The 112,076-nt window shown below is 39.9% G+C and overlaps 1 protein-coding gene across 1 annotated transcript; it reads left to right on the top strand.

The window, feature by feature from the left end:
• The first annotated feature begins 37,650 nt into the window (after positions 1–37,650).
• On the top strand, positions 37,651–93,606 carry LOC138615968 (cilia- and flagella-associated protein 46). Its single transcript, XM_069689878.1, has 59 exons — positions 37,651–37,965; positions 38,049–38,149; positions 39,717–39,848; positions 40,293–40,357; positions 41,252–41,416; positions 41,921–42,044; positions 42,629–42,723; positions 43,582–43,737; positions 43,925–44,024; positions 44,397–44,495; positions 44,969–45,159; positions 45,769–45,994; positions 46,292–46,409; positions 48,053–48,182; positions 48,731–48,855; positions 49,138–49,205; positions 52,057–52,169; positions 53,650–53,862; positions 55,237–55,438; positions 58,201–58,353; positions 60,843–60,953; positions 61,760–61,941; positions 62,287–62,418; positions 62,554–62,716; positions 64,048–64,120; positions 64,233–64,368; positions 64,475–64,658; positions 65,103–65,256; positions 65,895–66,118; positions 66,223–66,345; positions 66,664–66,825; positions 67,182–67,330; positions 68,206–68,304; positions 68,381–68,441; positions 69,141–69,293; positions 69,553–69,753; positions 69,838–69,944; positions 70,429–70,611; positions 70,754–70,892; positions 72,819–73,016; positions 74,723–74,911; positions 75,328–75,438; positions 77,081–77,260; positions 77,492–77,665; positions 78,460–78,557; positions 78,883–78,953; positions 79,620–79,786; positions 80,062–80,168; positions 80,742–80,818; positions 81,237–81,401; positions 87,569–87,648; positions 88,038–88,098; positions 88,244–88,276; positions 88,701–88,803; positions 88,933–89,063; positions 92,226–92,307; positions 92,534–92,670; positions 92,825–92,923; positions 93,191–93,606. The coding sequence occupies exons 1-59, from the start codon at positions 37,917–37,919 to the stop codon at positions 93,301–93,303; spliced, it is 7,737 nt and encodes a 2,578-aa protein (XP_069545979.1). The 5' UTR covers positions 37,651–37,916; the 3' UTR covers positions 93,304–93,606.
• Positions 93,607–112,076: the final 18,470 nt, after the last annotated feature.

Raw genomic sequence — 112,076 nt, 5'->3', positions numbered from 1 at the left:
GAGATCACAGAACACGTTTAGACCAGCAACGTGCCTGCTAAACACAGCAGAGACTCTCACACTGAGCTGAAAAGAAACAGGTGCTCATAAATTACCTAAATAAAATAAATACAATAATTTTGGCTGGACCGCAAGAGCTATAAAGCCAGTGTCTGTCACTGAATGAGAGAGTGAGTGACATCAAAGTCACACTGCTAGTTGGCTGAATGGCGCGACTTTTCAAATTAAAAGCATACAGAAAAAAGCATGCACATGCTGTTGAATTTAAGCTGTTATGAAATGTGTCTGTTGAACATAAATCGGTTAATGTTCACATAAAATAATCTTATTTAGCTGGTTTGGGTGGAGCTCAGCTGTGTGGACACTTTCAGCTCTCAGGAAAAACAGTCGGAGACCCCGTTATAGTCTATAATCAACCAATATGCAGTGTGGAAAAAGTGTTTAATTAACACCATGTAGCCTTTTCAAGGTGTTCCAACACTGATTCTTTATAATGAAACAAGACTACAATTTGCTTCATTTAGCCGTCAGTCATACCTGCTAGAGTTATTGTCAGTTTGGAGCCCGTAACTGGCAGCTCATATAAAGCACCACATTCAACTTTAACAAAGACCAATCATTATATGCCCACTGTTTGGTTTGCACCATGGAAACTAGACAAACATTTTTTGTCTAGGAACATGCAGTCAAAATGTTTTCTGAAAAAAAAAGATGATGCATCCTGATACATTTGGGGGGAATCCTGTTATTGGATATCGTGTCCATGAAGCTTCTTATATTTTACCATTCAAGCTTTTTCATTCTCATTACGTTGGGCCTTCTTAAAGAAATCTTATGCTATCAGAGTGGCAATATGTCTGGCTTCAGAGGAGCGATACTGCGCACCCTCATTAGACAGATGCGGTTGCCAGGGGGGACTGGGGTATCTGGGGTAAACTGTTAGTGGCGTCCTTGCTTTCCTTTCACAGGAACAGATGTCAGAAGGAACGAGACTGCTTTGTCATTCCACCTGAGGTTTCCATCCTTTCATTTTTCTGGTGCTCTGGTATGAAATTGTTTTTTGCGTGCAGTGTTGCCTGACACCGGCACCATGAGGACTGGAATATCCCAGTAGAATGATGTGTCACAAACATCCTTGCTACATTAATGAATAAATCAAAAAAGAAATGCATGTTGCAACGGTGTGTCATTAGCAGAGAGCGTAATTACGGAGCTAAAAAATGGTGTTGATTTGCGGCTAAGTAATGTTACCCTATGCATGTCATTTGTTTTGCATAGCTAGAGGGGATCTTGGGCCATTATAACTATGTGCAGCAAGTCTACTAAATAGGTAAATAAGAGCGAGATCATTCTTATAAAAAGTTACTCAAAGGCACAACCATTTTCAAGTGCTGGTGAAGGAGGTTGGAGCAGGCCATGTATAATTGGATCTCACAACACATTCTCCTGTTTCCTTCCGCTTCTCCCTTCCCGTGACATCCTTTATCTCTCACTCCTCTCTGTAAATATTTTCTCAATTTTATCCCTCGCTCATTCAACCCCACTCTCTATCTTTGTCTGTTTCCCTCTGTCGATCTCTCTGCCTTTGTTTTACTCGCAGACGTATGCCCACACACACTCAGGAAAAGCTTGGCGTTGCTTTTTGGGCAGAAAGAGAATCCAGGCATATTCAGACTGTGCAAGTAAATCAAATGTAAGGATTTGCTACTAATAGACACATTTGTGTAGAGGGGGTAAAAAAACAAACTCGCTTTCATCTTTCAAAAGTGACATTCCTTTTATCTAATTTCCTGTCACAATAGCCTCGAGGGTCATCTGTCAGTCTGCTGGTTTGTTAATTTTATAGTCTGAATGTTATCTTCAAACCATATTTAAATCAAGTCGTGATAAAACTGTAGTTTGACAAAGCCACGATTATTTAACCTGGCACACACTGGAAACCAAAAGCTAAAAAAAAAAAGAGAAAAAGATGAGAGCAAATATTACACCTACAATGGGATGATGCCTGAATTATTGAATTTAAATGCGCTTCGGTGAGTCATCCAAGTCCACTGGAGACCATCCCACCTAGAGTACTCACACCTTCAGTGTGGTTTTCTCTCCTCCAAAATATTGTAGAGTAGAATTGCTTCACCTAAAGCACCAAAACAAAATCACAAGGATTCACGAGTAGTGTTAGAGTTAGCGACTCGTCCCCATGGATAATAAATTGTGTCACTGCTGACAAAATTGAGTAAATGTAATCCCATCTGATGCAATTCCTCTTGAGGATTATGTTGGTTTTTTCGGGTGTTCACACTGGTTAAGAATGCATTGAAAATGGATGGATGTGATTTTCAGCTCGGGCAATGGTTTGTTTCATTTTTTCATGTTTGTCTTTCTGAGCTTGCAGTTCAGTAACCACCTTCTCTGCATCAAATTAAAACACTGCTGTGTTGTTTCCTGCAGTCTGTTCACCAGCAACACCTACAACATCTTGAAACATATGTGCATCTTCAGAGGCCAAAACAAGCGTCGTGCCGCAAAGCATGGAGACCAAACAACACAGAAAAAACAAAATGATGGAAAGGTTACCATTGCACTTATACTAACATTATTGTGGATCGTACAGCTCGGGATATTTCTCGACCTTGACAGCTAGTTTCTTTTCATTCATCGTGAGATGTGAAGAAGTTGAGCTGCGACAGCAGCAGAGAAGATTAACTGCAACGGAAGCTGCTAAGTACAAAAAAAGCCTTTAATTTAAGGGTAAAAACAAATGCCTTTTTTTTCAGGCACGGAAATAAGATCGTAGAAGTGTTGTAGAGCAGAATTTAAGAGTAATGGCTCTTTATACTGAGCTTGTATCGTCTGGTGTTGACATATTATCTTGTTCAATACATTTCATAAGCTGCAGAATTGTGAAAAATTCTGAGTAAGAAAAAAACATTCTTTATTTGTTCATTTTGTCACTGACATGTTGAATGTGTGAACATGCACATCAACATGCTGATACTCCACAGTTTACACACCCTATATATTATCTTCAACGACCTCATATCCTGCTCGCAGATAAATCGTTTACAGGGACAATATTGGTAAGTGCACTGCCACTGTGCTTGTGTTGTTTGACAAATAGACCAATTAAACACAATAATATACAGAGGAAAATCAGCATTTTGCTGCCGGTCCGTGTACATTTATGTTTTGTTTCTATGGTAACATTCTGATAACTCTGCGTGTCGACGTCTACGGGGAAATTGATGAAGAGGATATGGAGATGCCTTTCGTACAACATTGCTCACCTCTGATCTTGAAGACACTGGAGTTCAAATATAAACACCATCAACGAGGAGCAAATCTCAGCAGGATGAAGCCGGCGCCAGCTCCACGGGGCAGTTCCAGTTTGCCGTACCTGCTCTTTTGTTTGGGCAGCATTTGCATTTGAGCAAATTTTGGCACCCCCCGTAGCATCTGTGTGACAGAGTGGAACTGCCTGGCACCTCTTTATATGTATATTTATGTTCTCCCCATCTGTCTCTTCTCTCCATTTTCTCACGCACTGAGATCCCTCTGAATATTTTCAGTCAGGTTTTTAGGCCAAAAAGTTTTGACAGAAAAGAGGAAACAGAGATTGCAGGACCACCGGCTCACAGTTGCATATATTGTCTAGACAGTTTGCAAATCAACTACACATTGCCCCGTGCAAGTTAATAATAAGCTGCCAACAGCAATATAAATATAAAAGCAAAAGTCCCCTTATGGTGCACCTGTACAGAAGTTGAATATTTCACAGCTAAGGAAATCCATATTTCAACCTAACATGTCTGTTCAGGGCTTAAGTATAAAGAACTCTATTATTAGTAACTGAAAAGTTGCAGCTGAATTGAATGCTCTGCAAATATTGTAATTCTTTCACTCCTAGTTGGCACAGAAAAGTTTGGTGCGTTAATAATCTCCCGGGAGAAAGACGACTTCTTGATGGGTTTCTGGCACATCCAGCAGTCGGGAAGATTTCTATGAGATTTGCAGCTGCTGAAATAAACAGTAAGAGAGCACCAGGAGACATGTTCAACCAGCAGTCAGCTAAAGGTTCAGCCAAACACACTTGTAATGTATCACATAGCGCATTGACATTGTTGACAGTGTTGTGGAAACCGAGCATGGAAAGGCCAGAAGCCTGCTCTGGCAGTTAACTAGTGTTTCCATGTTGGTGTGTGCGTCTGCGTCATGCCACAACACAATATGATGCAATCTCATACAACAAACAAGCACGAACTGCAACCTCCAAACAATTCACAGCACGTTTCTTTAAAAACAAACAAATAAAAAAGAAAACACAATATACGGAAAGTTTTGCAACTCATACAATTTATTGTTTTGGATTGCATTATGCGGTAATGTGCTCCTGTGTGTTGCATTATTCAGCCAAAGGCCATGCAGAGGCTGGCCAGCAGGTCTCACACCTGTGCAGAATACTACTATATTTGCCACTTTTCCTCTCCGTATCTTGGGGTAAGAATTTAATTTGCCTCATAAATTAAGGATTAACTGTGTCTTGCTCCAACATGTCACCTGTATTTTCCTCACTCTCAGTGTCATCGTATACTGAAGTGAATGTTGAGAGATGTTTTTTTTTGTCTCGGGGATTTAAAGGCTACAAGGCAGGTTCCTCTACATATATTTCATTTTGATGTATAAATAATTTATCCAATGAGGTAATGTTGGTTTACAACATGATTTACACCACGATCACACTTTTAAAAACAAATACAAATCTTTTCCATGTTAATAACTGACTTTAGCTAACAACACAAACATAACTTGTGGGAAAAAAATATTTATTTTGTATTTCATTAAAAAGTTGAAAGGTAGTCTATGGTGTTGGAGACTTTTGGTAGCCAACCTCTAGTGGCACTCAGTGGTATTGCAGCTGAAGGCAACATTCATTTTCTGTTCATGCACCCGTTATGAGGGTTTTAAAGGATTCATAGTTGACAAAACTGTCAAGAATAACCAAAGAACAACTGACATAACAAACACATCAATCATCAAAGACATTAATAAACGTGTAAAATCTCTGTATGTGCTAACAGCTAAATTTTAAAGTGTGTTGGAAGCCGTTTACTGACTAATTATAAACTGATTCAAGTTAAACTATGCAACCTTTGAGAAAATAAATGTCACATTGATCCTCTCATTTGTAAAAGTAATTTTAAACTCATACAGTAAACTAAAATATGCACCATGGTTCACTTCAGTACACTCTTTGATTTGTCAGCCTGGTAGCTGAAGGTGACTAATATCCCCTAATACTGTTTAACTTGAGGTAAACATTGCAGAATAATGCAGATGTCTGAGAAAGTTTGCTTACTTTATGAATCTTACTAAACATGTATGCCACGACTGTCTGGTGTAGCCTCTGTGAAAAAGAGTTCTAAAGTCTCAAACAAGTTGTTCACGTGTGAATTGAAGTGAAACTGAATTGTTATGAATCCAAGCTGTGATGGATAGGTGAGCTGTCCAGGTTGTTGGAACAGACTCTGAGATTGATGAAGGACATAATCCACTGCAGAAAATAAATAGATGACTAAAATGTTGAGGAAATTAGAGAACATAACATCGACACAAAAGGAATTAAAGGATCTGGGCATAATGGACGAGTAGTTTGGCATTGACTGATGGATGATGATGGATGTTGTTGCAGCTGAACTAGAATTATTTACACGCCTCTCCACAGTCTGTTTTGTCTGCATTAGGGGACTTCCTGCTCCACATTTTTTTTGTAATTAGGACACGTCTTAGCATAAAGTGTGACCATGAGGGAGAATCCATCATAATGTCTGTCACTGTGCTGTCAACACAGAGGCATCATGAGACAGAGGAGAAGCCAAGAAACACACATATAGTACTGTATACAAGTACATGTAGTACTGTAGATAAGTATTCACGCGTAAATAAATTCATATATGTGGCTTAAACATGAATCAAATGAAGTAAATAATCCAGTAATACTGTATGTACTTCTACATCCATGAATGACATCCGTATTATGTGAATAATAACTCATTGAGGTTTGACTAGCACACTGCAAATAAATAGCTAATAACCCTAGCACTCGCAGCATGATTTCTTTCTGCAAAGTACACCAGAAGACATTGAGAAGAAGTGTGTTTTTGCACACAGTATTTGAAGTTATGTTTCAAAGTGTCTAAAAAGGTTCAAAGTTACCTAAAATAGTTTGTGAGAGATATAAATATGCTCAAAGCAAATGTGAACAATTAAAGTCTCACAGTAGAGCCTTTTGGCTTTAATAAGGTAGCATGCCGGCTCAGAAATATGCAGCCAGTGCGTGTACACAAGTGTGTGTGTGTGTGTGTGTGTGTGTGTGTGTGTGTGTGTGTGTGTGTGTGTGTGTGTGTGTGTGTGTGTGTGTGTGTGTGTGTGTGTGTGTGTGTGTGTGTGTGTGTGTGTGTGTTTGTGGACACTCAAAGACACGAAGGGATGAGAAACTTCCACAGACACATTTCCAGAAAAGCGATTGTCTATACTTCTGTGAAGTATGATTAATAACCCACGCGTTTAGGAAAGAAAGTCTTTGTTGAGCATATCTTTGAGGCTTCTGAGGTAATTACAGAATACACTTTGCACCAGGTCCTCACACTATCAAAGAGTTTATAGTATTTTATCTGCGAATGAGAATCCCACATTATACCCATTACCAATTATGAGTCTATTACATTGATTCATGACCACTGAAATTAATAGACCTTGGCTACTAGCAAAAGCAATAGCGGCACAGCAGCAGAACCCGTAGAAAATGCAGCTTGCTGAGCTGGACATTCTTAATTAAAATAATGCATGTTGACCTTCCAACAACGACTCTTGAAAATGCTACGCGAAGATAAATGTGACTGTTTTATGTGACAGTTTACTTAATGAATCCACCATCTTTCTGTTTTTTTTTTTTTACATCAGGTCCAATGAGAAAGATGATAAATTTAACTCAGCGGTTGTTTAAGTTACCGTGTTATGTGATTACATTTAATCTAGGCTAAATTGAAGTGTTAAATCGATGGATTTGCATAGAATAAAATCTGAATTTGAATGTCACGAGAAACAAACAAACAGAAAGAAAGAAAATTGAAGACATTTCTCTTTAAAGTAATAACAAGATTTCAACTCTGTTTCAACTTTGAGAGACAAACATCTTGTTTTTCTAAAAGTGTGTCAGACATTGACTTTGCAGTTCAGTTCCCTATGATACAAAAGGAAGGGATTAAGGCTGTGATTCTTACTAAATCACTTTAAACTCTGAATGATTGCCTCACATCTCCTCTTCTTCTTGATGATGCAGCTCATCCCTGATTCATGCAGTGTAGCTAGAATGGTACTTCTCTATTTTGAGAGCATTAAAAAAAAGATATGTAATAAAACAATGCTTTATAGGAAGGTTACACATAAATTGAATTAAATGCACCATGCTTATACAGTTATCATGCAATGGCTACTATGAAGCAAAATATGCGCTGTCTGTAGTATACCCCTCAGTTGTCATCTACTTTCTTCCATCTGCCAGTATTGAGTTACATCCTTTTGTCCCTAAAGGAAGTTCTTGGCATGAAAGACCTTCCAGGAGTATGAGTTTTCATGAGTCTATAACCTTGCAAATAGCTCATTTATTATTCTAATACGGTGTAGATCAGTAAGTTTCCGAGACTGCTCCTGCTGATGCATGGCACTTTGACATGCACGAAGCAGAAGGAAGTTACAACCCTAATGAGTAAGTGTTCGAAATGTTGGCACTTGATCAAAATCAGCACCCATGTCACACGTGCTTTTGTGCGCAGGGGTTTGGTGCATTACTGATGTTTTACGCACCTGAAACTTGAGCAGAGAGCATACATCCAAGTTTGTGACAAATGATTGGGGACCAGAGAGAACTTGCAGGGAGCCAATTCAAGTGATTAAGAGTGGTGATCCCGAAGTGACCATATTTGTGCGGGCTGGGGAAGAGCGGTCGGTGAATCTGACTCGATTAGACTGAAAACCAGAGGACACTAGGCTCGCCCACCTACAGCAGAAACCGGACTGCACACCAAGCATGTCAATCAAACTTGAAAAGCATCCAAACATATCACTTTTTGAGGCCTAATATGTAATTATTTATGAAATGAATATCAGCTGGACCACCAGAAAACTAATCAGAGGGAGGGAATTTTTTTGCTGTGCTGGATAAGAACAGATCTGCTTATACGCAGAATGGGCACATTTATGTACACAATAATATTCTTTCACATTGTAATCTTTTTATTTTTAATCTTTTGCATGTTTGCATGCTGCTGCATGTCCCTGTGTGTAACAACCAGTGCGTATGCATTTCTTACTGATGCAGCCATAAAATAACCATAAAATACTGCACCGCAGCAGCTTTTTGCTGGTTAATCATGCAATCACTTTCAGCTGCCTCAAGATGCAGCTGACCGCACATTATTTTAAGACCAACACATAAGAGTGCAAGTACATTTGTTATTTAAACATAGTGGGTGCCGGACGGGCAAACGACACCTGCGTCAGTATGAAATGTGCTTGGTGATGCTTTGTGCCGTGTGTAAGAACGAGTTCAAAGAGGCCTACAGACGATGTGAAGGTCATTAGGTTTGCAAGCATTCCAAAAACTGGCCAAAATAAAAATGTTGACCTGAAAATGTCGCTGGATGAAAATCACAAAAGCTTTTTCAGTTATTTTGAAGTGGAAGATATATGTGTGCAAACGTCAATGGCGATCCAGTGATTCCCAGCATGAATGAATATTTAAAGTGAGCTGACTGAGTCAATATTACCCCAAACTAACGACAGACTGAACGTATTACTGGACTAAAAATGAATCAGAGACATTTACTGACATACTGAAATATTTTGGAATGATGATTTGATTTGACCACTTAGCTATTGCTATTATTTTTAGTCCAGAATATTTGAAAATGTGTCCCATTTTAATGTTGAAACTAACCCCAATGTGTCTTAGACGAGGTTAAGATCTAAATCTAAAAGTTCTCAGTATATGGCAAACTCTGCACAGGACAAAAACAAATAAGACCCTTAAAACTTCCCAACTTTATTGCTGGGGTAAAAAGAAGTTCATTATACATCAGATATTTAAGGCCAGCCGCTGTGTATGAGGCATTAAAGGCATGATCCAGCTCCCTGGCTGCATTTCCATACATGCCATATCGCATGGTGTCAGCAGGGTCTTCTTAGATAAAGAAACCCTCTGTATTCTATACGCACAGCTTCACAGACAGCCCTAAAGAACCAGAGAGCATGCAATAGTCAAAAAGCTCTGCAAACATATGCATTTTAAAGGGGGATGAGGCAGTACATGGGCTTGCTATTATGCACTTTAAGCTCATTTAAATAACAGCCTGTCCTCCACACATAATGTCTTAATCTGTAAAAGCAGAGTATAAAATGGTAGGTTTACAAAACAGCTTAATGTAGGAATGTATTGTATCCAAATATACTGTTCACCTCTTAACTGGTCATCACAGCATGCATTCAGTGTTTCAGTGAGGGGATTATCAACATGATTAAGGATCACCAAAACCCTATGATGTAAGGTCATTTGCACATTTTGTCTGGCTAATGTGAGTTACGGGATAATATTTTTTGCATTCCTTTTGATCCCTTATTCCAGAGGGAGCTGCAGCAGTTATGAGCCTACCACTTGCTGTGGCTCTCTATGCTATTAAACCCAGGCTGCATCATTACAGCATGCAGAGACTAGTTAGTTGTCTGCAGTGAGTTATAACTGGCTGCTGCTGCGGCTGTGTTTATGACAGGTGAGGCTATCGCTTCAGAGCTGCGGCTCTGGTTGTGGCTGTGATTACTGTGTTCCAGTTATTTTAATTATGGCAGTGGTGATTGTGGCAATGATTAATGCTGCAGCTGCTGTGATTACATGGTAAATGGGGAATGGTCTGTACTTGTATAGCGCTTTATCACCGTTCGGTCTCAAAGCGCTTTAACATGGTTTTCCCATTCACACACTAATGAGACAGATCACCATGCTAGATGCTGCCATCAGGAGCACATTCACACACCGATGGTACACCATCGGGAGCAACTTAGGGTTCAGTGTCTTGCTCAAGGACACTGAGGTATGTGGACAGGAGGAGCTGAGGATTGAACTGCCAACCTTCCGATTAGTGTGCAACCCACTCTACCGACTGAGTCACAGCCTCCCTACAAGGGCAATGACACCTATGTTTTTAATGGGTGTGAGCCACATGCAGGGGTTGCAAACTGACACATGCTTTGCCAGTTGTGCATTATAGTCAAAATATCTCTCTAAAATCCTGTGCAATGAAGGGGAATCCAAAGCAGCAGCATTGTCACATCTAAGTGACGGCATTACAAATAGCTATAGCCATAGCATACCTGCCAGCATAAAGGATTCAGGAGTTATTTTTTGGCAGGCATGGTGATAGTTAATAAGTAGCCTGACTGAATTTATGATATGATACAATAGCATTATCAATTCATCATAAAACCTTTATCATTCCGTGATCTTAATAAGCGTGTCTCAAAGCGTTTGCTTCTGAGCTTGTTGTATGTGTTGCTGTGTTAGAATCAAACCTACAGACTCTGTAGAAGACATGACCACTATGCTGGTGACAAGCGGATAGAAACAGAAACTCTACAGTTGGTTGCCAGGTTGCAGTGATAGATTAGTTTAATTCTGTGTGTATAGACTGTATTTCAACAATGAGCTGGGAACTTTGGTGACGTCAGACAAACATACAAAACTTGTGCATTTCTTTACGATGATTATTCCAAACAAAGTTTGAGGGCCGTGCAAATCAGGAACAAGAAAACAGAAGGGTGCTGGGAGATAGCCTTAAAATATGGGAGAAACCCAGGAAAACTGTAGTGTTGGTAGGTCTGCAGCAGAGCCTTATTTAGAGACACAGGCATAGGCAAACACAGAAACAACCACAAATACAACCAAAGAGTCTGATACAACAAGTGTTGGGAATGTTACTTTTGAAATGTAACAGTGACAGATTATCTGATAAAATGTAATAACTAATGTAACTATTTTCATTACCTCATTGAAGTATTTCTGATCACTTCTCTAACAAATGTTTCAAAACGGGCAATAAAACTGAACTCAGCACTGATTACTGTCAAACTTTGATTAAAAGTTCCTTAATATAACTTGAAGTAAGATCTGAATGTTTTGATTTTAAAGCACAAGCACTAAAACAAATCCCAGTCTGTTGATCACAACTGACTGCAGAGAAGGGAACATTTTCCCAGAACCTCAAACCAAGTCTACATTCAGGTCGACTCCTCGCTGAGCGATGATAGAACTATCAACAGAGCTTTCTTACAAGAAAGTATGATTAGAAATATGGAGTATGAATCAAAGAAAATGTAACATGTATTGAGGGTAACACAAACGCATAGCTCAGCTCAGAAAAAAACCCAAACATTCCTGTATAGTGAAATTTCAGGGGCACTGCGGACCTCTGAGAGAAAGCAGGACGTAATGGGATATATGGTTTTCTGTTCGAGGGAACTGAAGTTTTTCAGAGCCTCTTGGAACAAATGAAATCCACAAGACTTCATATACACTGCTCCTATCTATTGATGTCATAATGAATCCTCTCAAACCTGCAACTTAAAAGCAGGATCTTATCTTTGTACACTGCAGAGTCTATCATGAAAAACAGAGTATATCAACTATATATGACGGGGCTTTCTAATGGTAGTTCAAGATATGGTTTATCACTTCAATGCAATAGTCGACTTTAGGTCTTTCTAAGGCTGCACCAAGTGTAAAATGTATTGCCTTGCATTGCTCATCTATCATGCATGCACAATCTGTCTGGGGATTCACTCCAGTTTTTCACCCTCCTCAATGCATTGTCTCTCTCTTTCACCGCCTGTCTTCCTCACATTGGGATGCTGTCTTTTTAATATCAGGATTCTGCCAGTGATCAGGTGACAGGGGTGTACACCATGTCAGATTAGTAAGTCTGCCATATTATCCAGAAATGTGTGGGAGACTACAAAGCCCTGTCAAGTGCCAGAGAAGCTCACTGTTTAATCTCTCAGTACAAACTCTGCCGCAGGACATGGCAGCGGGTTTTTATTTTTATTTTTATCTGTAACGCCACAAAAAAAGAAAATTACCAGAGTCGGATTTGGTTGCTGTAGTTTCAAACACATAAAGGACAGCAGTGTGTATAACTACAGACATGACCAGTGAATGCAGAAAATCAATCATTGGAAGGAGAAGGGAATATCATGGGGAGATGACACGTGTAAAATGTCTCTCAACCGCATCTGGTGCAGCAGTTATTAGACAAATCCTTCCAGTGGGAGGGAGGACAAATTTAGTTCAGACTACTGCAGTATTGCATAATTTTTTTTTTTCCCAGACAGATATGTCAGCATATTATTGACATTATTGGGCAACCCCACACTAAAGACAGAAACACCATTTCCTCACAACATTTTCCATGTAACATGCATCCCTCTTGCTGGGAGTCCATTCCCAGAGAGATTTCTGCGCTTGATGTCTCTTCCACGAACACCACCGAACACTTTCTCCTTTCAAAAATATGGCCTAATCAAAGCCAGGGCGGGAGCAGGAGAACGTCTAGAAAAGTTCACGTTGAAGAGACTCTATTCGTCCAAAAAAACAACATAAATTGACCCTTCTAAACTCAGTGGGCGACCTACTTTTGTGCAGCCAATTATATAATGTCTGCCATTTGCATCTTTTTTTTTTTTTTTTAAGTGGGTCAAGAAATACGAGAAATCTGAAAATAAGTGAATAAAGTTTGGGTGTGTGTACAAAGAAGGTGCAGAATTTGTTCTTCTTTTCTGACTGATGATTAACAAATGTTTGGGTTGTAGGCATCAATTAAACATGGATTATTTAGACAAACAGAAAGCTGTTGACATAAACGGGAAGATCTTTAAAACAAAATCAAGCTCCCGACCAAAGATTCTCCTCGTCAACAAACTAGTCGTGAGTTCAAGCCAAATGTCGACAAGTCTTTACTGAAATGCTACAATAAATAATGAAATAACTGAACTAAGAATAAAATGGTACTACATTACAGAGATATACAAAACTGAAATAATGAGCTTTTAAAATATAACTTTTCCAACCGAATGCACAAAGCGAGCCGCCTGTTAACATCAATGCCAAAAGGGACAAGGATTCTGAATGTGTCCCGAACATCCAGCAAGGAGACAGAACATTTAGTTACTTTATTTCAACACAGAACATTGTATCTTAGCTGTATAGCATCTGTGTCAAGGCAATATAAAAGATTACTGACAGCCAGGACACAAAAGAAAATGCACCCTCCACTGTGTGTGTGTGTGTGTGTGTGTGTGTGTGTGTGTGTGTGTGTGTGTGTGTGTGTGTGTGTGTGTGTGTGGGGGGGGGGTGGGGGGGGTTGAGAGAGAGGAACATAGACAGGAAAAGAAGGTTGAAGGTGCACTTAAATTCAGAAAGCCCATATCACAAAACCTATTGCACATAGTGTGTTACTTTCCCATACCTGCAGCTCCTGACCATGGGGATGTCTTTAGTCTGGTCTGGATCTGCCAACCAGTCTTTACTGTCCGCAATAACTCTGCAGAGACAGAGACACCATTGTAATGTTCTTGCATGAACTGGGCCTTTATTTCCCTTTCTGGGGAAGTGAACACACTGCACAACATTTTGATTAAGTGCTATACTGAAACTTGAGCTTATCTGGACATTGTGTGGTGGCTGATTACAGTAAATGAATCACTACTATCTGCATGTACTTCACAGTGGCTGTGGCTATGTGATGCTAATGTTACTTTTAATAACTTTATAAAAGTGTCTGGAGCTACTGGGACTGACAAATGAGGCCATGGCAGAAGGGCTATTACTTTACACCACCGAGGCCCACTAGGGCTTGGATCCAAAAAGGCTCTGGCGCCATAGACTCCCATTCAACTTATTTTATGAAATATGAAGTCAATATATTTTTCCAAAAGTCAGATGTTCCCAATACGGTCACTTCTGGCTCCAACAGTGAGATGGCGAAAGCCGAAATGCCAAACTCAAGGTATTAGAACGACAAACCAATAGGTAACATCATTGTTGATTGCGGTTTGGTTACTTCTTACACATGAAAGTCGCTCAATTCCCACAACAAGGTTCCACTCGAAATGTGACATACCAGATTTCTCACAGGACCACCTTCCTAAAGGAAAAGGCTCTGCCAGTAGCAAATGTTTCTGTAAGTTATTTATAATGTCTGTGACAAGGTGCAGTTTGATGGTTTGTTTTTCCTCCTGCGACTAAATACCAATGTGTCATGCCAATTAATGGTTAGTTGACGATTTGGAGGCAGCTCTACTGAGAACTACGTGGAGCTTTACTAAAAAGATTTGGGGTAAAGCAGAGTACCAATTTCAGTTATGCCACGCCTCTTTCGAAAAGTTCAGTAACTACAGTACACAAAACGTACTTTTGCCACTTATGTGTTGTGACCTTTGTGTAAAATCTGATAAATCCACTTTGAATTACTGAATGAAGCAACATTAATATTGTGAGCACGTCTGACAGAAAAACCATGACTGATTACTTCTCGGATTATGAACGTCCATGATAGCAGAAAAACTGGCAACCCGCAGAACAATCTGCTACTTAACGGTTGCCTGGACTTGATTAATGGGGGGAGGGGGGAGCAGCTGACAACAACCAACCATCTGACTTCCTGTGTTTCTCTACAATATGAGAAACAATAGATTTGGTTCTCTTTTGATAATCACAATGTTGAAAGTGCTGCAGATTACATGCATTGAATTTTTCCATTCTACAAATTACATGACAACTTTAGTCTTTTGGTGTAATGTTTTCTTTTATATTAGATAGCTGACAATTAATATGGGAAACTAAATGCAGAGATGTAATGGTCCCTGCCCTCAGAGCATTGCAGTGTTTAATTTATCTGTTGGTATGTCCTGGTTCTTGTGGAGGCCAAATTGAACACATCTTTCAAGTAACATGCCTCTCGCTGGAAGTCCATTCCCTGAGAGATTTCTAACCTTGATGTTTCTTCAACGTCAAAAACCACCACTTAACACTTTCTCCTTTCAAAACATGGCCTAATCAAAGCCAAAGAGGGAGCGGGAGAACAACTAGAAAGTTCACGTCGAACAGACGCTACTACTCCAAAAGCACAAAAAACTGGCTCCTCAAAGCTCAATGGGCGACCCACTTTTGTGCAGCCAATTATATTGTGTCTCCTTGTTGCATCTTTTTTTTAAAGTGGGTCATGAAATATGAGAAATCAGTTGTTCAGGTGGGTAGTGTAAAGTTGGAGCTGGATATAAGGCTAGTTGGAGCAGTGAGAAAGAACCAAAACACTAAAGCTGTGAGCTGAAAGACACTTAAATGATCTCTAAAGTTGTGAAGACCTGCAAAGTTGGTATATAGTTTTATTTTGGTTGATCACAATGACTGATAGTTGCCACATTACACATAGTAATTTGAACCACTGTAATATACAAATTGAGCATACATTGAGCAGATTGAACTTCATGTTAAACTGATACATTATGTATAATATACAACCCAGTGTCTTGCCAAAGTGTGTATTACAGTATTAGACTCATTAGTCTACAGCAGAATAATGTGTCAGTGTCACATTTTGCTTTGCCTGTGCGTAAGAAATTAAGTGTCTTAGGGTTAAACACCCAAAAACAACAGGGTTAGGTTTGAGAAAATATTTTCAATGGAATTAAATGTGACACGGTCGCAATTGGGTTTGGTTTAGGCACAAAAACGACTTGAATAAAGTTCATGATCATGGTTTGAGTTGAGTAATTTTACGTAAAATGTTGCCATTTTGAGAGACTTGAGATTTGTCAGTATTTTGTTGTACTTGTGCATCTCTATCTGAGTGATGTGTATGGGAATTGTAAACAACATTTTTAAACAAATAAAGAAAAGACACCAGTGTTTTGGTGATTGATGATAACTGTCTAATGTCACTGCTGTACTAGCGCTATGATTTGAGAGTTACAATGGACAAAATGTCATATACATTTTGACAACTAGTTGTTTTTGCATAGTAAATAGTAGATGGGTATAGTAAAAGATTGAAACTCCCGGAGAAAATTATATCCAGGCAAGATGGACATTTGCATTGTAAGTTACTTAATGTACTTGACATAAGTTAAATACTTTACATCATGTAAGTAACTTCCTTGTGTTACTTTGGTTTTTGCTTTTTCACGGACTCCAACACCAGTCTCCTGTGTGAAAGCCTTGTGTTTTTCCATCCAACCATCCCCTGATGTCATCACTGTGTGTATTTTATCACTCTCTGTACTTCGTCATATGACCTCTTTCTTCGACCCAGTTTGTCACAGCACAGACGCCAAAGGGCATCTTGTGTGTGTGTCTCTGTGCCGACTACGATTTTGACAAAACAGCAGTACTTAACACCCTGGGAATGGGTTTGGACTGGTCATGCATGCGTGTCCTTCTAACACCAAGACGAGGTAAAATGTAACACTGACACAATGTTCTTTAGTGGACTGACGGATGTATTCGATATTTGTGTGTCACAGTGAAATCGTCCAGCTTGTCTACATATGATTTGTTCTGAGAGTATTCTCAGACATTTTATCTTTTCAATCCCCAATTTATAACACTAGTAGAGCAGTAGCATTGGACAGTGGCTATTAATCACCAAAACAGTTATTTATTTTCCTTGTTACAATCAGAATGTTGTTTACAATAGCCATACGCATCACTCAGATGGACATTCACAAGCACAACAAAATACAGACAGTTTATCCCTCTCTCACTGTCTCTCTCAAACTCTGTAGGAAAGCATTAGGATAACATTAAACTGTTGGAAACCAATCCACTGAAACAAAAATGACTTGGTAGGAAAGCAATAAGTTCCATGACTGTCCACAGCCTAAATAAGACGTGAGACGAACAGACGCTTGAGAGGAATTTCAAATGCTGAGGTGAAATGTGAAACGGGATAAAGCTGCTTAACAACTCGTAGTTTCCATTTCAGAGAGGAAAACAAACAGCTTACACCTCCACCAAAAGTCTGAGTTAACAAAGCATGAAGTCTCTGTTCCGGCTGATATTTTACCTTCCACTGTGTTTTGCTGCTCTCTGACTGGATTTCCAACTTTGCTCCTCTAAGACGCTTTGATGGGTTGAAGTACGTGGGTTTTAAAGGACTAAAGCTGTTGAAAGCAGTAGAACTGGACGTTTTCAAGCCAAATTTTAAAATCACTTCTCCACATGGCACTTCAATTTTTTTTTATTGTCAAATAGAAAAGCAAGTGAGGCAGCTTGTAGAAAGTTAAAATTGGAATATTTAAAGGTTTTAAAATATGCTACGGCTTCATATCAGGATTTGCTATTGTCACCCAGTTAACACTTATCAGTTCATATATCAACATATAATGGAAATATATTCATCATAGCTATTATATGACAGGTCTAATGTTTAATAAAAATGCAAACAAATATTTTTGCTAGTCTTAGAGTAACTGTGTGCATTTATATATGTGTAACACAAAAGCATGCCCATGAGCGCAAATTGCCTCCAGCATTGCACAGGCAGTCCAGGCTATTTGGCAAGCAGTACTGTAGTCTCTGTCACCGGAGGGATCCACAGCAGAGCCCGAGAAAGGGAAAGAAGTGGAGGGAGACAAAACGCCAGCGGACACTCAAAAATAATCACTCTCTCCCCCGTCACCCACACACCGAGTTCTGTCAGCGCAAATACAGCCACCCACTCGCTGTGTCAAGGTCCTACACACACTGCAGAGCCAAACCGACACAGTTCAGCAGGTTTTTGGAAAAAGCATATGCCTCGTAATCATGGTCAGATCCAGACAATGGCCGAGTTCTGTGTACAGCCCAAACAGGTCACACACTCTGTAAACAACACCTGCTCTCAAATGGTTCATGAGAATGCCTAACCGGGATTTTTGTCTTTAACATGTGTTTTTTGTGGGCAAACAAGCAACTATTAAAATTCAAGCTGGAAAGGAAAACATAGTTAGAAATTAACACGAGTGGAACGGTCACTTTTGCTTCTTAAACACTGTGTGGGCACACTTTGTTTAAATATATTTGACGGCGCTGTCTCTGCAAAAAAGAAAACAAAAACGTGCCAACTTGTCACACAGGTTACCAAATTTACAGCACCCACCTGTCACTCGAGGCAGCTACTTAATTCATAAAAAAAAAAAAAAAATCACCCCACAGTTGTTATGAATGGGGAAATTAGCTACAGAGGCCAAAACAGTTTTTTGTACCAGGCTGTTAACATGTTTATTACTGCTGTAAAGTTGTGCATTACAACATGGAGGTCAATGGAGATTGACTCGCTTTTAAAGCCAGCCTCAAGTTGTCATTTAGGAGCCTGCAGTGTTTGGCACTTTTGCCCATCTTTTTTATGAGAACTTCCAGCATTATTTGTGCATGGAAAATTGTGGTTATGACAAAAATAAAATATCGTCAGATTTAAGAAAAAGTCAATGTTGACAGTAAGACTCCAGGAAGTCTCTGTACCAGGTAAACAATAGTACACAACAAAAACCCATGCTGATTGTGAGTTTCTCATTTTTAGGGTTTAAACTTACAAAATGTAACATGTTGATTGATGAGCTGCATGGTAGGCTGATTTTGTAATCTTGGGATACAGTGAGGCTCGCTATTTCCTCCTGTTCCGGCCCGTGTGCAAAGCTAGGCTAAGTTAAACTAAGTTGAAAAAAATCAGACGGTGATTGAATACTTTTTCAAAATACTGTAGGTGGAAACCATGAAGGACTTGGCTTTAAAAGTCTGATCATATTGTTCACTTCAAAGATTTGTTGTCATGGACCATGTAGTTTGTTCACTTTTTTTCTTAAACTAAACCGTTTAGTGACACTTCACTCAGTCTGAAATTCAACACAGATTTGGCTGTTTTCCATTCTGGCGTACATTCAGGATGTTGCAAGTTCAAGCTGTCACCATCAGTTCGGTACAAAGCTACAAAGGTAAATAATTCAGCAGCCTGGTATTCACATCTCCGTTATCAGACATGATGTTTTTTGTAGCTGTCACAGTCTTTTAGTGATGAAGTAATATACCCATAAAACATCAGTATAAAACTGCACAGCTAAAAGCTACTGATTAAACTCGTGACAACAGTAATTCAGTGGTGTCAGTCTAGTTTAAGAAATTTTTATCAGAGATTAGTTCATGCATGTACTGTCAAGTGGCTTCATATTTACAATATAGAAAGGTGAGTCTTCTCTTTGCAATACAACAAAAAAGCATATTTCCAGTAAATTCAACATTCGGGAGAACATGGAGTCTCTAACTGTTTGCATTGGTCTTAAACTTTAGCACTGGATATAAATCATGATGTGTAAAATTGTCTAAAATGAATGTAATATCCAGGAATACTGGAGGAGATAAGAAGTGCAAAACACAAATTCACAAATCTCCAAAAATATCTTGTAAAGAAATGTGTTTTTGAGACCTTAAAACGACAACTTTTATCTGTCAAAAGTGGCAGCGAGTGCTGACTATTACCTCATGTGACATGTTTTTGCTTTACAGTCCAGTTGGTCTGAGCTGTTTTCAAATGAACACCTTCCACAGAACAAGACGGTAAAAACGCCACAGCATCAAACCTAGCTTGAAATTACATGCCATCCCGCCAAAGAAAGATGTTTCAATTAAAACAATGACAAGGTTTTGATGCAATGTGTTTTTGAGAGACTGTTTTTTTTTTTTTTTTGTGCTTGCGTGCTTTGGCTGATTGACAGAATACAGAGTGCAGAGTATTGTGGAGCCGTTATGAAAAGTCTCAACTGAAGGATGTTGAAATGAGATTAAAAATAGAAATGTTGCCTAAATAAAATTGAAAAAGAAAGTTGATTCTTACAGCTGAAATCTTACTCTGCTGAAGCTGTTGATCCGACTGTGGGAGAGAATATGACCACCATTCAAGGAAAAATAACAAGTCATGTTCTCAGATTGATACGTTGTGTTTTTATTTAGATAAAATGCAACAACTCTGCTCTGTTTTTTTGTAAGGAGCAGCTTTAATGGCTGAATCTCATGTTTAAAAAAAGTGTATACAGAAAACATTCCTGTATATGAATATCATTGAGCCTGCGGCTTTCTCACTTGTATAGGAGAATATAGCCACTACATTACTGAGTGGCACAATGTGTGTGTGTTTTTATGTACGTGTTAGAAAGCGATAGGCAGCGAGAGAATGCTCTGAGTGGATGCGAGTGTAACGGGCCAGAGCTGAGATTCACTGATCATTTTGGGATGCATGTGGTAGGAGGATGGAGAGGGTGGGCGGATACAGCGGAGAGGATGAGAGAGAGAAATTTGAATTTGCTCGGGGTTGCATGGCAAACATTTTCTACCCATATGTTTACAGAAATACACTTCGCTGCTGTTTTAGCGCTCGCTATTCGTCTTTCACAGATGACTTTGGCATAAGAGCTGATGCATCTATATAATGAATTACTCAAAGAAATGTAGTACTTTGGGAGCAACACTCATTCTGCCAGTGTGTTATGGCAGCTGCCATGAAAAAGGAGGTTCGGTTGAAGGGCATGTCAGGCAGTTTGGTTCAAGGACTGTTTACATCATTTATGACATTATCTTTTCTAGAAACAGGTTCATACAAAATAACAAAAATTTGAAATAAAAGTGTGTATTCATCGCACAACTTCCGCTGTATGGCTGCTGTGTGGTTGCAGAATGCTGTGACGTGAAATGCAGGTGATATTGCTTCATAAAATTCAGGATTTTATTAGGAATGTAATCAACCTGTAAATGAGTAGTAACATATTTGTTTATTGTGAAGTAGAACTCCATCCATTGGGAGATGTAGCACAACATTGAAGCTACATATTTTTGCCATATTCTGGCAGAAACGTTGATTGTTTGGATCACACTGTGCAAACAGATGGAGATGGTTTGCCACCTCAAAATCCTGTCATTGTTGGATTATATTGTGAAACTTTGGACAGCCATCAAACCCTTTCAGGTTAAGCAAAGTTCTGGTGTTGCATAATTTGATTTGAATTAGGGAGATTTGAATGAGGTCTGTAGTTGTTGTGGTGAGGTTGTGAATGAAGCTGAACATCTGAATGGATGTGAGTGTGGTCAGTGGGATTCCTCTGAGCTGACATTGAATAACCTATTGAACAGATGGCTGTGATGAAAACTAGACATGGAAGGAATACCTTGTAAAGTCTGACTGCAAAGAGATGAGTGGGTCAGACTGGTTTAAGGCTGGGTATTTACAGGTAAATGGCGATGCATATGGTGCTTCCAAATGGGGTCGTATTTATCATTTTTATGAGGGTAGTCCATATGAACGGCCCCCTCGTGGTACTCATGACAGCGTAACTCGAAATTTTCTATAAGCCTCAAGTCCATGAGTTGTGACGTTTACAGAAATGGCAGAGGCCATGGAAATGTATTTCTTGTTGATGTTGAGCTAACATATATAATTTTAGTTATGTAGAATGTGTCTTCTTAACTTATTCGATAATGGAAATGTTGATCTTCCCGACGGCCTAATTTTTTCCCTCTGTGATTTTTTTATTTCTAAATCTGATTGGTTATATAATTGTAATATTTGAGTAATATTTATTTCATGTCTGTCTGTTGTGAAGACGTGCTTTACTGTACGTCAAAACATTAGCTGTAGCACGATAATGAAAATCTCTTACAACAACACCAGATCTCATCTTTTCAGATCTGACTCAGTTATAAGCTGAAGAATCATTTAGCTTTGTTTGCTGGTGCAAAGATTCCTGCATCCTAAATCTTGACTGAACGTCATTGTGGTGTCAAACTACTCTGTATCATTCAGATTGAAATAAACCCTCAGCTTTGTCACATCATCAACAACAACTCTGCCATCTGTGTGGAGCCATCACCACTGCAGAGGGCATAAAAGTGCACATTGTTATTTCAGTGATTAGCTGTTCAACGAAATGTCTAAACTCTCACGTGTGAATGTAAACGCTAGATGTCGGCTGTCCACTTGAACAGCTGCATTATTTCTGGTAATGGAGCTTCTACATCAGGAATTCAAAGACAATTGAACAGTGTGTCGAGTACAATGAAGTGTGCTCGAGACACTGTTCAGCTGAATGTCTATGAAGTGCAATGCAAGGATATATATCTACAGAGCCATTTCAAAACTGGTTCACTTTAAAACTGCACATTGGTTGAATAACTGTAATTTTAGTCGTCTCAGCGTTTGAGCACAAAAAACAGCCCTTTCTCAGTAGTTGAAAGCGAAGAACATCTGTGACGGCACCTAGCACAACGTAAAAAACAAAAACAAAAGTACACAATGTAAGTTTAATAGGCTTTAGCCAGCAGTGTTTTCAGTTTGATGTCTCTGCATCTGTCTGTTCACAGGAGGTGTCTGCAATATCTTTCCACAACATCATACGCATCAGGCTGGGATCTGAGCCCCCAGGATCTGTGGGCTCTGGGTATATGTTTCACACTCTGCAATGGATCTGACCCAAATTGAAAAAAAATAGAAGATGAATCAGTCTGAATTGGTTCTCAGCAAAAAGATAAATGCTTTACAAGTTTATTAAGCATTTTTTAAACAATATTGTGGTTCAGCATAATTTATTTTATTACATGAACTACAGAACAAGTTTTCAGTCCAGCCAACATTCATCATGAGTCTGCCTTATTGTATGTTTCTTTAATCTGTGTCACTAAAGCCTGAAAAGAAACTGGTGGAAGCCCTGGAAATGACTGGGGTCTCTGGCGACGTGACAGGACCGTGACAGCTTGGCCAGAGCGACCATGACCTAAGCAAGAAGTAACAGGGCGACAGCGTGACCTTCAGACACAGAATTGGCCAGGATGAGACTGGCAGTCGGCACTTGGCTGGCAAGGTCAGTGGGTCATAGGAGGAGGATTGAGGATATAAGAGAGTTTTGTTTATAGGGCATTGCATGGCTCAGAACACTCACATCCTGCAGGCCCGTCAAAAGAGTCAAGTGAGTGACAGAATTATGGAGGACATGGACATAGGAGTGAGACGCAGGGATGGGGATAGCCTGCATAAGGTTGAACTCCATGTCTTGGCTCACAGGGGATACATTTTCAGGAAGCATAGCAGCCCATCTGTGCCTTTACATAAAGTGTTTTCCTCCAGTGGGACTGTGAGATGAGAGTGAAATGCCTTAATCTGCGACATTAAGTCTGGTGAGAGAAAAGCCATGTGAACCGTGAAAAAGCTGAGACTGTCCTACAGGCGATGTGATGACAGAGAGGCCTCTCTTCTTCCCACTTGGCTCTTCTCTTTCTGAGCCCTTGGTGTAAAGACAAAGTACAACTGACTATTTGACCCCTCCCATGAGCTGCGGTTGTCCAGTCACACAGCAGGATTCATCTCAGACCACTTGGGTTGAAGTGGTGCGCATTGGGTCTTGGGTTGTTGTCAGAAAGAAGTGTTTTTTCCCCTTCTCCAAGATTAATAATACAAATCATAACTGTATGAAACCGGGTGTTTATCCGCACTAGCACAAATCCATTACTTCCAAGGCCAGCAGCTTTATCATTTTAAAAAAGAAAGAAAAAGCCCTGTTCACAACTAGGCTGTGTTTCTTCACTGTGTGAGAGTCAATCCTTGTTGCCTTTTTAATTGTCCTAATGTGTAATTGACACTCCAGCAGTCAAACTTGTTACCTGATATAGCGTTAGGTGACATAGATCAAGGGACTGGCGCAGGTCAGTATATCGCCAAAGCATCGAACACATCCGTAAGTCCACTAGAAGACACAGTGTCACTGTCTCCTTTTTTGTGTTGCCTAGGCATAACAAGTCCAAGCACATATGACCACAGTTGAAGAAGGAGGTCATGTGATGGAGGTCATGTGACAAAGACTGATAAAGGTAGGGAGGAAGGTTAAGGGTGGTTGGATCGATAAAACCAAAGGGAGGCAGTGGTTCGAGTCCGTGAGAAAGGATTTATTTTGAGTAACGTATATAAGTTACTTGCATAACATAAAGAATTCAACTTACATAAAGTAAGGTATGTGAAATATAACATTACTTAGTAAAATGACTTATTTGAACCCAAACCACTTTTCCTAACCCTAACCAAGCAGTTATCCCTAACCCTAAGCTGGATTTTGGTGTTGTAATTTAAGGGCACCTTACTTTTTATCCCTTCGCGAAGCAAACGACACCAACATGTTACATGCTATGGTGTGATACTGGGTTGTACAGGTCACGTGTATTTGGTGTAAGACAGCTTTGTGATATAATGTCAAAACACTGGATATCCGTTTGTAATACTCAGAAATTCCATCATCAATCAACCAGTACTGTGTGTTGCATGTTTTTGATTGGCAAATGCAGCGCAACATCATCTGGCCAAGAGCTTCTGCAAAGGTTGAGCTCAATTACCCCACATAGTTTTGCCAGAGCCTCCTCCGCCTGGAAACGATTTCAAAAGTCATTATGGAGAACTAATGAAGCTGTTGGCTAATTTAGTGTTGCAGAAAGACACTGTGTACTCTTCCTTTCAAGAATAAAAAGCTGAAGTTTAGTAGGATTTACTTCGATTTTCCTGTTATTAAATTTTGAGTTGCTCTATTTTGAATAAGCCATGTAGAGAGGGGCAGTGGGATGCCTTATTTTGGCACATGTCCTGAGGCTAGAGCCAGTCTGTTGGGCAAACAGCCAAGGAGCAACAGAGAAAAGACAGAGCAGCAGTCTGCATTAAAAAGCATAATGCATTTAAAAATACTCCCCGAAATCCCCTTCTAAACATGTGAATATAATTTGTGTTTTACCCAAATGAAGTTTTCTTATATATATATATATATAGCTTTTTTTGATATATAATTTTTTTTTTCTGTTTTCAATCATATTGTGACAGCGTAGAATTTCTCCACGCACATGTTACTTTAGCTTATCATCAAAGAAAAATGATGAAGAAAGGAAAGGGGGACAGGGGGAGGGAGAGCGCTGCTCCCTCAGAAATTGCTTTCATAATGTGACCGTGATGTGAACTTTATCATCAGTATAGCATGTCAACAATTCCCGAGCAAATGTGTGTACTGTAAAACCAGCTGCTTGCTGCTACGGTGTTTATGAGGTTGTTTTTTTGTTTTTTTTTTACTGTTTTAAAGTGTGCGAGTAGGTAAATAGAGGAAAGGTAGATAAAATGGGAACAAGGTAGGAAGGAGGTTCTGGCTCGTTACCATGGTACCTCAGCTCGCCGATGTTGCAGAAGTATTAAATATCACTGAGGGTCCTTTTGCTTTTGATCCAACTCTTCCAGACGCAGGCTGCTCCTCCTCCACATCCTGGCAGGACCGGCACCTGGCTGGAGAGACACGTTAGCCACTTGAGAGGAGAGACACAGCCTTACACAGGAGCACATTCACAAATGGATGCGGCACTTAATATATAACAGCGTGATGAAATACAGACTCTCATTAGCCAGGTGTGCTATTCTGTGAATGACAGATTCCTCCTGAAATATTCATAATGTATTATTTTCATCTCTTTTTAAAAGGGTTGTGTCAGATTTTGTCACTTTGTCACACTTAATAAAGTCGAAGCAGAACGTTATGGAACGTGGGAAAACCATTTTCACAACACTGTGTATAAAACCATATTTTTCTGATTGCTTAGAATTTAAAGAACATTCCCTGCCCTACTTAGAAAAGACCAGGGAATGTGTTTGACATTTCCAACAGTGAAAAATATACATATGCAAGAGGGATCCGCAGTTCTCCGAAAACCAACATAATAACATGGATGAATATGTGGAGGTGACATCAAAACATCTGTTTATCCAGTTTAAAGCACGGTGCTTTGAGTCGTATAAAAACAATGACACCAAAAGTGGAGAAGTGTAACAGATATACGTTCATGTATCACTGCTGTCATCATCATTCATATTTCTACATTTGGAAATACACATTTCAAATGTCCTGGGCAGATGGCAGCGAAGTCAATGAGCCAGGTGATAATTCTGACATGAAACATAATTTGATGCATTATTCAGGTGGCACTGGTCTTTTTTTTTTTTTTTTTTTAGCTATCAGGCTCGAGCTCGAGCTCAAGCAATGAAAATGTTAGCGAATGTCAGATTAGAGCAAAGCCAAACCAAAAATATGGTGGAATAATCAGCTTTTGGTCGTATTCCTCCACCAACCAGTCAAGTTCTGGTTTACATCCATTTTTGTCCAGACTAATGCACTTTGAAGGAATCCTTATGTATTTCTTACATGCCTGGCCAATAACTCTGATTCTAATAGAGCACAAATTTGTCACCATGAAGGTATAGACAATGCTTCCAATATGGATGTTGGAAGCATCCATGAAGCATGAAGCATGAAGCTTTGAATTCTAAAACGTGGATGCTTTGCACATCGTCCAACTAAAAGTGAAATATAGTCACAATCTCCCTTTCTGTTTCTGAATTATGACATCAGATTCAGAAGAATGAGACAGACATATAGTCTCAGTTACCTTGAACTTTGACATCCAAAATCTGATTAGTTCGTCCTTTGGACCAAGTGAATGTTTGTGCTAAATTTGAATAAATTCCCTGAAGTGGATTTTGAGATTCACATTCACAAGCTTGGGACGGATGTACAGTACATACATACAGATTGATGGACAACCCAGAAACAAAATGCCTCCGAACACAGTTGCTGCCACATATCAGGCATATCAACCAGTCTACCTGCAAACAGCACAAATCAACAGCCATCCTGCTGGGAAGGTTTATACAAGCAGGCAGCAGACAAAAATGGTACTAACAAGCAACCTAACCAACCAGTGTCAAACTCCCACTGAATGTGGAAATAATCTGTTAACCTGCAAGAGTGTTAGTTAGCTGCTCAAAACTAATGTTCTGTTTAGCTATGCTGGGGGGTTACTCAGTGCTCATTTTACATAGCTTTAAGTACAAACTGTTATCAACAACTTGCTATACTCTTTCATATTGGAACTGTCAGATTATAAATCACTGGTAAATTTAACAGCCTGTGGTTAGGTTGCTGCTAGATTGGACCGGCTCTGGACCCTTGTTTTATCCCTTAATCAGAAGGCTATCACTAGCCAATCACTGTGGGCGGCCATCATATAAATGCCGGTGTGGATTCCCTCAGATCTCCCTTGACGTCAAACGTATTTCCCACTTCCGGTCCACCTGACTTCCGCGGCTATTGCAGGTACGCACGAGTGCTCTCGTGTTGTTTCTCTGTCAGTCGTGCTTTGCTTTTGTTATATTGGCTTTCTGCGATTTTGTAGATGGTCTTTTGGCCTCCCCTCTTCCTTCACTGTTGGTAGGTCTCGAATACTCCTGGTTTTATTATATTATTGTGTTACATTTTGTAACCTCTCCCCTTCTGGAGCGGATAAACGTTGCCTAATTGCTATGCGATTTTATTGTTAGTTTTATGTACTTTGGTGGTAGTTATTATTATTTAATTAATGTTCATCCTGTATCACGGGGGACTTTGCCAGAAAGTGGCTACGGCTAACCCTGCTCACTCTTAAGAACGCTGCTGCTTTGCCTCCTGGGCTTCGCCTCGCCCTGCGCTGCATTGTCTACAATGCCTGACTCTGCTCCGCCGCTGGGCTTTGCTTGCTCTCGACACCCCTGCGGCCCTGCTTCGTGCTGCTTCATGTCAGCATCTGGCTGTTGATTTATTAGAGAAAACTCCTTTTAGCAAGAGCCGTTTTAACTGTGTGTGTACTCTGACAAGTGAGGTTTAGGCCCACCGCGGTCATTTTCTTTAAGTAAATTGGGTATCCCCAAAGGGCTCCCCCCTTTTTGGGATCTCACCTTTAACAGTCCACCTCTCCACTGGTAAGCCGCACACCTGAACATGTCTTTAAATAATTGTATTGGTTAAGGCTGTTTTATTAGTAGCTAGTGTAAAATGATATTTTCAAGCTGTGTTGAATATTTTGTCACAATAAAGAATATTTGTTTGGAATGGAAACACGTCTCCTGCTCATCAGTATAAAGAACCCGAGTGGCTTCTGAGTTCTTGATACTGTGTGGAAGCAGAACTTATTCTTTAGGTGAAATTCCTAAGGTGCTGTTGTCTTTTTATTAATAATATTGGTTAATGTCCTCAAAACTCCAACCACACCCTCCTCCCGCCACAAAAAGCTTGAGTGGGTGTATTTTTAATAATGGGCATTTACATATCAAATCTTATGTGTTTGCATCTCGGTACACGCGTGCCCATTTCACCTCTCATACATAATGAATCAAAGCCAATGTAGGCAGCAAACTCTTTTGCATTATCTTGCCTCCAGATGAGAACTTTAAACATCTCTAAATCACAACACCACTATATCCTTAAGATGTTAGAACAGCAGGAGCTAATAAAATATTGATCAATGCTCAAATTGACATCAATAATTAAACATTTTGCACATGTGAAACTTGTATACACAAGAATTACAGCATGCAGACTGCTTGTTTCTCTGCATACACTCAAGTTCCCATTACACGTTACTATTTTGAATGCATATAGAAGTATAAAATGTCTCAGACAGAGCACTAGAGCTATTCATCTATGATTAAAATGAGGGATTTCTTTCCCTGTATTTTAAAGAAACACCCTTTGATAACAGAGTGTACTGCAATAGAGAGCAATACTTCTAAAATAGGCCTTTATTAATATAATATAGCACACAGTCATGAGATATCAAATTTGTTGTGAATTTTGTATAAAATTGGCAAAAATCCTATCCGTATTTTATCCGAATGATGTGGGTTATCTATGATATGCTCATTAAAGTGATGAGCAACTTTTGTCAATGTTTACACTGAATTAGAACTGTTTGCAGGAGTCTCTCCCACCAGACACCTACATTTTAAGAAGAATTAACTAATGTCACCATGCTAACAGACTTACAGTGGCAATGCTAACATGCGGAGATAAATACAATGTTTGCATCATTACCATATTATTTTTGCGTGTAAGCATGCTGCTGCCACCATATTACAGCGGAGTTATGGTCGGTTGAAAAAGCAGAAAATGCCGATCACTAATGGTCTTATTGGATGAGAGAAATGCCCAAATGGAGCAACAGGGAATGACATTTCACAAGTGAGATATTATCTTTTTGAACTTTTTGAATTTGATACGTCAAAGTAATGATGACTTTTCTTAAAAGTTCAGTGTGTGGGACTGAGTGGCATCTAAAGGTGAGGTTGCAGATTGCAAGCAACTGAATATTCCTCATTTCACCCACTCCTGTTAAGCAAAGAGGAGAATCTAGTGTGGCTGCGGAAAATGTGAAAGGTCCTCTCGAAACCAGTGTTAGGTTTGTTCCCTTTGCGTCGCTGTAGAAACATGGCGGTGCAAAATGGCGCACTCTGTGGAAAAGGAACTGCACCCTGTGTAGATATCAGTTTTCAGGCTCCTCTCCTGTGGAACCAGCTCCCAGTTTGTGTTCGAGGGGCAGAAACCCTCTCTAGCTTTAAGATTAGACTCAAAACGTTCCTTTTTGATAAAGCCTATAGTTAGGGCTGGCTCAGGTAGACCTGAACCAACCCTTAGTTATGCTGTTATAGGCCGAGGCTGCTGGGGGACATCGTTACGCGCCGAGCTTCTTTTCTTTCCTCCTACTCTTTAACTGACTCATACCTCACCATCTTTTTCTCTCCCATAGTTTTTGCTTATTGTCTGGTGTCTCCATTCAGTTCCCTCGCTCACATAGTTTCTCTTCTTTCTTTTGCAGATGTCTCGTCAAGGAGCTGCATGTCTCTGCCCTGCGCTTGTCGTCTCCACCAACAGTTCTTCTCTTTTATCTCTATGCTGTCCTTTTCTCTCTCTGCTCTCCCATCACCCCAACTGGTCGAGGCAGATGGCCGCCCACCCCTTAGCCTGGTTCTGTCAGAGGTTTCTTCCTGTTAAGAGGGAGTTTTTCCTTCCCGCCGCTGGAGGTTTTTCTCCCTTAAAGAGGAGGGTTTTTTTCCCCTCCAAGCTTACATGGGAATTGTTGAATTGTTGGGTTTCTCTGTATAATATTGTAAAGTTCTGCTGTAAGGAATTTGATGTGTTAAGTGCCATGAAATAACGTCTGTTGTGATTTGGTGCTATATAAATCAAATTGAATTGAATATGAAGAGGTAATTTTAAGCTTAGAATAACAATTCTTAGTTTCATATGATTATACAACAATGAAAACATAATGAATATTACATTATATTTTCTGTGAACAGTCTCCTTAAATCTAACACATGCTATGGGAGGTGACTATCAGATGAAGACAATATGCTTCACACTTTTAATAAAGTACTATTTAATTTGCCTGGTGCTTTTATTTTTAGTTGTACAGTTGTTTTTTGTTACCTGAATGTGCAACTGTTACAACTCTGCTGATACAATACTGCTGATATTACAGATGAAAATACTGTGACTTGAAGTGGAAAATATTTAACTAAAAACTTACTTAAAAACAAGATTGTGAATCCAGCCAAGTAAATAATGTATTTAGAGGCCATTTTGCAGAGCATTTTAAAAAGTACATAGTTAGAAATAAACTATGCCGGGTAAGCATATCTTAAATAATGTATTACATAAAAAATTACTGTGACTGTTTGCAAAAGAGTTTATTTTGGTATGAAGACCATTTTTTTTATTGAACCAATTACACTATCATTGATACATATCTGGCATTTTGTAACAAACAAAACAGCTTGAAAATCAGTCAAATGTTCACTAAATCCTAATTATTCCAATTGTGGATAGACCTCCTGTCTAAATAGACACATGCATTAGGAAGTACATTGCAGCAATAAATGGCAATGAGCAATTAGGTATCTGTGTGCATATTTGAGATTAGTACTAAGCACACATTTTCTCTGAGGATGATGGGAAGGTCATTGGGCACGTATTTAATGGCAATTCGTCAAAGTTGTTGGTGACGCATCTTATTCAAGATCAGAAATGGTACCTCACAAGAGGGAAAGTGAGTAGGCATTCACCAACAGTTATCAAGACATTTCACTAAAAGCCCCAAAATTCAACCTGGTGATGGCGCTAGAGGTAAAGTCTTAAGACGATCACTGTCAGGAGGTTTTATCGTCAGGTGATGATGTACCAACATTTTATGGCAATAGGTGTCTATTTAAACCTTGAGTGACGAGGTGGACTGACTCACCAACCAACCAACAGCTCAATATTGTCATTGCTTGCACTATATGCTGCTAGCATAACTAAAATATACACATGTTAATGTTCCAAGTCTTCAGCAAGATGTCTGCAAATAATCAGCGAGTCCACCTACATGTAAGATAGAACTCGGTCTTCATTGAATTTTAAACAGACGTAGGTGTGATATAAATTAATGCATCCAAACTTCAGTGTATTTGCTGAGAAAGCCCACGTTGTGCTGAGTGTAATTACTTATGAAACAAAGCTTTTTTTTTTTTTTTTTTTAACGACATGTAGTAAGGGAAATCATTGATTGGATAATAAGCCCCAGGCTAAATTCTAAGCCCTTCCCAAAGGCCCATTTTAAATCATTTTAGGCACTACAGTAAATCAATTGGTTATTAATGTGAAATCAACTGAGAGTCCAAACAAAAATGTGGCAAACTATAATGGTCTTATGATGTCTCTTTTCTCTCATACATCAGTGTATATTAATGTTCCTTTGCCTCTAGCAATGAGGTTTTCTATTAGACAGGGGTAATTAGTGGTGTGAATCATTCTGTGGTAGCATTTGCACACATTTGTCACACCTCATGAGTTTTTGGCGCAGACTACCAGCCTACCAAAGTAATTCTGAGTCGTGTGAAAGATAAATCATGAACAGGTTTTTTTGCTTGGACGTTTGATTCCCTCGGGATGTTCCCAGTTTAATGTTTTTTTTTTTTTTTACACTGAAAAGGTTAATGTTGCACCCAGAAGTTTATCTGTACTGTACTCCTCAAGTGTCCTACTTTGTGCACAACAGGCACGCGCACTTTAAGGATCACTCAGTTCCCCAATCTGCTCCTTTTAAACACTTCGACATTCGAAAATAATCTGGCCTGTCAGAACTGGACTGACAGACACACAGTTCCTTATCTACACAAGCATGTGTTCAAACAACTAATGAGCATATTGACTCACTGCTCACGCTCTCATTGGAGATGACGGATGTCGCTGATTTGTTTAAACATCAACAGCGTGGGGATTGGATTTGATGGCACCCTGGATGCATACTTAGCGATAACTGACACGATGCCCAATCCTTCTCAGCATGTATTTGCTGATTTGGTCACACTCCATAGAGATTAGTCATTTATATCAAGTTCAACGGAAGCAGGGCTTTACTCTGCCTCATATTTTACATGTATGCTGCATTCAATGGCATATTGAATGTCTGTGATACACATCTGATACATGAGGTATATGCTTTTTGTGAAGATTACTGTGCTCTACATTTCACCAGAAACCTAAATATTGTACTATTCTTATTGTTTATGTTGTGATTCTCTTGTAGCCATTGCTAAAATAAAATGGTCCTCTCTGACAAGGTCTTTCCTAAAACTCCTAAATCATCACTAGACAGTTTCAGTGTTCAATTTTTCAGCAATTGCTCAACAGACTGATTAAAAAACCCGAATGTATCTGATGGAGGTCGCGGGTCTATTGAGAAGTGATTAATCAGTTGTACAAACCGTATAACTGCTTAATCACAATTTAATCAGTGCACCGAAGATAAATGATATTGTTCGTTCACCAGATGTATTTTTAGTCACAAGGGAGGCGGGACTCTCAGGATTACATGTTTGGTTGGTCTTTCAGTCAGTTTGTCAGTCTAACAGATTAGCTATCTGTGTCAGATTATTTATTAGTGAACTATTGAAGAGACTGCCATCAAATCTGGTGAATGCCTACTCCCTCAGTTGTGCAAGATGATCTTAACTCTATTATCTGGTGAAAACAGGTCAAGCTTTTTGTTTGTTCAACACTTCAGCTGACATCTGTGGGATAACGTGCTGTCAGTGCAGTCAAGATAGATAATTCTGTGAACAAGTACAATATTATGAAATTTAACATTTTCATGAAATTCCAGGCTTAAAGACTGCTGTGAGGTTGGAAGTACCATACATACATGACTTGGTTTTCATACAATTTGTATGTTTGCATCTACAGTAGCCTGGTGACCCCTGATTGACTGCCACAACCTCAGATTTTTTTTTTTTTTTCAGTGATTCAAGTAGGTCGGCTATGGCTTTTATTGATGGTTGTTTATCTGGTTGGAAAACCATCATTAACCAATCTAATCTTTGTAGGCATAATTATTAAGAATGGTAATATCATACTTATATAATCGAACCAGAGAAATAATTAAATTCAATTATACTGTATGGTGTCAAATCACAACACAAGTTATTTCATGGCACTTAACGCATTAAAGTTCTTACAGCAGAACTTTACAACACTATACAGATAAACTCAATAATTCAACAATTCCCACATAAGCTAGGAGGGAAAAACTTATCTTTAAGGGAGAAAAACCTCCAACTAACAGAACAGAAATAACAGAAAATGGTGAAACTTTGCATGAATGACTCTAAACAGGTGTTGAATCCAAATTGTTCTTTTGACAGACGTAAAAATGACAGAAAACAGATGAGATTAGGTTATAGAGTATAATTAGGTTAGGTTAGGTTAGGTTAGGTAGTTGCTTTATTAAGAAGAAATTTCCCCTCGGGGATTAATAAAGTGTATCAAAATCAAATCAAATCAAATCCCCGAGGGGAATTTTTTTTAAATGACAATTAATGACAATATTGGCATAATTCTGCAGAGTTAAACACGTTTTTGTTGGATTTCATCCAAGTAAGAAAAAAAAATATGACTAGGAATAGGAAGCATGCGAGTTAGATATCACTCACACCACTGAAGAGGTGAAAATATCAGATATATGTGGACTGGGAAGGTGACTTTAGCGTTCCAAATGAACATACAGGTAAAAACACTTGTGGTTGGAAACATCCATTCTATTCAAAAATAAATTCAGAGATTTTATAAACAATTCTCTTAAAATTGGAACTACATTTTAATGGGAACTTGGCATTGACATTTTGGAGCTACTGGTATCCATGGCAACAAACAAACCCTTCTGACCGTGAACATTGGCCGCAATAAAAATGTAAGCTTGCCAACATTCTTCATCCGTGCATTTTCCTGATGTGTGTTGATCACTGTAGCCTCGCAGGGCTGCCGCATGTCTGAATACTTAAGGTCTGAGGATGGGCCCGCCGAGACAGGTGCATGAGGCAGACAAGGTTTGGAGCAAAGTAAGACATTTTGAGATTCCCAAGAGATATCGAGTGCTTGTTAACCAAGTTGTGTCCGAGAATTGTGAGTAATTTGCATTGAGGAACATAGCAAAGTAAAACATAACTGTGTGTGTGTGTGTGTGTGTGTGTGTGTGTGTGTGTGTGTGTGTGTGTGTGTGTGTGTGTGTGTGTGTGTGTGTGTGTGTGTGTGTGTGTGTGTGTGTGTGTGTTTGTGTGTGTGTGTGTGTGTGTTGAATTTTTTTAAGTTACTGTATATGTTGTAAAAGTATGTTGATTGTCAAGTGTATTGTTTGAAATTGAGGCAAAATGAGACCTGTCAATGGGCGGTAGGAACAAAATCCGAGGAACTTAAAGGATCTAATTTTATTTGCACTTTGTTTTCTGAGATCTGAGTGTTTTTGGGATTCAAACAAACAACCGAAAATACCTAACCCTTCCCTCACTGAACAAAAACAAATAACTGAAAAACAGCAAATGAGGTAATTACACTACAAACAAAATATAAATAGCACTTATTATATTTTTGTTTAAAGTTAATTTCATGCTGTTCTTTGAAATACTGCAAAAATATGCTCATTTTCAAAATCTTTTTAGTGAATGTTGATTGAATAGTGATATAATGTTGATGTTTTTACAATGCTTGCACCCCATTTTAATAGCCTAATTGTAACATCTACTACTAACAGTAGCAGCTAATAAAAAACATACAATTTACAGTTTTTTATAGAGATAAAAAGAACGTTGAATATTGAGCAGAATTGAGTTCAGCCTATTGGTCCGGCCCTCCACAACAGTCCCAGTTTCTCATGAGGCCCCTTGGGAAAATGAATTGCCAACCCCTGGTCCAGAAAGTGATAGAAGCTCCATTATGCGACATTTTCAAAAGTTTGTCAGGTCAAATGCGTTCTTTCAAAACATTGGGCTGAATAGTTTTTTTTCTGTGGACAAAGCTGTTAAATCTGGATTGTTAAAGATCAGTCTTAACAGCATGCTCTTTTCATTTATTTTTAATTGTGTTTTGTTTTTAACATATTATACCTCCCAAGCTTGTGTAATAAAAATAAATTAAAAACAGCTAACAAATTGCTTCCTACTCATCTTCTTTATCTGAATGCATGTTTACAATGAGCCTCCTGATGTGAAACACGGGAGCCTCCAGCCTTTTGGGTTTTTGCTTCTATTCCTGTTTGGGAAAAACTGGTGATTATTCATGTAATTTCACTGCTGGTGATGCATTGTTTATCTTTGTTCTCCACCTTGGTGTGCATCAGTGCTGCTGACAAGATTGTGTCGTGTGGTTATATCCTCATTAAATAGGGCTAGTGTCTGTGCACTGGTCCAAAGATAACTCACAGACACTGCTCATGGATCATCACTTAATGGCATTTCAATTTCCTTTCACAATTTACAAGAGACCATGACCTAAACATGCCGCATTTCAGCAAAATTGCCTTTATGATGGGGTGTAAACACAAGCTGAATGGAGCTAAAGTCTGCTTTTGAGCCCTAACTGGTGCTTACTATTTATTCATTGGATTGAACTAAAACTTACTCTTCAGCTCCTGAAATTAAATTCTGAAAAGAGTCCAGGCTTGTTATTTATAAAGTCTTTCTTTGTGAATACGAACCATTCCTGGAGCCACTCCAGTGATGTAAAGTCAAATATTGTTTACACAGTGAAAATGCCCAGGTTGTTTTTTTCTGGAATATTGGCACACATCCTGTCTTTTAACAATCATTACTTTTATTTTCAAAACCTCCTTGGGCATACATTTCCACTGCTTGCCTTGATATTAAATATTGAAGCCTTGGTTCTAGTCGCTAGACTTTTATGAACGGATTTTTCAATTTGACAGTATTGGTTGAATGTTATGAGATTATAGCAATATAATATGTTGTTTAAATTCAAATTCATATGATTATACCGCAGTAAATCTTCGAAAGCTATGTGTACAGCAGGACAGGTGTATTCTAGTTACATCCTGGATGACAGTCTAAACAAACATTTTTTTATGAGCTTATTCATCATCATATAGGACCATCTGTGTTGGCCAGATTGCCTGGCTGATGCCTTTGTGAAGCCAGCCACACCGTCTTCTGCCAGGAATTCAATACATAACTAACACAAAACAAACATATCTCAATTTTAAGAAAGTATAGTGGGTGTATATTTGGGCTCAATATGTTGAAATTAGATAATTCCTATGGTTGTGTCACTAATATGTGAAATTAGTGCATTAATACAAAGATCTAACTGCATGTGATACAAGCGTAGATATGTTATTGGAATATCCAGAAATTCAGCATAGAGTTGTTTCTCTCTCTGCAACTTAGCCATTAAGCAAACAGTAAAATTCAAATGTATATGCAATGGCATGATTGTTGTGAAATTTTAAACAACAAATAAAAGCACCAACTCAAACCATTAAGTAGGTCAAGTGACAGAGGAAAAATCTCATTCAGAAAATAATTATATATTTCACACTTTAAGCCATTCCAAAGGGTGAATACTCTCTTTGTGTGTATTTTTAGACGGATCCCACGATGAACTGCTTAACAAATTTGCTTGGGGGCCACCGAGGAGCTATCTGTGCTGTTTGAAATATTGACAGGTAATACATGATTCTGGCAATTAAACCTCAAACTAGGAATCCCGAGTCCGTTATAGGGCGAGCCACAGCAGTTTGCCTTGCTTCACTACTTAGACCCATGTAACATCGACAGCAGTATTTGGTTTGACCAAATACATTTTATTTACACACTGAGTGGCCTGATTTCTAATGATGCACTTTGAAGTTAAGAAGCGTTGGGACCACAAGCACGAGGAGGTGCTTTTTGTGGCTCTGTGTGTATGTTTGTGTGTGTGTGTGTGTGTGTGTGTGGGGGTGTGTGTGTGTGTGTGTGTGTGTGTGTGGGGGGGGGGGTCTTTGTGTGTCTATAAGAGAAAGAGATTGTTGTCATGTTATATTTTCTATATTGATCTTTTTCGATTTTCATATCATTTTAAAATAAAAACATAAACATGTTGATCCAACATCAACACTTATGTCAGTGGAGCCTATTTTATTTTGTATATGGAGGCTACAGTAAATGGTTTATCTCTAACTAATAGTCAGTATATCGTAATGAAGCTAGTTCATCAAGCAAACTATGCGAAAGTTTAAAAGCAAAATTACACCTTTTTGGCCCATTCGTGTACCGTAGTACAAGCCCAGTCTCCGGTTGCTTAGTAACGCTCCCAAACTGCAAACCACAGCGGCTGGATAGTTAGGGGTTAGACAGCATTTGCGTTGATATTCGGTTCGTTGTTTATGACAGAAAGTAATCATTAAGTGGGGTAATATCAAAACACCAAATTATCGAAGGGTCGTGTTGTTTCTCTAAAGGTTTAAAAGTTGTACCCTCGTCAGTTACACACCTGTGGCGTTTTAATGGGGTCGCGCGAATAGCATGAAAGTGCCATTAGTTTGACGCTGGCCGGCGGAGCTCCATTACGTGACAAAGAAATAGCCTGTTGGCCAGTTCATTTCCCCAGGAATGGACGTGGAAATCCGTCACTATCTATTCAAGGCAAAGGAGCACCGAGGTATGTGTCATGAAATTAGCTCCACAAATAAAGAGTCGTGGGAAAGTATGCTTTGTTTACCGGGGCTCATTTCCTACGTGCAGACTCCGAAGCGCTGCAGACAGCCTACCGTTTGATCAGCACGACAACAGGCCCACGTGTTGTCTCGGAGTTGTACGTCGTTTGTGCGGAAGCCGCTCTGCAGGTGAGTCTGGACGGGGATTGACTTACTGTTGCGGTTCCCGTTTAAATGGCATTTATTCGATCACCATTTAGTCAACAGGAGCAGTTTTAGACACACCGGGGTCAAAGTGTGTGGCGAAGAACACGAGGCTGAACATGACACTGATTTAATAAACTGAAAACTGAATGGATAAATATGTACATTCAATTCGATGAGATTTTCCACTGTCTACATCGTAACACGTGAAATATGTGACCAATTCTACTGATGTTCAGTGGTGAGTAATTTGGATTGCTATGTATTTATTATACACTATAAATGATATCAGTCACCATACAGAATCATATATAGTGAAAAGTATGTTCTGTTTACCAGATAGCTCCACATAGCTCTTAGGACAGCCACGATGTATGCATTGGGCTACGGTGAGAATCAGACTGTGATGCTGAAATCCTCTGTATGAAAAATGTTTGTGAGAAAACACGTGCTCTGAGCACTTTCCTTTCCAAGTGCTGTGAGGAGTGTTTTTATGTTGTTCATGACTGCTGGGATGATGCTTTCAGCAGCCTCCAAGAATAAAAGATGTGCATCTGACTAAAAAAAAAAAAAAAAGTGGATCTCATGTATACAAGTAAATACATGCTAATGAGATGATATGTAAGCATTTTCTTCTGTGGAAAATCCCAAATTATTACTGATATCATTGGAATTCAGAGAAAGATTATTGAGTTTGACTAAATAAAGCAGGACTTGGATCCTTTTGAGGTTGCTTGTTAACACTATGGCTTTTTTGCTGATGGTATCTACAGTTACTGATATAGAAAATCATGGTAATAAAAACCTCTGCAGTGCCCTTCTGCTAGAAGAGTCTTAATATAGATTTTATTATGTCATTGTTTTTGTATCAGTAACTTTCGTTTGCCTAATCTAACTATTGCCCTACTAGGGGATAGTAATGCATTTTTACTAATGTAGACTGAACTGTCCTGAAGCAAGACAAACATATTTGAATAATTAAACACAAGGATACTCCATAATGTGATTTTTTTTTTTCTTTCTTCTTTATATCGTACAGAGTTGGGTTTTTTTTTTGGTTTTTTTTTTTTAATGAAAATGCCTTTTAGTCTTGGGCCTAAGTGAATACTGAATAAGTCTCAACCTCAGCAGAACGCACTGATCCATTGTTCATTAGTCGTTTCACTGATTTTATGATCTTCCGGCATGAAAAAAGATGAAACACTTCTTCATAGCACTATTAAAAGCTCACAGTATGCTGGTAAAATTTCAGTTACACTATTAACAATGCGATTCATTCAATGAAAACTATCCTGCGTGAATTCATTTGATAATTAACAGGAGACAGTTTACAGAGCACTTACTGGGTAACTCTGAGGGCAAACACCTGCAATTAAGACAATGTTTTGTCATGCGTAAAATAAATGAGCATCTCACCTACAATAAGCCATTTCTGAATAGTTTTAATAATGCATCAAACTTGGAAAAATGCTGCTTATGCAATATAATTGCAGTTGAGATCAAAATATGTATTTTGTTTGGCCTTTGTGCATCTCTTTCTCTCTGTTTTCAGATGGGTTCTTTGGAGATAAGCACAGCGTGTCTAAAGATGTACTTTGAAGGGAATCCGCCGGTTAATCAATTTCTGTGTCGAGCCTACCTCTGCCAGGGCCAGCTGAAGTCTCTGCCGGCCACTGGGAGTGTGGTGAGGGCAGCAAATTTGACAATTCACCCTCAAGGGTGTTTTGTGTGTGTGTGTGTGTGTGTGTGTGTGTGTGTGTGTGTGTGTGTGTGTGTGTGTGTGTGTGTGTGTGTGTGTGTGTGTGTGTGTGTGTGTGTGTGTGTGTGTGTGTGTGTGTGTGTGTGTGTGTGTGTGTTTGTTTTTCTGTGGCTGCAAGGGATACACACACAATTACTGTGGAGATATACTGTACTTATTTTCACCAAAAATGGGGCAGATGACCCAGCTGTGGAAACAAGCACTTGCGGTTTTGCCATTTTAATTCAGACTTGTTCAGAAATATTGGCCTTTGTCTTTTCACATTTTGGTGCTGTGGCCTCTATTGCAAAATCTATTTGTCTGTTCTTTGTTTGTTTGTATGATATGATAAGTTCTCATTTTCGTTTCTGTATTATTTTTCTAATTTAGGAAGACTTTGAAGAGGCTACGATATATTTTCTGAAAGCAATTGAAATTTCAAAGCAGAAACCAAGGTATGCAACCTCCCGGAAGTGTGCTCGGCTTTGTTGTTACGGTGTTGAGAAAGTTTACCAATTTATGCTGTGTCGTGTCGATTGCCTCAGATATTTTTTGTCAGTTGCCCCTATAGTTCGAAGGTGCCCCTGTAAAACATGCAATGAAAGTCAAATATTCTCAGCAGGGAGTGTTTTTTTTCTTCTTTTAGCTGAGAGGTTAGTTTCAGTCTGCTGCACAGAAAATATTCTAAGAATTAAAGGTTTGAGTTGCAAATAACATCGTTGAAATAAAATGATTCGTATTGCTTCACCCTCACTCCTTATTCAAAGGTGGATAATACTCAGCATGTATTCTTCTCAATCTCAACAGCTGACTCGAAGTAGATAAATATAGATGTAATGATACAAATCATAAAATATAACTGCCTTTGATCCTCTGAAAGATGTGTTGGGAGATACTGGTTAGCCTTTGCAAGCAATCGGCACTGAATCTCTCTGCTAATGAACTCATAACCTGTCAATAAAATGGCTGAATAAGCAATCCCAATTAACCCCAAAGGGAATACATATCTAATACATCCAGCCCAGACTACAGCACAGCACACTCTCTGATGAATACATTAGCAGCACTCAAACAGCCTGTTCACACAGATTTCTCTAAAACAGTGCCTTGAATTCATACATTTCAATTATCTTACGTCGAAAAGCTTGTACTGGCCAGTCTCCTGTGGCTCATTGGACTATGGTTAATCCGCACACATTTGCAATTCACAAGAGTTCTGCACACAGAGTTGACAATTGGTTTGAATTGAGAAGAGATGAAATGGCTTTCATGTGTATCATATAAATAATTCAGTGCCCTGAGTTTACTTTGATTGCAAGTTGTTGTTGTTTTTTTTTTTTGTCTTACAGATACCACTTTATGGTGTTCAATGCCTCGGTGCTGTACTTCCAGATAGTGCAGCCATTCCTGCAGCCGGGGCGCTGCCTCCACCTGGTCCCCTCCCTCAAGCAGGTGGTGCAAAGTCTGGAGGAGGTGGCAGACCAAGACCACACTTGGAGGGCGGAGCTCATGATGCAAGTGACCCTGCAATGCTCTCTTACTTACCAGCGCTGACTCTGTACATTTCCATGTTTTATTCATGGGTGATTACATGTACAGCTAATTAACCAGCAGCTCAATTATGATCACAGCTCTCAGGCTCCCCATTTAATTGGTTGCCTTTTTCTCTTCTATAGAGCGGAGAATCGGTTCTAATGTAAGCTGTTTAATGATGTTCTCCCTTTACACTCCGGGCTCACATGTTGGTTTTATATTTGTTCGTAGACACAATATACCATTCATGTATATCAGTGATTTAGCTAGCCAAGGTATTAAAAGCAAAGGGCTCTGTATGTCTGGCATAATCAAGAGTAAACCAGCTTAATGAAGGAATTATATTTGATTTTATCGGCATATAGATTACATTGGATGAACAGTAGCTAAATGTACATACAGTAATGAACTGGGAACTTGACAATGTAGTACTGTGGAGACTAAAAATAACAATGTCCTTATGTTTGCTCTCTGTTTCTGTTCAGGCACCTGGTTAAATGTCTTGTGGACTCTGGGAAAGTTGAGGATGCAGCAAGTTTTGCCAAAGTTACAGAAGAATTTATCAAGTTGAATACTCCACATCTTTATCCAAGTCTCTTTACACTACAGGTAAACAGCATATTGCATGTATGGCAGTTATTTTTGTAGTTTACATAGCCAATAAAAAACACGTATCTCCAAAATGTCAGTAAGAAAATCTGCCTTTTATTAGCCTTTGTTGCTCATATTTTTAAACAGTTAATGGGTTTTTAGGATTTTCAGAATTGTCAGAACCCACAAAAGACCATTCAATTCGTCAATATCTCTAAATATCTAAAAGTCATGAAATACTGGAATATGGAAATACACCATTTTCATGGGACATTGTCAGTATATTTTTATGACTGACTTGAGTCTATGTAAGAAGCTCAAAAGTGATACTTCAAGATAAGGTGACAAAAAAAGTCAGTGTTCAAATTCTCACTTGGTCTGACAGATTACAGCACGTCAACAGATTCCTGCCCCCTTGCTCTCGGTTTAACCCATTCCTAACCTTCTTTTTGAAATTGATCCTAATCCTTGTCTAATCTGGACACTGGCTATCTGTAGACGAGTTTTCATACCATTAATTGAGTTAAACTTGAAATACAGTATGTATTTTAGTGAAACCTATAACGATGATGAAGTGCAACTTTCAACTTTTCTCCCTGTAGGTACAACACAAGCTGTCAGAGTGTGATGTCCTACTTCAAACAAGCAGGGAGTGCACTACTTTAACAGTCATTTACAGAATACAGGAGTTTAAAAAGTAAGTAAAGTTCCTCTGTTATGTTTGTCATTTTTCTTCTTTGACGTTACCTGAGGATTTATTTTGCTGACAGCACTGTTTTTGTGCTGTAATGATGAAAGCCTTTCTATCTATCTGCAGCTAAGATAAACAACTTGTGCTATAGCTGTCGATGTCCACAAAAAAAAGCCCTTGATCTGCTTTAATAATGTTTGGTTTATTAACAGTTGTGGTGGCGAGGCAGTGTCTGAAAGTGTGCTTTTGTGGTTGATTACATGTTTACTGTTTTTGCTAACAATAGAAGCAAGCTGAGTCATAAATATTGGTTAGACAAAGGTCATGATTTGTACCAATTTTTGTGAAATGTACTTGTCTGTTTTTTTTTTTTAGCCTGTGAAGAGTATTTTCTTAAACTGTAGGACTTACAGTGGGATATTTTTATTGTTTTTATCCTAAATCTTTTACACCTTCAGCCAACATGGGAGCTCTTTGAACATTAAACCTAGGTTAATGGGCCAGTGATCCATTGATTCTCAACTGAGCCTGTGGCATCCCATAGTAAGAAGGTTTGTGTGGCTGCCTGCATACATTTGATAGTACACTATGTCCTCTGGTGTGGCATATTATAGGACAAACCCAACCTTCAATCTTTTTCTGAAGGCATGTACTCAACATGTCGGAGCTCCTCATGGCATTTTATTTCAGCTAAAAGTTGACAGCATGACTCAGTCTGACCCAGCTGCACCAAATACTGTCGGTTATTTAGCCCGAGGTTTATGCACTATTTGGTGTAAGTGTATTAAAAGGCGAATGGAAGTGAATGCACAGTCTTGGATGCTTGCGTGGCTGTCCAAACATGGGTTTTCCTGATGTTTGTAGCAGGTTGGACGAAATAAATGAGGAGAATCTGACAAAAGAGGATTCTGCTGAGCTCGAGGAGATTTTCTGTCTCCTGGTGGATTTCACCAAAACACCAGCTCCGCCTGGGGATTGCAACCTTCCTCAGAACCCAACACCCATCCAGCTGTCTGACAGGTCTGTGTCCCAAAGCGTTCTGATCACATCTCCTGCCAGATTACCCTTGTTGCTCCCTGTCCTCCTCGTAAACCTCCTGCTACTGTAAACCCCCACATATGGATATCCCAAGGGCGAGTACATGGCGCAGATTACTGTACTGGAGGGTTGTGAATTGTATAAATTATGTTTTATCTGGGATTTGCAGAGTTGCCTTCCTCCTGGAGTTGGCTCTGCTGGCCTTGCAAGTGAAGCATCAGAAAGTAGCTGCCGACTGTTTGAAAGAGCTAAAGTCGTCAGGAGAGGCTGTGAGTGTCCGACATTCTCTTAAAACCTCTGTCAGTAGTTGCAGTAACTGTACGCATTATAGAAACATGGAAATTTATACATGGAATTTGACATCCCCCTTAAGTAGACACTTGACAATGAGATTAATTAGCTGAGGTCGTGATCAGGAGCCAAAAGATTGTTGAAAGTAGAAATGCAGCAATGTAGAATTTATTTCATAAAGGGGTTTGTAGCCCTTTCACTTTTTTACTCTTTTTGCTCTTGAATGAATTATTTGCAATATCTTCTGGCATAAGACATTTTTATAAAAGTAACTTGTAGATTTGTCATCCTGACTTACGTGTACTGCGGAACACTGACTTTTCATATCACATGTGTATTTGTCTATTTAGAGCATTGGCCAACGCATAATAATGGAATGTGTCAACTGTGAAATCAACATCCTGAAGAAAGAGGCGAAGATGAATGACTATTCCAAAGCCAGTGTGGAGGTGCTCGATCATACGTGTGACTTATCAGCTGTGTGTTTCCGTCGCATGTTATAATGCAGGCGCTGGACCCAAGCAGAAGTTTGATGAACTATTGGCAAATATTTAAATATAGATTCTGTATTTATTGGCAGTCGATCCAGAAATCCTTTTAAACCTGAATAGGTGTCGCTCCCTTCAGGAACTGCATGTTCATTTAGAAGAATTACATCAGTCAGAGTTTCCGTGAAGAATTTGAATTATCATTTGATCACTCTGATACATTTTCTGGAGTTGTTCCTCTGTAACACACACAAAAAAAAATGTTGGCGGATGTAGGATCATGTAATCTTATTTCATACCGTACCGTGGAAATTGTCACATAAAAAAAAAAACTTGGCACCTAAACATATTCAGCCCAGTTTAATCCAAGTACAGTTGCCAAGTGATGGAACTGCTGCAAGAGAGATTCTCAATCTGTGGTTGATATCCCACAGGCCCGGCTGAAGGAGATAGGCAGGCTGGATCAGTGGCTGCAGACTGCGGTGAGGGAGGGGGGGCCTCAGGCTGTGCAGGCAGTATGTGCTACGCAGTGGAGCGTCTGCCTTCCCCTTTTGCAGCACAACCTCAGGAAACGCATCAAGACACCTCTGCTCAAGGTCGCCCAAGTACTGGAAGACATGCAAAGGTTTTCAGCCTCTTCAAATTCACCATGATGCATGGTTCCGTGTTCATGTCTTTGGGCTTTTCACTTTGTCTTTACTCTTGTACGTACTTTTCACTGAACATATGTTTGGCTGTGTAGCTCAGTTTATAGAAACAACATGACAGGCTGTGGCCTGACTAAACATTAAAGTCCAAGAGAGCACTACTTTTAAATACTGTTTACAGAATCTTATCATATTATCATGTTTTATTATAGCTCAAATATTTTTTGTGTGTAAAATGTTAATAATCTGATGACATATTTTCAATTTGGTCCCAGATTTTTAGATCCCGCTGTGCGTTTTGCTGTGATTACTTGTAAGCTTTAATGAAAACACTCTTTAAAAAGTGCAATACATGTACAACATGTGTTTTACATTATTTGGATAAAGACTTATGATGATTTATTGTGAGAAACATTTCTTCTCCTGTATTTTTCCCTGTTACTAACATAAACATTTAGCTGTTTTTCAAGATGATATACTTATAACATTATTAACATCTTTGGTTTTTAACCTTGCAGGCCTACAGATGTATGCACTTCCACAATATATTAGCTCAGACTGGATGCGTTTGTGTGTCACTTTTACAGTATGTTGCTGGAGATTCGCTGTCAAGTCCACTCAGAGCTGGCAGTGATTGAAGAGGAGGAAGGGCGCCTTGAGCCTTCGTTCACTCACCTTCAGAAAGCCATGCTGCTGGATAATGGGAGACAACGAGAACGTCTGTCGTCAGCGTTCTGCCTGCTACAGCTCAGACGGAACCTCCACCAAACATCATCCCGGCCTGAGGATAAAGTCGCCGTGCTCATGCAGCAGGTCTTCTACCCATCTGTGTCAGATTGTCGAACATGATCCAGTGAAACAGCTCATTTAAGCTGCAGACGGCAACACACACTTGGCTCATCAATAGCCGCAAGAACTGAATTATTGCAGGATTTTTGGGTGTTGAAGTCAAATAACCGATAGCTTAAATGCAGTGTGCAGCTTCAATGAGACGCGAGTAAAAGCAAATGGTTTGCAGGTTAGCTCTAAATTGTACTCTGGTGTGTATGGCTGGTGTGTAAGTTCATTCTGTCATCCAACCCTTCTCCAACCCTTCTCTGTCTTTCTCAGGTCAAGGACATGCAGCCCCAAGAAAAGACAGACACTCGCCCCCTTCTGATGACTGTCGGTCTCCTTTTGGCCCCTGATTATTTTCAGATGGTGCTGGATGCAGACGACACCCCAACAAGTACAGATTTATCTTCCTCACTTTCACTCAAGACACACTTACATTTGTTCATCCTATGTCTGATTCTGAAGGTCTTATCTTGTTGAAATGAGAAGCTTGAAACACACATCTAGACCAACTGAGCCTCTACAACAAGAATCATAATTGTCTTTAAACCTCAATAAATGGCCAGTTTACTTTCCTATAGATAGATAGATAGATAGATAGATAGATAGATAGATAGATAGATAGACAGACAGACAGACAGACAGACAGACAGACAGACAGACAGACAGACAGACAGACAGCTAGATAGCTAGATAGATAGATAGATAGATAGATAGATAGATAGATGTTTACTTTATTTATCCTGCAAGGGGACATTTTTTCGCTTTTAAGGTTTAACTCCTATGTGTAGTGTACCTTGCATTTATGCATATACGGAACAGTCCATTTCAGGGAGGAACAAGAAAATATAAGAATCTGGCAACATTATAAAATCAAACAATGTGTGGACAGACTAGTGGTTTTGTATTCATTGCGCTTTCATTGATTTTAGCGTTTAACTATAAAATAGCTTCAGGTTAGCCATTCAAATCTTTTGATAAGTCATTTACTTATCAGTTTCTCCCCCCTCCAGACTGATCTGTGCTAGTAGAATGCACCTGGAGGGCAGTCCCGTGGGCCTGGTGTATGGTATGGTGCTGCCTTAGGAGCCACTCACATGCACTTTGCAGACCCAGATTGGTGCGCGCTGTGTTGTATGTAAATGTGTCCCTCTGGATCTGGAAAGAAAGACTTCTTTGGTGTGTCCCAGAGTCTCTAACACTGAAGCCCCATCGACTGTGTTCATTGGATCATGGAGACGAAGGGTCTGAGCTCGGGGACAGCCTTTGATTTCAGACTCCTTCCAGGCTCCTTGGTCCATTGCATCAAATGAACATTCAGCGGTCCTAATGACCCGGGGAAGAACTCGCCTCTGACAGCTAGTCAAAGCGTTTCCACTGCAGGCCTGGGTTAAAATGAGTGGTCCCTTGAGGTACTTCTTATTTTTGTCCCTGACCCTCAAGCATCCCCTAGAATACACTTAATCATTGTGTTCTGAGCTTCAAAGCCAGCACTCGAAGTAACCCTTGAGATTAGAAGAATTAATTAATAGCAGCATATAATATTGTCACAATTTTCTATTGCTCCTCAGATGTTCATTAGTGCGGGGTGCGTACATGAGACTGCGTTTTCAAACTTCCAGGATCAGCGCAAAGACACTGGAGCATTTTTCCACTCCACTCACAGTCAAAGACCTCTATCGTTAAAAAATAAATTCTCAAATACCCCTGTTGCTGCAGAGGGGTTTCAATAAAAATGCAAATCTAATTATTCTGACTACATTGTAGTCTGTAACACCCCTGGTTGAAAGGATTGCTGCTGCTTGTGTTTTTGATTTGTGTTACTCAGGACAATTGATTAACTTCCTCAAATTGATAACATTCTCATGCAGAAAATCATTGAGGCCTAGAAAAAGTTCAACATTAGAATGACTAAACCTTTTGTTTTTGTGTTATAGCCAGAAATCCAGAAATTTGTATTGATTCATTATTTATATAAATGCTTTTCCAGTATTAATAAAGTTTGACTAATAATACAGTACTTCAACAATTGTCTAGTTCCCGTAGGCAGTCTTGGACCTGGACCAGTGGCTGAGCTCGCTGCTAAGGCTCAGCATCACTCCTCATCTGTACAGAAGGTGGATGGATACCTGGCCAGACAAGGAAATGACACAGACAGCACAGAGATGTGTGTGTTTGTTCACTTACATGTATTTATTGTGACTATACATTTCTAAATGTAAAGTGTTTTATGTCTTCTCACCTGTGTAAACTTTTCTCAGTCATTCTGTTTAGTTGTCAGGCTTCCCAGAAACCCAGTTGGAAAATTGCCCATATAGTCGGACTTTTATGGCTTGTTGAATTTAGAACTTCTTGCTTTTACTGAACATTAGATACTAATGAATGTTTGATCTATTGGCCTTCTCTGCAGTTAAAGTTGTTATGTGACTGTAAGAGTCTGCACCCCTCCATTACATCTTCTTATTCACAACGCATTGTTGATTTCCTCACATCTGCCCCCATCATTACAGTTAAAAAAGTGTGAACTTCAGAAATGAACTTCAGAAATGGCAGGCTTAATGGTCTTCTGACCATTAAGCCTGCCATTTCTGAAGTTCACATTTTTGTTATTCATGACCCTGCGAACAAACAATTTGAGATGATATGCAGTGTGTGGCTGAGCCCCGAACCTCAACCTTTTATAAAGGACTTATCTGTATTTCTCTGCTGTTTCAGAATGAAGTTGTGGGCAAACCTAGTGAAGATAGCCAGGAAACAGGAAGTTTGGGATGTGTGCCGAGCTGCTTGTCGATTCTGTTTGCTTTACGATGATGGAAGATGGAAGACTTCAGAGACTGACAGTGAGATGATGAATGATGCAACGACTTACAGTAAAATCACAGATTGCTCCTAAAACGATTAGCTGCTATGATCATAAAACAATCTTCCTTTTAATTGTTTATGTGTAAATCAGATTCAAAATATGACAGCAGATCCGATTTACATGAGGTATAATGTGCTTTTAAGTAAGAAATACAGGTGAACCAGAAGCAGTGGTTAGCTAGTAATAGTTGTGTTTGTAACACTACTAAATACAAGAAAGGGAGGATTGCTGTCGCTAAGATTTGGTCCATTCTCTCCAGAATGCAGTCAAACCTGTGTGAGAAACTTACTGCGCCTTCTCGCTGAAATCCACTTCATCAGTGCTGAGGTATGTTCTTACTAACTCATGACACCTAATACACACACAGGCACACTTTTCAGCCATTATGTAATAAACCATAACAAGTTTGGCATCACGCCCACTGTATGAACATTATTAGTTTTGATCCGTGTTTACTGGCAAAAAGGATAAAACAACAACAAAAGGAATTTGGTTTGTGATGTGATCTAATCGCAGAGCTGGCTGCTGGTCTTGGCAGCACAGGTAGCAGGTAACAGGTAGCACGTAGCAGGCAGCAGGTAACAGGCAGCACGTAGCAGGCAGCAGGCAGCAGGCAGCAGGTAGCAGGCAGCAGGCAGCAGGCAGCAGGTAGCAGGCAGCAGCAGGCAGCAGGCAGCTGCGGCCACAAAGGCTCTGGAAGGGTTCACGGCGCTCGATGGAAGAAGAGCGAGAGAACAGTGTCGTGGCAAATTCTAATTGCAGACAACAAAGCCTCCTCCTTTTTTAATAGGCTTTTTTTTACTGCAGACATTTGGACTAGTCATTGTAGAGAAAGCACATGTGTATTAATAATTGCTGAGTACCATTTAGTGTCCCAGTAAGACATGACAGTGAACTAATGTGCACTAATATGCTGGATCACCCCTAAGTGAAATGCGGTCATCATTAATACATCTTTACTTTCCTTACTGTATGAGGACTGTGTTGCAGATGAGGTGAACACTGAGCTTAGGTCTAAGTTTCAGACTATAGTACAGCTGACCAGCACTGAACAATCTGAGCCACTATTGGACTTGGAGAAGTACAGTAGGTTAAAAACTGCATTAAGAATAACTGCATGGGTGAAACGATTCATAGCTAATGCCCATTGTAGTCAAAGGATTCAGGGAGAGCTAACTTCAGAGGGGCTCACTGCAGCACAAGTATATTGGGTGAAGATGACCCGAGAGCAGAGCTTCAGCCAAGAAATCGTCCAGCTGAAATCTGGACAGGACATCAAGAGAGATTCAAAACTCAAAGACTTGAAACCATTCTCAGATGAGAATAGCCTTATTAGTGTAGGGGGCAGGCTACAGTACTCTGATTTCAGTTTTAGACAGCAACACCCATGGGTGCTACCTAGAAAACACAGATACTCTGAGTTACTTGTTCAGTGCTGTCATGAGAGAGTGATGCATTCTGGAGTCAGATACACTCTAGTACAAATGAGAGAGAGGTATTGAATTCTAAAAGGGAGACAGTTAGTCAAGAAGATGGTATCACATTTTTACATCTGCAGGAGACTGAAGGTGAAACCAGCACAGCAGTCCACGGCTCCATTACCCAGAGACAGAGTGACCGAGTCCCCTCCCTTTGAAGTTATTGGGGTGGATTTTGCAGGGCCATTATATGTTAAGGCTAGTGGTCAGTCTAAGAAGGCATACATTGCGCTTTTCACTTGCGCTGTCACCAAAGCAGTGCATTTAGAGTTGGTTTCTGATCAGACTACAGAAAACTTTCTGTTGGCCTTAAAGAGGCAAGGAGGACTGTAATGTTTATTCAGACAATGCCAGAATGTTCAAAAGAGCAGACCAGGATCTAAAGGAACTATGGAAGTCATTCAGAGGATCAGAGCTCAGAGTTTTTCACTGACAAGGAGATCACCTCGAAGTTTATTGCAGAGCGAGCTGCTTGGTGGGGCGGCTTCTGGCAAACACTTGTGAGATCTGTGAAAACCTGCTTAAAGAGGGTCCTGGGGAAGGCCCCACTGAACTTTGAGAAGCTGACAACAATGCTTACAGAGATAGAGGCTGTGTTGAACTCCAGGCCGCTTTCCTATGTACACGAGGATGCATCAGAGCCACAACCACTCACACTCTCTCATTTCTTGGTTGGGAAAAGACTAACTTCTCTACCGCCAAAGACTATGCTGCCACCGTCTCAGGCAACTAACGTGAGCAGAGAGGACACGGGCCGGAGATGGAGGCTTTTGGAACCGCTGGAGAAAGGACTACCTGATGGACTTGAAATCAGCTCACAAGCGTGAGACACCCACTGTGCTGAAGGTGGGAGATGTCATCCTGATTGGAGAGGACAACACGAGGCAGAACTGGAAGATGGGCAGGATAAATATACGAAGAACAACTGATGTCGGGTGCAAGAGCGAGTTCTGTTCACTGTTCCAGTTTGTAATACTGCAGTTCAGACAGAAAAGTGTTCCGTTCAAACGAGACATGTCTTGGTCCTCACTAGAAACTCCACTTCACAACAACTAGGTTTTTATTTAAAGCTAATTCAGGATTCAGATGTTTTTGTTGTGAGGCATTTATGTTCCAAAACACTTTTAGGAGAAGTTGGGTCATAGGAGAATTATTTTATTTTTAATTTTTTTGTTTTTAACCGGCATGCATTTTGGGAGTTTTAACAAGTATTGTTATGCTTGTGTTACTGTGTAATCTCACTTCCCATCGAGCCTGCAGCTCGAAGTCTTTATTAAGTCTATAGAGATGTTAATTTGACAGTCCTTTGAAGATAATAAAGAAAACTATCTGAAGCAGTGACATGACCTCACCAAAACTGACACACGATGAAACCCCTCCTCCTGTATCTCTCTCTTTGTTCTGCGACACAGGGAGATATTTTTGGGGATGATTTGGGCTATAATTCATTATTTTAAGCAGTACAGTCCTCTCAATGTGAAGATGTTCCTCTTGTCTTACCTGAGTTGTCCGCCACTGAAGTAAAAATGCTCGCCAACCTTTTCGTCTTTCTTTGATCTGTATTGCTGGGAGAAGCTGTCGTTCCCAGAGCGGGAGGTCTTCTCTTCTCCTTTTATTATAAAGTTGTCAAGTCTAAACAACTTCATAATATTATTGTTTGAGGTTTTAGGAGTAACTGTGTGTTATTCTGTCTTGCTCAGGCCACCATTCAAAAGCTGCTAACAGAGGGGGTTCGGCTGAACAGCCCCGCTGTCCCTCCACAGGACAGAAGTATTTCCGTGTCTGACGAGGATCCCCACTGGGTTATTTACAGGTGAAAACACAATCTGCACACACACATGCTGGCATCGTAAAACTAAAATGTTTTGTATTTGTGCGCTGTATGTTTCTCTTTATGATTTGCATATAATATGTAATACATTTGCTACGAAATGCTTTTACGTTGTACATGATCATAACAACTGAATATTCCAGGTTTCTCTTTTATTTATAACATCAATATAATGTTAATATGACAACAGCTGTTCATAGCCTGGTATTGTTGTACAGTTAAATAGAACTGTGTGTGTATGTACCTCAGTGACAGGCACTAATGGGGTGAATTAAAGTGGATACATTTGCATAACTCTTCAGAAAAGATAAGCAGGGGCAGGAATCACACAATCTCTCGAACTGCAAACCTTTTAACCAAACAAGGTTTTGTTTCCTTATCTCTCAAAGCAGAACTACACACAACATCTGAAACCATTTCCACACCATACCACCATTTCCACAGAATACAACAAGGCTTCAGACATTAGCTGTGATGTGTTTAAAGACCTCGATGTTGTGGATGTACGCCACAGAGGATCACATTCGACTGGACTGTGCTGTTTCCCCACCTCCTCATGCCTCATACAGTAGGATCAGAGTCAGGGTTGTTATCTTGTTTATTTATTGTGAGATTGAAAAATGAACACTGCACCCAGGAAGAGTCTAGCCTGGTATTACCACACCCAAATTCACAGCATGAGTGGATACGGTCATCATGCATCATTGGGGATTGTTTGTAGTCGTTGCATCTTCATGTATGTTGTGCGCCTCTGCACCACCACCACCATTGCTGGAACTACTTTTAAAAACAAACCCTTGGCCTCAGTGTCATCAGCCACGCTGACTAGTTGCTGATTGGTCCACCCTTCAGTGGAAGAGCAAACCATCAAGCAAGCACGGTTTCCAGAATACAATCACAGCAAAGACTGAATCTGTTAGCAATAGCTCGGCAGAGCCGGGCCATGTAGAATCTGTACCAAAATATCATGTATGCTTTTCCAAATAGGGCTTTATATCTTCTTTCTCCCTAGACTGCAGCCATGGTTGTATTAGAATAATCAAGGGTCTTAACAGTTTATTGTCTTTATTGACATGCCCTGATACATGACATGCAGCAGTGAAACCACTGCACTAAAATGCTTTACCTTTATCTTCTGGCATATTGTAACACGAGAGCTGAGAGTTATTACTGTGCATCCAAGTACCTCACAATGTAATGTATTTGACATTGTCATAGGTTCCACTCCTATTTCTTCATCATGCATATAAACCTGGTCGAAAAGAGTCCCATGTTTATTCATCAAATTAAACTTAATGTAGGTTAAATAACAAACTTTTTTTTTTTTTTTAACTCCTTTAGTTCAATTATTCACCAGAAACAGAACCATTTAGTCACCATCCTACCTTTCTCTCTCACACACAAACATTACTTCTCTATCATTTTTCCCACTCTCTCCTGTATCTCTGTATCTCTCACCCAGAGGTTGGATCCAGGCTTTGTCTGCCTACGCCACCACCAACTTGTTGCGGGCAGGGGAGCTCGGAGCAGAGATCATGGAGCCGTGGGTGGTAGCAAATGCAGCCATTTACCTGTGGAACTATAATAGCTACTCGCTTGCTGCTGAGGAATACCAACGGCTTCTTCCCACTTTCCAGAGTCTGGTGGAGATGCTCCAAAACATGGAGTACATTGGGTAAGCCGGGTCACTAATACACTCTTACTGCTCTGTTCTATTACAGTATTACAGTATACACTATACTTTTTAGAGAGAAGAGTTTGGGTGTTTGGCCTGGAGTTCTTGGAAAAGTTGTTTATGCCTCTGTGCTGGCAACAGCTGTGGCTGGAGGCATTATGTTTTAAGGTCGTCAACATCATAGCTCAGGAACGCTTTCAGAAAATGTCTTCAAATTTGACGCAGACGTTCACTTGAACTCAATAATTAACTCTATATATTTTGGTGGTCAAATTTCACTGTGATGTCACAAGACATGTTTGTGGCCATGAGTCAATAATTATCACACTAATTACGATGAAATTTCACAAAAATATGTAATGAGATCAAATGATTAAGTGATGACATTTATATCCAAAAGATTTCCAAAACCCATTACTGGCCAGTAATTCATGGTGTAACTCAGGAAAAGAAGGGAAAACCGTGATCAGATTTTACATTCAGTTGTTTTTGAATATTCAAACTCTGCTGATTGTATAGATCGTTTGGTATGTTGGGTTGAAGATCTGTGTGAAACATCTTTGTTTTAGAATTTGTAGTTTCTTAGCAGAAACATCATTATTTCAAACATTGTCTCCTGTCACGGCTGTATTATTTATCAGAATCAGCTGTTTTGGCCAAATCCCTAAAGTCCACTCTACATGTATTATAAGAGACTGGACACACTGATCCACTGTTAAAAAAAAAAAAAAAAGAACCAAGCTGATCCTCCAACAATGAACTAAAGACACATTTTGTGCAGTTGCTGTTGATGTGAACTTTCATCATTCATAAGTATATTATTCACAAAATGTCAGCATTTGAGAAACATGAAACAGCTGTTTTTAGACTGATGACTGCACATATTTTAAATTATTCAGTGTTTTTTGAAAGAGTTTCATCAGCCTTGCTGTCATTTGATCTTTTCTTGGTGGACTAATGTGTGTACAAAGTCCTTCAAATCAAGTGAAACTTTAAAATCATGATTTCATCATTTTCCAGCTGATAAGAGCAGTATGTGCTCTTGTTCTCATTAAATAATTTTGGCCACAGTCAAAGTTGACTGTGAGAATAAGAAACAGTTTAAACCCTGCTCTTATTTTTTGCTTTAGAGAGAAGCACTGAACACTCATGAAAACAGACCAACGTGTCCTTGGGCACAGCAATAATTGTGTGAATTTAGGGATGCAGTGGCGTCATATGACAACGTAGCCAAGGAAACATCCAAATCTGTGGTAACGGTTTCTAACTTCAGGAAGCGCTACGACAAAGATGTTTGGCCTTCAAGCCCAACTATCAGTTCTTATTATCCCAAATAACATCAGTTTGGAACATTCTCTGTGTTGTATCTGTCAGGAACCGAACTCTGTTTGTGCTTCTGTGTGACACTGTGGCCCGAGGGTTGATCCAGCCTCTGTCTGGACCAGACAGCATAGAGCCGGCTGTGGCAGGAGACAAGAGCAAAACCAGAGCTGAGAAAGGAACGGAGAAGCCTGCCAGTGTCCATGGAGTTTCCCTAAGCGCTGCTGCACTGCAGGATGTCCGCAAGGCATTAGGGGTACGTCACTGTGTGTATGTGGGAGTGAGTTTGTGGAATGGGAACCTTTGGGTGTCTAAATGTTTTGATAAATGTGCTTAATAAGTGTCCCTACCAAACAATGTTAAACATTATTATAGCACAGGGGTCTCCAAACCGTAGTTTGCAAACTACCAGTAGCCCACGACCCGGTTCTGAGTAGATCGCTTAAGGTTCGAACAATATGCGGTGTTTCCTACACGTAGACTTACTTTATTACTTTTATTTACCTGTCCGAGAAAACGATGACCTCAACGCCATCGATTAACGAGCGGACAATCTCGTTCCCTTCGCCTGTGCCTGCTTCGCACCGTGTCAGTGCAGCGGAGGTTTAGCTCCGCCCACAGTGAGACACACAGAGATCAGAGAACAGAAACGCTGACCTGCGATGCGCCTGCAAAACAAATGAGAGCCTCTCGCACTTAGCTGGAAAGATACGGGTGCTCATAAGTTAGGTAAACACCATAAATACAATAGTATCTGTCACTGAGTTCAAAGTAACACAGTAGGAAACCGAACGACACCACTTTTCAAAATAGAAGCCCTCCAGTTTCACGCAGGATCCAACCATATAGTAGGTTTTGTCCTCGACATGCGTTTCTCTCCGGAGGTGCAGGAGGTCCCAATCGAAGGAGAAACACTGGATTTCCAAAGTTAAATCCTATATCGGAAAGATTTATTTGACACTTTTCAAACCAGTTCGGCCACACACGAGTTGCGTGCACTGCAGCAGGCATTCAGGAAGATCTGTGTAATTGTAGATACAGAATATATTAATATCTGATTCAATACATTTTTGGAAACATTCTATGTCACAAATAATGTGCATTAAACCTCAACACATCAGTACACATTTACTTAAAAATGCCCCCGTTTTCCTATCCATTTATGTTCAAACCTCTTACATCTATGAATTTACAAAGCAATTTAGTTCATAAAGATACTCACATAAAGAAAAAAAAGTATATAACTGGAGACTTATGTAAAGCAAAACTGTCTTAAGGGGAAATAATGATTAAAACAGATTTTGCTCAATACTTTCTGGACAAGATTAGAAATATTCATGAAATAATCATGATGTCATCAGTGTGTCTCCTGGGTTGATTAGAGAAGTTAGAAAATGTTCCTTTGAGTTTAGAAACATCCAATTATGATGCAACACGTAATCTTGACAACTCCAACAAGCAGGACCTACGTCTTTGATGCATTACAAATAATCAGGACATGTTTTGTTGTAAATCTATCAAGTTTTTGGACATATTTTGTGGGAGCACACCTGATTGGTCCTCTGTCCGTTCCCTCTCAGACTGATTGAGGTGTTTTGAGCTTCCTTTTTACAGTTCCTGATCGTTCCACTGTGAAAATAATGTCTGAAATCCCAACACTGAAAGCTTAAGAACTGATTGGAATCTCTGTAAAGAATTGAGAGGAGTGTGTATAATCTCTGAATGCAGTTTGCCGAATCTTTGCAAGACGTGTTCAGAAACTCAAATTTTAATCTTTTGTGCAGATATTACAAGGTGAACATTAAATATGAAACCATTCTCAACTTTGTTTTTTTTAAGTTTTAGATTTTCAAATCAAAATGTACAATTTCCAAACCTCACTTTTTTTTTAAAAACCACCACAGTTTGCTTTTAACTTGTCAGAACTCGTTTTTATTGTCAATTGATGTCACGATGACCCAAGAGGTGAAGGGTTAGGGTTCATACCAGATACCCTGAGCTGACTCTCAGCTGACTGGACCGCTGCAAGTCCTTTCCCTCCTCTCTTTCCCCACATATCCTGTCGAGTTCTACTGCCGCTATCATTTAAAGGAGAAAAATGACCAAATTGTATTTAAGACATATAAGGCCTTTCAGGAAGCATCGGCTCTTCCTCAATAGTATATCATGACTCGTTGAAGCATCACAGCACTCCTGGGGGACACTTTTCTTAGTTTTTACAGGGCTTCCTTTGACTCTTCCGACAATGCATGTACACACATGCATACACACTCACATGTAGCTCGCATGACTCGGCTTCTTTGTGCTATTGAAGTCTGATCTCTCTGTTCTCTTTGCTGCCAATTAAACCCTGTTTCCTTTCTCCTTTTCTGTTCAAAGGATCCACCTTGAATATCGGCTCTAACTTCAGATGAAAGGCACATTATCAGTGAATTATTAACTGAATTTCAACCTGTCTGTTTCCTTTTTGAAGGAAATATCAAAAATGATCCTTTGGTATACATTTTTTATTAATAGTCTACAGTATAGCAGGAGGTCAGATACAGTGTCTGACTTCAACAAAGTCATACTGAATTCTGTCTGTGGAGTCTACAGCTGTCTTGCCCTCGACCCCCCACCAGCCTGACAAAGTGAAGGATGTCTTAAACTCTTATGGATTTGTTTTTCAGAATGTATAGAAATTGTCATACATTTTGATCCAAACAAGTTTTTAATTTTTATTCGTCTTCTGAAAGTAGTTATATAACTAATTAGATATTATGGCTCGAAAAGGAGTATGTTTGAGATGCTGATTTTGACCGGGCAACATAACTTGGAATACTTGTGCACTAAGATTACTGCTTCCTTCTGCTCCATGCGCATCACTGTGCTGCACTCCATCTGGACAGGAACCGTCTCGGAACTTATTGATCGCCCCTCGTATGTTCTACTTATTGAGCTTCTTACACTGCTGAGACTGTACCGAGCTGTAGCTGATTGAGTCTTAAGTTCATAATTGTTTTCTATTCTTCCTCCTAGCTGTGTGAGCACGCCCTTTACATATCCAATGGCCACAACCCAGGAGAGGCCGTCCCCATCGCAGCAAGGAAACAGGTGTTGGTCACATGGGTGCAAATCAAAAGGCTTTTGCAACAGCAAATTGGCACAAAGTTGGACGTGTTCAAAGATGAGGTACCATTCATGAAAATATGCTTCTGTAGTCTGTTAATCCACATTAGGGCCTAATTATTGATAAAATATTCTGTTGTAGTCCACGAATGACTGAAGTTCTTAGTAACTACTTGTTAGTTTCAAAATACTGGCTTGCTAGATCAAGTTTGACCCTTAAAACTGATGAAACATCTTCTTATTTTAGAGGATTTATAGAGTTAAGAATGGGTAGGATGTGACAGATGATTGGTAATTTATGGTGTGTTGTGTTTTTTTTTAATTGAATGTAACTTTAAATCCTCAAGATCTCCATGGTTATAAAGATTTTAAGATCAGATATGTCAACAGTTTTTCATATAACTTCTTTAACGCTGCACTTTCATCCGAGTTGTAGAGCTATTTTGTCATTTTAGAAAATCATCTTTTCCATTTTGAAATCACGCATGAATTCACATAAGGCCCAGTTGTCCCAGTTTTCCACCAGCTCTTAAACACAGCATGTATAAGCAGATGTGTGGAACTGCAGAGCGTGAAAAGAGTCTCAAAATTCCTCATGCAAATGTAACCCGGTCGGTGTGTGTCAGCCGATCCATGCGCACACATTTAACAAACAATCTGTAAACAAATACAAAAGAATGCCACAAATAGGTTAAGCATTTTTATACGCAGGAAGATTTGATTTTCAAAAGTAAAAGTTATCAGATCTATAAAGTTGAAGTCTGTACATATTATATTAATAGTTATTCAGGATGTGATGTGTGCATTTGTGTTTGTATGTGAATTGGAACACACTCTTTAAAACAATTACACACGAATAGTTGTGCACGTTTGTGAATCTTATCAGTTATTGTAGATCATGTGATACACATTGGTGAGTCCAATTTCTCTCCAATTAAAGATCTGCTCACACATACAGTACGTTTTGTTAGATAGAAATGCAGAGACTGGTGAGACTGGTGTGACTCCACCTTCTTTAAACATGCAAACTTGTCTGGTCCGCTCTCCCAACACGCCACCACCTAATTAACAAATAATTAACAAAAGACTCAGTGACACAAATACCAAAACTGTGGATCCATTTTCCAAACATTAAATGCAGGGTGTTTTTTTGTGGTTAAACCTCGTTATACAGGCAACAACATTTGAAACTAATGTCTAAAAGGAAAATACTGTAACAAAAATAACTCCTTAGTCAAGTTGTCTGCGTGAGCAATGAGCCACTGGCTTGCAAGTTTGATTTTCCCAACTTGAATTCACACATTTCTACAACTGCTTCCTGTATTCCCATTTTATACCGCTACATGTACATATTCTACAGCGAATGAGCTGACACCACAGAAAGAAGTTCCTCCTGAGATGGAAAGTTCATTCTTGAACTTCATTTATTTCAACTTCACGTCTCCTCATTGGTAACAAGACTGATGATAATGTGAGGAGAAGACTCTCAGGTGAACTCTGAACACGGTGCCTGTAAAAACCTTAATGTTCTTACAAACCATCAAGAGTTGAGTGAAGAGAAACGAGATTATTCAAAGTTAGGTGAATGCTTTGGAAGCTGTGATCACTGTATCACTGCAGACAAACTCTTCCAAACTCAACAAACCCTCAAGTACTGCATTTTGTTCTGATGTAACAACAATGACTAAGAAGTAGAGTAAAGCTATTTTCATAACTTCCTGTACAATTACTTTGGTTTTCACTTGAAGGGGCCGTCATGCTCAGTTTATATCTATATTTAGATAAACGCCGCTAATTGGAAAGCTTTTTATTACACAACAAAATATGCAAAATGTGAGGGGAGGGAGAGGGGAGAGCAGGATTCTAGCTGAGACAAGTGTATGTCTCAGTGTCATAACATAATCGTGTCACATTCATAATGTATCCTGTATTATGGCATAATCACAGCTCCTCTATAATGTGCTTATGATACTGTAGGTTTATGATGGCAGACATTTTTATGAATGCACGTTGTAGGTGTTACTTCCGCCATATGCAAATTTACAGCATTGCCTCGGCTGGTTTGTGATCATCTCCGGATGTCACATTTCCTGATTGTACCAATAGGACAAAAATGTGGGGCACTTGACAGTAAACGGGTGGTTTTGATTAGTCACCGTAATCCTACAGCCATTTGCTAGCCAATAATTTCCTGCCCTACATTAGTCCCTTCAGCCTGATGGGCGTTGAGTCACGGTTAAATGAGGTGTGTTTCCTGCAATGCAAATTAAGAAATGCGGTGCTAATATAAATGGACTTCATCTCTAATTGCAATCAATGAATCATTAATCGACTCATTTTCCACACAGTGGGGAATCATACATGATCAACAAGGCCATATCTGCGGTATTTGGGACATTAAGTGTAACAATCACCACGTATAATTTATAAGCGGTAAAACATGTACATGCCCTTTATATAATGAAACTTCAGGGACTGGTGTATCTTCAGCTGAGGACTGCACTGAAGTGCTCGGTGTGCTTTCTTTTCTTTTTTTCGTCCCCATTTTGCAGTGCGGGAACGAGGAAGTGGCTGAGATGACGCGCGTGCTGGTCGGAGTGGAGATGCTCCAGTGCAATAGGAACCCGAGGCATATGGAGTTCTCTGTTCCCAGTCTCTCCACCGTACGTACTTTACTCATCGTGTTTTCTGACAGTAGCTGTTGCCCAGATGGCAACAACAGATGCCGGGATAACCCCCGTAGCCTGTCTACATCTCATCATGTTTCAGTACATTCAAAAATACTGTGTAGTTGCCTTGATCGTTGTGCTTTGGTCAGATTATGGTTATAAGAGAAAGATTGGCTGTGTATTTTGTTTTTATTTGGCCCTTTTTCCACCCCGATGTATAATGTAAACCCTCCTTCTTCCGTTTGTCCTCTCTTTTCACTTCCCTCCTTTTGCTCATGCTTATTCACGCCTTCCTCTCTGACATTATTTGCTTATTCTCTTTTCTTTTGCGTCGTATCTGCTCCTCCCCTTTTCCCATCATGCCTTGCCCCCTGCTTCTCCTCTTCTTTCCTTATTTTTTTCCTTTCAACTCCTCTCATTCCGTGGCCTCATCCTTCTACATCTTACGCTATCCTTTACATGTTTACTCGCACGTTTCCTCCATCCCCTCCACGCCTGCAATTTTACTCCTTTCTGCCTCTGTCTCTCTCCTTGCCAATCCAATTCCTAATTTATGTCCTTTGATTTTCATAACCTCTCTGTTCCATCACCTTCTTTGTCTTTCACCCCTTTTCTCCAATTTTGTGCTTGCATTACTTCCCTGCTTCGATTTCATTCCCTCCCCTGTCTCACCCACCCTTTCTCACATCTTTTCTCGCTCTCCCTCCTCCCTTTTATTTCCCACCACCCCTCCTCTCCTCTCCTCCTGTCCTATTCCCTCTCCACCTCTTCCCTTTCCTCTTTTCTCTCCTCACCTAAAGCTGTTGAGCATGGCGGCTGAATGCAGCTGGTCCGATGCTGTGGTGGAGCTGCAGGTGTGGTGCCAGCTGGCTGCCTTCTGCCACCATGTCAAGGACCACAGCTTGGTTTTGAACTGTACCAAGAGCGCTCTGCAGCTGGAAGAAGCAGCAACAAAGAGTCTCAACACCACGTCCTCTGTTTTGTAAGTGTAGCTGGCTGATTAGAATACAGTAAAACAATGAGTGTCTAAGAAACACCTGGGTACATGTGTTTCTTTGTTCTGATTCTAAATAATGGGAATGTGAGTGCTTTGTCATGTAAAGCACTACAGGTATTCATAGTGGTTGAGAAGTTCTGAGCTGTGTGAGGTGACATCTTGTGCATACTCAAGAGTATTGCAGTTGACTTGAATGAACAAGCATTGCTTTGCATTTTTGCTTGAAGTTGCAAAGTTTTAAGAAAGCTGCTCTTGTCTGTGAGTTTTACAGTTTGGTTGGTTGATTGATTGACTTTGATTGATGGCTAATACATTTCCTCATTTCTGTAGGTATGGCCCCGCAGAAGTGAGGGAGATGCTAAGCAGTGCAGCCTGTTTGAGAGGTCTGAGCTTAGTGCATGAGTCCAGCGGAGATCTAGATGCTTACAGAGAGGCTTTGAGGGTGCTTCTGTCCAGTGTCAGGTACTGTTTACAATAAACTGATGTATTGATTAATGCCTTGGGCTGCAACAAATTTGTTTTTCTCTGTCGTAATCTCTCTCTGAGGTTTTTAATTCTCTTACCTTACACCAGACTGCTTCCTTCTCTTGTACGTAGCTTTGCCAAGAAGGCTTGCGCTCCAGCATTGTGTATCACGACTGCCAGGCATTACTGGAATGCTTGTCTACCTCTGACACAGAGCCCTGTGGAAAGATGGCAGCTCCAAGAGCACCTGGAGAAGATCCTTAATGCCCTGATTCATACCACCAAACATGAAAATGTATGAGTCGCCACTTTATAGCCACATTTATTCTCACACTTTCATCCATATAAATTCTCACAGTTTTCAGAGCTGGGGTAGATTTTTCTTATACACACTCAGTTCCTCACAAGATTTTCATAACTTGTGCACAAGTCTCAGTGGGACTGGTTATATCCTGGTGAAGTTATTGTGAAATAGTGATGTGGCAAAAAATACACAACCACACTTACAAAATGACCCTGAACATAAATCATTAAAAAAAAAATCAAAATAGTTAGACAACTGTAAAATAAAATAAAGTGTTATCGTTGAAATTAAATATTTTAATGCATATATATCTAATTTAAATATTTAACACCATTCTCAGTTAACTTATCAGGAACTTAGTCTCCACTCTTTTAGACTCAATCTGTTTATCACACACACAAGTACCACCCTGGATTTCTGTGTTATTTAACAACTTGGCATTATAATTGGTGCAGCTTAACACTTAAGTTGAAGCAAATAAAACAGCAGTGACAATGACAACCACAGAAACACAGAGTCTGCAGCCCCTTTCCACCCCCAGCCTCAGACAAGTCTTTCCTAAAACTTCTCATTTTCAGTTATGTCAAGTGCTGACAGGACAAAAGTTCGGCCCAAAAAGTATGAACAACAAAAAAAACCACCAGGTGAGCAAAACAAGAATTGAATGACAGCCAGAACCGACCTTCCTTTTTTTTTTGGCTGCTATCCAACCGAGTAAAATAGGCGTCAGAGTTCTTCAAATCGCACAGTTATCTTTAATTAATGGCAAAAATTTATGAAAAATCTTCATTGATGTGCTACAGGGGAGAACTTGTGGGTGTGCTTAATTATGCGAGAACATCTCCCCAGCTCTGCCTGTGGACAGTAAACCAGCCAGGGGGATAAACAGTCCTTCAGCTGCTCGAAAACTTAAAATCTATAATTAAAGGCCGCTTATGTTAAGAATTCCGAATGATGTTTATCTGCGGTGTTCTTTCTTACTCTAAACTGTTCTAAAGTAGTGCTACAAATGTGATAAGTCATTAAAAAATTCTGTACCATACAGTGGGGCCTTGTCTTACAACAGAGTTTATGTTATTTTTTTCTGAACAGTATTCCCGTGTGTGAACATCATAAACGATGTCTTGCGTGTGTGAACCCAGTAATGTTTTTAGCCGATGGGTGTGGAAGGTGATTTACATATCATAGGGATGGTAATTCAAAGGGCACGTTCTGATATTTATCTTGTATCTTAAGCTTTCTATCTGACCAACTATCTCGCACTTCTACCAACACTCTCATGTCAGGGTTTGAGTATTAATCATTTTCCTCTCCTATTACAGAAACAGGGTAAAGCGATAGGATTGCTGACCTTGACAGCACTGCCTCCTGGGAGTTCTAAACATGGAGCAACAAGTAAGTGCTAAGAAGACCCTGAAATGGTTCAACTTTGAAATATTTTCTGCTGCAGAAGAGCTTCGATATTCAAACTAAATATGTGTTTCTGTGTCTGTGCTTCTTTGAGCAGGTGAGGAGGACCTAACTCTGAGAGTAGAAATTTACAGTTTGTTGCTCCACATCCACGTTGACAAAGTTGACTTTAAAGGTGCTCTGCAGATGCTGGATAAAGCTATGAGAGACATGCCTTTCACCAAACACCGGCTGTGAGTAAAATAACAAAATAACTCAGTAAGGACTGGCAGAAGGAGATGAGAAGGACTGAAACGATACACATCCAAACAGGCATTTTGTTTTACTTTTGTTTACCAGCCCTCTGCTCAAATATCGGTTACTGGTGAAAGCTCGCCTGGGAGAAAGCATCGAGCTGGACATGGAGAACTTACAAGATGAAGGAGAGCAGTGCTGTTCATCGATGTGGCACCGTATGGCACTCTGTGCTGGCACCATCACCCAACAGCTAACCTTCTATCAGAAAGCCATCACCTCTCTCATGGTAATACTTCTGGTCTGCCACTGTTTTAGCAAAAGCTAATACACCCTTAAATTCATGCAGATTGATGATTTTGAAAAAAAAAAAAAATTGCATTAGAACGTTGTAATCGTTAAGTTTATTGTTTCATTTTCCTTTTGCCCTGAGGAAAGGCAGTATTTCTAGCAAAGGCTCTAGCACCATCATGTGGAGCCAGTATGTCATTACAACTGTGTATCCAAGTCCTGGAACAGACAATAGAGTGACATGAGGGTGTAGTAACACGCGTTAACCCTCCTCTCAGTTGATACAAGGTTAATTCCAGGGTAAGATATAGACTAACATCTGTCAGACCATCCAGAGGAGTAACTGGACCCTTAGTGGAACCACAGGATGTAATCTTTTCTGTCAAGTATGAAGCAAAGGTAAAATTATTGATTGAATGTCGTATTTTGTATCTGTTAACAGAGCACAGAGACTCAGTGGCAGAAGGTCGGCATTCTGCTTAAATTGGGAGAGTGGCTGTATGATCACAACTTCCCTAAAGCACATGCCCAGCACCAGGTTCAGTGGGCCATCGACATCCTTCTACACTCTGAACCTGGTCAGGCAGAAGGAGCAGGTAGGACTCACTGACTCATCTTGTTCTTTGTATCATGACTCGACTGTGGATCATAAAATATGCAGGGAAAGGTAACAGACTTGGAGAATTCCCTTCGAGGTATGAATGTGGGAATGAGATGCAGATATCTCAGGAGTACTTTGCCACATGAGTTCAGTTTGCATGTGCCTTTATACTTTCATTTTAGGAAATACCTGATGTTTTATACTGTGTCAGTTAAACTAACATCTTATCTGTTTGGTCCAGAAAGCAGCTTTTTGAAAGTTGCATCAGCATTAGAATTCAGTATTTGTACTTTTGTTTCATGTGTAATCCTTTGTAAACAATAAATCAAGCAAATATCGTTCTTGGGAAAATAAACTGACCGTACATGGGTGCAGATTTCTCAACATCCCATGTGGATACCCACTGAGAATACAACTGCACTATTCACTGCTGTAAGAAGTCTGTTTAGTCCCCTTTTATGAGCCCATTAACTATGAGTGAAAAACTGAGCACTTCAACGAAACCGCTGTCTTGTTTGCAAGTATTAAAAGTAATGTCAATTTATTTTTCCAGTACAGATTATTGTATTGTATTATTATTTCCTGTTAAAATCTTTGTCGCAATGAATTTTTAATGCAGATTTTTCCTTTTAGAAGATGAATCCATAAAGAGGGATTTGAGCTCAGAGAAATGTGAGCCCGTGGTTGGAGTCCAAGGCTTTTTATTCAAACAGCATTTGTCCAGTCTAAAGGAGGTGCGTTGCCTCGACCTCTTGATACAAGCACACACTCTGCTCGCTGTCGTGGCAAACAAGACGTCACCTGAGCACCAGCTCCACCTGCTCAGAGCCTATACTTTTGTAGTCCACCTGTGGCAGGTACTGCATCTTCACCATTTCTACTCCACTTTGGGAGCAGCTTCAAATGCAAAATTATGGTGGAGTGTGCAATGTGCATGCATGTGTATCATATTTCACTACAGGTTTCTATGGCGGTAGCTTGTGAGATTTCCAGTGAGATGACGAAGAACCAGCTGCTGCAGCCTCCTCCTTCTGCTGAATCCAAGAAAGGCAAAAACAAGGGACAAGGCAAAAAAGTGAAAGCTGTAAGTCAGCATTAGGTCTGAACTTTTGAAGTATAATACTGTTACTTAACTTGCTTGTGAATTTGTGTCCCTCACTGTCCGCACAAACTGCTGTACGATAGAAAAAGAACTGTTTAATTATCAGTTATGCTCATCACGAGTTAAACATTTCACTGATTTTGAAAAACAATCCATCTACTTGACACTACGTGACACAACACTGAAATTGTGCACATTATTTACATACATTTGGAGCAGTGTGAATATTCTTAACAGGTATTTTATGAACTTTTGCATGCTGACGGCACATTTCTATTAAAAACGGTCTTGTTTGGTCAGCCTACCCTTGCAGAAGAAAGACTGAAACCCGTTGTCTTGGATCAGACGCTTCCTTCCACCCCGAGGGACTGGGCTTGCTACGTCTGCCCTGACCAGGCGAGGCACATATTCAGAACCAACAGCAACCCCCACTGTATCAGTGCACACAGCATTACAAAGCAGGCACGACTACCCACCTCTCTCCATTCTCTCAAGTGTCATAACAATGTAACATCAGTGGCATCTGCTTTCAGTTTTTAATATAGCAGGGATTGCATCTGTTGACTTCATAGAGTCACAGCCTCAGTTAGAACCAGAAGTAGTAACTTGGTATCAGCATTACTTTGAGAAAAACACATTTTTGTGCTCATGACTAAGAAGGAGAATATGAAACCCCAGTGTTTTACATTTAAAATCAATTTATGGAAAAAGTATGTGATGAGACAAAATTGAAACACTGTAAAGTATTGAAATATTCTCTTTTGTGAGGGTGTCTGTATTATATTCTTTTATTTCTTTTCTTGTTTGTTTGGCTTTAGACACAAAGCCTGTTTTATCTCAGCCTGCTGGTGAAAGAACTTTCCTCGCTCTCACTCCACCACTTGACCCTGCCCATAATGCATCTTGCTGAGACCATTGCTCATGACCTTTTGGACAGCAGGAGCCTCTCTGACCTCTACAGACTCAGGTAAAAATACTGCATATGAGAAAAAATGTTGTGTAAAGCCTTTAGTGGCTCCAGAGGAAGCTGTGAAAATGTGATGAGATGCTAAATGCGACACTTTATTAACTAAATAGTGTCTCATTGTGTCTGTGTGCTGTTTGGTGATGGGCAGGTAGTTCACATGGATATTTAGGAGTGTTCTTTCTACAAGGAGCTGCACGGTGCACCTGAAATCAACACTGAGATGTAAAAAAAAACTAAAGGGCAATGCCATCAGTTTCATCTGTCTAATAGACTGAGTACTATCACATATGTGAAAATAAATTTGTGTAAAGCTTGTTGTGGCTGCAGGAGGAGCTGTGTGAAGTCTGAAAACTTGCCTCAAGTGATGTCTCAGGAGTCAGTGTTGGTCAGGTCATGAATATAGAAAAATAAATTTGGTGTTATGGAGTTAGAAAGAAGTGAGCTTACCAGACCTCTGTAGCCTCATCTCTGTGTGAGGCCAGAGCCTCGAGGTGCCATGAGCCACTACGGGCATAACACACCTGAATCTTCCTCCAAAATGTAGATAGGTCACTTGCATAGTGGATAATGGAGGTAATGTTTTGATGTAGCAGAGGATTTCTATTTCAATATTTTATTGGAATATCAACAATGCTGACATACACACAGTCTGTTTTTTATAAGCCAGGCTTCATCCAACACTACACGTCACTATTTATATTATGGGCCACTGAAAAAGAACATTTGGACTAAAGTTAGCTTGTCAAACAGCTGATTTATTTAACCAGACAAAACCTGAGGATGCACAGAAACCTGAGACACTGCTGGGCATCATCTCGTTGAGCCATGAGGTTCCTCACTAATTGGATTTTGCTGCTCTTTTCTCACCCAATTAGAATTGTGATGACATGCATTCAGCTGGGATTGGAGGCACACTCACCATATCAGGAGAAGCTTGTGACTCTAAGTCGAATCCAAGAACAAGAGCAAATGGGGTATGTGAACTCAGCTGTAAAGATTTAACATTAGTACATCTTTTAATAATCTACGATATCATATTCATGACTGCAGGTGCCACAAAGCTGCAGCTCTTTCACAGGAGAGGAGAAGCCTTCGCAAAGCTTTTTACCAGGTCAGCTACTTCTCACAAAATAGATCCATCTATGTTTTGTTTTTTTATTTTGCTAGTAACGCTATACATCTCTAAGGGTTTACAAATTAAAGAAAGTAAAACTATATGTTTTGTAATTACTGTAATTTTGTTACCCCTCATCGGATGATTGGCAAGCGCCCATAAATTACTTATATTGGTGGATGAAATTTACTGTATGCTGTAATTAGTACTTTAATATTGTAGCACTGAGTTACGGGAGATGAATATATGAGGCATGTGACAGTCGAATTACTTGTCCCATAAACCTGAGATGAGTGCTAACTCTTAAGTCCATCATGTGAGATGATGATGATGATGATTTTATGATAATTGTAATTTATAATTTATAATTATTAATGGTTATACCTTTCTTTCCTTCTGTCCTGCTCCATAAATCCGGCCTGTTAACGGTGTGAATTTCATACTTAAATCTATAAAGCCCATAAACTTAAACCTTATAACAGTATATGATCCTAGGAGGGCACATAATGATGTTTTTTTTTTTTTACAGATGTAGGTGTATGTGTAAGTGTGTGCATTTTTTCTTTTGGACAGCATATGTCTATAAAGTATCTCTTGTGTGTATTCAAGCAGTTAACAATTTTTTTTTTTTTTTTAATCTGGTCGAGTCCATTCGTGAAATTTGAAGATTTGTCATGTGTGTTGATCATTTTTCAGAGAGCAGAGATAAATGGGAAATCTGTGTCTCTGCGACAGAGTGTGGATGTGTGCGCTCAGAACATTTGGCTGGACAAAGCTGAGGTTTGCCTCGGCATGGGGCTCTATCAGTCAGCCCGGCAGCTCCTGGCAGAGGCCCACCTGGTGGCTACGGTGAGTTCAAGAGAAAAAGAACTGAACTGACAAGTGTCAGAAAGTGTCTGTAAAACTGAATCTCACAAATCAGTTCGAATTTAAAAAGGTTGTACTATCCCTGGGTCCTGTTTTATACATTACGCAATGGTAACAAACATTTTGTATAGCTGTGTCAAAGAAGATTAAACCCTGCAATTTATTGTTGATACTGACGACCAGATTAGGACCACTTTTATATTAGAAGTATTTACAGCAATATTGAATTATGTGTTTTCAGGAGCTTGGAGATCAGAATGCAACATCAAGAAGTTTGCTCATTCTGGCCACTCTGGCTTGTGAAGAGCAGAACCACACTCAGGCTCTGATCCTGCTGGACAAAGCCCAAGCCCTGGGTGGGGACGAGGAGTTCTGGTACCAACTCACCCTCACCAGGGTCACAGCTGTAGTTGGCCAGAGAGGCCGAGATTCACAAACTGAGGTATATTTCTTCTACGAACCCTCTACAGTGGAGTTATCTTGTCTTTGTAATGAATACATTTCCCATCATGCCTTTTTTTCCCAGGTTGATCAGATTATAAAACAAGGCTGTGGGGCTTTGAAGCTGGTTCTGGAGCAGCAGCTAAACCGAGTCCCAGAGCTGACATTCATGATCACCTCATTAGAGAAGAGGTAACCCAAACTTTTCTTACAAAACAGGCTGAATGTTTAGGTTTTTGGGATTAAGATGACTTTTATTCCTTTGTCGGGTTTGAGTACGAGTTTTAATTTAGAGGCAGCATCAAATAATTTGTCATGCTTTTCCTAAACTTGCGTGAAATTACTTCACCTATTATTTTTTGCATAGCTGTAAAACTAAACATCTTACATTGGATCACTTACAGTAGCCTATGTCACAGTGTGTCACGACAACTGACTTATACTCATATCTTTCGCTAATAATAGGATTAAAACTTCAACTAATGAAGCCTACTTTAATGTAGACGTAACATCTGTTCTAGTTACTGTACATGCTGCACATTGTGTGATGCATTGCAACCATCCGTTAAATGTCAAATTTATGACATAAGTTTATCCAAACACTGATAAGGACTGACTGAACTCATTATGTAATGTATGTCATCTTTATCTAAAGCATTGTGTCTTGCTGTTTCAGCGGTGCTGTGGAATGTGTACACGCCTTTAGTGGTGGTGAACCTGCAGAGAAACTCAGCACTGAGGCTGTCCAGAGGCTAATGGCTGCCTGTGATACACTCAGACAATGTGCCAGTGGTTTCGGTAAACTCAACTGTAGAGAGCAGGCGGCGGAGGCCCATGAAGAGTGCGCACATGGTCTGAGGTTTGACAATTAATTTTTTTAAATCAGCACATAGTTAAACTTGAGAATGAACTCTTATGATAGCAACACCAGATTCAGACACACACTCTCTTGTGTTCTCTGTGCTGATCAACTCTTATCCTCCACTATTATTCCTCTGCAGAGTCTTAGCCACACATGTTACTGACAGAGAGCAGAAACAGCGCTTCCTTCTTGATGGTATCTCCCAAATGCAGCTAGCTGTCACAGCACAGGAGCATGTAGTGCTAAATGCTCAGAGCCTGCTGCCCCCACAGGAGGAGGTAAGTAAATTGCATGCATGTTTCTTTAAAATCCATTTTTCTTTGTGGGGATGTCTCTTCCAATTATTTCGGAGTCATTTCCTCTCACACGTGTTCTCAGAAACTTTTGTCTTCTGTTATCTAAACATCCAACCAATCACAGACAGTCTGCTAACTTTGGAGAACACTGATCAACTGAAAATTTGGCTGAAAACAAAGCAGCTGTGGAACTGTATTTGCTTGGCTGTTACAATCTCAGAGTGTGATAGCCAAGCACTCTAAGATTGTTGGCTGGTTAAAGATTCGTGCAGATGGCAACATTTTTGATTCTATTTAGAGAAATCTCTGAGCAGACTTTTTATATTTTAGCTCACATCTTTCGTTTTTTTATATTTGGAACTTAAAGAACCACAGGCTTATGAAATTGCAGTCATTAAAGTGACTGCCATATAGAATACACAGGCTATGTCTTCTGTAAAAGTAAGTTTAAATGCTTAAATGTTTAGATGCTTTTCAAATAGTATTAGTTCAACACATACTGTGTGCGCAAAAACAAATTGCAACCTCTTACAACTCTAAGGGTGTAAAAACAAATAATTTAACTCATACGTACCTAATTCTCATGATAAGACCACATTTCCCATAAACCCAGTCCCTTCTGGTTTTGCCATTTCTATCCGTGTGGTTTGTTTTGATGATGAGAAAAGAGAGGTTGAGGAGCCTTGGTGACTCTAAATGGATATATTTTAGCTGATAAAGCAGGTTTTGTTTGTAAAACCCTACTTTGAGCCTTCAGCAGTGCTTCTATTGAGGACCTTTACTGTGGAGAAATGGCATTCATTTTGCAAACGTGCAAGCTAACACAAACTTTACAGAGATTGGTTGAATTTTCATTAATTATTGCAAACCCATGGCACTGTAACTGACAAAATCACTTTTAAGTTGCTGCTTTTGTGTCACTGTCATATCCTGGGTACAAATTATTATGTAATTATTTGTCTGTGTACACAAATGTACGTGTGTGTGTGTGTGTGTGTCTGGGTATCTGTGTGTCTCTGTTTTTATCTCATACCACAGTTTAACGATGTTCTGGCACAAACAGATAAAGTGTCCATTACTGTTACATGTCAACAACAGATGGGTGTTAAAATCATCATCTCATCAGTCACTCTCACACAGATGAGGTTATCTAAGAGATTCGGTGGCAGACATGAGCCGGCATCACGCCGGCCGCAGCTTTGATTTACATACTGATAGAATCATGAAAGAAAGATTGATTGAACAACTCTCACACCTGCTGAAAATCCTTGTTCAATCGAGTTTTTGATTGAATCTCCTGTGGATGTTTGGCTCAGCCGTTGGGGGGGCTGGAGTTCATATTATAGCACTGTGCTCTCAGCAGATGGTGCTGCTGCCCAGTACAGTACAAGGTCTGACATCCAACCTGCACTGGAAACAAAATACCACAGCTGTAATCACTGAAGTCATTTATTCATCTTTCACTCTGGTTAACTTTCACTCTCATTCAGATCACTGCCCAACTTTCCGATTTGCCACGTCTCATAATATCTGATCAAATATATCTTTGTTTGTGAAGTCATCATCACAGCCCGGTCCTGCACCCAAACTCTCCACTTAAGAATAATTGTTTCCAATTACCGTTTTAATGACAGTCAGATGTTTCATTATCACAAAGAGAAGGTGCTTCTGGGTGTGGGTTGGCAGCTCATTTAAGTGGGAATATAAATGGACTGGTGTGGAGTTTCTTTATTATTTAAACTTCATTGAGCTCCTTAAGTGTGTCCCAATGCCCCATACATACTGATGTGTGTATTTCAGGTGAGTGTGTGTCACAGTTTTCTATATGATCTACAGCTTGCAAACATTGTATTTTGTGTGTCTTTTCTAAATGTTCTTTCTTGCGCTGGTGCTTTGGTCCTTTGCCAGAGTTGTGGCTTGTCCCTGGCAGGCATGAGGAGGCTGCTGCGCCTGCGCCTTGCCCTGGCAGAGTTCTGTGTGGCCACGCTGGAGGAGCACTGTGCTGAGGAGACACGCCGAGCTCTGGCATGGGAGAGCAAGACGTCCGCTGAGATAGCGCTGGAAGAGTTTACTCGCTGCACACCTGAACCCAACTCCACAGAGCAGGTTAGAAAGTGGAGAAACACTTCAAGCCAGGACCGAATGCAAAATCGTACATGGATTTAGATACAGTCAAACATGCCTGGTATAGTAATGATGTAATAATGTGAAAGATTATTTATAGCACACATTTTGTTTTCTTGCAACACACAATATTAACTGATAAGCTTTTTATTAAAAGTGTGTTGCATCTTCTTTTAAAGGATAAGGTCAGAATTATTTTATATTTTTATTGTGAAAAAATGTCATAAATGGAGTATGAATTTATACCACTTATAAATACACCTGACACCTATTGTGCCCAAACACTTTAAGGGATTTTCATTCGACATGCAGTTTATTAATGTTGTGGTAGCGGTAGTGTGTTTGGTAAATCCAACATGTATTTTAAAAATCAAAGTATACACCTGCAACATGAGTCTGAACAACAGGACAGGAGGGCATCCTGTTTACCATTACTTACATTTCCCCTGTTTAGTAAGACAAAAACAAATAAATAAAACATCCCACAACCCGCTACAACAAAAATATTCTACAAAAATAATTGTGGTTTACATCAATTCTCTTTATGTGTTAAAAAAATTCATGTTGACAAAGTTTGGCTTGCAGTATGCAGGTTAGTTACAGTACACATCATTACCACTGGAGGATGCTAACATGTAAAGTACCACAGGTCAAATTTGTGCTTTCTAGCTCATATCTGTGACCAGTGTTGAGAACACGTCTTCTATGGCTCACCAACAAGCTGACAGTGGTTTATCTCGTTTGGAATATTTATGTAGGATTTCTCAGTAAAGTGAGAGGCTTAGGAGAGGCCGTTATTTTTATTTGTGTCCAGATGTTTGAAAAGTTGCCAAGGTTCATGGACTCACATGCACTTACTCTGTTGCACTCTGAGATGCTCCTCAAGAAAACAGAGAGCGGAATAACAGAGTAATGACTTTTATGTATCAACTTATATGGCACCTTCTACAACACAGACTTCTTGTGAATACAATTTTGAAACAAAATCAAACAGATTCATGAAACAAGCATCAAACCAAACCATTAGACTCAAAACCTCAGTCACTTGACTTGATTTTTATACAGTCTACAAATGTTTGGAAAGCCCAATAAGATGTTAGCAATTGCATCACACAGATCATAAAATTGCTCATTTAATATTGATAATTTGGCAAGGGCTATCTGAGCTGTGATCACGAGTGTGGTCCCGCAGCAGCTCTTCTATTGGTCTTTATGAAAAGTATAACAATATAGACGTGTTATAAAACAGTTATTTTCCAAGTGTATACCAATCCCCAATCCCTCTCTCTCATTCTCTCTTACTGTATTTCTGTCTGCCTCATTCTATTTATCCCTCTGTCTTCAAAGTGCAGGGATCAGTTTATGTTTTGATCAAATATAAAAGTCGAGTACTTCGTGTTTTCTCCACAGACACCAATTATGCTGCTTCTGAACAGCTTTTATAACAGCTTTTCCCAGTGAAAAAGAAAAGATGAGACCCGCCAACTTATATTAAAGCTGGGTTGGTGTTTTGATTCCAAAGTGAGTTGCTCTTCAGCCAACTCTTGAGCATCAATGAATACCATCCAATCTAATTTAGAAAAAGTTTGTTTATCCAAATAGTTGTTTGTCAGATGGTAGCACAAGGAATTGTTTTGCTTGTGATCCATCTCCTCATTTGACCATAATTTTTATCGTGTCCTGCCCAGGAATGGCTGCTTGTGGGCAGAACTTTGGGGCAGATGGTCCTGGGTCAGCTGGCTGCAGTCAGCTCTCACTCCCTGGACAACATGGAGACCAAAGCTCACTGTCTGAGCCTAATGGGAAAGTACCTGAGACTACTGGCTGTGCAGGAAGACCCCATTTATCTGCGTGCTCTCTGGGACAGACGTGGGCAGGTAGACAACACAAATATTCACATTTAAATTGACAAATTATGCTCATGCATATGTGCGACCCTGTGAGCTCTGGAACCCAGGTTGTTTTACTTAGAACCTTGTAACTACAATGTACAGCATCCCACAAAGAAATCTCTGATGTCATTGAAATCAGTCTTACTTCATCTTTAGACGACATCGTGGGGAACTTAGAGGCCTTTTTGATAACAGACTCCTATAAACCTATACAGTAGATGCACCAATGAGCAAATGACCTGTAAAAAGTTGCATCACAGGGTTACAAGCTTATGGTGATGAGAGAGATGGATGTTTGTTTACATAATTTCAGACAGATAAGATGAGTTCTTCGTGGTTCGTGATCGTGAGGAGATTTTATACTAATCCCTTTTCTGTGACTTTGAAACACCTTTGTGCAGAAGGAAGCCTGGTCTACTTTTAAAGCTGTTTCTACTGAGGAGGAGAGTTTTGAGAGTGAATTGAGCAGAAGAGATCTGCGGATGACCTCTGCCAAGAGTGCTGAGCTGCAGGTACATACCTCCTGACAAGTGACCACCTCGCTCCTGACTCGTGTCTAATCCGAGGCCTTTGTGCTGAGGTTCTCCTCACATCTAAAACCCCTCAGAGGGAAATCTCTGGGCGTTCCACATAGTTTTCATATTGAAAGTGAGCACAGAGAGAGATCTCCTGTCAACATCAAACTTGGTGCAGAATAAAAAGGACGCGATGCATCATTTATGGGGCAACATTTTGGAATGTTAAGTAGTGTTGTAAGATTGAACTTTGACAATGGTGTCTGCATGATGATGAACTATTATGGTATAAAATGTAAGACTCCTAATATCTGGATGTTATTTAAGTTTTATCAGTATGACAATCTCTCGTGCTTTTATCATTGGGGAACTTAAAAGGAAAAAGTGACTTTTTCTCACACAGCAAAAAACGTTGTAACTCCTAAACAGTGCTTTGCCCGTTAAACTATTTCAAAATATAATTTGTACAAATGTACAAATAAAGCCTTTAAGAAGACATGGCTTTAATTAACATATGGCTGAACTGCACACTGATGACAGTGAAGTCTTTATGCTGTGGGAGGGGCTGGAAAAGTTAGACATCGGTCCCCATTCAGACTTCAAAATATTCATCAAAAAAAGCAGAACCGAACAAAGCAGCAGAAAAAATAGTTTTGACATTGATTTCACTGCACAATGGTCAGGTCCGTAAATATGTATGTAGAGAGAGAGAGAGAGAGAGACCGAGAGAGAAAGAGAGAGAAAGAGAGAGAGGGGAAGAGTGTGGACCCACATTTGCACATTTCAAGGGTTATTAGTTGCTGTAATTGTTCTTCCTGTTCACACTGGCTGTGAAGAAATCCTTTCCAAACGCATTTCCAGTGTTGATAGCGTGATGATAGCGGGCAGACGGAATCCTGCACTTCAATTGAAGCAAATACTGAAGGAGGCCTCAACAGTTTTACTTCTTCACTGCACGTACGAGCATCAGAGCATTAATCACACTCCACTCTGTGAGTTATTAATGTTTTAAAATGGATTTGAGAGAAATGTGAAGTTGTCCTTTGAGGAGTTTTGGTCAAATATATTTACAACCATGTCATGAGTTGACTTATGATGAAAACCGAACGGCGATGTACAGTTTATTGATTGTGTTGTAATTTCTAATCATTGGATGGGTTTACACAGAAAAGTCAGATGTGTTTTAACTCCCACGTGAAACATAAAACATGTACATGTATGTTTGCAATTGATTGATCTTGTGGACTTACTTGCATTGCATTTTATAACATGGCGCTGCGTGATAGTTCAGGCAGGCACGGAGTCTGTAACGTACCCCTTTCCCGTCCAATCATAGGAAGCCTTCAGTCCGCCCCTCCCAATGAGTGCACTTTACACCTGTGCACCGTTCATTTATACAGCCTGCTCCGTGCTCTCCACATCGCTTCCCCCACCAACAAATGTTTCTCTGTTTATTTTCTCCATTCATTCAAAAGTTGTGCATTTCAGGAATGGTCTGTGTCGTGCTTGCTCAGACTGTTTTAGAGCATCACTCGTGCAGATTTAATAAATGGTTAAATCTCTCACCGTGTCCTGACTGAAATGTAGTAGTATTTGTGTGCCTGAATGTTCACGTGTGTGTTTCTTTATTGTGCTACAGAGAAGGCATAAAGCCCAACAGCTGTTGGAACAGGCCAGTAAAGCCCTGGCTGAAGCTGTCAGCCTGTGTCTCCAGCATAACCTGACCTCCTCCCTCCTGGCTGATGCTTCTCTAAGCATGTTGGAGTGTCATGGCCAGTCTGACCCCGCAGTGGCAGGTCGATATCTCGCCCTGTTTCAGGTACAGACCTGGATCTGGTCACATCAGCATTTTTACACCACCGCCTGAGTGTGCAGTCATTATCTCGAGTATGCGGTGTCTGTAGAATGCATAAAAATCATATGCACAACACATTCCCTTGCATCTGTGCCCACAAATCATCTTTGCTTACTCATGGTATTCTTCAAGATATCTGTTATAATTGCTGCCATTACCGACAGCTCCGTCACCCATATTCTGCTTTATTCCCAGAGCTGCTGCACTGTTGCTACGATGACTGAGGTCCTAAGTTCTGCCTGTGCTGACACCGGCGAGTCCCAGCTCTCGGCTCTGCTCAGCATCCGCCGGAATCTGCTCCTCTCCCAGGAGGAGAGGACCAGCAGCTTGCTGAAGGAAGTGGAATACTCCCTCAACAGCCTCTCCAAGGTACCGGGTCACCAAACACCCCCACTAATGATTTATGGATTCTGTCATACCCGGCCTGCTAAATTCCCTTGATGGTGGCGTGGTATTGGTGCTGTTTTGGCCTTTGCTCCAAATGTACTGTAGAATTCTAAAATCACACAGAGTTACTGGAGCTGCAAACATATTTAAGCTGAAAGTTGTTTTGTTTTTTTTAATCAAACTAAGATGTCCAGTTGTTGGTGTGTGGGACTTCTCTGTAGAATCTACAGCCTTGAGAACACAACACCTCAAGAAGTTACATGAAAGCTGTCATCTTAAAGGCAATATGATGATATTACCAATAATTAATAATGAGCTGTAGTTATATATTGGATTATTTAATTCTATATAATGGTGTTTATAGTATTCATCTTAACTCAAGTAAGTTGAGTGACTCTTGTAATTAACTAAAATGTGTTTAGAAGCACCTGAAAGAAAATAAAAGATCTGTATTATCAACATGAAAAAAGTTAAAAAAAAATAAATAAAAAAATGTTTATTTTGTCTGATAACATTTTATCTGATTATTTTTCAATCTCCTTTCAAATTTAAGCCCAATAGTATATTCCTCTCTTGTTCCTCTTTACATATTGTACTTTTTGTGGGGCCTTTCTTGTGTAAGAAGCCTTTTCATGTTCTGAAATCTAAGAATTAGGATCATGATCTTCCCTTTTATGCTTTTTCTAGTGTTTTTAGTTTCAGAAAAAGAAAAAAGAAAGCAGTTTGACTAATGTGATGCTAAGTTTGTGATCTTCAAATGACTTCCTAATTTGCAGACCTTCAGCTATCTGAACATCGCTCCCAACCACCTCAGCATTCTTGCAGAACTTCCACCCAACCTGAAGATCTTGCTGCTTCAGCACTCTGTAGATGGGTAATATACATTTTGTCCTTTTCCTCTGTCTCTTTCTTGAGCCGAGGTGTAAATTCTGACCTTTATCTGGCTCTCACGGTATCAGGGTAGAGGAGTGCAGGTCACACAAGTCACATTAGGTTTGGTGCTGCAGTCATATGTGGAGCCGGAGGCGCCTGCTGTGTGATAGACCTGCCGCCACAGGGCTGATGTTTGAAACTACTGTATCAGTCCCTGTGAAGTGAGCCTGAAGGCATCAATGTTGCTGGAAGCAGATAGACTGTCAAAATTCTCCTTATATTTCTCTGAGTGTTGTTTGTTTGTTTGTTTGTTTGTTTGTTTTTAGGTCAGAACTTTACGGGGCCTTGTATGAGACAACCAAAGCTCCAGAAAATCAAAAAGGAAAGACTTCACAAGGTTCAGTAAATGACATTTAGTACATTGTTCATACAACTGTTGATAACACAGAGCAGCCAGACGTCTTACCTATATGAGGAATGCAGGCCATTTCAAACAAAACATTTAATTCATTTATGTATTTTTCTACAGCGTCTAATTTGTTCCATAGCCCCAGGCAATATGGTCTTCATCACATGTACATATCATTGTTGTCATCATTTAAATGGAGCTAGATGAATTATTCCTGTGTAACAAGTATCTGCAAGTCAAATGAAAAGTTCAGATTTAACGAAGACAAGTAGAGACGAAAGAAATTAAGAAATGTGAGAAAGAAAAAAATCACATGACCCCTTTGCTACTGGCCTGACACGGAGCACCAGCTTTCATAAGTCATCACATGGTATTAGAGTACAGTATTACCTGTTCACATGACCTTTTCTGGGACTAGCCTGACACAATAAGTTGTGGAATACGCTGTCATCTAGACCCGCTGCCTGAGAATGAGGACAAATTCATCAAATAGAAAACACAGTGAGGAAGATAAGACAGATGAAAAGAAAGAGAGATATCACAGAAGGAGAAGGAGGAGGAGGAGGGGATGGAGGTGCTCACTGGGACCAATTACAAAGGTGGTTTATGTCTGAGTCTGCATGTCTGATTGTGTATCAGTTCTGTTTTTTTCAGGTACCCTGACATGCTCTGAGGCGGCCAAGGTTGAAGTCTACCCGCAGGCTCTGCTGGCACTGAGGGAGCAGATACGGGCCTTTTGCCAGGAGACCAGACATGCCCTCCTCAAGGAAGACTCCTGGCACACTGTTGAGAGCAGGCTGGATACCTCAGAGGAGCATCAGGTTCCTCTCCATGTCTGTCCTGTTGGGGTCTCTGCTCTTCTTTCACTCTATTAACACTACCTGCTGCAAGCCTCATAAAAACACTCAGTACACTGTAATTTATTACCTCAAGTCTTTTCTCACTAACTGGGGAGACTTGAGACAGCAGGTTTTTACATCCAAGTGATGTGTATCTAACATAAATGTGTGCCTGAAACAATAAATACTGAAACAATGAATACTTGATAACAGCTCCTGAATCTGAATCTTGCCCTCTGTCTCGTTCTCCTCAACAGAAAAGTGCTGAAGAGGAAAAGTTTGCACCTCGCTTCAGAGAAATTGTTGAAGATATGGAAGACTATTTGAATCCACTTCTCACACAGTTTGACTTCTCTTGCTTGAGGTGAACTATATGTCATCAGATTCTCCTTTCTGTCCACTACAAAGGCTTGACAAATTCCATTTAGTTTTCATAGCCCAAGGAAGGAAACGTTGGCACTTTGAAGTCAAGATTTTTAATGTTTAGAAGGCTGCAGTTTCTAATCAAAGGAGCTTTTGCATGATAGTGCAGTGTGTGGTTTGGATTCTATACAGTTCACATCTCTTTGAGTCTGCTGCTGCCCTTGTTTATGTTCTATAGTGTGTATACACAATAGATCTTTCTCACAGCAGACATGTTGACTTATTGCAGTGCCAGGATCCTGATTGTGTGTCTTCAATGGCAGACCTAAAGGTTCAAAGCCATTATTAATTATAGCAGTGGCAAATATTAATGTTCACTGTGAGAACAGTCCATGCAAGTGTGTGTCCAACAGAATTGTGTGCCTGTTACTCTTGCTCGGTCAGGTATGGTCTTTTGTATGCATACATAAAGCAAGCTGTATTTTTTCTAACTTCTTCCACTGTGTCTCTTCACGTCAGACACGAGATAGTGTAGTCCTACTGATCCTCACATGTCCTTATCTCCAACCATCAGGCCACAGGCTGCATCCCTACCGGACCCTGAAATGGCCAAAACCAAAGATAAAGAGGAGAAGGAGAAGGAGAGCTCAGGTAAAGGTATAGAATGTAAGTTGTGGGTTTGCCTGTGTTTCTGACACCCTGAGGGCATTGTGGTTATCATTACAATTGATCCCAGGCATCTGCTGTGATTCCTGTATGTTATATGAACTGGCAGCCCAGCCGTACGTTTCTTTTCAAACAGCCTGCGGCTCATCTCCCCTCAGGCCAGTGCTGTTGCTTTGATGGGGATTAATGTAGATGTCAACACATAACATGATAACTCAACACTAATACACAGTGGGGAGTGTAGTGCCACTAAACTGGATTCGAAAGAATTAACAGTCCAGTCACACGAGACCAGAAATTGTGGACTTAAAGTGGATCAACACAATAGGTCCTTAATACATGTTGAAATAATAATACATGTTGAAATCATTGTATATCTATGATGTATGTATTGTTAAATTAGCAGCCAAACCGGGGGATTACGTGGTGGTACTGGCAGACAGGAAGTTGCTGGAGTTGCCGCTGGAGTCCTTGTCTGTCCTGCAACAGGAAGGTCTGAGTTCTGTGTCCCGAGACTTTTCCCTGCAGCTTTTTTACAGTCGCCTGAACAGAGAGGAACCACAGAAAGGTACCAAACACACACATATACTTTTAAAACATGTGTAAACACTGCCTAGATGTCCCTAACCTTTCCTAGGAAGCTGCCACTTTAGGACAGGTAGGCAGCTGATGTAAAAGATTAGTATTGTCATACTGTCCACTAAATTATCAGAAAAAAACAACATTTTACTCTTTAGCTAAATATATTTTTACAACCTTCCAACCTTTGGATGTGACTATGAAGTTGCAAATGAGGCATTGGTTGGTCGTGAGTGTGTGCAGGAACATTAAAAATGTTTAAATTGTCTGTTAAACATTTGGCCTGACATGAGTTCATAGCGACCACACAGAGATGCATGAACACACAAACACAAAGGTTAGTCCACATGCATGCAAGTAAACATTGAAATATAACATGCAAATATTGTATGAGCTTCTTGTTCCTGCAAACAAACGGTATGACTAATGCAGCACTTTATATAACACAGCTTTAATTGGGACCCCATTATAATATGGAAGTGCAAATGACTTCAATGGCTGGCAGTTTTTCAGGCAGGTCCAAAGCCATTAGGAGAAATCCTGCCTCACATTCATTCAGGCTGTTATTACTCCTCTAATTAGACACCCTGTTTAAATTTGTACAGTACTAATACTTTTTTAATTGAGCAAAGACTTTTAAATAGAGCCTACAATCAATAATTTCTTTCCTAAATTATTTTTAATGTAAGAAAACCTGGTTTGTCTTTCTCAGTTTGTTCATTCGTATTTAGTTGATATTACTGCAGCACTGCCAATTCTGATTAAGTAGCAATAAATGCACTTTTTACCAGTTTCTTCAGAAGTGGGTCGTAGCTGTTTATTGCATGAGAGGTCAGTTAAGAAACATCAAAGTACAACTGTCTTTTTACCACACAGATACTGTTGGATGGGAGGAATAAAGTCTGTGTGATATAGATGCCTTATCCATCAAACAATGTAATTTAGGACTGGATGTTTGCCTCACATAATTCCTCATCATATTTGAGTAAATAATAGCTTATATTTGCGAAAGCATCTTGATGTCAGGAGGTAGTCATCCATAGAAATGGAATTTGTTCAGGAGAGAAAGGTCACTTCATATCCTGCCGGCATGCAGAACTTCATGCAGACATCCGTGAACACCATGGCCTGCTTTGCTAAAGTGGTTGTCCATTAACTGTGGCCATTTTGATGTGCCTGCTCGAACAATTTAGAGTCAGGTCTGCAGATTTGATTGCCCAGGGTTAGGTGGTCTCCAAGGGTAACGGTTGACTTAGCCAATCAGGCTGGAAGCATTTGTTAAAGCTGTCAGCCTTAAACACACAAACTGAGTATGACAGAAAGGCACCACATCATCTCCTTTTTAATTAACACTGTTGGCATGCTCAAAGTCTGATTTAATGTTTGCACATTGGCGGGAAAAGAAAGTACTTTGAAATGGCGACTTTGCTGGAGCTGCAGCAAACAATGTCTGATATTATTATTTCTTTTGTCCCTAATGAAAGAAAAAACATCACCTTGTAGTTCATAACTCTCTTAAATATATATTTTTTCACTCTGCATATTATTCTGAGATCATTTAATGGTACAAAGAGTCGGGTTTAGAAGCAGTACAAAGGAAAAACGTTAACCAAAACTGGCACAACACAGTCACCACAGTCTAGTGGTGTACAGAGGCTGTCTAATTCTGTCCTGCCAAACTGGGAGTGTAGCATTTACGATTGTTTTGCTTAAATGTCCACAGTCTTTTAATGTCTAGGAAGTCTACAACGTTTTGAAGATAAGAGTTCTTTAAACTCTTAAAAAAAGTCTAAAATAAAGTATGGGTCACGCACAAATCTTTATTAAAGCTGCAAAGCAATCAACTGTAATCTATAGTAGTTATAGTAGTATTTCATTTTTTTTTTTTTTTTTTCAAAGAGTAAAGACAGAGAAGAATGGCCCTGATTTACATTACATTATTACATTACATTTCATTTGGCTGACGCTTTTATCCAAAGCGACTTACAATAAGTACATTTCAACCATGAGGGTACAAATTCAGAACAACAACAATCAAGATAGCCAAACTTCAAAGTGCTATAAATAAGTGCCATTTTAAGTGCTACTATTCAAGGTAAAGTCGGAAGAGTTGTGTTTTTAGTTTGCGGCGGAAGATGTGTAGACTTCCTGCTGTCCTAATGTCGTTGGAGAGCTCATTCCACCATTTAGGAGCCAGGACAGCAAACAGCTGTGATTTTGTAGAGTGTTCAGCTCAGTGAGGGAGAAACAAGCCGATTGGTAGATGCAGAGCGGAGTGAGCGGGCTGGGATGTAGGGTTTGACCATGTCCTGGATGTAGACTGGACCCGATCTGTTCGCAGCACGGTACGCAAGTACCAATGTTTTGAAACGGATGCGGGCAGCTACTGGTAACCAGTGAAGGGAGTGGAGGAGCGGAGTAGTGGGAGTGAATTTAGGAGGTTAAAGACCAGTCGAGCTGTGGCATTCTGAATAAGCTGCAGAGGACGAATGGCACTAACAGGTAGACCTGCCAGGAGAGAGTTACAGTAGTCCAAACGTGAGATGACCAGAGCCTGGACCAGAACCTGGACCAGAACCTGCACCACCTTCTGAGTGAGAAGAGGACGTATTCTCCTGATGTTGTGCAGCATGTATCTACAGGAACGTGTTGTTACAGTGATGTTGGCAGTAAGAGAGAGTTGACTGTCGAGTGTCACCGAGGTTCTTAGCAGTCAGGGTCGGAGATAACACAGAGTTGTCAAAGGTAGTAGTCAGGTCGTGGGTGGGAGAGTCTTTCCCCGGAAGGAAGAGCAGTTCAGTCTTGTCGAGGTTAATTTTCAGGTGGTGTGAGGACATCCACTGAGAGATGTCAGTCAGACAGGCAGAGATTTGTGCCGCTACCTGTGTTTCAGATTGGGGAAAAGAGAGGATGAGTTGGGTGTCATCAGCATAGCTATGGTAGGAAAAGCCAAGTGAGTGAATGACAGAGCTGAGAGAGTTGGTGTACAGAGAGAAGAGGAGGGGACCCAGGACGGAGCCTTGAGGGACACCAGTAGTGAGAGGACAAGGTTCAGACACAGATCCTCTCCAAGTTACCCGGTAAGTGCGGTCGTTGAGGTAGGATGAGAACAGGGAGAGAGCAGAGCCTGAGACACCGAGGTCCTGAAGGGAGGAAAGAAGGATCTGGTGGTTCACTGTGTCAAATGCAGCAGAAAGGTCTAAAAGGATCAGGACAGAGGAGAGAGAGGCTGCTCTGGCAGTGTGAAGCTGCTCAGAGACAGCAAGTAGGGCAGTCTCTGTTGAGTGGCCTGCCTTGAAACCAGACTGGTGGTCAAGAAGGTTATTATGGTGGAGATAGAAGGAGAGTTGATTGAAGATAGCTCGCTCCAGAGTTTTGGAAAGAAAGGGACAGGTCTGTAGTTATTTACTTCAGATGGGTTGAGGGGGGTTTCTTCAGGAGAGGGTTCACTCTTGCCTTCTTCAGAGAGTTAGGGAAACAGCAAGTTGACAGGGAAGTATTAATGAGATGGGTGAAAAAAAGGAAGAAGGTCAGGAGCAATAGACTCGAGAATGTGAGATGGGATGGGGTCAAGGGGACAAGGTGGTTGGACGGGCGGAGGTTACCACGGCGAGAACTTGATTGGGAGACAGGGGGGTGAGGCTGGGGAGGACTTGTGGACCAGCCTTGACGTAAGAGGACAGAGAGAATCAAGAGAGGAAGACAGAGTAGAAAGGAGATTGTCTGTTGCTGAGTGAGGATGCATGAGTGAGAAAGAGTCAGTTGAAGGGAGGGCTGATAAAACAGAGGAGGCCAATGAGGAGGGAGAGAGGGAGCGAATGTTGCGGCGGACAGGTACAGAGTCTGTTGATGTGGGAGGGTTGTCGGTTTGAGAGAGTAAGAGATAAAGAAGTGGTCGGAGACATGAAGTGGAGTTACAGTGAGGTTAAATGTGGAGCAGTTTCTGTTTTAAATTAACATCCTTCACATTGTGCCCTTCTCCAGTATTTTGAAGGTGTACTGTGAGTGTTTGTTTTGGTAATGATGTTTAATCCTTGGAGGAATAATACACATGAATATTTTGGAAATAAAAGAAACGGGGTTGAAAGAGCACCCAGTCTGATCCTGCAGACATCTGTACCTTTTTAAAGGTTGAATCATTTGCATCACTTGAGTCAATGTTCAAAGGTTACTGCTGTGTGTGTGTGTGTGTGTGTGTGTGTGTGTGTGTGTGTGTGTGTGTGTGTGTGTGTGTGTGTGTGTGTGTGTGTGTGTGTGTGTGTGTGTGTGTGTGTGTGTATTTGTGTGTGTCATTAAACACATATATGCCATAGACAGGAAAATATAAAAACACACTTTTCTAAATACATCTTTTGATGTCTGCATCAAATGCATGGGTGATGATCAGACCGATTGACCGATTTTATTTCGTCCAGACCATCATTACCATAATTTTGACATCTACAGTTTAGCATTGTGTCAAGAAGATATAGTGCCTGAAACCACATCTGAAAGGACTATTTGTTATTCTGAGCAGTGCTTTGCGTGATGTATACACAAGACAAATTAGCACAAACTATAAAAAGCTGGCCTTCAGGTGGGAAATGCTCCCCTTTGTATGAATGTCTGTTCTTGCTGCCTGAATTTTACTGCCTGAGAATTTTGAGTGATAAAACATAATATGTGATTTGAACTACACAGCTCCCTTCCAAGGAAAACTACAGGGACTAATAGTTTTAATTATTAGCAGGAATTTTTAATGCTGGAGAGTTTTGATTGGTAGAATTAGCAGAGAGCCACAACAAAGTGGTGCATCTTATCTTTTTAGAGGCAAGAAAATATTTTCAAAGACGAAAGTGGAACACACTGATGCTGTGTGATCCTTAAGAAACGCACTCTGGCATAAATGGAAAGTGTATCGTTAAAAATGTTAATATATGAGGACACTTGAATTGCAAAAAATGATAAAGGCCTTTTTGATCAATAATATCGAAATAATTTTGACAAGTTTGTCATGTGGACTCTTTAACTCCCATTTGAAGGATCGGGAAAATTCTTGTTCTTGTCGTGCCTCAGAACATATTGCACTGTGACGTGTTGGCACCAGTTGTGGGAATTGTTGACAAGTTTATTGGGTCATTACAACAAATGTATCAGGAGGGATATGCTCAGAAAAACACTGGTATTTTTATTTGTCTGATTTCCAGGTGTGTTGCTTTATGAACAGTTGGAAATTTAAAGTGGGTAGAGATGAGAAGATGACGAATATCTCTTACTTAATGGACACTGAATTCTAAAAGCAAGAAATTCAGTCACTTGTTGAGTCTGGTATTTTTAAATAAAGTATTAGACAAGTGAAAGTTTATGTTCTACTGATGGGTGAACCTCAAGTTCTTAACCTTGTTGACATGTCCATGTGGTGTTTTTGGTGTACTAGAAGACATGTCGTGAGTGAACTAAGCAGTCAGTGCCATGACTAAGTAGGAACTGCAGTGTCTCAAAAACACATCCAGCCAGGGTTTCATATGTCACAAACCTAAGGAACCAATCACGTCAACGTGTAGGGTGGGCTTTACATATCATCAAGCTGCAGGCGTGGGGTGAAGTGGAGGGTTGGGATAGAGGCGGGGACTATCTGAATATCTACATCCGCATGAATGAAGGAAAATATATAAAGCTACTTCTAAGTCATTTTAAAGCATTCAGGGATTTTTTTTTTCTTGGAGAAAATACATCATTTTGAGGAACATCGATGAGGTTTTAGGGGTTTAATCGATGCCATAAGAGAGAAATTTTAGCACTTGACTGATAAAGCAACAAATGGAGTCCTTTACTACAACCCTGCTGTTGGTCTGCCATGAAGTACAAAAGAGAAAAGTAATTTAACTTGAAGATTACTGCTTTAATGTCTCTGCTATTAAGGGTTGAACCCACTTTGACTCAAATTAATGTGGTAATTAAATGGATAATCAACTCTTAAATAATGGTGGATTCTTTCACTTTAAGACAATGGGTGTTGCAGCCAGGAGGAAACTTTTAGTCCTTCAGTCACCAATAAATGTCATTGACTTTGCAGACACCAAGAAAGTTTGTCTTCTTTTACCCACCCGTCCAAAAGCTGTGTAATCTACCCTGCAGACAAGTGTATGTATTAATTCTGCTTCCTGTTTGTGGCAGTTGAAGGTGGCAACAAAAACAAGACCAAAGGTGGCAAAGGAACTAAGGGGAAGGGAGATCAAAGCAAAGCCATCAAAGCGGTGAGTTCAGTAAATTAATCTGGGCCTGCCAGATACAGACAGCAATATTACTTTTACCTGCTGTCAGCACTGCCAATGATTTAAGTTCTTCCCGTCTGTCTTTTAAGTGTGGTTTTTCAATCAATTACATAATATGTTTTCCTAAAGATCCTATTTCTAGCTTCTGAGCATTTATCATCTGTCATGCACCACTTCTATTTTTTTCCACCAAACAATCGTTTTGCTTCGATTTCTTTTGCTGTCTTCTCAGTCTTAAAATCCACTTGCATATTCTCTCTTCTAACTGCAATTTGTAGATTTTGATGTGCTAGAGACAATATTTGCATGTGTGTATTTGCTATATATCACTTATTGACTTCCATTTTCCTTGTTTAATATTGTCTATCCAGACACCTGCCAATCACGTGCTGCTTTCCAACACTTTCCCAGTGGACGCGCGGAACTTCAAATGTATCTTTTATTAGGATGCCATTTCAGAATGACTTTTGTCAAATATTATGTCTGACTGTGTAGGTTAGATTGGATATTTCACTTAAGTCCTACAGCTGTGTTGCACCCATTTTCATATATCATTGTCCTTAACTTGCCTCTGAAGATATCGTAGACCCTTATAATGAAGGCCAGTTTGGTAAGAACTGATTTTAGTTTGGACCTTGCACTACATACTTAATCCACTTATATATTGGTGCATTTTTTACATATGGGGCTGGGAATGTACCAGATTATGGCAGATTTAAAAGCTTGCTTATCTTCAATGACGGAACACATAGTTTCAGCTGCTTTCATTTCACATTGTGTGTGGGTGCTGTGAACTGCCGGAGGAGTGGTGGGACTTTAAAGGCTTAAGGAGCTAAGTTCTGCAGTGATTAATGGTCTCTTTTTACTACATTACACCCGAGCATTGCTCCTGTACGGCAGCTCGCTCTATTATGTCATTTTCTTCAATGTCTGGCGACATACAGAATGAATTTTTTAATAAAAGTCCCTCTTTTGTGGCCTTTTGTGAGTCGAGATACAAGAGTGTGTATTTGTATGTTGTCTCTGTGGCACAGGAGGGACCAGTCTGAGCATGAGGATGAAGGAGATTTTGGAAACCCACAAGCAGCATTTCACCCATTTGTGGGAGGGCTTCATGGGCAGCAAACAAACCCCCAGGTTGGAGTTCATAAGTAGAAAAAAAAATCTGTGTAATGCAGCATGCCTTTTTTTGTCTTGAGCACCGAGCATTCCGACAACTCATTGTGTTTGTCACAACACACCCGGTCACCTCTACTTTGCTAACAGATCTTCATATTTGTCAAGTCTGTCTGAGATGACGCAGGTGCTGTGCAGATGCAGTGCCTTTATTTACCTGGGGATGGAGAGCTTCATGGCAGTCATTTCACCTGCCAAACTAGCAGCCCTTGAACTGTCTGGTACTGTGCACTCATACACAACATATTTCCTCCTTGGTTGTACTATGACCTGCGAATGATTGTAGAAATGTTAGTTACGAGCATTAAGCATTCGCATTACTCTCAACATCTCAATATAAATACACTATTTATACACTATTGATTTTATGGACATTAAAAAACAAATAAACAAAACACAAACAAATTGCTGTATATCATCAAATATCTACAGCACCTGTGAATTTTATAAAATCACACAACACCTTGGGTTTCCTAAAGCGTTTTAAATGCAAAATTAGGATGAAAAATATGTGGCAAAACACAGTAATAAATGAATGATTGAAATTTGCAGCAAAGCTGTTTGGGGATTATGTAAGCAGTAAATGGAGCAGTAGGCTTAATCTCTTCAAACACATCAATCTTTCATTCCCCAAGTGGGTATGAATAGAAATATCCCTCTGCTGCAGAGTGAAATCAATGAGCTTTTACCATCGAATACTTGCTACAACATTTTCTAACTTCACTAAGTGCCTGTGAAAATACTGTAACAGGAAGTTTTATGAGGATTAATGATTTTAAATTTTTGTAGTGGATCATACTCATTGGAAAAGCTGTTGAACATTAATTAACAGTGCAGGAATGTTTGGTTCCGGCAAAAATAAATTCAACAAAAGTTGTTTACACTTTGTCTTGATAATGTGACCTTGTTGTAGAAATGTAGTGTAATCGTAGACTGTATAAAAATTAATGGAGTCTCCAGTTCTGAAAAGTAAAGCCAATGTGGAAGTGCCTTAAACTGCCACACCGCTGTGAGCCAGTAGGGGCTGGCTTCAAGAAACCTATTCAAAAAGTACCAACCAGCTGCTCTCATGTAATACAAAGTCAATAATTTTTTTCCACAAGTAATTATGGTTTCTTTTGTTAAATTCACTCCTTCTGATCAGTGTTCTGGTGGTTCTTCAGAAAATAAATCCATCATTACTTACATATTAGGCCTCAAAGAGAGCATCTCTATGTTAGGGGGCTTGATTGACATGCCTTGGGTGCACTCAGGTTGCTGGTATAGGTGGGCGGGCATTATGACCTCAGGGTCTCGGTCAGATCGACCACTTGTTCCCCCTCAGCTCATCCAAATACAGTCACTTCTGCCTCCAAAAAAAGATGCCAGACAATAAGCTTTAGAATGGCACTTCACAAACCAATGGGTGACTTAATGGTGGGTTGCAGGCACTACATTCTTCTGTTTCTCTTTTTGGGGATTTGTTTTCATATATTTTTGATGAGATGTATTTGGATTCATGTTTAAAGACATACAATAGAACACATCCGTTGTCATAAATCAAAGTATTTTAAGACATTTTTGCTGAATCATTTCAACCTAAAATCCTCATTGTTTCAATTGATTAATGACTTGAAAAAAATAACTCAATAATTACTCGGTTTTCTTGTAATCAACTTTGATAAAAACATAATCGGATCTTTAGATCTTTTTTTCTTAAAAGAACTCCTGTGATTTATTTACAGTCAGAGGACAAGAAGACTCCAAACTTTTCTTCCCCCTCTCAGTTATTATAGAATTCTTCTTTCCTCTTTCAATATTCTTTAAATAAATGATAACCTGCCCCCAAATCGCCTTTGAGCTGTTCACACCTTCAAAAGAAATTTCAAAAAACAACCACAGCTTCATCTTCACGGCCCCTTTCCTCTCCCTCACCAACAAACAAAGGTATTGTGAACTACTTTTTGGCCTTTTTTTTCCAGTGTGATTGGCAGAGTGTCAGGTTGACCCTGCACGTTGCTCCAGGCCAGACATATGTGCCACCCGCTAGCCTGGTGTTAGTGCTACTAACTATAGTGTGACTGACACCATGGTCTGAATTCCAGCTGTTACTTCACAAAGCACCGGATTGTTCCTACTTAATTGGCCATCATGCTTTGATTAGGTGATGGCAGATTTGTGTTTCTCGGAAAAAAGAGGCGTCACACACGGTCCAGGCGGCACCATCTGTACGCGTATCTTACCCGGGAATTGTGTTACTTTACCACAGCAAATTTGTCTTGTTTGAGTAAAAAACATTATGTCTTAATGTGATTCTTAAAGGAACAGAGCACAGTGACCTTTACATTGCTTTGACAAGACCTGCACAATCGAGACTCGGAGTGGACTGACGTTTAAAACCTCAAACTCCTCTGTAGCAATGACATGAAAGCGGTGTCTTCCTTCACACACAGGCGTGATTGTCAATGTACAGGAAGTCCGCCAAAAGGCACTGCCTAACCTTGCTGCCATAGACGATTCAGTGGGTAGTGGATGACCTCTCTGACACACACCCTGTGGCAGACACAAGCACCAGATCGTCACACACTGGTCAAGCCCAGCTGCCTGTGATCATACGTTCGTCAGAGTATCAGTGTTTCAGTGCTTCAGACTCCTCCTAAAAGCCTCTCTGGCTCCGTGGCACGACCTCAGGTCAGATAAGATAAGAATTTATTAATCCCACGGTGGGGAAATTTAGTCGTCACAGCAGTTTAAGAATACAGGCAGGAAAGATAAGTACACAAAAAGAACAAATTACAAATACACACACAATAAAAATACAATAGAATAAAAAGAAAGATTTATTGAAAACAAATAAAGACAAATGTATAAATACACAGACACACAAGCTATATCCAGAAAATAGATAAAGACACCTTTGGGTGAAAAGGGGCAGGTGCTATGACGGACCTGCCAGTGGTCTCGTTTTTGTTTTTTCTACTTGAGTAAAGTACACCGAGAGCTTCATCTGAGCAGGGCAATGGATGAAATGTCATGTTTGAGTTCATAAATAGAGAAACATACTTATGTATATATATATTTTTAATTCCTGTAAGTGTAGAGTGTCTTTATTTTGCCTGAGATTCCAAGAGATGAATAAAACCAGAAGTCGCTGTTATTCACAGTAAATGTCTTTATTTAACCTCATATCCCCATAGACATATTAAACAACTCTTATTTCTAAACATTTTAAATATAACACAGTTCATCTTTAATGCTTTAAAGTGCAGACAAAAGCGAAACAAAACAAAGGGGAAAATGCCATATCGTACGATTAACTATACCAGCTTATCCTTTAGCGGGTCCCATTTGGAAGAAGATTCATTGTCCTGTTGCCACATAATAACGATGTTTGCTGTCCTCAGGGTGCCGCATGGCTCTGCTCTTTGACCGGGCTCAGAACAAAGCCAGTGAGCTCCGCCAGTCAAACTTTCACACGCATAAGAGGTAACGAAGCAGCTTTATTGAATGAAGCTCTAACTAAATTTGTACTTATCTTTCCGTCTACTCCATTTCTGTTTCCCTTCTTCTTTCCTGATATGTCTAACTGGACTCACTTTGACTGGTTCGTGTTTTTGTCTTGTTTTTCAGCTTTTTTTTGTCGGTGGCAGTTTGTAGGCAGGGCTTCCCCTCTTGTTGTCTTTAATAAGATTTCCATTTCTCATGTGTCCAGTGCGGGACAGTTTGCCCTGGAGAGACCCTTGGAGACTGCTCTGCTGTTGAGTATGTGTGGTGTCGGCTGTGTTGTCCTCAACCAGTGGAACAGCAGCCTTCAACAGAACACGCACAATGTAGCCACTGTCCTTAACAGTAAGTTTTGGACTTACATTTGAAGCAGTCGTGCCTTTTCTAACCACTTACTATCAATACGAACATTGTAATTTAGCATGTTTAGGTATTTACTTTGTGCCTGGGCTCTATTAGAAGTTATAAAACAATCTGTGTGTCTCTCCATGTGTTGCAGATATACTAAAGGTCAAACAGCCCTGTGGCCAGACAATACATAACCTAAGAAAAGGGGACGGTTCAAAGATGCCACTTCACGAGGTCACAGGATCTCAGGGTACTATATACATATATTCAGCTGGCAACCTCATTTAGCCACATATTTGCATTTGTATTTATTGTAGATGCTTTCAGTTTGCATAATCAGAGACAACCATATGTATTTGTGCATGAGGTCTGGGTTCTTTGCAAAGAGAAAAAAAAAAAAAAAAAAGTCAAGCACACTCAGTGGAATTATGAATCCAACTGAGCTGAATTTAGAACTGGCTGTATGTAGAGGGTACAATTCAGTATAGCTCTCATGTAATTACTGCTTTCTCTGCAGATCAAGGGCTCCTCACGGACTCAAAGACAGACGACAATCCCCACAAAACAGCTCTCACACCATCAGCTTTCAACTGCGTTCTTTATGGACTTCCTAATGTAATTGTTACATAATCGAGTGTCTCCCCTCAATATTCTCAGTTACATTTCACAGCTGAAGATGATTACAGACATACAATGCTGTATGCAAAACATTGAAGTTTCTGAAATGTGAGGGGTCTGAACATTTCATTAAAGATGATTCCTCACTCTTTACTTACATTCTCCACTTTTTAAGTTTATTAGAAGACAGATTTTATACTTGATGGGTTTAATATTGATTTTGCCATACACAGTCAACATGGCACATAATATGCAACATGCCCCACTTGATAAAATAGAGCTCGATCTCTCATTTCTTGGGGACATGGTAGCTTATAGAGATCCGCACTATATATGCTTTGTATTATTAAAATATCACGGCTGAACATTGGGCTGACAAGTCTTTACCTGTCGGATCACTGCCTGAGTTTTTTTTAATGTACTGTCCACATCGGTCACCGTCATTGCCAGTGTTTTATTAATGGGAGTTTGTATTTAACCAAATTAACACTTTGACGAGACTAGAGCAGAAAACTTTAGGTTATTTACATAACCCCGGTTCTCTGAGTAGCATGAGTGAGTGTCTCACGATGGGAACGCCCTCGGCGTGACCTCATCAGAAGCTCCTATTACACCCTACCAGCCAGTAGAAGTAAAACGCAATTTTGTTGAGATGATTTGGAAAATGACGTTATGACAGTTTTGTGCGGCATCGCTGTAGAACGATGCTACTTCAAGGGGGTACTATCTGCAGTGGAAAACAGAATGCAGAAAAGTTCCTGATACTGACAGAGAGAGCAGAGCCGGTACTATCACAGATGCAACCTAATTTGAATTTTATTAAACATTGCAGTGAACTAAATTTGTATTTAGTTAATTTCCTTTGAAGAAAAAAAGTTACCACTCTTAATTTTAAAGGCTGCCATATTTATTGTAATTGACTGAGCTCAAATTCAGTCAAACCATAAAAGTTCCAGGAGTGACTGTGAGGGATCATTTCCATTTTTATAGATTTGGGTGTGTAAGCCCATCGTTTTGAATCAATTTGTCATTTTAAACCAATTTTCAAATGAATGCGTATATGCAGTCTTTGAATTTAAAAAAAAAGTTCACTGTGCTAATTTGGAACCATGTTTTAGTTTTTCTAAGATTAGGAAAACAAAAGTTTAATTAACTGTCCAACATCCACACCACCATGCTTTTAATGTCTCCAGTGAGGAGAACAAAGACTCTCTGTTGGAACGTCAGTACCTGTAAAACTCTGAGCTAGCTTAGATTCTAGGTGATGTTGCATGAAGCATTCACAACACTTTGAGTGTGAAATGTACCCAGAGACTTTTGTTTAATACTGAACTACAAAGAAGAAGAAAAAAAAAAACAGGATAGTGCAATGTTCACCATCTATATACAATACCATTACATTTTATGTGTTACCAAAGAACCTCGTGTTTTCTGGACAGAAGGCTCACAACACATCTTCCATCTTGGCTCTCATTGACGTACTGGCTTAGCATCATTCCTTACATGAGCGAGCGGGAGGGGTCCAAGAGGAGCACACTGGTCCTTTAAGCACAAGTGTAATTGGCTATAATGAATGATGATGATGATTAAGAATGCTTTAACGTGAAGGTGGGTGCAGGAAGGTTACATTCATAGGTGTTATTACTCAAGCACAAATCACTTGATCTTTTACAATCCTTCATGTAGAGATGTTCCCTGGAGTGTTTTGCACTGTTGAGTCGCTTCCTCAGCCCTCGAAGGACTGATCTCTAAATAGTCCCTTTGAGTTTTCACATTCATGAAATGGGACTTAAGATGATGCCGATGATTCTGATGGTAAAGCAAGGGCTTGGTACACGACCTTTAAAAAGACCTACAAGCAAGAGGAGGCGAACGCATCTGGCTCCTTTCAACATTCAGGTGAATAGTGCAGGACATCATGAATGAAGGAAAAAGAATACAAATCAAGTCCATTCCTGCCTGCAACATTTCATTTTGCAGGTAAGACCTGAATTTCCCCGCAATGAATTTCAGTGAAGAACGACGCATGATGAATTTCTTCCAAGGTAGAAATAGATCTCGTTTTCATTCAATTCACACAGAGGTCAGTCTGGAGAAAGCCACCAGTGCTCTGCCAATTTGAGACCAATGGTGGGTGAGTATTGATTGTTGTCACTTCAGAATGTCTTCAGGTGCAGTTCATTTCTCCCTTTTCATCTGTCCTTGCATAACTTGGAAATCACTCGTGTGCGTTCACCAACATGTCTTAGTTCTGCACAGAAGAGGAGATTGAAAGGATGCTTCCATGAGGAGGCTTCAGTACACAAAACTAGACAAAAACATCTGTTCATTGGAAATCTGTTTGAATACTGCTGGTGATGTAATGGGATGCCTTAGCACTGCGTCACAGTTAGGTTAGCAAAGGGCTTAGCTAAGACTGGAACCACAAGAAAACAACTAGTCTGACTCTGTCCAATAGTGTTGTGTCGTTTGCAAACAATTTGTTTCTAACTCAGGAATCATTTCCTGAAACATTTTCCTGAACATTTCTCAGTTCAGTAGAGCTCTGAGTCAGTTGCAAGTGAACACACAGGAATACACGCACTCACTTTACTGTATATAGATAGACTTCCCCCACAGTCACCCCCCTTATGAACTGGCTCCATGCTAAGTACAGTAAATAATGTTGAGCTGCAAAACTTTAACAAACAGCCATTCTGACAAGCAAGGTTGATTGATGTAGCCCTGTGAAGTATCCAAGGAGCTGCTGCTTCTTTATTCAAGACCTGAGCGGTCTGCCTGATGACCATGGCTGTCCAGACAATGTTCTGATTTATACCTTTCCTTGGCAAAGTTTCGGGAATTGTTGTTTTGCATAGAGACATCATTAAAGTCATGGTGGTGTTTCTGTCTGGTTTTACAGGTGTGCTTACAGCCATGCCCCCGTCTAACCTCCAGCTTCCATCGAATATCCCTATCAATAACTGCATTGTTGTCCTACAAGGAAATGGTTTTCTGTGGTTGATATATAAATCAAATTGTAGATTATATTCAACAAGTTTGATGGTGCAGTGGCCCAATAGAGATTGTGAATGGCTTTATTTGGAAAAGTTAATTCTACATGAAATAACCAGACCTGCTATTACAACTAATTTCAAAGCATATTACAGATCCTTGGCTGTATATAAGATCATCTATTACTGTTCTTGTATTAGCTAAATACTGAAATACTCTTAAAGTTTGTAATCACCAGTAAATTCTGCCATTTTGGTTCACGTAATACAACAAATACAGATGGAATATAAGAAACAACCTTAGTGGATCACATTGGAAGTATTTGCTGTGTTTAATTTAACCAAACGCACACATTTTTTTTCTGGCTAGTGCTTTCAAAACATTTTTAAAGCAAATGCACTGATTGAAATAGATTGTAACTCATTTACACACACACACACACACACACACACACACACACACACACACACACACACACACACACACACACACACACACACACACACACACACACACATTTAAGAAAAACTGCAGTTTGAATGTGTTTATACAACGTATTAACAATTATTACTTTTATGCAGTGTCATAATGATTAATGTTTAATGATTCTAAACTGCAGCCTTCACCTTCCTCTCTAATGAGTGGCACTGGAACTATTGTATATGCTACATATTTGTAGTTCCAGTAAAACTATTTAGACCAATGCACACAATAAATGAAAATGGTTTTAATAAAAACAATAAACCAAGTAAATTTAGGTTTATATGAAAAAATAATAATAATAAATAAAAAGATATAAGAAAACTAGATGAAATTAATCAAATGGATTAGCATGAGAAGAAAACAATTTAAAGCCTCACTACAATAAAAAAAAAGTAATTAAATAAACAAAATAATCACCATTAAACAATCTAAGATCTAAAAAGCCACCATCAAAATGATCACAAAGGTTTTTGTCCTGCCTTCTAGAACAAATAAAAGACCAGAGGACCCAGAGGGCTGTTCATTGAGTAAGGAATGTCAGAAAAGTCAATTGGCGCAAAACCATGAAGTGCTTTAGTGACAGAATTTTAAAATCAAAACAGAAGCTGACAGGAAGCCAGTGTAAGGACTTGTTGTGTAACATGTACCTTCTTCAGGTCCTTGTCAACGCCCACGAATCAGAGATTTGAATCAGTTGTAACCAACAGATTCATAATTTTTGATCTTAACCTTTCATATAAAAACATGTATTAGTCTCTGGGTCGCCCAGAGAGAAAAATAGATGCACATATTTTTGCGATAATAAAAAGCAGATTTGGTGACATACCCCACATGTACCCTGAAGTTGAATTCTGAGACAAAAATAACACTGAGGTTTCTTACCTGCTGGCTCAGGATAAGCCCTAGAGAATTTAATATTGTGGTCAGTTTCTCTCTCTGATCCCTAGAACATATAACTAAAAGTTTCAGGTTCATCCTGGTTGATCTGTAAAAAGTTTAGTGACGTGCAGGACACTGATATCGAAAACCCATCTAAGAACAGCAGCAGCAGCAGCAGATCGATCGCCTCTTCACTTCAAACTGGGAGGGAAAACACAGCCAGTAATCAGGCATCATTTTATTACCAAAAATTCCCTCTATAGTTTTATATCATGGCAAGATTTAAGCTTTTCACATTTGGTCTGCATAGACATAATCATATTATCCTTGCTAAAAAAAATGCAATTAGATGGTATAATCACATCAGCACAGCGTGTGTTGTAGCCCACTTCCTGAGCACACAAGCTCTTATTGATTTTATAATTGAATGTGTTGAGAGATGCTGTGCACAGTAAGTCTGTGTTCTGATGTGGCTGAAGAAGCTCTACTGCTCCATGTTTAAGATTACATTATAAGGCCATTACTGTACTACAGCCATACTGAGAGTTTTACGTGTGAGGAGGAGGAAGAGGAGGAGGAAGGGAGCGGAGAGGAAAAAGTGTCATCATATCACACCTCAAAAACTGTGTTGAGATGACAGTGACATGGAGACAAAGCCACATTTCATTACTGGGAAACACTGTACAAGGAGATAATTACTTCATAGATTATTTGCAGGGTGTACATGCAGAACATGCATGTTTCTGTCTACTTTATAACTTGAGTCTGTAATTCAAACTGGTTTCCACCATTTAAAGTAATAATATTACTGCAACACAATAGCACTGACGTTTGCAGATGGAAGAAAAGTAGGCAGGCTGACAGCACTGCCATGTAAATGACATTTTCTAAGTTTATCTTATTCACCTTGAATCAGTAGAATTGCTGAGGTGAAATTCAAAATTGCAAGATAAGCAGAGAAATGTCATACTTTCACTCAGCACAACATTGCATATTCACACAGTATTTGGAGAACACTGAAGTTACCAGGATTGCACATTTCATGTAATGCAGTGCAAACTCTTTGTGGTAAATAGTAAAGAGAAATAATTTTATTCATTTCATATTTTGCAGGTAAAGGAGCAATATATAAGCAGAGGATGTTGTTATAATAGCCTATTTTCAGTGTTTTGAGCAAGCAGCAACCAACAATAATGGCAAAAGGGACCATATTTGGATGAACTGGGGGGCGAATAGTGGATTTGACCAGACCTTATTGGGAACCCGAGAACACTATGCCCTGCCCACCTATAGCAGAAGCCTGCCTGCACCACAGACCTGTCAATCAAACAGACAACTCCCCAAAAATGCCACTTTTGGAGGCCTATCATCAAATTTTTGATGGGATTATGTTCCCATGGACCACCAGAAAACTAATAAGAAGGAGTGACTTTAGCTAATGGCACAATAATGACTTGTGGAAAAAATTACTGATTTTGTATTACATGGAAGAAGTTGAATGGGAGTCAATAGAGCCAGAGGCTTTTTGGAGCCAACCCCTAGTGGCCCTCGGTGGTATTGCCGTGTCTTACATCCACTTTTATATACAGTGCATCCGGAAAGTATTCACAGCGCTTCACTTTTTCCACATTTTGTTATGTTACAGCCTTATTCCAAAATAGATTAAATTATTTTTTTTCCTCAAAATTCTACACACAATACCCCATAATGATGACGTGAAAAAAGTTTTTTTGAATTTTTTTGCAAATCTATTCAAAATAAAAAACGAAAAAAATCACATGTACATACGTAAGTATTCACAGCCTTTGCTGTGACACTCAAAATTGAGCTCAGGTGCATCCTGTTTCCACTGATAATCCTTGAGATGTTTCTACAACTTGATTGGAGTCCACCTGGTAAATTCAGTTGGTTGGACATGATTTGGAAAGACACACACCGTCTATATAAGGTCTCACAGTTGACAGTGCATGTCAGAGCACAAACCAAGCCATGAAGTCCAAAGAATTGTCTGTAGACCTCCGAGACAGGATTTTATCGAGGCACAGATCTGGGGAAGGGTACAGACAAATGTCTGCAGCATTGAAGGTCCCAATGAGCACAGTGGCCTCCATCATCCGTAAATGGAAGAAGTTTGGAACCACCAGGACTCTTCCTAGAGTCGGCCGCCCGGCCAAACTGAGCGATCGGGGGAGAAGGGCCTTAGTCAGGGAGGTGACCAAGAACCCGATGGTCACTCTGACAGAGCTCCAACGTTGCTCTGTGAAGAGAGGAGAACCTTCCAGAAGGACAACCATCTCTGCAGCACTCCACCAAGCAGGCCTGTATGGTAGAGTGGCCAGACGGAAGACACTCCTCAGTAAAAGGCTCATGACAGCCCACCTGGAGTTTATCAAAAGGCCCCTGAAGGACTCTCAGACCATGAGAAACTAAATTCTCTGGTCTGATGAAACAAAGATTGAACTCTTTGGCCTGAATGCCAAGCGTTATGTCTGGAGGAAACCAGGCACCGCTCATCACCTGGCCAATACCATCTCTACGGTGAAGCATGGTAGTGGCAGCATCATGCTGTGGGGATGTTTTTCAGCGGCAGGAACTGGGAGACTAGTCAGGATGGAGGAAAAGGTGAATGCAGCGATGTACAGAGACATCCTTGATGAAAACCTTCTCCAGAGCGCTCTGGACCTCAGACTGGGGCGAAGGTTCATCTTCCAACAGGACAACGACCCGAAGCACACAGCCAAGATAACAAAGGAATGGCTTCGGGACAACTCTGTGAATGTCTTTGAGAGGCCCAGCCAGAGCCCAGACTTGAACCTGATTGAACATCTCTGGGAGATGTGAAAATGGCTGTGCACCGACGCTCCCCATCCAACCTGATGGAGCTTGAGAGGTCCTGCAAAGAAGAATGGGAGAAACTGCCCAAGAATAGGTGCCAAGCTTATAGCATCAGACTCAAAAGACGTGAGGCTGTAATTTCTGCCAAAGGTGCTTCAACAAAGTATTGAGCAAAGGCTGTGAATACTTATGTATGTGTTATATTTTCATTCGTCATTTTTAATAGATTTTCAAACATTTTAAACAAACTTTTCACTTTAACATTATGGGATATTGTGTGTAGAATGTTTAGGAAAAAAATGAATTTAATCCATTTTGGAATAAGGCTGTAACATAACAAAATGTGGAAAAAGTGAAGCGCTGTGAATACTTTCTAGATGCACTCTATATACAATCTGTGGTTTTGAACCCTTAAAACCAACCTACATAGGAGTTTTGAAAACACAATGCAAAGTTAAAAGAGAAAAGATTTTTTTAAAAGCAGCTTAGTGGCAGAAGTATAATCTAGGAAATATGACACAATTGAACATAAGGAATGTTTTTAGACTGATGGTGACACTCATTGTTATATTTATATTACAGTTAAAGGGATGGTGATTTTCTCTGTGGTACAAACTCACAAAGGTTTATATTCTTTCAGCCTCTCCTCCCGCCTCTCCTCTTATACAATGCATTTCTCCAACATTTCTGTAATAAGTTCTTGCATTGTTCCACTGTTTGACTGGTCTTTTTTCACCTCTTTAACAATAGTATGGTGTTGGCGGGGCTTTTCGCACTATCCTCAAACAAAAATGAATTAATGTTGCATCTAATTCACATTCCCCATAACAACCTATCACACTCAATCTTCAGTGAAGGCCCTGCTGTGCTGCAGCTCCTGGTGCCGAGAGATTTGTAGCTCTGAGTGCACTTCAAGGACCCATTTACTTCTGAGATTATAAAGTTACGGAGATCATTGTTTCAGTATCACAGCATTGGACCTTCAATTTCACAACAGTAAATGCCAAAATTGGATGGACTAAACAAAACATTTTAAGAAGCCATCATGGGCTCGATTTGCCAACGTTGTGCAGACCAAATGACTAATAGATCAATCATGAATATAATCTACAGATTCATTCATAAAGAAAATTATTATTTATTGTGGTTAAAGATAAATTATCTCAAGATTAAAAAGTTTTATAGTCTACTGCTCGAGTAAATCCACGTAATCCTCCTATAGAAACAGCACTGTCATAATTTCCATGAAGCTGCTGCTTTTTGACTATTCAAGGAAACGGCTAATGGCTCTGATAGCCCTCTTTGACATGTTCAAGACCAAACCTCATGTTTATTGTCAGTACTGTCAGAGACCACTTTAACCTCAAGGTTACAGAAGTTCATATGCAGCATAAATGTCATGTTGTCCAAACATCATACTTGAAAAAGTGCACGCTATGGTACTTATTCAGCTCACTAAAGTGATTTCATCATCCGTCTGCAAAGAGGCAAGGAAGAATCGTCACTATATTGGAGCTGTAATATATACTGTGGCTGTTCTAGCCTACTGCATATAGTGTCCTCACCAGAAGAGAAGCAGAGTGTCTGTTCAAGTGCTTAAAGGGAAACTTTGCAGATTTTCAACCAACTGTGTACAACGTGGGTAAATAACTTCCCTCCGTGTTGTCTGCATCCAGAGCTCTACACCTCAAAAGTATCTTCTGATGGACTTTTGCTGTTTCTAGACATGTTGTTCGAAGTACAGATTCAACGTTTTTTGTGTCTTTTATCTCATGACATCTTTCAAAATGTTGAATAATTCTTTAACCAAAGAGGTGGAAGATCAGAAAATGTGAAGATAAATTGGTCATGTAATAGTCAGAGGGTTATTTTTGTAGGTGCTAACGCAGCACCTCTTTTTTTTTGTTTGGGTATGATGAGCTTGTACTTGTGGACACATTTGCTGCTACTTAACCTTTAGTACACCCCAAGTCAGTTTAGAGTATCCAAAGTAAAGGTAAGTTACCATGAAGTATGTCTGTCTGATAACCCCCAAAATAGTAGGATGGATAATGGGATTTAGTGGCACAATTTTCTGCAAGCTGATTGTTGGTTTGTGTAGTTCACATTATATTGCCCTGCCATGGAGTGCAATGTAAATGTTTCTCTCTTTTCTGTCTATTCCCATTGTTTTCTTCCACTATGCATTGGCTTGATTGTCTTTCCTCAGACAGCAAACACTTATTTAACGTTTTCAAGGATCTAATCTGTAGCAACTTTGTCCAAATAAGCCTAAAGACTTCACTTTATTAGACTCCAGTTCACCTTTCAGTCATGCTTTATGGTACGATGAAGGTATATCAGAAGCAGCTAACACACATTGGTCCTCAAAGCAGGGCCATTAGTGTCAGGGGTGCTCTGTATAAGAAATGACTTGGATAAGTTCCCTGCCACTCATTAAGCAGGAGCTCATATAAAAGCACTGGCAGTCTGAGTCCTAATCAAATAATATAGGAAGTATAGCATGTAAAACAAAATGGGAACAGGTCCTGCTAGAAATGAACACAACAGAGATTTCTTCAAATATTGTATTTACCATTTTATATATACTGCATAAGGGACTATAGGTTTCTTAACCCTTAGCATTAGGACTAGAGTCATATAATATATATATGGACCCTGTAACACAGCTTATCTTAATTCTTCCTGTTGACCTGTACATTAACTGTTTCATCAGCACAGATGCTCTACTATTTTAGCCCCTTGGCTATCTTCTAATGCAGTCATATTACACACAATTATGCATCATCTGATTGCATCCATCAGCGACCTTTAGATTGCCTACCTTGTGTTTTCACCACTCCGCTGTCTTATCACTGCGTCTGTGTTTAGGAAATTAGGATTCTGATTGAGAAGGCTGATCCAAATAGAATCTCCTGGCCTCTCATTAGTAGAGTAAAATAGCTGCTTAGTCAAGTAGAAGCATTTCATTTAATGGCAGCCGACTGGGTTTCTATGCCCGATGCGATGATTGCTTTCTCATTTTCTTAACTGTTCCCTATTGGCTGTGGTTGTCTGCTCTGTTTCCCCCTTTGTTTTATCCATCTGATCTCATGATTGCTGGTGTAAGCGTGTGAATTCTAATAGTTGCAGGTGTATTATTGCTGATGTTCGACACCATGTGTCTTTTTCCATTCAGCAGAGTAGTTTTTGTACTGTTCTGTAATGCTCTACAGATGCTCAGCTGCAGGGTGCACACTCAACTGTTCGATCTGGAAAATGACAAATGAATTCTGATTCATGAAGACTGATTGCCTGAAGGAACTGAAGAACTTGTAGAACACAGTAAGAAGGGGACGCCACACAGGGAGGAGACCTCAGCCAAAAGTCATACTTCAGAGGAAAGGCCACGCCCCCCACTGTGGCATGTAGGGGAGGCTCTGACAGCCAGGGCCTGACATTTAGGGTTTGGGATTTTTAGTTTTGTTGTGCACGGCATCTTTCCAAAGCAGTGAAAGGAGCTCAAGTTTAAACACTGAAGTCAGCAGTGTTACAAACAACAGCTGTTTTTCTGCTCAAATTTGTTCAACTTTTCTTTTCTTTTTTTAAATAAGTACATTTCAAAAAGAAAAATAAATTGCCTATATATTTTATAAATTAGAGGCATTTTAAAAAGATTACTTTTTTTTTCTGGACAACTATTAACCCCATTTAAAAAATGCTAAAACAACATGGGTGAGTCTAGAAGGCAGTATCCATTATTACAGGAGTCTATGTTAAAGAATCATCCACAGTATCTTTGTAATTTTGTGCTTCAGTAAGCAAAAGTAAAGTAAAATGGTATGAACAAAATTTGTTTCAGTTAAAACCTTTGTAAATCATAAATAATATTACCCAGATGTAGCTTATTTAAGGGAAAAGGGGTACAAAAACTGAGCCTGGTGGAACTAAGAGGAGATAGACCGATCTGTTTCAATCTATGTGACACAAGGTTTCCACACAATGTGAAGCGTACTGTAGATCAAGAAATAGCAACTTATTGTTTAAGCTTATAAATAAGGCTTGTATGATAAATGGCATTTCTATAGCTCATGTCCTAAATAAGCGTGCCCATTTCATTAAGCGCCCTGCTCCTTGGGCTTGTTTGTTCAAATTTGGACTTGCACTGTTAACATAGTCACAGTAAATACACCTTTTCAGACTGAAATACATGTATGTTTTCTATGAAAGAATCTAAAGGCTTTGTGACTTTTTTATTTTCACAAAATTTGTTGGCTCCTTAAAGGTTTAGCGGAACATCCACCGGAGTGAGTCAGGAGGTTTCTGTGAAATGGCATCATAATTGCAAAGATTGGTAGATGGAGAGAGATATCTATATTGTACCTACTCTCGGGCCTCACTTTCACAGAAATGTTCCAGCAGTTTTATGCACATTTTTTGTATCAACCTCTGCTATCGATCACACCACCTATCGAGAAAAAGAATACACGCATCTATGTGTCGAGACGGGAGGATCTCGCAGCATCAGCCTGGTGATGAGACCCCCCCCCCCATCCCACAGGCAGTGCTGACTGACGGGCTGGGTCAGTCTCACTGATTACCCAGCAGCATGTCAGTCATGGCCGTGGAGAAACGCTGATAGATAGATCGTGGTTGACACTGTGCGGATGGAGGAGTGGCCCTTAGGCAAGGAGCTGCTTGTGGCACCCCTCTGGGGCTTTAGACTCCTACCACCCTCACCACCCCCACTTCTCTGCAAGGGCACGGTGACTCAGGGGAAAACTCTGACTGCCCATGCATTCTTACACTGGCTGTGAGAACTGCAGCTCCCACACAGGACGTACGGAAAGTGGCTGTAATGAGGGGTTTCCATTTTTTGTGTATTGGTCTGTAACTGCTCTGAGGTAGCATTGTTGTTGGACGGCTGCAAAGTCTCATTAGCTGTGAACAGGTTCCGCGTTAGGCAGAACACAACCACATCATCCTAGTGTCATGTTGTCAAACTTTACACCTCTGGTTCACTTTTACCATTTACCACATGACATCAGCAGGTTTTATTTCTTTTTCTGTCGAGTGCTTGCTCTCCTCTGAACAAAGTCACTGTGTAGATGGGATTGCATGTACTTGTTGCCCATTCAAAAGTAGGCAGGCAGGCCAAGCACATTTTGTGTACTTTTTATGTTTGACTGTCACAACTTGCTGCTGTTTGCTCCGCTGTACTCTGGCATGGATCATTCCCGACACATGTAATGGTCTTATTAGACTGGACATTGTCGGCAAGCCAAAGTTATGCCAATAAAACATGTTGGCACCCCTTGGACTGTTTTTTTAAGTCACAGAATTGCCATGGATACAATGAGGCTTTCAGGAGCATTTAATCAGGTCAATGAAGTTCGAAGTGTGTATGACACACACTTAAATCAGCATTGCACGTAGGTGTTTTAGGACATCATAATTTGAATGGAGTTGACATTCGTGAGACCAATATGGGATTTTAAGTTAATAACACTGTGGTGAGTTCAAAACACGGTGGTGAGTTCGTAACACTGTGGTGAGTTCATAAAACTGTGGTGAGTTCAAAACACTGTGGTGAGTTTGTAACACTGTGGTGAGTTCATAAAACTGTGGTGAGTTCATAACACTGTGGTGAGTTCATAACACTGTGGTGAGTTCATAACACTGTGGTGAGTTCATAACACTGTGGTGAGTTCATAAAACTGTGGTGAGTTCGTAGCACTGTGGTAAGTCAATTTCCAGATTCCGTATTTATTTATATTCTAATCAAACAGTCCCTTCAGGAAATTGTGATCTTGCAATCTCAACAATGAAAACAGATTAAGGCAAACTGCAGCATGATTATTGTAATATTTCTTTGTTGACTAAATTTTTTTGTAAATACCTTAGAACTCCTCAAATTACATCACAGTGTTTGAGAATGTTTGCAAAATCAAACATTTCACTCTATGAAATGGAGGGACTGATCAAAGGACTAATTCCAAATGTAGGTTTACTGAACTGTACAAGGTAGGAGGGAAGGTGCAGGAATAGTTAGAAATCAGCTTTGTACACTCTGCAGAGCACAGGAAAATGGATTTTTTTTTTTTAATCATATTATTATGTTGTACGCACCAGTTATTACATTGTGCACACGGGATACTGACTCGGGAACACAAAATCCTCTTCTTACACAAGATAAAAAAAAGAACTATAATCTTTCAGGGCTTTGGGGGCCCTGCAGGTTTAAGCGGGCTGTCTGAACAAACTAAGGAGGTACTGAGGAGGGACGCAAAGATGCCTGTTGCTCCTCTGGGCGACGGTTAATGCAAAATGGTCAAAATTTTGATTTGCAGTTGTTTATTTCTCTCAATCTTTCTGACTTATTCGCCTCACCACTCGCCTTCTTCCCTCAATCAGGAGTTGTTCCACTTTGACAAGTACCTGCGCTTCAACGAGCCAGCAGCGGGAAGTCGCAGGGCTGAATGGACGTGCTGAGCACATGGAGTACAGAAAAGCGATCATTCTTGCCGGCAGGACTACCTGACCCAGACCAGAGACAGGAAGTTATGAATAGACAGTTAAAACTGGGTTCAGGGTTGCCTGAATTCTTCTGAAAAGTCAGTATGGACAGTGAAAGATCTCTCAGTCACAAACACAGAATACCATGTACTACATACTGTCTAATGGGATGATTAGTCACTGTTTTAACTCAACTATAGGTTCAAAAATAAAGTAGATGTTGACTCTTTACTGTAGAAAACATCATATGTCCTAATTAAAGGGACCACTCAGTACGTTTCCCTCGAATACATCCACTCTACGCTATAGACTGAGGCTTTATTAGCCAGGCTCCCAGCTCTGTCACAGATATATTACCTGGATCACTGTGCTTGTGTTTATTCAGTCATACCAAAACACAAACACAGCATGTGGGTTGTGAAGATATTCCCAAAGGTAATATAATATTGCAGATATGGTCACAGTATAACAGTTTAATTCTTACTAAATAAGGAAACAGGATTGGTATTTAGTACAACAAATGACAACATGTTGGCTGCAGTTCAAACAGCATTTAACTAGAGTTTAACTTTGACTTGTGCACATTCAAAGACTTCAATGTGTCTATTTGACTGTAATATCCCAAAACCTATTATAATCCATGTGTGTACGGTATGAAGTACATATAAAACAAGGATTTTCTTGATTTTTAAACTCATTTGACTGTAATCCTATTACATAAATCTAGTGTGCTAAATGCACACCAGCACAGCACAATAGAGTCAAGGAAGAAATATGTTGTTTTAAAGGTCATGATGTAACCCTGATTCCCTCTCGTCTCAGCACCTCTTGTCTCCGCGGCGAACAGAGTATCGAATGGCAGCAGAAGGCAGCTTCAACTGAGGGACAGCGGCGCAGCAACCGGGGCCAGAAAGATGGATCTATGGATCGTGTGCTGAGGTCTTGGGAACGCTCCGAGCAGCTGTGGAAAATCATGCAGGAGACAATCCTTGGAAGTGTTCAAGACAGCAATGCATCACATCAGGCTCTCAGAGGTGAGGTGTCTGGAAGTTCATGTGTTTCATCACGGTCGACCGAAGGCTTCTTTTTATGTTATGATATTGGTCTTTCACGGCATCACGCGAGGGGATAAAATACTCCGGCATGCAGATTTATTGCTCAGTGAAGGCATTACAACAGAAACAAAAAGTGATATATGTACTTTACCAGCTGAGTACAGTATATCGCCATGTTTGTCTGACTGTTTTATCTCTGAAGCCTCCCTACTGAACTGAAATACATGTTGTTCAAAGGCACTTTGAGAGCAAAGGAAAGAAAATAAAAGTATATTTTCCATTCACTCCCACTGTGCGGTTCCAATGTTTGGCCTTCCTGTCATTAAGTTATTAACCCAATTATCAAACCTTCCTCCAGACGACAACTACCCTCATAATTATATTTATTATGCCCACACAAAATTTTCATTACTCAAGGGAGGATTGAGGGGGGGGGGGGTTCACACCATTAATATGGTCCTCATAGTGTATATACATTATATACATTATACCATATTTAGATAGATATGTTTGTGCTCCCTCGCAGAAATAACTCATCTTGTTTAAGACACACTCCTTTGTTTGTTGAGAGCCACAAACTTATAAAACCGATGGAGGCGGACCAAAAAAATTCACCTGAGAAATCAGGTCAAATATGCCACCATTCACACCTCCACCAGCATGGAAAGATAGCCTAGTGTGTGTGTGTGTGTGTGTGTGTGTGTGTGTGTGTGTGTGTGTGTGTGTGTGTGTGTGTGTGTGTGTGTGTGTGTGTGTGTGTGTGTGTACAGTACAGTAACATTCAATATTTGTAAAAATGTATTCAGACAGCCTCCCGCATTATGAATTCAAGGACAAAGGTTGCTTATTTAGTCGTAGCACTATATGCAGTCCAACACTTGAGAACTGCACACCTTGAAATGGAGAGTGAACCCAATAGATGGAGAGAGTTAAACCAAACCGCGACAACCCCCCTCCCCCCGAACTCTGAGCAAGAAGCTCATTCCATCTGAGAGCAAGCTGCGATGTTACCTGTTTGTTTACATTGACATTTTTTTACTCGGGTGTTTATGGGGTCCCGCCAAGGAAAGGTAGGCCATTTGGGGATGCAATCACTTCCAAAATGTTGCACACGATAATGAGGTCATGATTTCTGCTCACGATGTCTCCTGCCAGAGAGCCGAACTGTGGCAAATCAAATTAGAATATTATATTTGGTGGTTTCTCTGAATCAGTTTGAGTAGGAAAGGAGTTGGAGGATGAGAGGTAGCAAAGGAAAAGAGGAGTGACACCGTGTTGTGTCCTCCTTTGTTCCTCATAATTGAAGGTCAAATGAATCACCTGATGCCCTTCCTGGCTGCGGAAAAATCAGATTCACGTGAGCACCGAGGGGATAAAATGAAACCAGTCTAATTGCATTTGGACATATGTTCCCAGCCTGCATTGTTCTGTTCTCCTCAACATGTGACATTACTTCATGAGAATATGATATGGAGAGAAAAATGCACAAACCCTGAAATCTGATTAAATAATGAACCAACCCTACCGGTCCCAAGCTTTCTGTTTTTCCACATGAACACACGTTTTCTGAAACCACATCTGATGTAATGAAAAAAGACTGTTTGGAAATTTGGCTGTTCTCATTCCAGGGCATCGATTTTGTCGCAGCCCACTAACGTCTCAGAGATATGAACATGGTGTCTCAGGTTTAGACAACAAAAAACACATGGTATGGGTTTGGAAAAGATCTTGGTTTGGGTTAAAACAAGTGGTTTTACTTTTGTAACGTTTTGTACATCACATAAGTACGTTAAATATGTCACGTTAAATATGTTACATTAAATATGTTACGTTAAATTTGTTAAATACGTTATGTTGTCTAAAAGAACTCCTTGCAATTTTATCAGTGAAAAAGGCCTCAATAAAAATGTGTACACTTTTAGATTGTCTATTGTTTTTTTGAAGCGCCATTACCATTATTTTTTTTATAAACAATGGCTGAAACAACGATGTGTGATGTCAAACAGGTCATTCATAGTGACACAAACAGCTCATTGTTTTTTGTTTTTGCAGTCTCACTGCTCTCATCTAGTTTGATTTCAGCCACAGGCAGGGAGCTACTTTCAGCAAAATATCTGTGATTACACAGCCAGTTAACGGTTAAACTTGTGTGATGATTAGCTTGTTGTTTCTGCCCCAAAGTGCCCCAAAAAAAATGTATGCTTCCTTAATTTAGGTGCAAGATGTAGCATTATATACACAAGTATTTGACATTAAAAACAATGACATTTTATTCTTCCTCTTACTGTTTTTCGCCGACTCACTTTTAAACTGTCAGCTGGATTTTTTCCGACAGTTGTACTTTAGAAATGCCAATTCCTTCATTTGTTCCCCTTTTATACAGAACAATTGAGAAAAAAGTGGCAACCATTAAGGTTTTTACTTCTGCTCTGACATTTCTTGTTTGAACAAATTTCTTTCATTTTGCTGTTGTTTTCTGTCCATAAAAGATATTAATAGTAAAATCAGCCAAATTATCAAATCTTATCAGTTGATACTATCAGTTTAACAGGGATGTCTATTTGGGTTTTTTAATTGGTGTACACGACTTGGTTACATTAAGCAGACTGAGATCAGAAACCTACCATTTCTTTCACACCTCACCCATTGTTCTCTCTATAATCCACTTTCAAAGGATCCAATAATCAATCAGTGACGTTAGCCAAAGAATTACAGAATGTATTTGCACTATATTACGTTACTGATTAGGTGTTGGAAAGGCGAGTCTGGCCTTGAGCCCGTCGTGTGGAGACGGCACGGTAACCCAGAAGGTTTCCACCCATTACACACCTCTCTTTGGTGATGAAAAATGAACACAGTGTGCGGTGGCAGTATTGTAGCTCAGTGGCTGACCATTTGGACTCATCTCGTGCCATCTTGCCTGCACTTGCCATCTGTCTTGGTTGTGTTCTTGCTCTCTAAACAGTGTGACTCACTAATGGCTGTCTTGTCAGAGATCACTCTCTACGTCAGTCAGGGATTCAAGCAGCCACGCTGTTGCTCATCCTCTATCGGACTTCCTCGGCTTCTGACTGATTATTTTATTCTGTAAAGAATTGTTCGTGTTCATCAAATTTTGGCTCTAATTCAGCACTTTTAGGCTCAAATGAACTGCATTTGATCAGTGAATGTGTGTTTCTCCTTTTCGATTTGATGGTGGCAGTGAGGAACAGGAGGAGGAGGAAGTGCTGAGGAAATGAGCAGCAACAAATCCACAAACAGTAAATCTCAGTTCACAATCTCGATTAACAAGGTGGCGCATCTCTCGATCTGAAATCTGTGTATGAAATATACTGTGTGGGTCTTCTGACATCCTGGATGAGGGAGTCTACAAAACTATGGGAAACACGGTTTGTTAAAAAGCCTTTGAAACATGACTTGGTGTCAGTAAATCATACCAGACTGTTTTTTCACACACTCTCCCTCCCTGCTGAACATCAATTAGATGTAAAGTTATATTTCAACATGAACGCTGCGCCAGTCAGTATGTTTATATTCACAACTGATCAAATGTGTGATGTTAAAAAAGTTGTTTGTTGTTACAAAATCACAATTATTCCCAAATCTGCAGTTTCCCTCAGCGTTTTTTTTGTTGTGCTTTTTTGTATCTCTCTTAGTCCGGCTCCACCTGACTGCTGCTTGCAGATTTAGTCTTTGCAATGATTATAGTCTGGAAACCCTGTTTGCGTTAAGGTTTGCTCAGCCACACTTAAGGGTGGATCAGTGGGGGTTGCTAAATACGATGATGTTGAAGACAAAAGTTTGTTCAGAAATGTAGTTCCAACCATGGTGGTAGAGCTGGACGAATTAATATGAACAGTTTTAGAAGCACTAGCAAATACCAAGGAATTGAAGCCGGAGATAGTATGAAGCTCCTTGTAAGCTTGTCTCCTCAGATTTACTTTACAAATCCTGCAATGCTATTTTATACTAGCCGTAGATGTGAACTTTGAGCATAAATAGTTAGAGTGTGCTCCGGTTTCACGTGGAGTCAGCTGGAATAGG

Source organism: Brachyistius frenatus, unplaced genomic scaffold (genome assembly GCF_029030835.1).
Source record: "Brachyistius frenatus isolate BFR_SWC_R1_liver_20210118 unplaced genomic scaffold, ASM2903083v1 Contig_8, whole genome shotgun sequence".
Lineage (NCBI taxonomy): Eukaryota > Metazoa > Chordata > Actinopteri > Embiotocidae > Brachyistius > Brachyistius frenatus.
This window is presented reverse-complemented; position numbering and strand designations above follow the sequence as displayed.

Excerpts from the sequence above, each read along its gene's own strand:
- LOC138615968 (XM_069689878.1), top strand. The coding sequence starts at position 37,917 with ATGGACGTGGAAATCCGTCACTATCTATTCAAGGCAAAGGAGCACCGA. Across the intron at positions 64,369-64,474 it reads CCTTTCACCAAACACCGGCT|CCCTCTGCTCAAATATCGGT; the intron begins GTGAGTAAAATA and ends TTTGTTTACCAG. Across the intron at positions 70,893-72,818 it reads TGCTGCCCCCACAGGAGGAG|AGTTGTGGCTTGTCCCTGGC; the intron begins GTAAGTAAATTG and ends GTCCTTTGCCAG.